The 144,179-nt window shown below is 44.8% G+C and overlaps 1 protein-coding gene across 3 annotated transcripts; it reads right to left on the bottom strand.

Annotated features, from left to right (window-relative positions):
- Positions 1-48,019: 48,019 nt before the first annotated feature.
- atg4c (autophagy related 4C, cysteine peptidase) lies at positions 48,020-131,314 on the bottom strand. 3 transcript variants are annotated; one of them, XM_085982683.1, is made up of 13 exons: positions 130,996-131,313; positions 127,634-127,684; positions 120,896-121,034; positions 117,172-117,255; positions 95,073-95,306; positions 88,717-89,068; positions 85,556-85,626; positions 82,359-82,504; positions 78,887-78,965; positions 69,815-69,891; positions 68,918-69,037; positions 66,923-67,056; positions 49,216-49,337 (listed from the first exon to the last, which is right to left on the bottom strand). In XM_085982683.1, exons 3-12 carry the CDS (start codon positions 120,969-120,971, stop codon positions 66,934-66,936), a joined length of 1,362 nt encoding a protein of 453 aa, XP_085838809.1. In that variant the 5' UTR covers positions 120,972-121,034; positions 127,634-127,684; positions 130,996-131,313; the 3' UTR covers positions 49,216-49,337; positions 66,923-66,933. The 3 variants fall into 3 exon arrangements, with proteins under 3 accessions (XP_085838807.1, XP_085838809.1, XP_085838808.1); XM_085982682.1 differs by lacking the exon at positions 66,923-67,056 and adding an exon at positions 62,709-62,850 and having other exon boundaries at positions 49,242-49,337; positions 130,996-131,314; XM_085982681.1 differs by lacking the exon at positions 66,923-67,056 and having other exon boundaries at positions 48,020-49,337; positions 130,996-131,309.
- Between the last annotated feature and the right edge of the window lie 12,865 nt (positions 131,315-144,179).

Here is a 144,179-nt window from a genome sequence, read left to right as displayed (position 1 = left end):
TCAACACGTTAATTTTTAAAATTTTAACTTACAAAATACTTGAAAAGAACTAAATATCCATTACTGGTTGTTATTAAAAAGTAGAAAATGGCCCAGCTCCTTCCATCTTTCAGTGGATATGTGCACTGCCTAATCTGACACTTGGTTATACAGTTCAGGAAGGCCCAGGTTCGGTCCCTCATCTGTGCTCAGTTAGTTGATCTCTGCTGGGTAGAAGTTAGGGTTCGTGCAATTGTCGCAGCGCTCAGTGCCCACGGGTTAGGGAGGGGAAAATTAGCCAGGCTTTCCTCTTCTAATTGCTATCCAGTGACACCTGCTGGAAAATGCACGTACATGGACATCAGGTGAGGAAAGAATCAGGCTCAGCTAATGATGCCTTCCCAGTGTCAAACAGTCTGCCAGCGCTCACTATCAAGGCTCATGCAAGAAGAATGGCCACTTCGGCAAGGTACCAGAGGGCAGCAGGTGCCCATAGAACCAAATCCTAGCACGAGTCAGGATAGGAGGAGAGATATGTAGAAACATTAAAAAAAAACAAGAAATGTACAGCGGCTCAGCCAGCATCTGCAAGTGGACCGATCCAGCTTGTGCCCAAAACGTTGACCCATTTTTCTCCTTCAGCTGCTGACTGACCAGCTATGCATTTTCTACCTTTAATTTCTGATTTTTAAAAAAATCTCTGGTTGTTATTCTAAATTGTTGGATGTGGTCAGCGCAAATTGTTTTCCCAAAGGCCATGCTATAGCACTGCTCATGTGCAAGTTTGACCCCTGCGTCTTGACCTCATCTCTCTTTGTCCCTTTCTGACTCGTATAATTCACCGGATTATCTATAATCTTGTTATTGGACATAAATTTTACAAGCTGTTGAGAGTGCAGAAAATCAATACCCTTTAAATGCTGTTTATGTGTGATTAACGGTTAATATCCTCACAAATTATTTAATATAATAAGGTCATTTGTCTTTTGCATGGGTTTGGTATCTTGCAAAGAATAATAGAATAATAAATGAGGACACTGGAAAAAAGAGGAGATTTCAGATGCTTTCCTGGGTATGTTTTATTATCCTTATCAGTTTTACAGCCACAAAGCTACACTATGGTTATTTTATGCAAGTAATAAAATTAGGCTGAGATGGAATTAGCAGACTCAAAGCCCTTTATAGGTCAAGTCGGTGTTTTATGAGCCTGCGACTCCCCAGCACTATTGTCATGAGGCTAGTTAGAGGGGTCTTTAAGCATGATTTAATATGTCCATGCTTCAGAAAATAGTTAAATAGCTAATTAAATGTAGGAGTTAATTTACATATTAATTGACCTTGCAGTAATATTTATATTGATACTTACATGAGAAGCCTTTTTGCCTTCATTGCCTTTCATCATAGTTAGTCTGAGCAAATATGGTGGAACTTTTTTGTTTAAACTAAAGTTTCTTTTTTTATTGTCACCAGAGAGTTGTTGCAATCCCCGAGAATAGCATTGTACATCTGGCCCCAGGTTTTTCTATATTAGCACCAGCTATTGTTTTAGAATAATAGGGAAACATTTAGTAGACAAGGAAGGGTTGCAGGAAGCTCTTGGATCTGCGCCTGTTTCAAAGCTGGTGTTAATTATGATAATCATCACGGCTCTTCTGTCAAGCAGTCCCTTGGGTATCCAGCTCCGTGACCACGTGGAGAAATTAGCATAACATTTTACCAACAGTTATGAGTCCAGACCATCAACCCACTCCGTTACAGCAGTCAATGCCTGGCATATAAAAATAAAAGATTACAGTGATGTGGTTGCTCGACAAATACAGGCAATTGGCAAAAGCAGCTGTGTCCGGGTAAATCCGCAAGAGCCGCATGATGTGGCTATCACGTTTCTGGACTCTCATTTTTTTTGTGCTAATTTAATTGTTTCAAGGATGTAATGTATTTGATTCTAATCCCATTGTTAAAAATAATATTCATTTATACATTGGTTGTTATCAACTTGTGAAAACCAACACACTGCTGCTCGCACAATAGATACAAATGAGGGGTAAGGGTCGGGGATGGGGGGAGACATCTGTGCACTGACAATTATCCAGGGCTCTAAACCCCAGAACATGCTACAATTTCCAAGTGAATGACTCTATAAATGGACACCTGCCATGCTCAGAGCGTGAATCATTGTAGTCGGAGATGAGCACAAGTGGAGGAACAGTCACGGCTAGTTGGCTGCTGATGTGTCAAATACAATCGCTGCTCAGGGTTCAGTGCCTCTGCCAAATGTTAAAGTTATTTGTTCTTGTCAATAAACCCAAACTTTACGGTGACCCCATAGTTTTTATTATGCTACGTGTGCTTTAAGGTAGGTCTTCATTATTCGCACCAGCTATGAATCTTGCCAGCCTTTTCTACAAAGTGTTTTTTAATATTCAATTTTTTTTAAATAGTGTTTCACTGCATTGGCTAACTACTAAATAAAAAAAAACTAAAAACAGAATATTGGAACACTTTCATCCTGAACTTTCCTGTATCAGCAAAATAATGTTTGTGTTAAATACTGATTTTTTTTTTTAAAAGACTAACCGGTGATATATGAGACTTTCAGATAAGATGTTAAATCGAGGCCCTGTCTAGGTGAACATAAAAGATCCCATGGTGCTATTCAAAGAAGATAAGGCATTCTCCCAGTGTCCTGGCCAATATTCCTCCCTCAACCGACGTGACCAAAAACAGATTAACTAGTCATTCATCTCACTATGGAATCTTGCTGTGAGCAAAATGGCTGCCACATTCGCCTACACAACAACAACACTGCACTTCAAAGCAATTCATTATCTGTCTAGTGCCTTGGAATGTTTCCAAAGGATGTGATAAGGTGCAATACAAGTGCAAATCTTTATATAATGTAGAATTTTTTTTTTAATAAGCAAGTACCATATGGTACGGTATTGAATCACGTAGACCAGATGCCTAGTCAGTACTGAATTAGTTGATCTCAGCCAAGAGCGTGGTGGGGATGATACAATTAGTCTTAGCACCCCCGAGTCAGAGAAAGGAAAAGTTATCCAGGCTGTCTGCTCCTGATAGCTGCCCATTAAACTCCGCTGGATAGTGTGCATGTTTAGTCACTGGCTGAGAGCACGATCAGGGTCAATGCCGCCTGCTGTTGAATAGCCCCAAGACTCACTCTCCAGGCTCACACATGAAGATTGGCCACTTGGGTGAGGCATCGGAGAACTACTCAGCAAAAGGATTCTCCTTCCATGGCTGTAACCATTTTTACACCAGCCAATAGGGTGGTTAGTCCTATATGGCAGGAGGCTTTTATGGGCTCCCATTACACATACAATGAGGGCGGGGGGGTGCCCACATGATGCAGGTATTCTGCTGGATACAATCTCAGAATTCTGGTCTCCCCTTGCTTGGGGAGCAGGGTTCAAACCCTACACCGTCTGACTCAGATCCAGGTATGCTACTGCTAAGCTAAAGGCTCGCTCCCCTTTAAGCGGTGCAGCTGTGTGAGTGCAGGTCTGTGCATCCTATATTTGTATGAACTTCAGTATTTCGGAAAATATAATATACATGTTCCCAGTTTTCTGCTCTCCTCTCCTCTAGGTGCTGATTGATGCTGGGATATGGTTCCACAGATGTTGGGCACTCTCCCGTACATCACCCCTGCAGCAATTCTCCATGAATAGAGGCTATTCCACCATGGGTCACATCACAGCCGAGCCAGTTTCCATCCTCACCCACACACTATTCACTTTCCAACAGAAGTCACTGCATAACAATTCACCAGACATGCCTCATTCAAATGACCATTCTTCATGTGTCGGCCTCAATGGCAATAAAGAAGTGACTGCTGAGTCTTACCCTGCTTTCAACCGATCTCCACTTTCCAGCAAGAGTCACAGGATAGTGATCAGAAGCAAGAACCTTGGTTGGTTTTTCGCCTGCCTATTCCAGGGGCACCAAGGCCAATTGTAGCAGTCCAACTGCTGCCTCTGCTCAGATGTGCTAACTCATCACAGATGGGACTCAAATCTGTGACCTTCTGGTCTGTATGGATTAGTAGTATGCTGGGTGGCAGCTCTACTCACTGAGCCATTAAGGGAGCTGTACGCTGTACAGTTTGGAAACATTGCTGTCTAGCTTTTCTTATTTGAAAACATGTGACATGTTTTATGTTATTATCACTTGTGGTTATGTGAAGATTGTACGGATGACCAGTCAGCCAACACTTATCATGCCTTTGACTGGGAAATCTATTTACAATTCTTTTGAAATGTTGGTCTCTAACGTAGATTTTTTTAATGCAGAAGGAAATAATTTATTTTGAAGAAAATGTTCCATTACAGGAATGGCTATTTTTTTTTGCCTGTTGTTTACAGACAATGGTGTATGTCATTGAAGCTAAATATTACAACTGCCTTTGCTATTTGTCTTTTGCTCACCATTGCTAAGTAGTGTAGTGGGTGCATATCAATATTAGTACACAGTGTTTATATTGAAGCCTGTAACACTCACCTGAGCATATATATTCTGAGTATTCTGCATGTGTTAGTGCTATACTACGTGTGTTTGTATTAATATTGTGTTTTGTGTGTATCAGCATTACTCCCATGTTATGTATACCACAGATTAGAAGCAGAGCAAAGCTTTACCCCAATAATGTGACCTAACCCCCATCTCAAAAGAATGCTCCCAAATGCAGCTATGTGACATTTCAATTTTCCACAGTAGCCATCCTGTGGTCTCTATGAGTGAGATTAGCAATTAGTGCTGAACTAATGGCAGTTTTGAGTTCCATACCCAGTAGGAACTGGATTGAGACTGTCAAAACTCAATTCATGCAGGCCCCTGTAGCTTGTAGAGAAAGGAGACTTTCATCCCGTCAGTCTAGGCTGGCTTCAAACACAGTGGGGGTCATTTTCAACTTCGCTGCCTGGGTATTAACCTGGCAGAGTGGAATGCTCAATGGAACGAGAATCGGGTGGGTTCTACAATGAGCTGGCAATCTGCTCTGCCCTGCCCTGTCCAGGTGGAAAAATTGAAAATGACCTGCAGTGTATGCTATGCCACCCAGTAACCCTATATAGTCTGTTTTTTTAAACCATACCGGTTAAAAAAATATCATTGTAACTGTGGAACTGTATAACAGGTCAATGCCTAGACCAATACTGTTTTAACATCTACACTAAAATTAAGAGAATATCTAACTTCTGCCATAACTTGCTATGACAATATCAGCAAACTTTCCGTTTAAATGAAGAGAATATTAAAAATAATCAAATCAAAATACATTATCATGTTTTTAATATAATTTTCTTCTGTTTCTCTCCTTTCTTGAAGGCACCAACTAGGATACAGTTCCACAGGAGCTGGCAGCTTCTGATTCTTAGTCTAATTTCAACTAAAAAGTGTTTTTTCTCAGTAAACAGAAAAATATTTATGTCAGTAAAGCTTTAAATCCTGTCGGTCTTATGAGTGCCACCCAAATCAAGTCTACTTCACCGTCATGGACATATGGTGGGAGAAGGTGGAGGCAAAGCAGACTGATTGTACAACTTCAGCCCCTCTTCTCGCCTCTCCCAGCCATGGGCCTACTTTTTAAATCTGAGAAGCCGGGTGAAGGGCCAAGGCCAAAAGAGCCACCACGATTTGAAAATTTAGGGGGAAGATAAAATAAATCAAGAAGTGGCGATTAGGTGAAGCCACGTCTGAATTTTAAAAGCTTGTAGATTGTAGAAATAATGGGAGACTAAGGGAGGTAAGGAGTTACATTGGTAAGGTCCTTGGAAAGAATAAGTTAGAGTAAAGATGATGTAATATATATTCATTTTAAAACAGTGAGGATGGATGGGGAAGCACAAGCTAGTGTCTTTACAGCTTAGGAGGAACAAGAGAGGACGTTCATACAAACAATTCTTTTAATAAGTATATCTTTCAAATTAAAATATTCTGCAATTTTCAAGCTTGTCTCTACTTCTGAGTACAGTATTTTAATTTTTTCTATCTTGTAAACATAAGGAATGTCTAGGAAGATTTTATTTTACATTCAGTTTTGCAAGAATTTATACCTCCTTCTTCCTGATGCACTTTCAACTTTGTATTGAATTTTAGTAGATAAAAAATATCTATATTGTATACATGAGGTAAAACTCTGGAAAATTCAATGTCGTCCTTCACAATGGGAACGAGGCTAGAATGGTGCCCCTGGTGGTGAAATAGTGTTATGGTACAATTTATTTACTTAACACAGAAGCTTACTTTGCAAAACAGTTGGGAAGGGCTCAGACTAATATATTCAGTAATATTACAATGATAAATTAGCCTGTGCTAACACTTCCAGGGCTTGCAGCCTACAAGGCAAGACATCTACACCACTGCCACTTAGAAGATGCCAAAAAATGTGAGAAACCTAAGTGAAGAACCAAAGCCTACACTGCAGGTTATTGCCAAGATTGAAAAAGTATGAGAGAAGACAAGATCAATCACAGGATCAGTCATGTGGTGCCAATCTTGCAATTTGTGAAGCTGTGGACTGTAGGAGGAGGGGAAGACTGGGCAAAGAGTAAGGTAAGCAGTTCCATAGATTTGAAATGCTTGGAATGAATGAGTTAGGATAAGAGATGGTGCAATGATTCTTGATTTCAAAATAGTGAGGATGCAGGGAGGAGGAAAAAAATTGTGAAGGATGGTATATTTGAAGCATGGGACAAACAAGGAAAGTAAGTTAAGATAAGCAATGACGAGAGAAGTAGTGATATAAAGAAAGTAAGAAAGTGGATGGCATAGTGGGTTAGGACCTGGGTTTGAATCTAGCTTAGACTGATGTATTGGGATAGCTCCTGCACTTTTATTTCTAGCAACTGGTGAGATGAAAGTCTCCTCTGTCTACTGACTGTTTGCGGCCAATGTAAAATGAGTTTGGGCAATCTCAATCCAGTTCCTAGTGGGTGTAGGCCCACAGCACAAAACTGCACCTAAACTGGTAATGTTACCCAGAAAGGCCAGAGAACGGCTGAATGGGAAATGCAAAAATGTCACCGGTTCCGTAGGAGTTGCCCATCTGAGACTGAAGCTGAGACACATTGTTGGAGCAAAGTAGAGGAAGCTTTACCCTGCATCTAACTGCCCTTTACTGGATTTACTGCTTATATGGACTAATAAAGGCTTCATTAATGTAATCTCTCAATAATATGACACATAAAATATAAACAGTAAATATGTCTCTATTTTGATAATATTGGAAATAGCACACTTAGCTTTCACCTCTTGGTGCAGATTCAAATCCAGCTCATACTGACAGGAAATGGTTTGGACAATCTCAGCTCAGTTCCTAGTGAGCTGAGGCCCAGAGCACAAAACTGCATCTCATTTGGTGCTAATAGTCAATCTCACTCAGAGACCACAACAATAGATGGTGAGAGAAGCAATCTGATAAAATACTGTAGCATTCATCCCTTGAAAACAGTGAAACTATCACATAGAGAATTACCAATCCAAGTGTGATTAAATATAGAACTTCTTTGCACATAGCTTGCATAGTGTATACCTGTGTAATGCAAGGTCAAAATTATAATCTTTCAACAAAACTAAACTCTTAAAAGTGTTTTGAATCAAAATGATATCATACCTCTTTATGATAAATGAACCATTTTGTTTTTAGAAAAATGGAACAAGCAATGATTTAAAATTTACCAAAATGCGTCATCGAGGTCATAATGACAAAAACGATCTTCTGACCATTCCAATATTTGAGAAACATTTTTTATGGGACAGAGTGTCTCTTTAAAGCATAAGCTCCACTCACAAAGGAGAGAAAACAAAAGAGCAGTCAAAGATTGTTAAACTAGGAACTCTACACAACACAATATTGGATTAGTGCCTTTAAAGGGTTAGTATATTATTTTTTCCCCATTTTCTCCCCTCTTCTGAAGACGTTGACCCACGCTGGGCCTTCCAGCACTTTGCCCAATTGGCCATTCTTTATGTGTGAGCCTACATAGTGAGTGTTGACAGACTGTTGAGTGTAGAAGGCATCACAGCCAAGCCTGATCCTGTCCAAGCCCAATTTCCACACACATTCACTCAATCACTCACTTTTCAGGTATGAGTCACTAGATACCAATCAAGACCAGATATCCTGGTTGAATTTTCCCTTCCTTATTCCAGATGTTGTGGTACCCCATCTGCCACGCTGGCTAAGATAACTCAGCGCAATTGAACCTAGGACTGTATGGCTCAGTAAGACATCGCTTATTTAACCACAACAAACTCTTTCACAATTTGTGTATAAGGAGACAGCATGATAATATATTGAAATGTATCATCTCATCACTCGCAAGTGATGTTTTGATAAAAATAACTCATGGTCCATAAGTCTCTCCTGCATCCACCTGCCCACCCCCCCAAAAAAAAATTGCCATGTCTCCCTCATGAAGACAATGCCACTTTAAGAGGGAGTGGAGATCCTAAAAAAAATATTCAGGTGTCAAGTTGTAAGGTGCTCATCATGATGACCCACATATAATTTTCAGTCATGTAGCCCTGTTCCTGTAATAGAAAATAGCTTGAAATGCTAGACAGTAATAATGTTAGCTTACTCAATTTTGGTTCTGAAGCTTCATCAATCATTCTGCCATGAATCAGGAGTGTGGTCAAAAGATCGCAAGTATTACCAATCCCCATGCACCGCAGAGAGACTCCTCTCTCCACCCTCCTCCCCTGTTGTATGCAGACAACCACACTGTAATCTCACTAAATGATTCCATTTTAATACCGCATATACTTAGCACATTTCTAAATGATAATTTGAAACATCAGGGAGCAGTGCCAAACCACATATTATTACACGAAGCATAGCAGCAAAGTGGTGACACTGACAAAACACTGTCACTGCAACCATCATCTGCAATAAACATCTTATCCACAATGTTAAAAGCCGACTGGGGCAAAGAGCTCTATCATTCAGTGCCTGACTCTCTGCATCTCTTTAATCCCCCTGCAATTCTTTTACCTCTTAAAATGCACTAAAAATCCATTCTTACCCAATCTTCAATCAAAATGGTCTGCTTTTTAGGTCTCATTCTTGTCTATTACTGCTTTTTAAGAAAATAAGGATTTAATTTTTTAATATCAATTTTTGCTCTGTTAACACCATTTGCGCTGCACCCCTTCAACACAGGGTCCCTTCTTTGATTAAGAAATTCCAGATATTTTACTTAATCATTTTTCCTCCTTCTCTGCTCTTATTATTGTAGTTAAAGTTCAGTGGGCACTGGATGCCACCGACTACCTTGCCCAAATGGCCATTATTCATGTACTTGGCAGTAAATGCCAGTAGGTTGCCCTACTGTTGGCGGGGGTGGGGGGGGGGCTGGTGGTGGAAGAAGAGGGCACCTTATCCAAGTCCAATCCTGTCCCCTCCTGACATCCACACCCAACACTTAAAGGAAATATTACTGGATAGAATTAGCTGTAGGAACCCTGGCCAGTTTTCACCTTCCTAACTCCAGAGGCAATTGGAGTGCCATCCTGGCTGAAGTCATCTAACTCAATACAGACTGGGGATTGAACCTAGGACTTCCCCAGTCAGTGTGGCTCTACGAAGGAGTGTTTTTATTTCTTTATTCTAATGCCGTTTTCCCTCTTGTACTGAGTCCTGAGTACCATGGGTAACAGTATAAATGTCTACATTGTCTCTGCCAGGGCTGCCCCCTGGCTTACTGGTAGGTGGGGCTGAAATGTGACCAGAAATTAAAGTGTACAGTAGTTTCTCCTACTGCTTTTATTCATCTTCATTTTCACTCTCCCTTTTTCTTTTTGGCTCATACTCTCCATCCTTCTCCTCTGCAGTCGCTCAGCAGAGAAAACTGACACAACTCTCTCGACTGAGTCAAATCGTTTAGAGTAATACACCAACTAACCAAGCATTCGTAATACACCAACTAACCAAGCATTCAAATCACAACCTGACCATCAGGAGTCACCTCAGCCACCAGGCTGCCTAGTTTCTTGAATTCTGTTTTATTTATATTTCCCGCCCCCACCCGCCTCCCCTCCAGTTTTCTTCCCTGCTCTCCTGAGGGTGTTGACTCCTTGCTGAGGTACGATTTCATATTCACCAGCCGCTCTCTGACACCTCGCACAAGTGACTGTCTTTCATGTGTGAGCCTGCGCAGTGAATGTAAAAAAAAAACTTATTCAACCTTAAAGAAAGAATCATTGCCGAGTCCTATCCTGTGCTCATGCAACATCCACACATACACACTTGCTAGCAGGAGTCGCCTGATAGTGAGCAAGAGTGAGAACCCTAGCTGATTGTTCCCCTCCCTGGGACAAGTGCATTGAGAGGCCAATTGTAATGCTCCCACCAGCTGAGATCAGCTTCTGCTCATTCACTCCCCCTCCCTCTCGTGCACCAGGGATTGAATACACTTTTCCCCCTTCAATTAGTTTTCTTTGTGCAATGTAGATCTAACCAAAAATCCTTTGTAACTATCATTGCTTTTTCTTTATTCTGTAATGAAAATAAGTTTCAATAATCACATTGTAATCTGAAAATGTCAGCTCAAACAGGCTATAATTAAGGCACAAAATGCAATAAACTGCAATGAACATTAGAATGACAGAACTCTTTGTATTAAAATATTAAAGTGATGTATATTGCTCTGTTTATGGGGATCTAAATGAGTTCAGCTTATTTCCCAAAGATTCATGACCACTGTCCTATTTAAGTATCTTTACACTCACGACTCTTTACTGCTCTCAGTTTAAAATAAAAAGATTAAAAGTTTGAGTTCTGACTGACATAACTCTGAATCACAGATGATCTTTCCCTTTTCTAAATGTCTCCAGATAGCTGCAATGCCTGGTGTGGTACTGAATCATACAGGCCAGGATGGTCTCAGATTCCATCCACACCCTGTGCCTTTAACTGATCGCAAGTGATAAGAATGCTCTTGGATTATAGAAAGCCACATCAGCCAAGATTCCCAATCTTGATCGCAATCTTGTGACCCTGTTGGTATGTACATGGATATCAGATGGGGGACGCAGTCTGGCTCAGCGTTGATACACTCATGGTCAAATAATTGTTACTGCTCACTGTTTAGGCTCAGATATGATAAATGTCCAGTTGATGGGTACTGAGTAGCCGTTGGTGCTGCAGAATTGTGCTCCAGTATGAGTCAGTGCCTTCAGGAGAGCAGGGAAGAAAACTGATGGAAACACTTAACAAAACAACTAAATGAGATGCCTTTGCATGTGCTGGCTTCATCTAATTAGACATGGCTAAGTACATTTAATCGGTTTAGCACACAGCCCTTTCACCTCTGAGCTCTGGGTCTAAATCCAGTCTAGACTGATAGGATGGAAGTCTTCTTTCTCTGCAGGCTGTAGAGGTCTTGTGTGAAATAAGTTGGGGCAGTTCCACTTCAATTTGTGGTGGTTATGGGGCCACAGCACAAATCTAAACCAAACTGCCCCTAAATGCTACTAATTGGTAATCTCACTCAGATAGGCCCCAGGATGGCTAGTTTGGGAGATGTAAAAATGTTTTGCAGTAGGGGGTGCTTTTCAAGTTTGGGGCAGGAATATATTGTTGGGTCTACACCTGACCAGGGAGTGCTTGATGCTAACTAACACTGGGAACCTGAAATGAGAAAAATATTCTATTCCCTAGAATTAACATCCCTCACTTTGATTAGCACAAAATTCACAAACAAAAAACAACCTAAAAATGAATTTGTCAGCTGGATCACTGCGGATTTTTTTTTAAAGAAAAATGAAAAATCTTTTTGTTTTGCGGCTGCTGTGGGTTTAATTGATTGATGTTAAAAGTTTGGAAAAATAAAAACCTAACCAGTCTCACAAAGCTCCTTTTTACTGTGGGCTTCACTGTTCACCGCAGGCTCTCCTCTATTGAAACTGGCAGCTCACATTTTAGCTTTGGACTGACTCTGTCATCCTGCCCGGAATGTTCCTGCCACTTTACATGAGAGCTCTTCGCTGAAAGACACATGTAGTTTGGATCATACAATCAATAGAACACTTAATGGACAATTAGGGAACAGCTGTAGGCCTGTCAGAGACCCATCTGTACACAAGTCGAACAGCCTCACCCAGGACAGGGCCTAGAAAACAAAGTAAATTGCTGCAGGGCATTGGTGCGTAATACAGAAATAAGCTCTATAAAATGTTACTGTGGGATTCATTCATTCTCCGTTATAAAAATTTAAACAGGTGCAAGAAATTAGACAAATTCAGTGAAGGGCTTTTGTCAACTCACTCCTAGAAATGAGGGGATGAATTGATCAGTATGTTTTTTTTTTGTAATTTGATCCCGTTGTAAATAAAATGTTCCCATCTAGTTAACAGAAAGATCGCTTTCTTTTGAGGTTACTGCTGTTTCCAGCAGCAACGCAGTGGATTTCTTTCACTTAGTAAATTAGACCAGGGAACAAGCAAGCAAACAACTGGAGCTATGTTTTATCCTCGCCCCCCCCACCGCCCCCGCCAATGTTCTAAAATTTCTCCTCTCTGTTTGCTGAGGGAACTGGCTCACACTGAGGTACAGTTCTGTGGATGCCATGTACCCTCTGGTACTTCAACCAAGTGGCCTTTCCTTACGTGTGACTATAAACAGTGAGTGTCAGCAGGCCATTACACTATGGAAAGAAACCACAGCCAAGTGCATCTAGCTTCACACAACGTCTACCACATACATATTTTTACCAGGAATCACAAAATAACAAGAGACTTGCAGATGAGGAAATCCTTTCGGACCATCTTATTTCATCCAGAACATGCTCTCTCTCCACGCCCACCCCACTCACCCCGCCAATGCAGTGTATAATTTTTCTCTTAAATGAGTCCAGGATTTTCATATACCACTCTGCTCGGAAATCCATTCCAAGGTTTGATCACTCTCTGTGCGAAGAACCTCCTGATATCAGTCCTAAAGTTATCTTTCACTCGTTTGAACCTGTGTCCCCTTGTCCTACTCCCATTGTCTATTTAAAAGTAGTATTCCAGATTAACGTTTTCCATACCATTTACTATCTTATAAACCTCTATAAAATTACCTCAGACACCTTCATTCCAGGCTGAAAGGCCCACGGATTTCCAATCTATGCTCAGAACTGAGACCCCCTGACATTAGAGCCCCGATTTTAACCCTCCGTGCCCCCAACAGGCAGGAAAGGGTCTGGCAAAGGTTTAAAATTTGAAAATTCTAGCTCCTGGCTCCAACCTGCCGAGCGCCCGGCTGCCATAATGTTAATGATGGCAAATTATGCAATCGACGAGGCTCCCGTTACAGAGAGGTGGGGGGCCTACTTAACATTAATAAGTCGCAGCCTGATTATGTCATCAGCGCAGTGATATAATCTTAACTTAAAGTCAGGGGGACTACCGCCCTGTATGCAGCCCTGCAGCAGAACCAAGGCGGTAAGATTTTAAAATTTGCTTCTGTTAGAACTCCGTGTGGGCCAAGAGGAACAGTAGTGCGCTCCCCAGGTCCCGCAAGAAGTCCTTGGGCCTCCCCAGCCGCAGCCTACCCCCGATCGCAGTACTACCTCCTCTCCCACCCCTCCAATCCCATCCATACCCCTCCTCCAACTGACTGCTGGAGACTGTTTGCACGGGTCACCGGCTGCAGCTTGCTGCCACCAAATTCCTGGTCCTGCCCACTGTAATGATATCAGCAAATAGTGATGGTATTTGCCTGTTTGATTATTATGCCTTACCAGCATATTTGCCTGTTTGATTATTTATGCCTTACCAGCAGAGGGCATGTGAGAGAGACAGTTTAGTTTTAGTTTCGGTTTTAGATGGATCTCTGAGATGGTGTCTCCTGTAACGCTGTTAACTTAGATGAACAAACTTTAGATTAAAAGACATTCTCTTTCATCAATGTGTCGTCATTGAACCCACATAGAAATCAATACATGGTGTCAGAAGAAGTGATTGAAAGAGATGAAGAGGAAAAATCTAAAGTGAAATCAGCTCTCCACATATTAGCAAGCCAAAAGAGAACATCGTTACTTACCTTTGGAGAATAGCTAATGAAGTCAAAAATGGTAGGATTACACCCACCGGCGAAGCTTCAGTTGACAGGTAATGTGGCTGAAAGTTGGAGAAGGTTCAAACAACGTTTGGAGTTGTATTTAGCGGCAATCGGAGCTGACGAGAAAAGTGATAAAATGAAAGCGTCAGTATTCTTACATGTCGTGGGTGATGAAGCGCTGGAGGTGTATAATAACTTCACATTCGCTGCTGATGGAGACAATATGAAGCTGGATAAAATAATTGAACAGTTTCAGGCCTACTGCATACCTAAACGTAACGTGACGTTTGAGAGGCACAGATTTTTCACATGTGTACAGAAAACGGGAGAGACTATTGATCAGTATGTGACTGAACTGAGAAACAGAAGCAAAACATGTGAATTTGGGGGACTGACAGACTCGCTGATAAAAGACAGAATGGTGTGTGGTATTCCAGATAATGGTCTAAGGGAAAGACTGCTAAGAGAGCAAAATCTAGACCTGGGAAAAGCCATAACACTGTGTAGGGCTACAAAGACTGTGAAGTCGCAGGCAAAGGAGCTGTTCAGTGACATTAGCTGCAACGTGGATGCAGTGAGAATGAACGGACACAAACCGTTTAACAAAAAGAGCGCCAATGTGAAAAAAGAGGTGTGGCCAGCGAACAAAAATGAAAGGGGCAATCGAAAGTCATGTAGTCGATGCGGTACACAGCATCCACCAAGAAAGTGTCCAGCATATGGTAAAACATGCAATAGTTGCAACAAAAACAACCATTATGCCCGTTGCTGTAAGAACCAAGCGCAACAAAGCAAGGTCCATACAGTAGATGAAAGCGAGATAGAGGAGTTCTATGTGGATGTTGTGTCTGAAAACAAAAAAGAAAAAAGAGACTGGATGTTGACACTAAAAGTGAATGACACACACATTCCATTTAAATTGGATACTGGAGCACAAGTTAATGTGATATCAGAGACTGATTTTAAGAAAATTAGACCCAGACCAAAGATACATGGAATAAAAGTGAAAGTGACAGGATACTCAGGTACTGATATACCAGTGAAAGGAAAATGCATTGTCAAAGTGACACACAAGGACAGAGAGCACACGCTAGCATTAATCGTGGTGCCAAAGAATGTGCAAGCCATACTAGGTTTAATAGCCTGTGAGAGACTGAACCTAGTAAAGAGAGTCCTCGTTGTGGAAAGCGAAGGAGAGACAGTCTATGATGAACTCGTGAAAGAGTACAACGACCTATTTCAGGGTCTAGGCTGCCTTCCAGGAGAACACACGATCAGAGTAGATAAAAGTATGCCAACAGTCATACATCCATGCAGAAAAGTTCCGTTTGCTCTTCAAAAGCAACTGAAGGCAGAGTTGGACAGGATGGAAAGCCTGAACGTGATTCAGAAGATAGATGAGCCAACTGAGTGGGTGAGTTCCCTCGTCATTGTGGACAAAAAGAATGGAAAGCTCAGAATTTGCCTGGATCCAAGAGATCTAAACAGAGCAGTAAAGAAAGAGCACTTCAAGCTTCCTACACGTGAGGAAATCATGTCACAGTTTGCAAATGCAAAGTATTTCAGCAAGTTAGATGCATCATCAGGATTTTGGCAGATGCAACTGGACGAGGCAAGTTCAAGACTGTGCACGTTCAACAGTCCATTTGGCAGATACAGATTCCTAAGGTTACCATTTGGCATTGCCTCAGCTCCTGAAGTGTATCACAAAACTATCCATATGATCTATGAGCACCTGGAGGGAGTTGATACATCAATGGATGACATCATAGTATGGGGAACCATGAGAACTGAGCATGACGAGAGACTGAAAAAAGTGCTGGAAGCAACAAGGAAAACAAACCTGAAGCTGAATAGAGAGAAATGCCAGCTCGGGGTGACAGAACTGACATTCGTGGGAGATATCCTTAGCAGTGAGGGCATCAGACCAGATCCCAGAAAGGTGTCCGCCATTGAGAATATGCCAAAGCCACAATGCAAAAAGGACGTGCAGAGGTTTAATGGAATGATCAACTACATGGGTAAATTCATATCCAACCTCTCAGAAATGATGGCGCCACTGAGACGACTAACTGAAAAGAACATAGAATGGGAATGGAATCATGAGCATGAGAAGTCATGGAGCGATCTAAAGAAACTGCTCACAGAGGAACCAGTTCTGAGGTTTTATGACCCAGCGAGACCCATCAAGATATCATCAGATGCATCACAGAGTGGGCTCGGTGCCGTTCTTCTGCAAAAATATGACTACTGGCAACCTATTGCATATGCATCGCGCTCAATGACAGACGCGGAGACGCGATATGCTCAAATAGAAAAGGAGCTGCTCAGCATCACATACGCCTGTGAAAGATTTCACCAGTTTGTGTCAGGACAAGCAATCAGTGTAGAGACTGACCATAAGCCCTTGATTGCATTGTTCCAAAAGCCACTAAATAACTGTCCGCTTAGAATACAAAGAATGATGATCAGGCTGCAACGCTATACACTGAATGTTGCGTTCACACCGGGTAAGCTGATGTATACAGCAGACACGTTGTCCAGAGCTGTTGACCCAAAAGAGCCCGTAAACACCAAAATGGATGAAAAAGTGAACGCCTACGTGGACATGATCACAAGTGCACTGCCCATAGCAGATGAAAAAATGGAGCTCATAAAGACTGAGACAAACAAAGATGAAACACTGAGACGACTGAGGAAAAGCATCTTGGATGGATGGCCTAACATGAAGCAAGACTGCTCACCTGACATGGCAGAGTACTGGAACTGCAGGGCGGAACTATCAGTGGTCGAAGACATCATCTACAAAGGAAGTAAAATAGTTATCCCAAAGAGTCTGAGAAAAGAGATGCTAAAAAGGATCCATGGAGGACATCTGGGAATCGAAAAGTGTAAGAAAAGAGCACGAGAGGTGATGTACTGGCCACGAATCAACCAAGATGTGACAAATGAGGTGTCAAACTGCACAATATGCCTGAAATATCGAGCAAGCAATCCGGTAGAACCACTAAAGCCACACCCAGCGCCAGACAGACCTTACCAGAAGGTAGGCGCTGACCTAGTCGTATGTCAAGGGAAGGACTATCTTGTAGTCACAGACTATTACTCCCTGTATCCAGAGGTTTGTAGACTGTACACCACCACTGCAGATGCTGTGATAACATGTATGAAAGCCATATTCTCCAGACATGGTGTGGCAAGCGAGGTCTTCACAGACAACGGACCCCAGTTTTACAATGCAAGTTTCCGACACTTTGCCAAAGAGTGGGACTTTGTCCACACAACGTCAAGTCCTCACTTTCCACAGTCCAATGGACTAGTGGAAAAATCGGTCCAGACAGTGAAAAGATTGATGTACAAGGCAAAAGACAGTGGAACTGACTTCTACCAGAGCATGCTTGTATACCGCACAACGCCGCTCGAGTGTGGTATGTCACCAGCCCAACTCCTTATGGGACGTCTGCTAAGGTCAAATCTACCCATCCCGGAGAACCTCCTGAAAACAAGAGAGGGGGAGAAAGTGAGGAAGTTCAAAGAACAACAGAAAGAAAAGCAAAAGTACTACTATGACAGAGGAACACAAAACCTACCTGAACTCCACACTGGTGACCAAGTAAGGTTCAAAGACAAAACAAACATATGGACTCAGAAGGGAACTGTGAAGTCCAACCAAGATCATACACCATTCAGACAGATGAGGGTGCTGTTCTGAGAATAAATCGTCGGGATCTTCTCATGGGACCAGCCACAGCAGGTCAAAAGACTGATACTGTTGAACAACCTGATCACACAGCAGGTCAAAAGACTGATACTGTTGAACAACCTGATCACACAGCAGGTCAAAAGACTGATACTGTTGGACAACCTGATCACACAGCTGAGAAATCATCATCTGAAGCAACAACTCAGATTCAAGGACAATCAATCAGAAAATCCTCAAGACACATGAAGCCTCCTGAGAGACTCATTGAGCAAGTTTAAGGACTCTTGTTATAGAAAGAAGTAATGTTATCTTATTCTCTCTTCAAGTTCTAGTGTATTTACATATTTCATGTGAACACACAAAACAAGGTTAAAAAACCTTGATCATGATAATGATAATGTAAGTTCATTAAGTGTCACAGTTAAAATGCAGAGTAATACAAAGAAAACATGTTGTTAGATAAAAGTAAAATACTTTTGTTTTAAGAAAGGGAGATGTAATGATATCAGCAAATAGTGATGGTATTTGCCTGTTTGATTATTTATGCCTTACCAGCAGAGGGCATGTGAGAGAGACAGTTTAGTTTAGTTTCGGTTTTAGATGGATCTCTAAGATGGTGTCTCCTGTAATGCTGTTAACTTAGATGAACAAACTTTAGATTAAAAGACATTCTCTTTCATCAAAGTGTCGTCATTGAACCCACATAGAAATCAATACACCCACCAGTCAGGAATTGGAACTGGCCAGGAGCCGCGCGGGACTGCCGTAAAGTTTGGTCTGACCAGAACTGGACACAGTGCTCAAGGTGCAGTCTGACCAGTACTGGACATAGTACTCAAGGTGCAGTCTGACCAGTACTGGACATGATGGTCAAGGTGCAGTCTGACCAGAACTGGACACAATGCTCAAGGTCTGGTCTGACCAGAACTGGACATAATGCTCAAGGTGCAGTCTGACTAGAACTGAACACAGTGCTCAAGGTGCAGCCTGACCAGAACTGGATATAATGCTTAAGGTGCAGTCTGACCAGAACTGGACACAGTGCTCAAGGTCCAGTCTGACCAGAACTGGACACAGTGCTCAAGGTGCAGTCTGACCAGAACTGGACACAGTCCTCAAGGTGCAGTCTGACCAGAACTGGACATAATGCTCAAGGTGCAGTCTGACCAGAACTGGACACAGTGCTCAAGGTCCGGTCTGACCAGAACTGGACACGGTGCTCAAGGTGCAGTCTGACCAGAACTGGACACAGTGCTCAAGGACTTGTCTGACCAGAACTGGACATAATGCTCAAGGCGCAGTCTGACCAGAACTGGACACGGTGCTCAAGGTCCGGTATGACCAGAACTGGACATAGTGCTCAAGGTGCAGTCTGACGAGAACTGGACACAGTGCTCAAGGTCCGGTCTGACCAGAACTGGACACAGTGCTCAAGGTCCAGTCTGAACAGAACTGGACACAGTGCTCAAGGTGCAGTCTGACCAGAACTGGACACACTGCTCAAGGTGCAGTCTGACCAGAACTGGACACAGTGCTCAAGGTGCAGTCTGACCAGAACTGGACACAGTGCTCGAGGTCCGGTCCGACCAGAACTGGACACAGTGCTCGAGGTCCGGTCTGACCAGAACAGGACACAGTGCTCGAGGTACAGTCTGACCAGAACTGGACACAGTGCTCAAGGATCAGTCTGACCAGAACTGGACACAGTGCTCGAGGTGCAGTCTGACCAGAACTGGACACGGCCGTCAAGGTCCAGTCTGACCAGAACTGGACACAGTGCTCAAGGTGCAGTCTGACCAGAACTGGACACAGTGCTCAAGCTGCAGTCTGACCAGAACTGGACACAGTGCTCAAGGTCCAGTCTGACCAGAACTGGACACAGTGCTCAAGAAGCAGTCTGACCAGAACTGGACACAGTGCTCGAGGTGCAGTCTGACCAGAACTGGACACAGTGCTCAAGGTCCAGTCTGACCAGAACTGGACACAGTGCTCAAGGTGCAGTCTGACCAGAACTGGACACAGTGCTCAAGGTGCAGTCTGACCAGAACTGGACACAGTGCTCAAGGTCCGGTCTGACCAGAAGTGGACACAGTGCTCAAGGAGCAGTCTGACCAGAACTGGACACAGTGCTCGAGGTGCAGTCTGACCAGAACTGGACACAGTGCTCAAGGTGCAGTCTGACCAGAACTGGACACAGTGCTCAAGGTCCGGTCTGACCAGAAGTGGACACAGTGCTCAAGGAGCAGTCTGACCAGAACTGGACACAGTGCTCGAGGTCCAGTCTGACCAGAACTGGACACAGTGCTCAAGGTACGGTCTGGCCAGAACTGGACACAGTGCTCAAGGTGCAGTCTGACCAGAACTGGACACAGTGCTCAAGGTGCAGTCTGACCAGAACTGGACACAGTGCTCAAGGTCCGGTCTGACCAGAACTGGACACAGTGCTCAAGGTCCAGTCTGACCAGAACTGGACACAGTGCTCAAGGTGCAGTCTGACCTGAACTGGACACAGTGCTCAAGAAGCAGTCTGACCAGAACTGGACACAGTGCTCGAGGTGCAGTCTGACCAGAACTGGACACAGTGCTCAAGGTCCAGTCTGACCAGAACTGGACACAGTGCTCAAGGTGCAGTCTGACCAGAACTGGACACAGTGCTCAAGGTGCAGTCTGACCAGAACTGGACACAGTGCTCAAGGTCCGGTCTGACCAGAAGTGGACACAGTGCTCAAGGAGCAGTCTGACCAGAACTGGACACAGTGCTCGAGGTCCAGTCTGACCAGAACTGGACACAGTGCTCAAGGTACAGTCTGACCAGAACTGGACACAGTGCTCAAGGTGCAGTCTGACCAGAACTGGACACAGTGCTCAAGGTGCAGTCTGACCAGAACTGGACACAGTGCTCAAGGTCCGGTCTGACCAGAACTGGACACAGTGCTCAAGGTCCAGTCTGACCAGAACTGGACACAGTGCTCAAGGTGCAGTCTGACCTGAACTGGACACAGTGCTCAAGGTGCAGTCTGACCAGAACTGGACACAGTGCTCGAGGTCCGGTCTGACCAGAACTGGACACAGTGCTCGAGGTACGGTCTGACCAGAACTGGACATGGTGGTCAAGGTCCAGTCTGACCAGAACTGGACACAGTGCTCAAGGTGCAGTCTGACCAGAACTGGACACAGTGCTCAAGGTCCGGCCTGACCAGAACTGGACATGGTGGTCAAGGTTCAGTCTGACCAGAACTGGACACAGTGCTCCAGTTCCGGTCTGACCAGAACTGGACACAGTGCTCAAGGTCCAGTCTGACCAGAACTGGACACAGTGCTCAAGGTGCAGTCTGACCAGAACTGGACACAGTGCTCAAGGTCCAGTCTGACCAGAACTGGACACAGTGCTCAAGGTGCAGTCTGACCAGAACTGGACACAGTGCTCAAGGTCCGGTCTGACCAGAACTGGACACAGTGCTCAAGGTCCAGTCTGACCAGAACTGGACACAGTGCTCAAGGTCCAGTCTGACCAGAACTGGACACAGTGCTCAAGGTGCAGTCTGACCTGAACTGGACACAGTGCTCAAGGTGCAGTCTGACCAGAACTGTACACAGTGCTCGAGGTCCGGTCTGACCAGAACTGGACACGGTGCTCGAGGTACGGTCTGACCAGAACTGGACATGGTGGTCAAGGTCCAGTCTGACCAGAACTGGACACAGTGCTCAAGGTGCAGTCTGATCAGAACTGGACACAGTGCTCGAGGCCCAGTCTGACCAGAACCGGACACAGTGCTCAAGGAGCAGTCTGACCAGAACTGGACACAGTGCTCGAGGTGCAGTCTGACCAGAACTGGACATGGTGGTCAAGGTCCAGTCTGACCAGAACTGGACACAGTGCTCCAGTTCCGGTCTGACCAGAACTGGACACAGTGCTCAAGGTCCGGTCTGACCAGAACTGGACACAGTGCTCAAGGTGCAGTCTGACCAGAACTGGACACAGTGCTCAAGGAGCAGTCTGACCAGAACTGGACACAGTGCTCAAGGAGCAGTCTGACCAGAACAAGACACAGTGCTCAAGGTCCGGCCTGACCAGAACTGGACATGGTGGTCAAGGTTCAGTCTGACCAGAACTGGACACAGTGCTCCAGTTCCGGTCTGACCAGAACTGGACACAGTGCTCAAGGTCCAGTCTGACCAGAACTGGACACAGTGCTCAAGGTGCAGTCTGACCAGAACTGGACACAGTGCTCAAGGTGCAGTCTGACCAGAACTGGACACAGTGCTCAAGGTCCGGTCTGACCAGAACTGGACACAGTGCTCAAGGTCCAGTCTGACCAGAACTGGACACAGTGCTCAAGGTCCGGTCTGACCAGAACTGGACACAGTGCTCAAGGTGCAGTCTGACCAGAACTGGACACAGTGCTCAAGGTGCAGTCTGACCAGAACTGGACACAGTGCTCGAGGTCCGGTCTGACCAGAACTGGACACAGTGCTCAAGGAGCCGTCTGACCAGAACTGGACACAGTGCTCGAGCTGCAGTCTGACCTGAACTGGACATGGTGCTCAAGGTCCAGTCTGCCCAGAACTGGACACAGTGCTGAAGGTGCAGTCTGACCAGAACTGGACACAGTGCTCAAGGTGCAGTCTGACCAGAACTGGACACAGTGCTCAAGGTCCAGTCTGACCAGAACTGGACACAGTGCTCAAGAAGCAGTCTGACCAGAACTGGACACAGTGCTCGAGGTGCAGTCTGACCAGAACTGGACACAGTGCTCAAGGTCCAGTCTGACCAGAACTGGACACAGTGCTCAAGTTGCAGTCTGACCAGAACTGGACACAGTGCTCAAGGTGCAGTCTGACCAGAACTGGACGCAGTGCTCAAGGTCCAGTCTGACCAGAAGTGGACACAGTGCTCAAGGAGCAGTCTGACCAGAACTGGACACAGTGCTCGAGGTCCAGTCTGACCAGAACTGGATACAGTGCTCAAGGTGCAGTCTGACCAGAACTGGACACAGTGCTCAAGGTGCAGTCTGACCAGAACTGGACACAGTGCTCAAGGTCCGGTCTGACCAGAACTGGACACAGTGCTCAAGGTGCAGTCTGACCAGAACTGGACACAGTGCTCGAGGTCCGGTCTGACGAGAACTGGACACAGTGCTCGAGGTACGGTCTGACCAGAACTGGACACAGTGCTCAAGGAGCAGTCTGACCAGAACTGGACACAGTGCTCAAGGTGCAGTCTGACCAGAACTGGACATGGTGGTCAAGGTCCAGTCTGACCAGAACTGGACACAGTGCTCAAGGTGCAGTCTGACCAGAACTGGACACAGTGCTGAAGGTCCGGTCTGACCAGAACTGGACACAGTGCTCAAGGTGCAGTCTGACCAGAACTGGACACAGTGCTCAAGGTCCAGTCTGACCAGAACTGGACACAGTGCTCAAGGAGCAGTCTGACCAGAACTGGACACAGTGCTCGAGGTGCAGTCTGACCAGAACTGGACACAGTGCTCAAGGTCCAGTCTGACCAGAACTGGACACAGTGCTCAAGGTGCAGTCTGACCAGAACTGGACGCAGTGCTCAAGGAGCAGTCTGACCAGAACAAGACACAGTGCTCAAGGTCTGGCCTGACCAGAACTGGACATGGTGGTCAAGGTTCAGTCTGACCAGAACTGGACACAGTGCTCCAGTTCCGGTCTGACCAGAACTGGACACAGTGCTCAAGGTCCAGTCTGACCAGAACTGGACACAGTGCTCAAGGTGCAGTCTGACCAGAACTGGACACAGTGCTCAAGGTGCAGTCTGACCAGAACTGGACACAGTGCTCGAGGTCCGGTCCGACCAGAACTGGACACAGTGCTCGAGGTCCGGTCTGACCAGAACAGGACACAGTGCTCGAGGTACGGTCTGACCAGAACTGGACACAGTGCTCAAGGAGCAGTCTCACCAGAACTGGACACAGTGCTCGAGGTGCAGTCTGACCAGAACTGGACATGGTCGTCAAGGTCCAGTCTGACCAGAACTGGACACAGTGCTCAAGGTGCAGTCTGACCAGAACTGGACACAGTGCTCAAGGTGCAGTCTGACCAGAACTGGACACAGTGCTCAAGGTCCAGTCTGACCAGAACTGGACACAGTGCTCAAGAAGCAGTCTGACCAGAACTGGACACAGTGCTCGAGGTGCAGTCTGACCAGAACTGGACACAGTGCTCAAGGTCCAGACTGACCAGAACTGGACACAGTGCTCAAGGTGCAGTCTGTCCAGAACTGGACACAGTGCTCAAGGAGCAGTCTGACCAGAACTGGACACAGTGCTCGAGGTCCAGTCTGACCAGAACTGGACACAGTGCTCAAGGTCCGGTCTGACCAGAACTGGACACAATGCTCAAGGTGCAGTCTGACCAGAACTGGACACAGTGCCCAAGGTGCTGTCTGACCAGAACTGGACACAGTGCTCAAGGTCCGGTCTGACCACAACTGGACACAGTGCTCAAGGTCCAGTCTGACCAGAACTGGACACAGTGCTCAAGGTCCGGTCTGACCAGAACTGGACACAGTGCTCAAGGTGCAGTCTGACCAGAACTGGACACAGTGCTCAAGGTCCGGTCTGACCAGAACTGGACACAGTGCTCAAGGTGCAGTCTGACCTGAACTGGACACAGTGCTCAAGGTGCAGTCTGACCAGAACTGGACACAGTGCTCGAGGTCCGGTCTGACCAGAACTGGACACAGTGCTCGAGGTACGGTCTGACCAGAACTGGCATGGTGGTCAAGGTCCAGTCTGACCAGAACTGGACACAGTGCTCAAGGTGCAGTCTGACCAGAACTGGACACAGTGCTCGAGGCCCGGTCTGACCAGAACTGGACACAGCGCTCAAGGAGCAGTCTGACCAGAACTGGACACAGTGCTCAAGGTGCAGTCTGACCAGAACTGGACATGGTGGTCAAGGTCCAGTCTGACCAGAACTGGACACAGTGCTCCAGTTCCAGTCTGACCAGAACTGGACACAGTGCTCAAGGTCCGGTCTGACCAGAACTGGACACAGTGCTCAAGGTGCAGTCTGACCAGAACTGGACACAGTGCTCAAGGTCCGGTCTGACCAGAACTGCACACAGTGCTCGAGGTTCGGTCTGACCAGAACAGGACACAGTGCTCGAGGTACGGTCTGACCAGAACTGGACACAGTGCTCAAGGTGCAGTCTGACCAGAACTGGACACAGTGCTCGAGCTGCAGTCTGACCTGAACTGGACATGGTGGTCAAGGTCCAGTCTGACCAGAACTGGACACAGTGCTGAAGGTGCAGTCTGACCAGAACTGGACACAGTGCTCAAGGTGCAGTCTGACCAGAACTGGACACAGTGCTCAAGGTCCAGTCTGACCAGAACTGGACACAGTGCTCAAGAAGCAGTCTGACCAGAACTGGACACAGTGCTCGAGGTGCAGTCTGACCAGAACTGGACACAGTGCTCAAGGTCCAGTCTGACCACAACTGCACACAGTGCTCAAGTTGCAGTGTGAGCAGAACTGGACACAGTGCTCAAGGTGCAGTCTGACCAGAACTGGACACAGTGCTCAAGGTCCAGTCTGACCAGAAGTGGACACAGTGCTCAAGGAGCAGTCTGACCAGAACTGGACACAGTGCTCGAGGTCCAGTCTGACCAGAACTGGACACAGTGCTCAAGGTGCAGTCTGACCAGAACTGGACACAGTGCTCAAGGTGCAGTCTGACCAGAACCGGACACAGTGCTCAAGGTCCGGTCTGACCAGAACTGGACACAGTGCTCAAGGTGCAGTCTGACCAGAACTGGACACAGTGCTCGAGGTCCGGTCTGACCAGAACTGGACACAGTGCTCGAGGTACGGTCTGACCAGAACTGGACACAGTGCTCAAGGAGCAGTCTGACCAGAACTGGACACAGTGCTCAAGGTGCAGGCTGACCAGAACTGGACATGGTGGTCAAGGTCCAGTCTGACCAGAACTGGACACAGTGCTCAAGGTGCAGTCTGACCAGAACTGGACACAGTGCTGAAGGTCCGGTCTGACCAGAACTGGACACAGTGCTCAAGGTGCAGTCTGACCAGAACTGGACACAGTGCTCAAGGTCCAGTCTGACCAGAACTGGACACAGTGCTCAAGGAGCAGTCTGACCAGAACTGGACACAGTGCTCGAGGTGCAGTCTGACCAGAACTGGACACAGTGCTCAAGGTGCAGTCTGACCAGAACTGGACACAGTGCTCGAGGTGCAGTCTGACCAGAACTGGACACAGTGCTCAAGGTGCAGTCTGACCAGAACTGGACACAGTGCTCGAGGTGCAGTCTGACCAGAACTGGACACAGTGCTCAAGGTCTGGTCTGAGCAGAACTGGACACAGTGCTCAAGGTCCAGTCTGACCAGAACTGGACACAGTGCTCAAGGTCCGGTCTGACCAGAACTGGACACAGTGCTCAAGGTGCAGCCTGACCAGAACTGGACACAGTGCTGAAGGTGCAGTCTGACCAGAACTGGACACAGTGCTCAAGATGCAGTCTGACCTGAACTGGACACAGTGCTCAAGGTGCAGTCTGACCAGAAATGGAGACAGTGCTCGAGGTCCGGTCTGACCATAACTGGACAAAGTGCTCGAGGTACTGTCTGACCAGAACTGGACATGGTGGTCAAGGTCCAGTCTGACCAGAACTGGACACAGTGCTCAAGGTGCAGTCTGACCAGAACTGGACACAGTGCTCGAGGCCCGGTCTGACCAGAACTGGACACAGTGCTCAAGGAGCAGTCTGACCAGAACTGGACATGGTGGTCAAGGTCCAGTCTGACCAGAACTGGACACAGTGCTCCAGTTCCGGTCTGACCAGAACTGGACACAGTGCTCAAGGTCCGGTCTGACCAGAACTGGACACAGTGCTCAAGGTGCAGTCTGACCAGAACTGGACACAGTGCTCAAGGAGCAGTCTGGCCAGATCTGGACACAGTGCTCAAGGAGCAGTCTGACCGGAACAAGACACAGTGCTCAAGGTCCGGCCTGACCAGAACTGGACATGGTGGTCAAGGTTCAGTCTGACCAGAACTGGACACAGTGCTCAAGGTGCAGTCTGACCAGAACTGGAGACAGTGCTCAAGGTGCAGTCTGACCAGAACTGGCCACAGTGCTCAAGGTCCGGTCTGACCAGAACTGGACACAGTGCTCAAGGTGCAGTCTGACCAGAACTGGACACAGTGCTCAAGGTCCGGTCTGACCAGAACTGCACACAGTGCTCGAGGTCCGGTCTGACCAGAACAGGACACAGTGCTCGAGGTACGGTCTGACCAGAACTGGACACAGTGCTCAAGGAGCAGTCTGACCAGAACTGGACACAGTGCTCGAGCTGCAGTCTGACCTGAACTGGACATGGTGGTCAAGGTCCAGTCTGACCAGAACTGGACACAGTGCTGAAGGTGCAGTCTGACCAGAACTGGACACAGTGCTCAAGGTGCAGTCTGACCAGAACTGGACACAGTGCTCAAGTTCCAGTCTGACCAGAACTGGACACAGTGCTCAAGAAGCAGTCTGACCAGAACTGGACACAGTGCTCGAGTTGCAGTCTGACCAGAACTGGACACAGTGCTCAAGGTCCAGTCTGACCACAACTGGACACAGTGCTCAAGTTACAGTCTGACCAGAACTGGACACAGTGCTCAAGGTGCAGTCTGACCAGAACTGGACACAGTGCTCAAGGAGCAGTCTGGCCAGATCTGGACACAGTGCTCAAGGAGCAGTCTGACCGGAACAAGACACAGTGCTCAAGGTCCGGCCTGACCAGAACTGGACATGGTGGTCAAGGTTCAGTCTGACCAGAACTGGACACAGTGCTCAAGGTGCAGTCTGACCAGAACTGGAGACAGTGCTCAAGGTCCGGTCTGACCAGAACTGGACACAGTGCTCAAGGTGCAGTCTGACCAGAACTGGACACAGTGCTCAAGGTCCGGTCTGACCAGAACTGCACACAGTGCTCGAGGTCCGGTCTGACCAGAACAGGACACAGTGCTCGAGGTACGGTCTGACCAGAACTGGACACAGTGCTCAAGGAGCAGTCTGACCAGAACTGGACACAGTGCTCGAGCTGCAGTCTGACCTGAACTGGACATGGTGGTCAAGGTCCAGTCTGACCAGAACTGGACACAGTGCTGAAGGTGCAGTCTGACCAGAACTGGACACAGTGCTCAAGGTGCAGTCTGACCAGAACTGGACACAGTGCTCAAGTTCCAGTCTGACCAGAACTGGACACAGTGCTCAAGAAGCAGTCTGACCAGAACTGGACACAGTGCTCGAGGTGCAGTCTGACCAGAACTGGACACAGTGCTCAAGGTCCAGTCTGACCACAACTGGACACAGTGCTCAAGTTACAGTCTGACCAGAACTGGACACAGTGCTCAAGGTGCAGTCTGACCAGAACTGGACACAGTGCTCAAGGTCCAGTCTGACCAGAAGTGGACACAGTGCTCAAGGAGCAGTCTGACCAGAACTGGACACAGTGCTCGAGGTCCAGTCTGACCAGAACTGGACACAGTGCTCAAGGTGCAGTCTGACCAGAACTGGACACAGTGCTCAAGGTGCAGTCTGACCAGAACTGGACACAGTGCTCAAGGTCCGGTCTGACCAGAACTGGACACAGTGCTCAAGGTGCAGTCTGACCAGAACTGGACACAGTGCTCGAGGTCCGGTCTGACCAGAACTGGACACAGTGCTCGAGGTACGGTCTGACCAGAACTGGACACAGTGCTCAAGGAGCAGTCTGACCAGAACTGGACACAGTGCTCAAGGTGCAGTCTGACCAGAACTGGACATGGTGGTCAAGGTCCAGTCTGACCAGAACTGGACACAGTGCTCAAGGTGCAGTCTGACCAAAACTGGACACAGTGCTCGAGGTGCAGTCTGACCAGAACTGGACACAGTGCTCAAGGTGCAGTCTGACCAGAACTGGACACAATGCTCAAGGTCCAGTCTGACCAGAACTGGACACAGTGCTCAAGGTGCAGTCTGACCAGAACTGGACACAGTGCTCAAGGTCCGGTCTGACCAGAACTGGACACAGTGCTCAAGGTCCAGTCTGACCAGAACTGGACACAATGCTCAAGGTGCAGTCTGACCAGAACTGGACACAGTGCTCGAGGTACAGTCTGACCAGAACTGGACACAGTGCTCAAGGCGCAGTCTGACCAGAACTGGACACAGTGCTCAAGGTGCAGTCTGACCAGAACTGGACACAATGCTCAAGGTCCAGTCTGACCAGAACTGGATACAGTGCTCAAGGTGCAGTCTGACCAGAACTGGACACAGTGCTCAAGGTCCGGTCTGACCAGAACTGGACACAGTGCTCAAGGTGCAGTCTGACCAGAACTGGACACAGTGCTCAATGTGCAGTCTGACCAGAACTGGACACAGTGCTCAAGGTGCAGTCTGACCAGAACTGGACACGGTGCTCAAGGTCCGGTCTGACCAGATCACTGTACTTTTTGCACACAACATCCTCTGATTTGTATTATACTGTTTTAATTCAGCATTCTATTGGCTTGTTGATTGCTGTATTGCACTGATTGGATGTGTTGCACAGTGGCCCAGTAATTCCGGGCCCAACGCGTGAGTAAGGACGGGGTACTCACGTGTGTGCCCGGAGGAATTGCCGGTTTTCAGCATGCACAACGCATGCGCTGAAAACCGGCATTTCCTGTCCTCTGACCCAAGGGGTTAAGAGGCTGAACGCGTGCGCGGTATAGGGCAGCGCGTGCGACTTGGATTTCCTCTATTTTTAGAGAGTTGCGCGTGTGTAATGGCCTCCTGTATTTACGCATTGAAAAACCACACGTAAGTACTTAGTTTTACAGGTAAGTGGTCTATTAATACAATTGAGAATTTTTTTTTCCACAAGTTTGTTATTTTTAAAGAATTTACAGTAAGGTAAGTTTAGTTTTAGCCCCGATTTTTTATATAATTTTTTTTTTCAAATTTTAAAATTATTGTTTAAAATAGTTTTTCAGAGTTCTTTATGGTTCATTTAAGTAGTGCAATGTTTTTTTTAATTTTCTTTCAGGTTTAAGTAGGGTTTTGGGGCCAGGAGTTTTCATGAGTTTGACAGCTCTTACTGTCAAACTCATGAATGAACTTTTGCAACCTCCCACTGTCCCATTGGTTGCCCTGTGCTCACGTGATCCCAGCCGGCTCATCGCACTAAGTACGCTGCTGGGTCACGCACGCACAGCGCGGCAGGACCTCAAGTGGGCCAGTGAGAGGAAATGCAATGCAGGCCAGGATTCAAATGTCAGCGCGCTGGGTAAGTGCACATCGGGGGCTTGCACGCGCAGCAAGCTCCCGATCCTAATTTCAGGGCCATTGTCTACTAGGATTCCTCGGTCTCTTCAACCTCATATTTAGCTATTTCAGCACAATTCATGGAATATATCTGCTCCCCATTTTTTCTTCCAACATACAAGACTTTACACTCGTCTGCATGAAATTTCAACTGCCATCGTTAACTCACAGAATTTGTTTTATTTCATTCTGCAGTGTCTGGGCTGCCTGCTTCATTTCCATTGCCCCTTCAAGTTTGGTATCTTCTGCAAATTTGTCCAATATTGAGTTTCTGAATCCAAGACATTGATGTAAATTAGATGTAAGTGAGAAAGAGCAGTGGTCCCAACAATGAGGCACCTGTCAGTACTCCCCTCCCCCCACCCGTGCTGACATTACCCCTCTAATTAGTAGCCTGTAGGAATCGACCGATCCCCAACTAAAGTACTGAGGTCAAGTCAGTTCGATAAATAAACGAAGTTTAATTAAAACTAGAGAACAAAACAAAGGCATGCAGGAGCAACAGCAAACAGGTCTTTTCAGGTGCTGGTTTCACGAGGTCTGGTTTGGGAACCTCCCACTCTCTGACGTCATGACGTCATCACGTTTCCTGCCATTTGGGGCATCACGTGACCAACGTGATGACATCATCGCGTTGATTCTGGGACTTATCCAGAAAGGCTATTTACATGCAGTAAACAAACAGGTGCTGTAGCACTCTGTTAAAGACAGTTAGACATTTGTACAGGAGTCCGTTGGTGGCTTTGCCACAAGCCACTGTTTTCTACCCTTCAGCCTATTTCTTATCCATACCTAAATTTTGCCCTGAATTCCCACAGTTTTGAACTTAATTAATAATCTTTTGTGGGAACTTTATCAAATACCTTCTGGAAGCCTACTTAACCAACATCGTAGGGTTTACAATAGTTAATTTGGGTTGTCATTTCCTCAGAGAAATCAAGTAGATTCGTCAGGCAGGATTTTCCCCATCTAAAGCTGTGTTGACTGCTGTTCACTATGTTGGATAACAATCAGGAAGGAGAACCTTGGCTGATTGACCCCACCTTTTCTAAGGGCACTGAGGTCAATTGTCACACTCCTACTACATATATTTACCCATCAGTTATGATGTAAGGTCATCGACCTGAAATGTTAACTCTGTTTCTCTCTCCACAGATGCTGCCTGACCTGCTGAGTGTTCTCAGCATTTTCTGTTTTTATTACATAGATTTACCCATTGACCCTGGTGTGTGCTGAGTTAACTGATCTTAACTGAGTTGTCAACAATTGTCCTCAGTACCCTGGGCAAGTAAAGTGAAAACAATTAAACAAGGTTCTTGCTTCTGATTGCTATCCAGCAACCTTTGCGTGCGTGTGTGTGTGTGCGCGCGCGTGAATGTACATTTGGTGAGGACAGGAATTATCTCAACCGCTGTGCCCCAAGGTCCAAAAGCCAGACAGCACTCACTGCCTTGGGTCAAACATAACAAATAGCTATATGGATGAGGCACTAGAGGTTGTCAGCACTTGTGGAACTGTGCTCCATCATGAGTCAATGGGGGTACAATTGGTCTTCGGTAATAGTGCAAAACAGGCGATAAAGAATCGGGAACTCCTTTTAAACCCCGCCTGATTTTCTCTTTGATTGACTTCAATAGAAAACACAATTGAGCGGGTGTAAAATGGGTTGTCGATTTGCTATTGCTGAAGACCATTTTCATCCCCATGTGCCTTCAAGTAAGAAGAGATAACTGGTAAACAAATTATAATAAATGCCCCTTCTTGAAACAGTACCCTGATGTGTACTTAGTGATTACCTTAGTTTGTAAGGATAATAATACTCGTTTATATATTTTAAACCATTTTTATATTTCTAATCTAAAGTAACATTAACATTTAAATTTAATTAATATATTTCAGCCTCCCACCCCAACCACTGCCAGCATCCTCCGGTCATACTGACTAATGATCCAGAGACGTGAGTTCAAATCCCACCACGGCAGCTGGGGAATTTAAATTCACTGAATTAAATAAATCTGGAATAAAAAGCTAGTATCAGTAATGGTGACCATGAAACTATCGGATTGTCGTAAAAACCCATCTGGTTCACCAATGCCCTTAAGGGAAGGAAATCTGCCATCCTTACCTGGTCTGGCCTATATGTGGCTCCAGACCCACAGCAATGTAATTGACTCTTAACTGCCCTCTGAAATGGCCTAGCAAGCTACTCAGTTGTACACAACCGCTACGAAAGACAATAAGAAGAATAAAACCGGACGGGCCACCCGGTATCGACCTTGGCACTGGCTTCGGACACGAAAACGGCACACCCAGCCCAGTCGACCCTGCAAAGTCCTCCTCACTAACATGTGGGGACTTGTGCCAAAATTGGGAGAGCTGTCACACACACTAGTCAAGCAACAGCCTGATATAGTCATACTCACAGATTCATACCTTTCAGCCAATGTCCCAAATTCGTCCATCACCGTCCCTGGGTATGTCCTGTCCCACCAGCACGACAGACCCACCAGGGGTGGCGGCACAGTGGTATACAGTCGGGAAGGAGCGGCCCTGGGAGTCCTCAACATTTACTCCGAACCCCATGAAGTCTCATGGCTTCAGGTCAAGCATGGGCAAGGAAATCTCCTGCTGATTACCACCTACTGCCCTCCCTCAGCTGATGAATCAGTACTCCTCCATGTTGAACACCACTTGGAAGAAGCACTGAGGGTAGCAAGGGCACAGAATGTACTCTGGGTGGGGAACTTCAATGTCCATCACCAAGAGTGGCTCAGTAGCACCACTACTGACCGAGCTGGCTGAGTCCTGAAGGATATAGCTGCCAGACTAGGACTGCGGCAGGTGGTGAGAGAACCAAGACGAGGGAAAAACCTACTTGACCTCGTCCTCACCAATCTACCTGTCATAGATGCATCTGTCCGTGACAGCATTGGTAGCAGTGACCGCCACACAATCCCGTCTTCACACTGAGGTCACCCTCCATCGTGTTGTATGGCCAAATGGGATAAATTCAGAACAGATCTAGCAGCTCAAAACTAGGCATCCATGAGGCACTGTGATCCATCAGCAGCAGCAGAAGACTTGAATTCCACCACAATCTGTAACCTCATGGCTCGGCATATCCCTCACTCTACCATTACCATCAAGCCAGGGGACCAACCCAGCTTCAATGAGGAGTGCAGAAGAGCATACCAAGAGCAGCACCAAGCGTACCTAAAAATGAGGTGCCAATCTGGGGAAGCTGCAACACAGGACTACATGCATGCTAAACAGTGGAAGCAGCATGCTATAGACACAGCTAAGCGATCTCACAATTAACAGATCAGAGCAAAGCTCTGCAATCCTGCCACATCCAGTCGTGAATGGTGGTGGACAACTGAATAACTAACGGGAGGAGGAGGCTCCATAAATATCCCCGTCTTCAATGATGGCGGAGCCCAGCACATGAGTACAAAACACAAGGCTGAAGCATTTGCAACCATCTTCAGCCAGAAGTGCCGAATGGATGATCCACATCGGCATCCTCCTGCGGTCCCCACCATCACAGAAGCCAGTCTTCGGCCAGTTCGATTCACTCCACGTGATATCAAGAAATGGCTGAGTGCACTAGATACAGCAAAGGCTATGGGCCCTGACAACATCCCGACTGTCGTACTGAAGACTTGCACTCCAGAACTAGTTGTGCCTCTAGCCAAGCTGTTCCAGTACAGCTACAACACTGGCATCTATCCGAAAATGTGGAAAACTGCCCAGGTATGTCCTGTCCACAAAAAGCAGGACAAATCCAATCTGGCCAATTACCACCCCATCAGTCTACTCTCAATCATCAGCAAAGTAATGGAAGGTGTCGTTGACAGTGCTATCAAGCGGCATTTACTCACGAATAACCTGCTCACTGATGTCAAGGATGTCCCAGAGCGGCTGGAGAACATTTTGGAAGAGGAGGGTGAACAGCCAGCTGTTGTGGTGCATATAGGTACCAACGATATAGGTGAAAAGCGGGATGAGATCCTAAAAGCTGAATATAGGGAGTTAGGAGGTAAATTAAAAAATAGGACCTCAAAGGTAGTAATCTCAGGATTGCTACCAGTGCCACGTGCTAGTCAGAGTAGAAATAGAAGGATATTGCAGATGAATACGTGGCTAGAGGAATGGTGCGAGGGGGAGGGATTCAAATTCCTGGGACATTGGAACCGGTTCTGGGGGAGGTGGGACCAGTTCAAACCGGACGGTTTGCACCTGGGCAGGGCCGGGACCGATGTCCTAGGGCGGGGGAGTGTTTGCTAGTGCTCTGGGGGAGGGTTTAAACTAAAATGGCAGGGGGTTGGGAACCTGAGCAGGGGGACAGAGGAAAGGGAAACAAGGATAAAAGCAAAAGATAGGAAGGAGAAAAATAAAAGTGGCAGTCAGAGAAATCAACGGTTTAAATCAAACATGGCCACAGTAAATAATAATTCTAATAGGTCTAACAGCATTAAAAAAACAAGCCTGAAGGCCTTGTTTCTTAATGCGAGGAGCATTCGTAATAAGGTGGATGAATTAGCTGCGCAAATAGAGGTAAACAAATATGATTTGATTGGGATTACGGAAACATGGCTCCAGGGTGGCCAAGGCTGGGAACTCAACATCCAGGGGTATTCAATATTCAGGAAAGATAGGCAAAAAGGAAAGGGAGGTGGGATAGCATTGCTGGTTAAAGAAGGGATTAACACAATTGTAAGGAAGGATATTAGCTCTGATGATGTGGAATCTGTATGGGTAGAACTGAGGAATACCATGGGGCAGAAAACGTTAGTGGGAGTGGTATATAGACCTCCAAACAGTAATGCGGAGGTTGGGGATGGCATTAAAAGGGAAATTAGAGAAGCGTGCAATAAGGGCAAAGCAGTCATCATGGGTGACTTTAATCTACATATAGATTGGGCTAACCAAATTAGTAACAATACTGTGGAGGAGGAATTCCTGGAGTGTTTAAGGGATGGTTTCCTGGACCAATATGTCGAGGAACCAACCAGAGATCAGGCCATCTTAGACTGGGTATTATGTAACGAGAAAGGATTAATTAGCAATCTTGTTGTACGAGGCCCCTTGGGTCGGAGCGATCATAATATGATCAAATTCTTCATTAAGATGGAGAATGAAGTAGTTGACTCAGAGACTAGGGTCCTGAATTTAAATAAAGGAAACTATGATGGTCTGAGGTGCGAGTTGGGCAGAATTGATTGGGGAATGTCACTCAAAGGGTTGACGGTGGATAGGCAATGGCAAACATTCAAAGATCGCATGGATGAACTACAGAATTTGTTCATCCCAGTTTGGCATAAAAATAAAACAAAAAAGGTGACTCAACCGTGGCTAACGAGGGAAATTAGGGATAGCATAAGATCAAAGGAGAGGACATATGAATTGTCCAGAAAAAGCAGTAAACCTGAGGATTGGGAGCAGTTTAGGATTCAACAAAGGAGGACAAAGGGATTAATTAAGAAGGGGAAAATTGAATATGAGAGTAAGCTTGCAGGGAACATAAAAACTGACTGTAAAAGCTTTTACAGTTTGGTGAAGTCAAGCGTAGGTCCCTTGCAGTCAGAATCAGGGGAATTTATAATGGGGAACAAAGAAATGGCAGACCAATTAAATACATATTTTGGTTCTGTCTTCACAAAGGAGGACACAAATAACCTCCCAGAGATGTCAGGGAACATAGGATCTGATGAAAGGGAGGAACTGAAAGAAATCAGTATTTGTAGGGAAATGGTGTTAGAGAAATTGACGGGATTGAAGGCCGATAAATCCCCAGGGCCTGATAATCTACATCCTAGGGTACTTAAGGAAGTGGCCCTAGAAATAGTAGATGCATTGCTGATCATCTTCTAACATTCGATGGAATCTGGAACAGTACCCATGGATTGGAGGGTAGCTAATGTTACCCCACTATTCAAAAAAGGTGGTAGAGATAAAACGGGGAATTACAGACCGGTAAACAGGGAAAATGCTAGAGTCCATTATAAAAGATGTAATAGCAGAGCACTTGGAAAACAGTGACAGGATCGGACAAAGTCAACATGGATTTACAAAAGATAAATCGTGCTTGAATAATCTACTGGAATTTTTTGAGGATGTAACTGGTAAAATAGATAAGGGAGAACCAGTGGATGTGGTGTATTTAGACTTTCAGAAGGCTTTTGATAAGGTCCCGCATAAGAGATTAGCGTGTAAAGTTAAGGCACATGGGATTGGGGGCAAGGTATTGACTTGGATAGAGAACTGGTTGGCAGACAGAAAGCAAAGAGTTGGAATAAACGGGTCTTTTTCCGAGTGGCAGGCAGTGACTAGTGGGGTACCGCAGGGATCGGTCCTTGGGCCCCAGCTATTCACAATATATATTAATGATCTAGACAAGGGAACTAGATGTAATATCTCTAAATTTGCAGATGACACAAAGCTGGGTGGGAGTGTGTGTTGTGAGGAGGATGCCGAGAAACTCCAGGATGATTTGGATAGGCTGGGTGATTGGGCAAAAAAATGGCAGATGCAATAGAACATGGATAAATGTGAGGTTATCCACTTTGGTGGCAAAAACAGGAAGGCAGATTATTATCTGAATGGCAATAGATTGGGAGAAGGGGAAGTGCAAGGAGACCTGGGTGTCCTTGTGCATCAGTCGCTGAAGGTAAGCATGCAGGTGCAGCAGGTGGATAAGCAGGCAAATGGTATGTTGGCCTTCGTAGCAAGAGGGTTTGAGTACAGGAACAAGGATGTCTTGCTGCAGTTGTACAGGGCCTTGGTGAGACCACATCTTGAGTATTGTGTGCAGTTTTGGTCGCTTTACCTGAGGAAGGATGTTCTTGCCATGGAAGGAGTTCAGCGAAGATTCACCAGGCTGATACCTGGGATGGCAGGAATGACGTATAAGGAGAGATTGGGACGATTGGGCTTGTACTTGCTGGAGTTTAGAAGAATGAGAGGGGATCTTATTGAAACTTATAAAATTCTGACAGGACTGGACAGACTAGATGCAGGAAGGATGTTCCCGATGGTCGGGGAGTCCAGAACCAGGGGTCACAGTCTAAGGATAAGGGGTAGGCCATTTAGGACAGAAATGAGGAGGAATTTCTTCACCCAGAGAGTGGTGAACCTGTGGAATTCTCTACCACAGAAGGCAGTAGAGGCCAATTCATTAAATATATTCAAGAAGGAGTTGGATATATTTCTTAAGGCTAAAGGGATCAGGGGGTATGGGGAGAAAGCAGGGACCTGGTACTGAAATTGGATCATCAGCCATGATCGCATTGAATGGCGGAGCAGGCTCGAGGGGCCGAATGGCCTACTCCTGCTCCTATCTTCTATGTTTCTATGTTTCTATGATGCCCAGTTTGGGTTCGGCCAGGACCACTCGGCTCCAGACTTCATTACAGCCTTGGTCCAAACATGGACAAAAGAGCTGAATTCCAGACATGAGGTGAGAGTGACTGCCCTTGACATCAAGGTAGCAGTTGACCAAGTGTGACATCAAGAAGCCTTAGTAAAACTGAAGTCAATGGGAATCGGGGGGGAAACTCTCCACTGGCAGGAGTCATACCTATCACAAAAGAAGATGGTTGTAGTTGTTAGAGGTCAATCATCTCAGCCACAGGACATCGCTGCAGGAGTTCCTCAGGGCAGTGTCCTAGGCCCAACCATCTTCAGCTACTTTATCAATAAGCTTCCCTCCATCATAAGGTCAGAAGTGGGGATGTTCGCTGATGATTGCACAGTGTTCAGTTCCATTCGCAACTCCTCAGATAATGAAGCAGTCCATGCCCGAATGCAGCAAGACCTGGATGACATTCAGGCTTGGGCTGATAATTGGCAAGTAACATTTGCACCACACAAGTGCCAGGCAATGACTATCTCCAACAAGCGAGAAACCAACCACCACCCCTTGACATTCAACAGCATTACTATCGCCGAATACCCCACCATCAACAGCTGGGGGGTCACCATTGACCAGAAACTTAACTGGACCAGCCACATAAATACCGTGGCTACAAGAGCAGGTCAGAGGCTGGGTATTCTGCTGTGAGTATTTCACCTCCTGACTCCCCAAAGCCTTTCCACCAACTACAAGACGCAAGTCAAGAGTGTGATGGAATACTTTCCACTTGCCTGGATGACTGCTTCTCCAACAACACTCAAGAAGCTTGACACCATCCAGGACAAAGCAGCCCACTTGATTGGCACCCCATCTACCACCTTAAACAGTCACTCCCTCCACCACCGACGCACCGTGGCTGCAGTGTGTACCATCTGCAAGATGCACTGCAGCAACTCGCTAAGGCTTCTTCGACAGCACCTCCAAACTTGCGACCTCTACCACCTAGAAGGGCAAGAGCAGCAGACGCATGGGAACACCATCACCTGCGAGTTCCTCTCCAAGTCACACACCATCCTGACTTGGAAATATAATCACCGTTCCTTCATCGTCGCTGGGTCAAAATCCTGAAACTCCCTCCCTAACAGCACTGTGGGAGTACCCTTGCCACACGGACTGCAGCGGTTGAAGAAGGCGGCTCACCACCACCTTCTCAAGGGCAATTAGGGATGGACCTTAAATGCTGGCCTTGCCAGCGATGCCCACATCCCAGGAACGAATAATAAAAAAAATATTTTGACCCTCCTGATTTGTAAACCATTTCTATCTGGTCATTCCTACTTAAAAATGTTCCTTTCTCGGTTATAAATTGTGACCAATTACATCTATCATGAAAATAATATTACCCTCAACACATTAAAAACTAAAATGATTCTTTTGAAAAACCAAATGTTTGAACATTTCAAAAGATAAAATTGTTAATGTTCACATCTCTACCCATGAAGCATTGCCCTTTTTGCTTTTAATATAAACTGTTCATGCTCGACAAAAGGTTGGATTAAAACATTAAGTTGATGGTGCTTTGCTCACTGTGATTATCAATTGAGCTGATTCATGATCACAATTACAGCTGACTGCCATTGAGTTACCACAATGTTTATTACAACCCTGTAACAAACTATTAATTGCTTGTGTGTTAAAGGTGGACAGAAGCAAGAAATTCTTCCACTCACTGTTGTTCTATGGCACAGCTGCAACTGTTGTTATGAATCTTTACAGATACATTATCAAGGTTATCTTTATCAAGCATTATTAGGCAATTAAAGCATCAGATTTGAATATTTTTGTACATCATAAAATAAAATTTCTAATTTAGAGTCTCACTCAAAATATTAACCATTTTTTCTCTTACAGATGGCTGTGCATTTTCACAATTTTCTGTTTTTATTTTGATTCTCCAGCATTTGCATTTTTTCTTTTTGTTGCTACATAAAATTATCTTCTTGCCACACTGAACTAAATTCATGAAATTCAAGGCAGATCATTTAAAAAAAAAGGAATGAATTTATAATGAAGTCAACAGCCCTACAGTTCACGCACTGTCCCGTGTAATGACAGCAACTACAGCACTTGTCCCTTCAGTTTTACCCACACCGCTGCCTGGGGTCCCTTACACCCTTTGAATGTGTGGCATGCGGTTCCTTAAACCTAGTAAACTGTATTCATTGCACACAGTATGACTACCTCTATAATGGGGAGACCAACGGAAGATTGGATGACTGCTTTACCGAACATCTCCTTTCTGTCAGTAAACATGATCCTGTGCGCTCTCAGACTCTCTATTTTAGCTCCCTCACCTTTCTCACTCCACCTTTCCCCTTCTTTGGTTTGCTACACGGCTTCAGAACAATTGTGATGTGGGGTCTCAATCGAGACGTTAACTTGTCTTTCTCTTTCAGATGTTGATCGACTTGCTATGCATTGCCGGAACTTTTGTTCTCATTAGCCCTCTACTTTTATTTGGGTTGAGCAAACTCCAGAGATGATTTTAGGGGTTTGTGAACCAGGTGACCAAATGGGACTCCCATCAGCCACGACTTCATGGCTTCCTGATCTGGAGTCCCACTTGCCCATGTGCAGAGGCAGCCCTGGGAAAAGCAGCAGAGTGGGCACTTCAGTTGCCAGCCATAGTGTGCATATAAAATCGGCCCATTCGGTCGAGTTTAATTTGTGGGCTCCTGTGGTGACTACCAGGAGGTTGGAATATTTGAATAGGGCAGCCTATGCCACTGCTGAAGACTCAGCCATCCTGCTTTACTGCTTTCCTCAGTGCTGCCCATGGCCAGCCAAAAGTTTACAGTCGGTGTGCTTGTTCAAAAAAGTTAAGCTCATTTAAAAAAAATTTGCAAGTCTATGCACCAGACATTTAATTTGCATTTGGGAATAGGATTGGATGGAGTTAACAGATTCTTGCAATAGTCCCAAATAAAAAATTGTGGTGGGGCAAACAATTCAAAGGAGTTCTTGTTGGTAGCCCCATAAACCCTATGACTGCCTCTCTTAATTTCTTTAGCTTGAAAGGAATATTTCCAAAATAGAAGTTTTAGATTTCAATATTTTTGTTACATTGCCTGGATAACAGCAACTATATTAGGCACACTTCGAAGACAATCTAATAAACATGTATCAATTGAAATACCTGGAAATTATTTTCCTCTGCATGGAGTCTGCTGTTCCTCTGTAACATGCAGTGAAATAACCTTTTCACTTCGTAAATAGATACATAGAAGATAGGAGCAGGAGTAGGCCATTCGGCCCTTCGAGCCTGCTCCGCCATTCAATGAGATCATGGCTGATCATCCAAATTCAGTACCCGGTCCCTGCCTTCTCCCCATATCCCTTGATCCCTTTAGCCTTAAGAAATATATCCAACTCTTTCTTGAATATACTTAATGAACTGGCCTCCACCGCCCTCTGTGGCAGAGAATTCCACAGGTTCACCACTCTCTGGGTGAAGAAATTCCTCCTCATTTCTGTCCTAAATGGCTTACCCCTTATCCTTAGACTATGACCCCTGGTTCTGGACTCCCCGGCCATCAGAAACATCCTTCCTGCATCTAGTCTGTCCAGGCCTGACAGAATTTTATAGGTTTCGATGAGATCCCCTCTCAATCTTCTAAACTCCAGTGAGTATAAGCCCAATCGACACAATCTCTCCTCATACGTCATTCCTGCCATCCCAGGTATCAGCCTGGTGAATCTTCGCTGCACTCCTTCCATGGCAAGAACGTCCTTCCTCAGGTAAGGTGACCAAAACTGCACACAATACTCAAGGTGTGGTCTCACCAAGGCCCTGTACAACTGCAGCAAGACATCCTTGTTCTTGTACTCGAACCCTCTTGCTACGAAGGCCAACATACCATTTGCCTTCTTAACCGCCTGCTGCACCTGCATGCTTACCTTCAGCGACTGGTGTACAAGAACACCCAGGTCTCTTTGCACTTCCCCTTCTCCCAATCTATTACCATTCAAATAATAATCTGCCTTCCTGTTTTTGCCACCAAAGTGGATAACCTCACATTTATCCACATTATAGTGCATTTGCCATGTTTCTGCCCAATCACCCAACCTGTCCAAATCGTGCTGGAGTTTCACGACATCCTCCTCACAGCATACCCTCCCCCCCAGCTTTGTGTCGTCTGCAAATTTGGAGATATTACATCCAATTCCCTCGTCCAGATCATTAATATATATTGTGAACAGCTGGGGTCCTAGGACCGATCCTTGCGGTACCCCACTAGTCACTGCCTGCCACTCGGAAAACGACCCGTTTATTCCAACTCTTTGCTTTCTGTCCGCCAACCAGTTCTCTATCCAAGTCAATACCTTGCCCCCAATCCCATGTGCCTTAATTTTGCACGCTAATCTCTTATGCAGGACCTTATCGAAAGCCTTCTGAAAGTCCAAATACACCACATCCACTGGTTCTCCCTTATCTATTTTACCAGTTACATCCTCAAAAAATTCCAGTAGATTAGTCAAGCATGATTTACCTTTTGTAAATCCATGTTGACTTTGTCTGATCCAGTCACTGCTTTCCAAGTGCTCTGCTATTACATCTTTTATAATGGACTCTAGCATTTTCCCCACTACCGATGTCAAGCCTACCGGTCTATAATTCCCCGCCTTTTCTCTACCACCTTTTTTGAATAGTGGGGTAACATTAGCTACCCGCCAATCCATGGGTACCGTTCCAGAGTCTATCGAGTTCTGGAAGATGACCAGCAATGCATCTACTATTTCTAGGGCCACTTCCTTAAGTACCCTGGGATGTAGATTATCAGGCCCTGGGGATTTATCGGCCTTCAGTCCCATCAATTTTCCTAACACCATTTCCCTACAAATACTGATTTCTTTCAGTTCCACCCTTTCATCAGACCCTATGTTCCCTGGCATCTCTGGGAGGTTATTTGTGTCCTCCTTTGTGAAGACAGAACCAAAATATGTATTTAGTTGGTCTGCCATTTCTTTGTTCCCCATTATAAATTCCCCCAATTCTGACTACAAGGGACCTACGCTTGACTTCACCAATCTTTTTCTCTTCACATACCTATAAAAGCTTTTACAGTCAGTTTTTATGTTCTCTGCAAGCTTACTCTCATATTCTATTTTCCCCTTCTTAATTAATCCCTTTGTCCTCCTTTGTTGAATCCTAAACTGCTCCCAATCCTCAGGGTTATTGCTTTTTCTGGCCAATTTATATGCCCTCTCCTTGGACCTTATGCTATCCCTAATTTTTTTTTAAACCTTTTTTGTTTTATTTTTATGCCAAACTGGGATGAACAAATTCTGTAGTTCATCCATTCGGTCTTTGAATGTTTGCCATTGCCTATCCACCGTCAACCCTTTGAGTGCCATTCCCCAATCAATCCTACCCAACTCACTCCTCAGACCATCATAGTTTCCTTTATTTAAATTGAGGACCCTAGTCTCCGAGTCAACTACTTCATTCTCCATCTTAATGAAGAATTCGATCATATTATGATCGCTCTGACCCAAGGGGCCTCTTACAACTAGATTGCTAATTAATCCTTTCTCGTTACATAATACCCAGTCTAAGATGGCCTGATCTCTGGTTGGTTCCTCGACATATTGGTCCAGGAAACCATCCCGTAAACACTCCAGGAATTCCTCCTCCACAGTATTGTTACTCATTTGGTTGGCCCAATCTATATGTAGATTAAAGTCACCCATGATGACTGCTGTGCCCTTATTGCACGCTTCTTTAATTTCTCTTTTAATGCCATCCCCAACCTCTGCCTTACTATTTGGAGGTCTATAAACCACGCCCACTAACGTTTTTTTCCCCTTAGTATTTCTCAATTCTACCCATACAGATTCCACCTCATCAGAGCTAATATCCTTCATTACAATTGTGTTAATCCCTTCTTTAACCAGTAATGCTACCCCACCTCCCTTTCCTTTTTGCCTATCTTTCCTGAATATCGAATACCCCTGGATGTTGAGTTCCCAGTCCTGGCCTTCCTTGAGCCATGTTTCCGTAATCCCAACCAAATCATATTTGTTTACTTCTATTTGCGCAGCCAATTCATCCACCTTATTACAAATGCTCCTCGCATTAAGACACAAAGCCTTCAGGCTTGTTTTTTTAACGCTCTTAGACCTATTAGAATTATTATTTACTGTGGCCATGTTTGATTTAAACCGTTGATTTCTCTGACTGCCACTTTTGTTTTTCTCCTTCCTATCTTTTGCTTTTATCCTTGTTTCCCTTTCCTCTGTCTCCCTGCTCAGGTTCCCAACCCCCTGCCATTTTAGTTTAAACCCTCCCCCACAGCACTAGCAAACACTCCCCCTAGGACATTGGTTCCAGCCCTGCCCAGGTGCAAACCATCCGGTTTGAACCGGTTCCAATGTCCCAGGAACTTGAATCCCTCCCCCTGGCACCATTCCTCTAGCCACGTATTCATCTGAAGTATCCTTCTATTTCTACTCTGACTAGCACGTGGCACTGGTAGCAATCCTGAGATTACTACCTTTGAAGTCCTGTTTTTTAATTTATCTCCTAACTCCCTATACTCCGCTTTTAGGACCTCATCCCGCTTTTTACCTATATCGTTGGTGCCTATATGCACCACGACAACTGGCTGTTCACCCTCCCCTTCCAAGATGTTCTGGAGTCGCTCGGAGACATCCTTGACCCTTGCACCAGGGAGGCAACACACCATCCTGGAGTCTCATTTGCGGCCGCACTGTCCAGAATGCTACTGAGCTATATAGACCATGAAGGTCCCAAATTTGTACCCAATCTTTGCTGTGTTATCTGATCTCAGCTAGTGTGGCACTAGTGTTATTACAAATAGCCTCAAGGTCCTGTGCAATGGAGATGAAAAATTCTGCAGGGTTCCCTCTCCTGATTGTTTCTTGCAGTCGTTAAACTTGGCTGGATCAACTGAGTTGCCACTTTCCAAAGTCCTCACTGTTGCTTAATTCCATGACCAACCCCCACCCGATGCTGGTTTTATGTGAATTGTTGATGTTACTGACTCGCTGATGCTGCCTATTCACCAAGTCCCTGATGATCTGCTGCCAGACTCCTGCAAGCGAGTGTCCTGGGTACACTTGAAGTGCAGGATCTTGTAACATCCCTGCTGCTCTCTGTCTCTTCCCATCAAAGTCTGAGTCCTGATTCTTAATCCAACACATGACCAAGTGGTATCAAAAAAGCAATTATTTATTTTTTACAGCAATGGTATCACACAGGCACATTAACAATAATTTTCAGAATTTGAACATCTTATAAAGTTTCCAGATTTGTGCAGGAAATAATTCCATCAGTAATTCTTTAATTTTGTAAAGTAGATGTAACTTGTAATTCAGCCCTTTTCACCTTCTCTCTGTTTCTTGCATTCTTTCTTGAGTTTTAAAACTTCCATCACCCAAAAAATCAATACTGGACACTACTGGGGAAAAGAAAACTGATCTTAACGTTTGGGGTTAAAGTTTAAGTAGGTTGAGTAACCCCCTTAACAAATTCCAATTTAATAACTGTCATCCAGTGATCCCTGCTGGAAAGTACACGTATGTAGACGCAAGGTGAGGACAAGATCAGGTTTGGCTCTGATTCTCCCTCCCCTGATGTGGGAATAGCTGGGCAGCAGTCATTGACTAGACTCATGCATGAAAAGTGGTCACTTTGGGCAAAGTGTCCTAGGGCTGATGTACCTTTGGAGCCAAACAGGGGAAGAACGGATTTTTAAGAAAAACTTGATGCTTCATTTGCACTGAACCTCAAGCTGAAAATTGTTGCCATGGTATTGTTTACACATTACTGTTATTTTTCTATCATTAGCTTATTTTAAGCAAATTGACTGAAGTTATGCAGCCCCAAGTGTCATGTGCTCACTGTGTAAGCTTCTGTCTCTTTCCCATGGCTACTCATTTCCGCAGGAAAAAAAATCTTTACAAATTAGACACAGTAAATTGGTCTGATAATAGTTCAAAACTGATATCTGAATAGTGTCACTTTATAGATCTCTTTGTAACCAGGAATTTACTCCACAGAATATATTAGATTTGGAAGGTCTGAATGTCACTGACATTATTGGCAGCTGTGTTAACAGTGAAAGGAGCGTGCTGTGTATGCCACAGTTATTAAATTTCTCCAGAGACCATGACTCATTTAATCAAATATTCATACCTCTCTGTAAATACACACTGAACAGTGTATCCCCTCAGAGAAAAGCATCCCAGGACAAGCACCCTTTCATGTAAAAACTGCAACAAAAAATCCTCAGAACATGTGGTCATGTTTTTGCATTTATAATGTCTGTGTAACTCCCCACTGCCATTTCCAAAAGAGACATAAATGAACCCCTCTGACCGATTACAAAATGTTCATGGTCACACAATCAAATTAAAAATTATTCTTTCATTGCTTCATACCAACCATTTTTAATCTGTAACCAAGAGGCCCACAATGAATTATCCTTCTGTTCCCTTGTTTACCATCAATTCAATGGGCTCTCAAATACAGATGAAGAAAGCCAGGCCACCGACCCATAAGTACAAGAATTTGTATTTAGCATGACAACAAACCATTGCTTACACTCCAACAGAATAATCGTAAAAACATATTTTACATGTGGGCTGTTTCCCGCGGTTTAAGTGCTCAATGTACAACTATAAGTTGAAATAACTAGACAGCTTTTTCACATTTCTCATGTTCAACATTTGTGTGGTAGGCTGCTCTCTTTCAACATGTTTTAAAAAACAGTTCAAGGCGAACTACTGTTCTTGATTGATGGTAAACACTTTTGCTTGGTGAGTTACTTAATTATATGGATCTTGAAGGTTCCAGGTTCAATCCTTGGTCTGCGTTGAGTTAGTTGGTCTCAGCCAGCACAGCAGTGGCAAAGCTATAATGGGTCTCAGGATCACTGCTCTTGAAAGGGGAAAATTCAGCCAGCTGCTGGTTTCTATCTCATAGTCCCTGGTGGAATGTTAGAGTGTGGATATTGGGTGAAGACAGGATTGGATTGTGAATCATTCCCCCCCTCCCCCAAAATCCATGGTCAAACAGTCTGGGACAGTCACTGTCTTGGCTCACACAAGAATGATCATTTGAGTGAGATATTCAAGGTCGGCACTGCATTGGCACTGTAGCCCAACATCAACTAATGCTTTACAAGAGGACTAAGGGAAGAAAAATGAAGAGAAAACTGGAAGGAAAAAATATTTATGTACTTGATCTGGAAGTGCTTGACAGGGCAGTATAGAGGAAGCTTTACCTTCCATCTGATCAGTGCTACACCTTACTTAGGAGTGCTTGATAAGGCAATGTAGAGGGAAGTTTACATCTAAACCATGGCGAAAATTACCCGAGAGCATTTGATGATGACACTGGGTCCTTGAAATGGAAATTCCTCCATTCTCAACATTGACTTGATAAGCACAAAAATAACTGCCACCCTCCCCCCAAAAACAAAATATAATCACATACATATCTTTCATGACAATTTACTGTAAATTGTATCAGTGTCCTTTTGATAAATGTCCAGTTAATCACTTACAAGTGTTCAAAAATTATCAAAATTGTTCCCACACCAGTCAATAGATCTCTACATTAACTGCCTCCACATTACTGCCTCCAGTTCTTACATTTGAAATATTTTATGTCTTTCTTCACTGAATAAATCTCCACACTAATATGATAGCACCTCTGGAAACATATATGGTTGGAACTCTTTGGATGAAAGGTGGGGGGGGGGGGGGGGGTGGGGGGAAGCTCCCCTGATGGTGCAGCAATATATGGTAGGCCCACGTTCAGTCCCTACTCTTGGTGATTTTGTTGATTTTATCAAGCACAGCAAGAGGAATGCTGCAATTGGCCTCAGCACCCTGGGAAAGAAAGAAGGAAAACCTGCCAGGGCTCCTGTGCCTAATCGTGATCCAGAGGTTCCTGCTGAAAGGTGTGACTATATGGACATTTAAGTAAGGACAGGATTGAGCTTGCATGTGAAGAACATTTCCTCACAGTCAAATAACTTGGCTAGGCTTACACATGAAGCACCTTTTGAGAGATTTTTTTTTCTAAATGATCTGTAGACCTATGCCAACTAGGATATATCGATATAATTAAAATTTTTGCATCTAATGTGCGGTGGCAGGATTGTAGCTCTCAAGCGTCACATGTACATTGGGCAAAAAATTATGATTCGCTCAATTCTCCCACTAACTAGATGCAAACCAATCAAAAACCATGAAATGAACATGTAGGAAAACTGCAATCAACCACCAATCACATCACTCAATTATGCTGTTTCTAAAGCTTTGATTTGGTTGTCCCACTGTCATCAACCCAAAAAAATCTAACAAAAGTGGCCCCTTTTTAGAGGGCACAACTAATAAAAACCCAAATCATAACAAAGGAAACTTAAATTAAATAATAATGTTTGCACCTTGTGTAGGTGACTGATGTATCCTGAGGAGTGTAGGTTTCACCCTCTCCTGTAGAAGTTACAATACCCAAAGTGAACAGTGACATTTCACATCAGAATGACAATCAACAACTTGCATTTGTATAGTGCTTTTAATGAACAAAACAAACCAAAGGGCTTTAGCGAAATAGGAACAATGTACACCGAAGTATAAGAGAGAGGTTAAGAGAGGTGAATGCTAGGTTGAAAAAATGGGTTGAGGTATTTAAAAGGAAGACAGAAAACTAGAGGTGGAAGGGTTCGGGGGGGGGGGGGGGGGAGTTGCAGAGAGTAGGATTGAGGTGACCGAAGGCAGTCAACAATGGTGTTTTAAAGAGGAGGAATACACTAGTCAGGAACGAAGTGTGTGTAACTGATAGAAGACTGAAGGAGGTTACAGAGGTAGGGAGGAGCAGTGCCATTGAGGTGTCTAAAGGTGAGAACAAAGATCTTAAATTGGGGACAGGGCGCCAGTGCAGGTCAACAAGGACAGGTGAAGGGCAAGTATCACCGAGTGCAGAACAGAATACAGGCAGCTGCATTTTGGATAAGTTGTAATATTGAATGAGCTAAGGAAGATTTCTTCCCCACAAACGAACAATAAGCGTGGTGGAATTATGGGAGGGAAGGGAATATGGATGGTAAGGGAGACAAGGAAGTGGTCAGAGGTGGCCTTATCAGTGATTGAGACCTCGGGTGCAGAGAGGCCAAAAGAGATAGCAAGGTCAAGGGGGTGGCCATGCCAATGGGTGGGGGAGTTTATGTTAAGGGTGAGATAGGATGGCAGAGAAATTCTTTGGCAGGTGCTCAATTATTGATTCTGTTGTCAGTCCCATCATGATGTCCCCCTGAACAATCATTCCTCTGGTCTCAAGTGGCTGATATAGCTTGGAAAGCCAGAGGAAACAAAGATGCATGAAGGAAATTATAGAAGAGAAAGATGTTCAGATGTGAAAAAACCCTAATATTTACATAATTTTATTTATAGTCAATTACAGAAAAAAAATTGTTTATTTCCATTATTATACATATAGTCAGAAACTACCATATCAGGGAAGATTACATGTTTTTAATTACAGTGAAATACCTACTTTGTGCTTTTGCAAAGTATTTTTAAATGAACAGCATCAAACTATATAATTACAGATTTTTTGTACATCAGTATTAATGGGTACCCGCAGCAGATGCCAGCACTGACAGGGAAGGCCCGTCGCATTTACCGTGAAATTCCGTTACAGCAAGACAAACTCCTCATTACTCAACCTCTCTGCTTTCTTCCTTTGAGAGTCTGAGAGCTGTACAGCTGATTCAGTTTTCGGCGTGCAAAGTTTATCAATATCATAATCTCTAGCATGTCCCCTTGAAAAAGTAAACAGTGGATATTTCTCCTTGGAAGACGGTGAATTCAGAACCTAAAGTTTAAATAGAAATAAAATACCTTTCAGAATTATTTTTTACATTCGCTTCATTTAAAAAAAAAACTAATATTTCACTTTTGACTTCAACATTCAGTTCCACCCCCCTCCCACCCCAAGTTGGCTGTGCTCTGCTACCTCTACCAAGAATGTTGTTGTTCAAGCATGACCCTAAAGAAAGACAGACTTGCACTTATATAGCGCCTTTCACGACCACCGAACATCTCAAAGCGCTTTACAGCCAATGAAGTACTTTTAAAGTGGAGTCACTGTTGTAATGTGGGAAACTAGGGAGTAGCTAGGGAGCATCAGCAGGCTACAGCACCCAAACCTGATCCTTTTCACACCCAATGTCTACATATATGCACTTTTCAGCAGACTACAGGAACCCTGGCTAATATTTCCCTTTCTGCACAAGGTCAACTGTAACATTCTACTACTGGCCCAGCTGAAATTAGTCAATTTAGCATGGACCTGTGACCAATCCTGGGATCTTCCTGGTCATATAGCTCAGTATCACACCAGGGAGTATTATTACCAACTGAGCCACTGGGGGAGCCAGTGGTTACATTTTAACAATGCTGCAAGCAGACACAGTTGGGTTACATCCATTCACCTCACCGTTGAATGGCAGAAGATAGAACTTCATAAATGTGTACTCGTACTCACAATGTTGCTCACTGACCTCTGACGAAACTACAAATGATTGAAGAGAGCGGATGGCAGCCTCAGCTCCTTTCTGACATTATATATTTAAAGGCTGCCCAAGTTGTTTTTAAATTTGGTCTGTGCACAGTGATGCACTGCACTAACTGTGTAACACTGCCTTTTTCAGGCTATCTCCCTACTGACAGCAAACTGTAAATTTTAGTGAAATTTTCAGTGTTATATTGCACATTTGGTATTGGTGTATTGCAAAATATCACTATGCGTGACACCAAATCTGCAGTATAAATGGAGCAAAAAACTGGACCATGAAAATTTACCAAATCAGTGTTAAATTATGAAAAGGAACTCCAAATCATGCCAAGTACTAGCAGTATCTGACACTAAAAAAAATCTCAAGTTAACCCTCTGAGCACCACAGATATTTTACTGACTGGAGGCAGCACTTGCTGGTTTTTGCATGACTTCCATGTTAAAAATTGACTTTGCAACCATGTTAATCTCTGCAATCTTGGCTTTTCATTGGCAGAAAATCCACGTCAAATACTGCAGAAAGATCGAGGAGTACAAGGAGGGATAATGTATTACAGTTACATAGGATGTCATTTGTGTACAAAGAAGGTTCACTCGGTTAATCCCGGGGATGAGGGGATGGACATATGAGGAGAGGTTGAGTAGATTGGGACTCTACTCATTGGAGTACAGAAGAATGAGAGGCGATCTTATTGAAACATATAAGATTGTGAAGGGGTTGGATCGGGTGGATGCAGGGAAGATGTTCCCGATGATGGGTGAAACTAGAACTAGGGGGCATAGTCTTAGAATAAAGGGGCTGCTCTTTCAAAACTGAGATGAGGAGGAACTACTTCACTCAGAGGGTGGTAGGTCCATGGAATATGCTGCCCCAAAAAGCTGTAGAAGCTACATCAGTACATAAATTTAAAACAGAAATAGACAGTTTCCTAGAAGTAAAGGGAATTAAGGGTTACGGGGAGCGGGCAGGAATTTGGACATGAGTCTAGGTTCGGATCGGTCATGGCCCTGTGGGTAGCGGAGCGGGCCCAGGGGCCGTGTAGCCTGATCCTGCTCCTATTTCGTGTGTCTAATTCTGTTAGATTCAGGAGATGGTTCTGTGATAGTGGATTGGCAGTTAGGATCAGATCAGCCATGATCTTATTGAATGGCGGAGCAGGCTCGAGGGGCCGATTGGCCTACTCCTGCTCCTATTTCTTATGTTCTTATGACTTTGGCCAGTGCATCTCAGTGCGGAGAAGCACAGGAGCTGGACAGGAGGAATTAGAACAAGCCGTTTTGTGAGAGATGGACAGAAAACAGTGAGGCAATGATGCATTCAAGGATCTTAGAGATGAAAGGGAGGTTAAAGATGAGGCAATAGTTGGAGCAAATGAACGAGCCAAGTTGGGTTTTTAAGGAAGGCTTGATGACCAGTTTTGAAAGGGAGATTGGGTGTAATTTTAATCTAATTCATCAGGCAGGAAACCCACGGGTTAAGGTTGAACATCAATTTTACACTCCGGCCAATATTGCTCTTCATTGAAATATTGGGCGGGGTGTAAAACCAGTGTTGCACCCAATCCGGTCAGTTTTCCCACGAGCAGGTTAGTTTAAAATAGAGAAAAGGAAGCCATTAACAATGCCACCTAACTGGGGGCTAGGAAGGGAAGTTGAGTGGTCAGGAGGTGAAAGGATCAAGGAAAAGTAGGTGGATCTCATGGAGGAGTTAGGGTGAAACAGCATGGGGGTGAAATGCTGCTTTCTCACACCTATTAGGAACTGTGTTGCGACATGCTCCAAATGAATTTTACACATTTACAGCCAACAGAGGAGATATTTATCCCTTCTTACTGGGCTGTATTTGAACTCAAGTAACAGAGGTGAAAGTACAGCATCTAACTTATTGCACCACCCACTCCCCAACAATAATTACTTAAGCTACATGAAGCTAGTTTTCATATTAAAAGTTTGTGATTGATTCTTATAGCATGATCAGTTAGAAAAAAAACAAAAGGCAGAAAAGGAGCACATAAAGAATTAAGTAGGATACATTATAAAAAGCACCTGAGCAACAGTTTGCTAATATTCTGACTGTATCTGAACCAAGGATAGGTTTATATCTGTTAAATCAATAGTTTTTACATTTAAAATTGCTAATTCTAATTTTTATGCAGAATAGAATCAAAGATAAATTAAATTTCCATACAGTTAAGCACATTTTCACACATTAATAGAATAATTTTTTCCCAATTTAAACTAACTTTAATTTGTGGCACAAATGAAATAATTTATCAGAACCGCACGCAGTGTAAAGCTTCATTTAAGTCAGAGCACTAATGTAGGTGAATTACGAAGCTTCAATTTATTTTACTTTCAATATTGCCACCTGCTGGTGACAATATTGGACAGCTATTTGGAAAATGCTGCAAGGCCAAATGAACAGTGCTAAAAAAAATGGCTAATTCAACCCTGGACTACTCATCGACAGGGATGCTTTTTGGAATATTGCATGCAGTTTTCAACATACTGCCTTCAAAAGAGCATTGATGTGTTGGAGAGAATAGAAACAATAATGACTATAGGAGTAGGACCCAAAGATAATTGAACTTGAGGAGGTGAGCTAATTCAAGTTTAAGATTATGATGGGAATTGACAAAGTTGACCCAGGCAAGTTGTTCATTGTGCTTAAGGATTCAAATACCAGGCGACACAAGTTAAGAACAGGTAGGTTATGAAAAAGGGAAATGAGGCAGAACTTTTTCACCGAAAAGGCAACAGAGATGTAGAATAAATCATCAGAGAAGTCTCTTGAAGCGAATAATATAAATGCCTTCAAGAAGCAATTATGAGAGTTTCTAGAGAGAGAAGGACTAAGGGGCATGGTGAGAAGGTGGAGCGGTCAATCAAAAAAGGACTGGCTTGTTGGCCTCTTGATCTTCTGCTGTTCCCAAGAATTCTTATGTTCTTATGAAATTGAAATACAACCATGAGGTTATCTCAACTCTTCACCTTTTGCCTCCAGCTTCTGACAGAGGGTAACCTGCCAATGTCTTCTCAATACACTGCCAGTATTACTCAGCAAGTAAATGAGATCCACTTGATAACTATACTCCTATGAATTTCCCTGCTCGCCTTGCCCCCCTCCACCACCCGATAAAGTGTGAACAGCAGCTGTCCAACTAACCATATTTTAGTTTATGCATCCAGTAGCTCGACTTTGGTTTCTGGAATTTGTTAATTTTGATTAAAGCACGTTAATACTGAGGCACAAATGTAGCTTTCTTCGGCCTGGTGGCTATAAAATTCCTAAGTAAAATGTGTTTGAGCAATTTTAAGCTGGTGGGTGCAGGACCACAAAACATAACTGGCACTCAATTGACAGCATCACTCAGAAAGGCCAAAGATTGGCTAGTGAAAGAAACAAATTGTCACCCTACTGCAGTAGTCTATATACTCTTCTGAGGTTGGGGCTGCAGTACATTGTTGAGGCAGAGTACACAGAGCTTTACAATGTATATAACCGTATTATACTTGACCTAGAGCTGCTTAATGTTGGCACTAAATGCCCGAAATGAAAAATGTACTATTCTACAGCATCGATATGGGAATCCTGGATTATTTTTCTACTCCCGAGCATCAATACACCAAAGCTCACTGTAAATGATCCCCACCACTGTCCCGGCTGAGAGCAACTAACTCCCATTAAATATGGGACCTTGCAGGTCGTTATGGCTTAATACCACACCATGTTTGCATTTTCCCATTAAGCCACCAGGGGAGTTCTTTACCTCAAGTGTAGTAACAGTTTTTATATATTTCCAGAGAAACAATGAAGGAGCAGTTCTCTCAGTGGTTCATAAGATTACATAGGATATACGGCACAGAAACTGGCCATTCGGCCCAACCAGTCCCTGCCGGCGTTCATGCTCCACTTGAGCCTCCTCCCATCTTTCCTCATCTAAATCTATCAGCATTATCCTCTATTCCTTTCTCCCTCATATGCTTGTCTAGCCTCCCCTTAAATGCATCTATACTATTCGTTTCAACCACTCCCTGTGGTAGCGAGTTCTACATTCTCACCACTCTTTGGGTAAAAGAAGTCTCTTCTGAATTCCCTTTTTGATTTCTTGGTGACTATCTTATCTTGATGGCCTCTAGTTATGCTCTTCCCCACAAGTGGAAACATTCTCTCTGTATCCACTCTAACAAAACCTTTCATAATTTTAAAGACCTCTATTAGGTCACCTCTCAGCCTTCTTTTTCAAGAGAAAAGAGACCCAGCCTGTTCATCCTTTCCTGATATGTATACCCTCATATTAATAAATATGTGTAGTAATGCCTCTGCTATCTGTTCCCTAGATTCTTTTAAAATGCGTGGATGCAATCCATCCGGACCAGGGGTTTTATCCTCGGAGTTTGATTAGTTTATCCCCTCTTTTTATTTTAAATGTATTTATCTCATTACTAATCTCATCATCCAATGTCATGTCCACCTGTTCTATCTTCCTGGTAAATACTGAAGCAAAATAATTATTTAATATTTCTGCCATCTCTATCGTTACCTGTGGTATCATCCTATCTCTTAATGGCCCTATTCCCATCCCAACCTTCCTTTTTTTATTGATGTGCCTGTAAAATATTTTATTTTGTTTTATGTTCTTTGATAATTTAATTTCATAGTTCCTCTTTGCCTTCCTAATTATTTGTTTTACTTCTCTCCTAATCTCTTTGTATTCTCCCTTATCATGCACTCCCCTGCTGTCCATGTACTTAATATATGCCTCTTTCCTTACCCTCAATTGTTCCCTTATGGCTTTATTCATCCATGGAGTCTCATTAGTGTTTAGTTTGTTCTTTCCTTTTAATGGAATATATTGTTCCTGTACTCTGTTGAACACCGTTTTAAATGTTTCCCATTGCTGTTCTACATCATTGTTTGCCAATATTGTTGCTCTTTTTTTCCCCCCCAAGTTCTATTCTCAGCCCCTCAAAATCAGCTTTTCTCCAATCTATTAACCTGGTTTTTGTCATACTTATGTCCTTCTCAATTATCATCTTGATGCGCTATCAATTACTCATAAAAGACTGAGAGTTAGAAGAGTAACTAAAGGCTTTTATTAACAACAGAATGGAGGTCTGCCTCGCGTGGTCGACCGGTCCAGGATACAAAGGGCTGGGGAGCAGTCACCTTTATACTAGGACCTGTGGGAGGAGTCAGCCGAGGCATGTCCAGGCATGTACACAGTGGAATACAAACAGGACAAACAGGAATACAAACAGTGGTTTACCACATTCACCCCTTGTTTAAAATTGAGTCCGGCGGGGTGAAGTGTATTAAAAGTTAGTGTATTGGAGTCTCTCCGGAGGTCTTGTCTGCCGCTGTGATCGGCGTGGCGACGGCAGGGGTAGTGAAGCTTCCGGCGTCGAGTCCAGCGTAGGCTGTGGCACAGGCATGTCGTCCTCGTAGATGTCGAGCGGGTCGCGGGGCCCAGGCCTGCCGTCTGCTGGGGCTGGATATCGGATCGTGGGGGGGGGGGGGGGGGGGGGAGGGGAGTGGTAGTGGGTAGTGGGTTACTGCCGAGGGTGCAAGGTCTCTTATGGAGACTGTGTCCTCCCGCCCGTCCGGGTATGCGATGTAAGCATACTGGGGGTTGGCGTGGAGGAGGTCGACCCTCTCAACTAGGGGGTCCGTTTTATGGGTCCTCACGTGTCTTCTCAGTAGGACTGGCCCTGGGGACGTCAGCCATGGCGGTAGCGATGTCCCCGATGTGGACTTCCTTGGGAAGACAAACATTTTCTCATGAGGGGTGGCGTTAGTGGCAGTGCAGAGCAGTGACCAAATAGAGTGGAGCGCATCGGGGAGCACATCCTGCCAGCGGGAGGTTGGAAGGCCCCTAGGCTTTAAGGCTAGCAGGACGGCCTTCCAAACTGTCGCATTTTCTCTTTCCACCTGTCCGTTCCCCCAGGGGTTGTAACTGGTGGTCCTGCTTGTGGCAATACCCCTAGTTAGCAGGTACTGACGGAGTTCGTCGCTCATAAACGATGAGCCCCGGTCGCTATGGATATAGCTGGGGAAGCCGAACAGGGTGAAGAGGTCGTTCAGACATTTAATGACCGTGGCACTGGTCATGTCCGGGCAGGGGAAGGCGAACGGGAAACGGGAGTACTCATCAATAATATTGAGGAAGTACACATTGCGGTCGGAGGAGGGGAGAGGCCCTTTAAAATCAACGCTCAGGCGCTCGAAGGGGCGAGTGGCTTTTATCAGGTGGGCCCTGTCTGGTCTATAAAAGTGCGGTTTGCACTCAGCGCAGACTTGGCAGTTCCTGGTCATGGTCCTGACCTCCTCAATAGAGTAAGGCAGGTTGCGGGCCTTGGTGAGGTGGAAGAACCTGGTGACCCCCGGGTGGCAGAGGTCATTGTGGAGGGCCCGCAGTCTATCGATCTACGTGCTGGCGCAGGTGCCACGCGATAGCGCATCCGGGGGTTCATTTAGCTTCCCGGGCCGGTACAAGATCTCGTAGTTGTAGGTGGAAAGTTCGATTCTCCACCTCAAGATCTAGTCATTTTTGATTTTGCCCCTCTGCTTGTTGTTAAACATAAAAGCAACTGAACGCTGGTCAGTGAGCAGGGTAAATCGTTTTCCGGCCAGGTAGTGCCTCCAATGACGCACAGCCTCCACAATCGCCTGGGCCTCCTTCTCAACAGCGGAGTGTCTGGTCTCCGGGCCTTGGAGGGTTCGTGAAAAGAAGGCCACGGGTCTCCCCACCTGATTGAGGGTAGCGGCCAGGGCAAAGTCGGACGCGTCGCTTTCCACCTGGAAGGGGATGGATTCGTCCACTGCGTGCATGGTGGCTTTGGCAATGTCCTCCTTGATACGGTGGAAGGCTAAGCGGGCCTCTGCCGTCAAGGGAAAAGAGGTGGACTTGATCAGCGGACGGGCCTTGTCCGCATAGTAGGGGACCCACTGGGCGTAATAGGAGAAAAACCCTAGGCACCTCTTCAGGGCCTTGAGGCAGTGGGGCAGTGGAAGTTCCATAAGGGGACGCATCCGGTCGGGGTCGGGGCCGATGACTCCGGTGTTCCACAACACAGCCAAGGATGGCGAGGCGGTTTGTGCGGAATATGCACTTCTCCTTGTTATATGTCAGGTTTAGGAGTTGGGCGGTGCGGAGGAATTTTTCGAGGTTTGCGTCATGGTCCTGCAAGTCACGGCTGCAGATGGTCACATTGTCCAGATATGGGAAAGTGGCCTGCAACGCATTTTGATCTACCATCCGGTCCATCTCCCTTTGGAAGACGGAGACCCCGTTGGTGACGCCAAAGGGAACCCTAAGGAAGTGATAGAGGCGGCCGTTTGCCTCAAAGGCAGTGTACTGGCGGTCCTCAGGGTGGATAGGGAGCTGGTGGTACGCTGATTTCAGGTCAATGGTCGAGAAGACGCGGTACTGCGCAATCTGGTTGACCATATCAGCTATACGGGGGAGTGGGTAGGCGTCCAGCAGGGTGTAGCGATTTATTGTCTGGCTGTAGTCGATGACCAGGCGCTGCTTCTCGCCGGTCTTAACGACCACAACCTGGGCTCGCCAGGGGCTGGTGCTGCCCTCAATAATCCCTTCTTTCAGGAGCCGCTCCACTTCGGTTTTAATGAAAACCCTGTCCCCGGCACTGTATCGCCTGCTCTTTGTGGCGATGGGCTTACAGTCGGGGGTGAGGTTAGCAAACAGTGGTGGGGGGGTGACTCTGAGTGTGGAGAGGTTGCACCTGGTGCGCGGCGGGCAATTTGGAAGCTGCTGGCTGCGGACTGAGTGTGGGGGTAGGGGTCCACCGTACGCCATCGTAACACTTTTAAGGTGGCACTGAAAATCTAACCCCAGCAGGACGGCAGCGCAGAGGTCAGGCAGGACCAGAAGTTTAAAATGATCGTACACGGTCCCGTCTACTACGAGTGTCACCACGCAGTAGCCGCCGATGTCCGCCGACTGGGACTCGGAGGCCATAGAAATCCGCTGTTGCGCAGGCAGGACTGGGAGAGAGCAACGCCGCACCGTGTCGGGGTGGATGAAGCTCTCCGTGCTCCCAGAGTCAAAAAGGCAGATTGTATCGTGACCATTTACCTTAATGTCCATTGCGGAACTGGCCAGTTGGTGCGGTCTCGCTTGGTTCAGTGTAACGGATGCCAGCGTAGGGGTCGGTGTGTCGCTGCGGGTATCAGATGAGATGGTGTCGGGGGCCTGCTGCGTCCCGGCTGTCGTCCAAGATGGCGGCGTCCATGATCCCCATGTGGCTGGAGGCGTCCAAAATGGCTGCTGTACCGATGATTCGCACATGGCCGGGGAGGTCCAAGTTGGCGGCCCGCATGGCCCACACGCGGCGCTGCTGGGGTTCGGGGTGGCTTTGGCCCTGCAGACGCTAGCGTAGTGTCCCTTCTTCCCGCAGCCCGAGCAGATCGCGTTTTTCGCCGGGCAGCGCGCTCTGGGGTGTTTTGCCTGGCCACAGAAGTAGCATTTCTGGCCTTGGGGCACTGCTGTCTGGCCTTGGGACACTGCTGCGGTAGTTGGGCCGTTGTTGGGGTGTGGCTGGGGTGGCACGGCGCTATGAGGCGGTCCTACCGTGTCCCAGGCTGTCATTCCCCGCGGCGTCCACGGTGCAGAGGAGTAGGCATCCATGCCCTGGTAGGCTGCATCCAACGATAGTGCGAGTTCAGAGGCCTTGTTGAGGTCGAGGTTACTCTGCTCCAACAGTCGCTGTCGGGTGTAATTGGATCTGTGGCCCGCTACAAAAGCGTCCCGGATAAGTTCCTCTGTGTACACGGCGGCCTTTACATCCTTACAACCACAGGCCCGGCCAAGCACAGACAGTGCCTGAAGGTATTCCACGGTCGATTCCCCAGGTTGTTGTTTACGACTCCCCAGGAGGTGCCTGGCGTACACTTCGTTCACTGGGCGCGTGTACTGGTCCTTGAGGAGCTTGATAGCGTCCGCGTACAAGGTCGCGTCTTGGATGACCGAGTACACTCGGTGGTTCACTTTGGAGGTCAGGACATCCAGTTTGTCCTCGTCCGATTTGATTGCTTCGGAGGCGGTCAGGAATTTTTCGAAACACTTAAGCCAGTGAGTAAACTTGGTGGATGAGTCCGCCTCCCGATGATCTAAGTCCAGGCATGCTGGTGTGAGGATCTTCTCCATTATAAAAATGTTGTTAATAAAATTGATGCGCTATCAATTACTCATAAAAGACTGAGAGTTAGAAGAGTAACTAAAGGCTTTTATTAACAACAGAATGGAGGTCTGCCTCGCGTGGTCGACCGGTCCAGGATACAAAGGGCTGGGGAGCAGTCACCTTTATACTAGGACCTGTGGGAGGAGTCAGCCGAGGCATGTCCAGGCATGTACACAGTGGAATACAAACAGGAATACAAACAGTGGTTTACCACACATCTTAAAGCATATTATATTATGGTTACTATTGCCTAGATGTTCCCCTACTTTTACTTCTCTTATCTGCTCTAGTTCATTCCCCATTACTGGATCCAATAGCGAATAGTTGGGCTTTTTACATATTGGGTTAGAAAGGAGTCCTGTACACATTGTAGAAACTCCATTCCCTTATTCCCTTAACCTACCTCTTCTGTCCAATTAATAGCAGGGTAGTTGAAATCCCCCATGATTATTATTCTATGTTTTTTACTTATTTCCCTAATTTGTCTGCATATTTCTTCCTCCACCTCCCTTCCACTATTAGGTGGTCTGTAGACTACACCTATTAGTGTGATTGATCCTTTATTATCTTTTATCTCTATCTATATGGATTCTATTTTTGTCGTGCTGATAGCTGCGTCACTTTATTCTACTGCCATTATGTTATCCCTATGTAATACCCACTGGAAATGTTATGTACGCTAAGTATGGTTATCAATCTTTAACTTACACACTGTATTATCATTGCTATAAATCCCTGGGTTAAAGTTGCCCATGTGAAGGTACGGCAAGAACTTTTAAGGACACAATGTGACTAAGAGCAGACTTTCCATAATTCTGCACCAGTATCAACTGTTGCAGACAGTGAGGCTGCGCAGTCTCCAGGCAGAAACCCCAGGAGGAAGGGGTGGAGTCGGGTTTTTCGAGTGGGAAACGGGAGCGACTGGAAGAGGAGGGCAGGAGCTCTGAAAAGAGGGCTCAGGAGGCAAATGGCTGCCGCATCCCGTCCCGGGCTTCCAAACTCGGCCGCCGCCCTTCGTATTAGTAGCTCTGCATCCAGAGCTCAAAGTGGGATTCAGTGATCGTGAAGAGAATTCAACGAAGGGGTTCGGAGTCATAAGTCTTGCAGACATTATACATACCATGAGCTCCAACTTAAGCGCGCCAACGAAAGAGTGCACTCGAATTTGGACACAGGGACAGATTCTCCTTTGAATCCATATAAATGGAGAATGTATGTTTATTATGTCTAGATTCATTCTAATGTATGCAAATGTCTAATTTAGGTCATTGACCCGTAATCTTCTCATACTGTCTGACGTTAAAACTATAAAGTAAGATAATTAGAATTAAGCCATTGTAGTAGTGATCTCCTTACTGGACTATAGAATACTGTCTACAACAGAGACCACATCTCATATATATCTAGAGAACCGTGAAGGGGTTACATTTTGGGGGCTCGTCCGGGATTGTGGTCTATTTATGTCAGTAAACTAACAGTATTGAATGCTCATTGCTAAGAGAGTGGTTTGTGGTTTCTACTGGGCTGTTTGAGCATAAAAGATGGATGTTATTGAGGTTGAAGCTTGGTGCAAACGGAAGCAGATAGCTACTACCCATGCCATTGTGCTGAATGGTGTTGCTAACGATGACCCTGATGATGTCTTGCTAAGGGCTCTGAATTGTGTCAAAGCCTTTGGAAAGGTTAGGATAGTTGAGCGCTGCTTGGATACAGCTACCAAGAAGCAGTTTGTGTTGATCCAGACATCAGAGAACCTGAGAGGTCATGGTTTACCTGAGGCAGTTGGGCTTTCTGAAGAGGCTGGTCCCTGGCCAGTTCAGTTTGTCCCTATTATTACTAAGGAAGAAGAAGGGTTTCAGACCAAGTTGTTGTCATTCTTGAGACAAGAAGGAAAGACTGTTGCTGATGTCAAAGGTCTGATAGGTCCTTCGGCCCTGGATATGAACACTCAGTTGGTCAGTGCCATTAATTCTCTGGTGGATAAATGCACCAATCTGCCCTTCGAGGCTCAGGGATACCGTAAGCTCCGTATGTTCTCAGGAGTGAGACCAACTCCCAGTGGGGAAGAGGAGTACGACGCCTGGGCTGAGCAGACCCCGCCTCTGCTAGAGGAATGGCAGTGCAGTGACAATGTGAAGAGGCAGAGAATAGTAGAAAGCCTTAAGGGTCCTGCTGCTGACATTGTAAGATTCTTAAAGGCGCAGAACACCTCTGCTACTTCCTTTGACTACATGCAGGCTCTAGAAACTGCCTTTGGAACTACTGAAACCATTTCAGATTTGATGGTCAGATTCAGAAGCACATTCCAGTGTGAGGGAGAGAAGCTGTCCAGCTGGAATATAATACTGGAAAGTGTGAGGTTATGCACTTTGGCAGGAAAAATCGTAGAGCAAGTTATTATCTTAATGGCAAGAAACTGGAAAGTACTGAAGTACAAAGGGATCTGGGGGTCCTGGTGCACGAAACTCAAAAGGTTAGTATGCAGTTGCAGCAAGTGATTAAGAAGGCCAATGGAGTGTTGGCTTTCATTGCTAGGGGGGTAGAATATAAAAATAGGGAGGTATTGCTTCAGTTGTACAAGATATTGGTGAGACCGCACCTGGAATACTGCGTACAGTTTTGGTGTCCATAATTAAGAAAGGACATACTTGCTCTCGAGTCAGTACAAAGAAGGTTCACTTGGTTAATCCCGGGGATGAGGGGATGGACATATGAGGAGAGGTTGAGTAGATTGGGACTCTACTCATTGGAGTTCAGAAGAATGGGAGGCGATCTTATTGAAACATATAAGATTGTGAAGGGGTTGGATCGGGTGGATGCGGGGAAGATGTTCCCGATGATGGGTGAAACTAGAACTAGGGGGCATAGTCTTAGAATAAGGGGCTGCTCTTTCAAAACTGAGATGAGGAGGAACTACTTCACTCAGAGGGTGGTAGGTCCATGGAATATGCTGCCCCAAAAAGCTGTAGAAGCTACATCATTACATAAATTTAAAACAGAAATAGACAGTTTCCTAGCAGTAAAGGGAATTAAGGGTTATGGGGAGCGGGCAGGAATTTGGACATGAGTCTAGGTTCGGATCGGTCATGGCCCTGTGGGTAGCGGAGCGGGCCCAGGGGCCATGTAGCCTGATCCTGCTCCTATTTCGTGTGTCTAATTCTGTTAGATTCAGGAGATGGTTCTGTGATAGTAGATTGGTGGTTAGGATCAGATCAGCCATGACCTTATTGAATGGCGGAGCAGGCTCGAGGGGCCGATTGGCCTACTCCTGCTCCTATTTCTTATGTTCTTATGTTCTTATCTGCTGAGAATAGACAAACTGCTGCATTGTATGTTACGGAAAAGAGGGATTGAGTTGCCTGAAATGAATCGGTTCCGCATTGAACAGGTTGTGCGCGTTGCATTGCTCGAAGACGTGACTGCTCTTCGCATACGCATGACCCATAAGTTGCGAGGTCCACCTACCTTCACTGAGCTGCTAAGGGAAGTCAGGGAGGAGGATATGCTTCAGGCCCGGAATGTAGCAAAGAGTGCTGTGATGTCCAAGCTTGTGACTCCTGTTACAGTTCCTACTCCTAAGGGTGATGTCAACCCGGAGATGGAACAGCTGAAGAAGGAAATAAATGTCATGAGAGCCGAGATGGCATATTTTCGGTCTAAGCCCAACACAGAAAGGGATGACGCACGGGCGCAAAAGGTTGAACACCCTGCGAAGTCTAACAGCAAAATGAATGATTCCTCTAAAGGATATCCCCATGAAGGAGATAGACCTGGAGTCTTTTGTTATAACTGTGGAAAGGATGGACATTTCAAGCGAGAATGTAGAGGTGAGGAAAATCTAAAAAAAGTAAATGACTGTCTCATAAAACTTACCAAGAAGTCGGGAAACTACAAAGGGGCACAGTAACGGAACGGCCTGCTGTCCCTGTAGTTAAGACACGTTCCGCTAAGTGCAATAATAGACGAGGGGATATGAAAGACATCATACCTGAAGGTTTAGTAGGGCCGAGTTCTGCTGTATCAATACAGATTGAAGGCATTTATACTAAAGCTATCCTCGACACGGGTTCTCAGGTTACCATACTGTACAGATCCTTCTATGACCGATACCTGACGCATTTGCCGTTAACCCCAATCAGTCTTCTGCAGATCTGGGGCCTTAGTCCTGCTGATTACCCATATGATGGCTATTTGTCGCTGATGTTGGAGTTCTTGGAAGCTGATGTAGGGACCACTGAGACCATTGATGCACTTGTGTTGGTTTGCCCTGACCCCATGGTGAAAGGTGAGGTTTCCATACTGGTTGGCAGTAATACACCCATAGTGAGACGACTCCTGACAAGCTGCAAAGAGCAGGGAGGTGAAAACTTCTTGAGCACCAGACACATTCACCGTTTTCAAAAAGGCTTTTGAGAAACTGCCTGAACTTTCTTCCGACGTAGATGATAGCAAAAGAGGAACTGTGTGGTACGTTCGAGCCAAACCTATCACCCTGCGTCCTGGAGGAGTGGCTAGAATCCCTGGGATACCAAAATTCCCTGGAACGCCAGGTACTGAAGCCATTCTGATAGAGTCACCTGATGATCCTGCAGAAGAGTCACGGTTTCCAAATGAGCTTCTGGTGAGACCAGAGTTGCAGACCCCGACAGCTGTGAGGTCAAGGAGAGTTACAGTGACCGTGAGGAATATGTCAGGCAAAGGAATCACATTGAGGAAAGGAATGACGATTGCGCATCTGTTTCCTGTAAATGTACTGTCGTCACATGTGAAGGAAGAGTCCAAAGTTAACTCAACCGGAGATCTGACACCCTCCTCCTTCAACTTTGGAGATTCATTCGTTCCTAAAGAATGGAAGGACCGATTAGTCAGGAAGATGATGGAGCGGAGAGGAGTTTTCTCTACTCATGAGTTTGATGTTGGTTGTAGTAAGAGTACTCGCCATTCTATCAGAATTACCGAGGATAAACCCTTTCGGGAGAGGTCTCGACGGCTGGCACCAGCTGACATCGAAGCAGTGAGACAGCACCTGTCGCAGTTAAAAGAAGCTGAGATCATTACCGAGTCCAGGAGTCCTTATGCATCTCCTATAGTGGTGGTGAGGAAAAAGAACGGAAAGATTCGGATGTGTGTGGACTTTAGGACGCTTAACAGACGTACTATTCCCGACCAATACACCGTTCCAAGAATTGAGGATGCACTGGCTTGTCTTAATGGAAGCAAGTGGTTCAGTGTGTTGGATCTCAGAAGTGGATACTACCAAATACCGATGAGTGAATCGGACAAAGAAAAGACAGCCTTTATATGTCCAGTTGGGTTCTACCAATTTGAAAGGATGCCACAGGGAGTTTCAGGCGCTCCAGCAACTTTTCAAAGAATAATGGAACAAACAGTTGGGGACATGAACTTGCTCGAAGTATTGGTGTACTTGGATGATATCATTGTGTTTGGGGCAACCCTTGAAGAACACGAAGCTCGGTTGCTGAAAGTGCTTGGTCGCCTGGAGGATGAAGGTCTCAAGCTATCATTGGACAAGTGTCAGTTTTGCCAAACATCCGTGTCCTATGTGGGGCATATTGTATCACAGGATGGAGTAGCCACAGATCCATCCAAGATCAAAGCTGTTACCACATGGCCCAAACCGAACACAGTGACTGCCTTGCGGCCATTTCTTGGGTTCTGCGGATATTACAGGCGCTTTGTGCAGGATTACTCCAAAGTGGCCCATCCTCTGAATCAGCTGCTGGCTGGTTACCTCCCACCAGCCGAGAGGAAGAAAAAGGCTAAAGGTAAAGAGAACAAGGACTACTTCAAACCCTCTGAGCCTTTTGGTGTTAGATTGGATGAGAAATGCAAAGAGGCCTTCCACACCTTAAAGCAAAGTCTTACTCAAGCCCCCGTGTTGGCTTTTGCAAACCCACAGCTGCCATATGTGCTACACGTGGATGCCAGTCAAGAAGGGTTGGGTGGTGTGTTGTATCAGGACCAAGGAGCAGGGCTGAGACCCGTAGCGTTCATCAGTCGCAGTCTTACGCCATCAGAGCGTAACTACCCAGCTCATAAGCTAGAATTCTTGGCGTTGAAGTGGGGGGTGGTGGATAAGCTGCAGGATTATCTGTATGGAGCGAAGTTTGAAGTGAGGACAGACAATAATCCATTAACCTATGTGTTGACTTCGGCAAAACTTGATGCCACCGGCCACCGCTGGCTTGCTGCACTATCTGCTTACGACTTTAGTCTCAGGTACAGACCTGGGAACCAAAACATTGACGCAGATGCTCTGTCTCGTCGCCCACACTACCAGAAACCAGAGTGGAAAGATGTTGCTTCAGCAGATGTGAAAGTAATGTGTCAGATGTCCGTGGTATCTGGACCAAAGAATTCATTTCATGCCCGAGAGATTGACCACTTGGGAGCGTCAATGCATGCTGTTCCCCAGGCATTTTGCAACCTTTCCAGTTTGGATGTACAAAACTTACCCATGTTGTGTTCATCTGAAATATCCAAAGCACAACAGGAGGATCCCTGTATTCATGAGGTGTTTTCAGCTCTCTGTCTGGGTGGTATTACACAGATCGACAAATCAAAACATCCTGACTGTCGTCTGCTCCTAAGAGAATGGGACCACTTGGAAATTAAAGAGGGAGTGTTGTGTAGAATCACTCACCCATCCACTAAACCATGTCATTCACAGTTGGTCCTGCCTGAAAAGTACAGGGAAATAGTGATGAAGTCTTTGCATGATGACGCAGGTCATCTGGGAGTAGATAAGACCTATGGGTTGTTCAAGGACAGATTCTATTGGCCGCGTATGAAGTCTGCGGTTGAGGAGTTCTGCAAGTCCTGTGCACGTTGTGTCCAGAGAAAGACTTTACCTAAAAGAGTTGCTCCTCTGTTTCACATGCAAAGTGATGGACCTCTAGACCTTGTCTGTATGGATTTTCTGTCCATCGAACCCGATTCCAGCAATACCGCAAATGTCTTGGTCATTACAGATCATTATACTCGCTACGCCCAAGCTTTTCCCACAAAGGATCAGAAAGCATCCACCGTTGCCAAAGTGTTGTGGGAGAAATACTTCATCCACTATGGACTGCCAAAGCGAATACACAGTGATCAAGGTAGAGACTTTGAAAGTAGACTTATACATGAGTTGTTGTCCATGCTCGGGATTGAGAAGTCAAGAACAACTCCATACCATCCTCAGGGAGATCCTCAACCTGAGCGGTTTAACCGTACTTTGTTAGACATGCTTGGAACGCTGGATTCAAAGCGAAAGAACAAGTGGAGTCAGCACATTGGACATCTTGTTCATTCTTATAATTGTACCCAAAATGACGCTACTGGTTTTTCACCGTACTACCTTATGTTTGGACGTGAAGTGAGGATGCCGGTGGATTTGTGTTTCGGAGTATCCAGTGATGGCACATCACAGAGAACTTACCTCAAGTATGTATCTGACATGAGAAAGGAATTGCAAGCTGCTTATGAACTTGCTGAGTCTGTTTCTGCCAAACAGAATAAAGGAAATAAGCAGAGGTATGACCAGAAGATCCGTTTTTCCCAACTCATGCCTGGTGACCGAGTTCTCATACGGAACCTAGGACTTCAAGGGAAACATAAGTTAGCAGACCGCTGGGCTTCTACACCTTACATTGTTGAAAGTCAAATGTCACAACTACCTGTGTTTCGGCTAAAACCTGCAGGTGGGAATGGACCCATAAAAATACTGCACCGGAATCATATCCTGCCATTGGGACAGCAAGTGCGTCTGGATCCGCCAGCGGATAATGAGCCGACACCTAGTAGGAGAACCCTGCAGAGAAGAAGAATGAAAAAAACGAGAAACCAGGAAAACTTTGTTGCAGAAGACAGAAAACCCATGACACAGTGTGTGGATCATGAGGAACCTGATGAGTCGGAAGATGAAGGATGGGATCTACGGTACGACCTCCCAGAAAGACGCATAAGACAGAATCTGGATGAATTGTCTGAACCATTTAGCTCAGACTTGGACATGGTCTGGGAAGAACCAGATGCTTCCGAGAAGGAGATAAGAGAGACTGAAAGGCATGATAACAAAGGAACCAATGCCTCCAACGTAGTTGAAGGAACTGAAGACCGGGTATCCGAAATAAGGAGCTCACAGCGAGTTAAGAAGGTTCCTGAAAGATTGACATACAGTACACTAGGAGTGCCAAGTGTAATGATAGCCCCTACGGTTCGATATGTTACCTCCCTTTATACATGGTTGGGAAGCATGCAACCCCTTATGTGTAAAGTTCATTAGTCATGGGGACATGCCTATATTTGGTAAGGGGGGGGGGGGGGGGGGGAGTATAATACCCACTGGAAATGTTATGTACGCTAAGTATGGTTATCAATCTTTAACTTAGACACTGTATTATCATTGCTATAAATCCCTGGGTTAAAGTTGCCCATGTGAAGGTACTGCAAGAACTTTTAAGGACACAATGTGACTAAGAGCAGACTTTCCATAATTCTGCACCAGTATCAACTGTTGCAGACAGTGAGGCTGCGCAGTCTCCAGGCAGAAACCCCAGGAGGAAGGGGTGGAGTCGGGTTTTTCGAGCGGGAAACGGGAGCGACTGGAAGAGGAGGGCAGGAGCTCTGAAAAGAGGGCTCAGGAGGCAAATGGCTGCCGCATCCCGTCCCGGGCTTCCAAACTCGGCCGCCGCCCTTCGTATTAGTAGCTCTGCATCCAGAACTCAAAGTGGGATTCAGTGATCGTGAAGAGAATTCAACGAAGGGGTTCGGAGTCATAAGTCTTGCAGACATTATACATACCATGAGCTCCAACTTAAGCGCGCCAACGAAAGAGTGCACTCGAATTTGGACACAGGGACAGATTCTCCTTTGAATCCATATAAATGGAGAATGTATGTTTATTATGTCTAGATTCATTCTAATGTATGCAAATGTCTAATTTAGGTCATTGACCCGTAATCTTCTTATACTGTCTGACGTTAAAACTATAAAGTAAGATCATTAGAATTAAGCCATTGTAGTAGTGATCTCCTTACTGGACTATAGAATACTGTCTACAACAGAGACCACATCTCATATATATCTAGAGAACCGTGAAGGGGTTACACCTAATAAGTACAGCTACTCCACCTCCCCTTTTCCCCTCTCTATCTTTTCTAAATATGTTATACCCTGCAATGTTTAATTTCCAGTGCTGATTTTTCTGTAGCCATGTCTCAGTAATCCCTACTATGTCTGGTTCCTCGCCTCCAGTTTCCCTGTTTTATTACGAACACTGTGTGCATTGCTGTACAGACAGTTTAACTCATTTTAATAGGATTTCCTCTCACTTTATGTTTAATCGTCTTTTTAGACTCCTGTTCTATATCTCTGTTTATTCCCTTGCCATCAATCTTTCCTATGCTCTCTTTTCCTGTTTTGTTTATATTTAGGCTGGCTACCTTTCTTGTAGATTCCTCCCCACCCACCCCCCCCCCCCAATCTTACTAGTTTAAAGCCTTTGCCGCCTCCCTATTTACCCTTTCCGCTAGGACACGGGTCACATCCCGGTTCAGGTGGAGCCCGTCCCATCGGTACAGCTCCTTCCTGTCCCATCGGTACAGCTCCTTCCTGTCCTAGAACTGGTGCCAGTGTCCCAGCTTATTCCATCAACAATTCTTATTGCTCACCTTTGTTACTTCATCAATTATTTTTTCAAAATCATATTCGCTGCGTGAATAAAACCCTATTGTGCAGCTGGGATCCATTTTACCAAATGACATTTTTTTCGGAGAAGGACAGTGATATGACTGAAAGTACAAAATAGCAGAATTAGTCCATCAGCAAAAGCTCTGCCAGTTCCACTGATTCACTAACAGATTAGTCTAATACAATTATATGTAACATTAACTTTCTTTCCTTAATATGTATTTTTCTAGGGAAAACTCACTCCAGGTAATAATTACTGTTACAACATCCACTCCACAATTGTCTCACTGTACAACACTATGTAAATAAACTTATGTGGGGCAGTGTACAGTAAGTTGGACACTATTGGGGTTTGGGTTCCAGTCCAGCCAGGCTGATGGGATGAATGCTTCCTTTCATTCTCATCACTGTAAGGATCCTACATGAAATGAGTCTTAGCCAGTCTCAACCCAGCTGTGTACATCCACAGTATTGAATTGCATGTAATTTAGCACCAATCTCATTCAGAAAGGACACAGGATGGCTACATTGGTAAATGGAATTATCACACTGGTGGAGTAGGCATGCTCGTGAAGTCGGAGCTTGTAGAGAGAGTTTTAATCTGCATGTAACTTGTGCTACACCACACTTGGAAGTGCCTGAAATTGAAATATGTTCCATTCCTGCATCATGAACATCCCTCACCAAGTTTACAAAAAATAAATTAATGGAAAAAAGCAAAAGCTACTCCAACTTCTACATTACTGACAAGTAATTTTGGCTAAGTTGGAATTGTGTTTACATTAGGAATAAAGTGTACTTTAGCACAAAACAAAATCATTTAAATTCACATCAAAATAAGGAAGAAAATAAAGTCAGCATTTTATACAAAACTTCACCTCAAGTGGGAAATCCTTTGTGCTGACATCCACAAATGATTGGCAGTAATGAGGATCCATGTAAATCAAACTGTCATCTTGAAGGATAAAACAGAAGAAATTCAAAAACACCTAATGAGACATCTTCTTCCAACCTCATCTCTACAGTATGTATAAGTAGTAAAATAATGTCCAACACATTAGCTTGCCAACACACTGTTGGTTGTTTGAAGCCTCTTTTCAGACAAGATTGCAATCTGAATTGTCAAACTGCACTGTCCAAGCAAAATTTTACATAGCAATTTCAATCTTATTTAATATTTTGCAAAAATTGCTTTAAAAAAAAAAACAAGAGTCAGTAAAGGAACAGTGTATAGCTGAGTTCCAATCATTTGGCCTCAATGCTCTTTGCTACGAAGAGAAAGAAAATCAGCCACTATCCAGTGACTCATGGTGAAAAGGTCGCGTGCAGGGATATCCGGAAAGAACAGGATCTGTCTCAGCTGGCTAATGTATAGAGAACTAGTTGGGGGGGGGGGGGGGGGGGCCCAGCATTGCCAAGGCTTTTTTGTAAAACGGCAGTTTACAGGGCCGCGCGGTTGACGGCCGGCCGCTGCCGCGCTCTGTGTCTCAGGCCGAGCGGTTGTCAGGCCCGGTCCGAGTGACCCCAACTCACCTCCCGCTCCGGCGGGCCGCCACAGCTGCCCCGCTCGCTGTTGAGTAAAAGCAGTGAAAAAAATGGCGGCTACGTTTCGGGAGGCTGCAGGATTAGGTCCCGCCCACACACGGAATGAAACGCCCCCCCGTGACGCACCGATTGGTCAACCATCAGGTCACTGAACTGTAGGATTGGTCAACCATCACGTCACTCAACGCTAATGAGCGGTCGGATTGGTCAACCGCTAATGAGCGGATTTTTGAACGTTTTTGTATACTGTCCGAACAATTTTTGTCTGACCAAAAAGTAAATACACCTATGACACTCCCCTAATCATAAGCTTTGTTTTGATATAACATATGTGTAGGTACGCTCTATAACTTTTGAGTGTATAGCGGACAGATAGACATAGACAGACAGACAGACGGATCCTTTTATTTATTACATACTAGCTGGAGTGCCCGGCGGTGCCGAGGCTTTTGAGGGCATGTTGTTGTTGGAAGAGAGAGCGCGACTGGGGGGAAGAGAGAGAGAGACTGGGGGGGAAGGGAGGGCGGGGGGGGGAAGGGAGAGCGGGGGGGGGGAAGAAGGGAGAGCGGGGGGGGAAGGGGGGAAGGGAGGGCGGGGGCGGGGGGGAAGGGAGGGCGGAGGGGAAGGGAGGGCGGGGGCGGGGGGGGAAGGGCGGGGGCGGAAGCGGGGGGGGGGAAGGGAGGGCGGGGGCGGGGGGAAGGGAGGGTGGGGGGAAGGGGGGGGGAAGGAAGGGGCCGCTCTCGGAGCCCCCGCCCCGCACTCTCGAGAGCCCTGCTCTCCGAGCCCCGCCCCCCCCCGCCCGAGCCGAGCCCCCCCCCCCCGCCCGAGCCGAGCGCGGAACACTCACCAAGGCCGAGAGCACTGTCGAGAGCCCCGCCCCCCACCCGCCCGAGCCGAGCGCGGAACACTCACCAAGGCCGAGAGCACTGTCGAGAGCCCGCCCCCCCCCGCCCGAGCCGAGCGCGGAACACTCACCAAGGCCGAGAGCACTGTCGAGAGCCCCCCCTCCCCCGCCCGAGCCGAGCGCGGAACAGAGACGCCGCGTCTCACCTGCTCCTGCTGCGCGTGCACCCTGACCCTCGTGGCTGACGCCGTTGCCCTGGGTAACGTGACACGGGGGGGGGGGGGGGCGGGGGTGAGGAGCTTAGCAGAAGCCCAATCACCTAGCTCGGGCGTGGCTGGGCAAGAAAGGCGCAGGCTTTCAGGCCTAAGAAAAAAACGGGGAAAGGTAGGAAAAAGAATGTTCAGGTTAGAGAAAATATTTACAATGAGTGATTTTTTTTTAAACAATTTAATAAATTCAATTTTATTTTGGTGGAAATGTATATTTGAAAAGAAAGACGCAGAAAGCAGGAAAAATGGAAGCAAGATGGCGGCGACTCACCTTGGTTCAGAACGATAAGGCCCGCCCACACACACACCGATTGGTCGACCGTCAGGTGACCAAAGCGTAGGATTGGTCAATCGTCCCGTCACTCGACCGTAGGAGGGCCCGGCCGCACGCGGCAGCAAGCCGCCGTACGATTGGTCGCCCTCGAGGTCACTCTGTCGCTAATGAGCGGATAATGAGATGCTAATGAGCGGAATGTTAAGGTTTTTCGGATACCGCGGGCGCGATTTTAGCCCGGCCGAAACGTAAATACGCTTAAAACCGTTTTGGAAAGGTAAGCTTTCTTTCGACGTAACGCACGCGTAGGTACGCCCTGTAACTTTCGAGCGCATAGCCGCCCAGACGCGCACCTGCAGACAGACAGGCAGAAAGACAGAAGGACAGACAGACAGATCGACCGATTTATATATATAGATATAGATAGATGGTGACTCGTACAAGGCATTGGAGGCAGGTGTCAGCATGTTACAAGTTTAGGATCTTGCTTTAGATATTCTCTCAGGTATAGTGATAATAGTCACTCTCCTAAGTAGTCTCCAAGCGTCTTAGTTTACTGATGCGGTGTCCAACTTTGTAGACAATACTAAAATAGGAGGCACAGTAAATAATTCTGAAGACCAAAGGAAGCTCCGAGGATAAGATGGTTGAATGGGCAAAAACAGATGGTTTCTATTGATGGGGTGCGGGGGGAGGGGCGGAGTCTAGAATCAGGGGACATAGATATAAGATTAAATGCAAAGGATTTAGGACGAAGAGCAGGAGAAACTTATTCTTACATAGAAAGAAGCAAGGCTGTGGAATGCAGTCAGAGTTAGTGATTGAAGCAGAGACCATGTCAACATTTAAGAATAGATTAGATAGGTGATTGACAGTAAGGGATATTAGAACAAGACGGGCACAGGGGATTAGGACTATTGCTCATGTGGAGTATAAACACCAACACAGACTGGTTGGGCCAAATGGCCTGTTTGTGTGTTGTAATTTTAATATAATTCAATGTACAATATCTAACTATTCGATGTAATCCAAGGGTGAAACAACAGCATTCATAGGAACAATCAATCTCCGATTTACACAGTACTCCAGATGTGGTCTAACCAGGGCTTTGTACAGCTGTAGCAAAAATTGCACCCCTTTATATTCTAGCCCTCTAGCTATAAAGGCTAACATTCCATTAGCCTTTTTGATTATTTTTTTGAAACCAACTACATTTATAATGATTTGCATACATGGAGCCCTAAATCTCTTTGTACCTCCAATGTTCCTAGCTTTTCACCATTTAAATAATACTTAGATCGATCATTTTTTGGTCCAAAATGGATGACCTCACACTTGCCTGCATTGAAATCCATATGCCATAGTTCTGCCCAATCACTTAATCAATCAATGTCTCTTTGTAATTTTATGCTCCGATCTACACTACTTACTATACCACCAATCTTTGTGTCATTGGCAAACTTGGATATATGGCTCTCTATTGTGTTATCAAAGTCATTAATAAATAGTGAAAAGTTGAGGCCCCAGCACAGATCCTTGTGAGACACTTCCTCCAATTTGAGTACATGCCCATTATCCCTACTCTTGGTCTTCTACCATCTAACCAATCTCCTAACCAGGTCAATAATTTGCCTTCAAATCCATGAGCTTTAATTTTAGCTAAGTCTCTTATGTGGAACCTTATCAAATGCCTTCTGGGAGTCCATATAAACTACATCCATAGACATTCCCCGGTCTATTACTTTAGTTACTTCCTCAAGGAAGTTCTTCCTTTGTAACCTGAGCTGGATATTCATGTCTTTTAAATTACGACCTTGTTTAATATATGATGGATCATATTACAACAATACTTAAATATCAAATATAATGGTGTACAAGGCTGCATTTGTTTGCCCTTCTCAGACAGCCCTGAAAAGGTGGTGATGGGCCTTCTCTTTGAACCACTGAAGTCCTTGTGCTGAAGGTGTTAAGTAAGAAATGCCAAGATATTGGCCCGGATTTTGCTGTGGTAATGATGGCGAAACTGTGAACATTTGGCGTCATTACCCCTCTGAAACTGACTGCAACTTCAGGATTTAGCACATGCGTCGATAAACATAGAAATCCTGAAGTTGCAGTCAGTCAGTCATTCACTGCTCCACCACAGGTTGTGCTGGGGAACTCCCCATGCCAGAAATCAGTTGAAATCACATACAAGGATGAAAACTTCCCCCTTTACGATGGAATATCGCTGTTAAAACCCCCCTAAAACTTTAAGCCTTCTTGAAAGAGGTGTAACTGGGTTTTAAAATGGCATACTGACTGCTGAACAACTGCCCTGGCCCTGAAAAACTAATTTTATATTTGTGGAATATCAAATGTTTCCATTATTAAGAATTACAAGTTTTTAACATTATATATTTTTTAAAGTTTGATATTTCAGCTTCTACCTTAATCATAAGTGTATGTCCTAATCCTAATTTCACACTGTAAAATTTATAAAAAAGTAAATTAGAATCTGTGCATTTTACTTCCTTGTTTGCTGTCTGAGAATTCTTCAATGTGTTTGGCTGCTCAGTCAGCTTGATGGTATCACTGTTGCTGGCACTTAGGATTCGCTTGATTTGGCGCCAAATTCAAACAAAGGTCAGGAGAGCTGAAATTCACACCACAGAGATCACTAGATCTTTATGGGCAGCTTTCTTCGAGGTCAGTGGCAAGCGCCGTCGCTTCACCACTGTCCGCAAATTCCGGGCCAATGACCCAGCAACAATAAAGGAACTGCTATATCTGTACAAATCAGGATACTATGTGACTTGGAGAGGATGGTGTTCATATGATATTCCTGTTCACGTCCTTCTTGGTGGTGCAGGTTGCAGGACTGGGAGGTACTTTTGGAATTCACAAACTGATCCACCCTTGTACACTTCTGATTGAGCCAGGTTTGGTCTCCCGGTGTGATGATGATGGAAAAGTAAGGGATGCTTCAGGCCATGAGGTTAGATTGTGGTACAATACAATTCTGCTGCTGCTCATTGACCACCGTACCTCATAGATGTCCAGTTTTGGACTGCTAAATGTGCCCTTAGTCTGCACCACTTAGCACAGCAGTAGTGTCACACTACAGAATGGTGAATGTCATGTGAAGATTAGACTTTTGTCTTCACAAGGACTGTGTGGTGGTCATCCTTCCAATGCTATTGTGGACAGATTGGTTAGGATGAGCTGAATTACCAGCACCTGCTGCAGTCCCAGTCTGACAGATATGACCTTCGGGTACAACATGTAGGGGTACTGATTCGTCAGTTGGGTTGGGGGGTGGGGGGTAAAGAGGGCTATAGGCGGTAATCATCAGATGTGTTTAATGGCTATGTCTGACCAGAATCAATGTTGAGGACTCTCAGGAATAAGTCTATCCAACTGTATACCGCTGTGCCCCCACCTCTGGTGGATCTATCCTGCTTGATGAAACAGAACATACCAAGGGATGGTGATGGCAGAGTTTGGAATGTCGGCTGATAGATACGACTAAGTATGACTGTCAGCCAATTTCCTGATTAGACAGCTATCCCAACATGGACACCATATGTTAATGAAGTGGACTTTACAGGGTTGACTGGGCTGGGATTACTGGAGTCTTGTCTTGATCTGATGTCTACATCATTGCCAATAGGTGCATTCACTATTTCCCTTGCGATTGTGTTCTAAAGTGATTGTTTAAGACGGAGTGTCTTGCTCGGCCACTTCAGAGGGCATCAAGAATCAACCACATATTCTGAGACTGGAGTCAGGTATAGGTAAGACTGGGTCAGGTCATCAGGTTCCCTTCCCTGAAAGACATTAGTGAACCAGTTGGATTTTTACAATCCGCAGCTTTGATGGCCATTTTTCCTGGTGCAAGCCCACAAATTACCACATTTATTGAATTCAATTTCACAATATGCCATGGTGGGTTTGAACTCAACCTCTGGGTTGCTAGTCCAGTATCGTAACGGCTTCACTTTCTCTTTCAGATTCCTGGCAGGAAATCTATATCGCCCTAAGCCTTAAATTTTCAGCTCATGCATTGCAACACTGAATCAAGCACAAATATTACAGTAATAGAGCTTCTTAAATGCCAAAAGTTTTTTATTACTGTAACTTTTTTCTTTTTTTTGCAATTTGTCATCCTCTGCTGAAGTCCTGGATTCCTTGCTGGGAATTCCAGAGATGCTGGTACACTCTGGTGTCTCACCTAAATAGGTATTATTCATGTGTAAGCCCCGACAATGAGTGTCAGCAGGCTATTTGACTACAGGGAAAACACAGGCAAGCTCCATCCTCCCCCTCAGGCAATGTCTTGATTATTCCTATTTCCAGCATGGATATGCTTTGTGATCAGTGGCCTGGATTATTTTCTCCTCCTTAACCCAGGAGCAATTAGGCCAATTTTAGCATCCCTGCTCTAGCTAAGAGATCAGACCAGGAATCTTCCTGGCCTGTACGGCCCAGTTACTGACTGGATAAACTTGTTAAGCCATTGGTGGAGCCATTAGACAGGAGTGCCCAAGGTATTTATCCTTGTTTAAAAGGATAAAGTTTAAATCTATGTTCCCATTAATCTGCGCCTATCTCAAGCTGCTGTTATTAGCAGATCTTAGTGTTCTGATTTAGCTTTACCCATTAATGAGGCTACAGCATTCGGAACAAGGCTTTCCAAACCCACGAAGTTCAAAAAGGATGAACCAGGGAATAAGAAATATAAAGACAAATATAAGTGAGTTCCTTGAGATTCATGGCTGTAGTTTGGAATATTAATGCTAAACTGTACTAAAATTAACTCTAAAAAGATTTAAGATTTAAAAAATGCATCTCTTCTTCTTAGGCAGTCCCTCGGAACTGAGGATGACTTGCTTCACACTAAAAATAAGTTCTCAGGTGACTGATGAGTCCAATGCGCGACCTACAGTCTCTGTCATAGGTGGGGCAGACGGTGGTTGAAGGGGCGGGTGGGTGGGGTGCTTAGGTTGACGTGCACTCCTTCCGCTGTTTGGCTTGGCTTCCGGCGAAGACTCAAGGTGTTCAGCACCTTCCCGAGTGCTTCTCCTCCACTTTGAGCGGTCTTGGGCCAAGGATTCCCAGGTGTCGGCTGGGATGTTGCACTTTTTCAAAGAGGCTTTGAGGGTGTCCTTGAAGCTTTTCCTCTGCTCACCTGGGGCTCTCTTGCCGTGTCGGAGCTCCGTAGAGCGCTTGTTTTGGGAGTCTCGTATCGTGCATGCGGACAATGTGGCCCGTCCATCGGAGCTGGTCGAGCGTGGTCAAAGCTTCGATGCGGGGGATGTTGGCCTGAGCGAGAACACGGACGTTGGTGCGCCTATCCTGCCAATGGATTTGCAGGATCTTGCGGAGGTAGCGTTGGTGGTACCTCTCCAGTGCTTTGAGGTGCCTGCTGTACATGGTCCATGTCTCAGAAGCATACAGGAGGGCGGGAATCACTACTGCTCTGTAGACCATGAGCTTGGTGCCGGGGTTTGAGGTCCTGATCTTCAAACACTCTCTTCCTCAGGTGACCAAAGGCTGCACTGGCACACTGAAGGCGGTGTTGGATTTCGCCATCGACGTCTGCCCTGTTGACAGTAGGCTCCCGAGATATGGAAAGTGGTCCGCTTCGGTGAAGTTGTTGACAGTTCGACCTCAGTGTGCATCCTAAAAATGTATACCCTTTACCTATATGCACCCCCTCAAACTTTTTTCCTACTATTTTCACTTTTCCAGTTGTTAAAAAAACCCTGAATTTTGCTTTGTTCCTGACTAATAATGTTAATCTTTTTAATCATTTAAAATAATTTATTTTTTCCTTTTCTGCCTCCATGTTCCCACCATGGAGGTGCAATCAACTTGGAAAAATATTGCCAATTGATTCAAAAGCCAGTTTTCAAATAAGTCATGGCAACAATTTCAGGATTAACATGGTTGTGGACAGGATCAATCAATATTTAACACATTTCTCAATCTTAAACAGGAAGAGACTGCTAATGGATAAGTATACGCGTCAGTGGGCTCAAAGGAAGAGCATGCCGATGAATAAACTCATTTACAGCTTATTAGGAATTAAGATTGGTCTTTTTTCAGTTGCATTTCATCTGTAAGTGTTATTTTCTCTACAGTCTTGATACTTTATTATGATTTTGTTTGTTAAACTTAACTTTATATTGTAAACTTCTTAGAGGTATCACAGAATCACAGAAACCCCACAGTGCAGATAGAGGCCATTTCGGCCCATCGAGCCTGCACCGACACATATCCCACCCGATCCCCGTAACCCCATGTATTTAATCCCCCTAACACTAAGGGTCAATTTATCATAGCCAATCAACCTAACCCGCACACCTTTGGACTGTGGGAGGAAACCGGAGCACCCGGAGAAAACCCACGCAAACACGGGGAGAATGTGCAAACTCCACACAGACAGTCGCCCGAGGCCGGATTCGAACCCGGGTCCCTGGCGCTGTGAGACAACAGTGCTAACCACTACTGTGCATCTTTATTGAAGAGCATTTGGCTAAATCTTTGTGTTTGAAAATATAATACAATAATAATGCAATTCACATCAAAACATATTACAAAAAGTTGTCATTTTTGCATGACATCACAATGTCAGTAATTACATTTGGACATTCTACCTCTTCATCCTTCAAGACAAAAGCTAGCACCTCTCCAGCTCAGTACTGAAACAAAATCAAACTAATGAGGTTATTTTTGCTATTTTGCTGTGTTAAGAGGTAAATATTCTCAATGTTGTCACTATGTTTATTTAGTGTATTAGTACCCATACACTGTTGGAAAAATAGTACAGAAGCAAATACACTTTATTGTTAAAATGATAGAATTTTTGTACAATAATCTCATCTAAAAAGAGACTCCCACTACCAACAACATCCTAATGTTAAACAGTTCAAAATACTGTCTTGACACAACCAAAGATTAGAAGGGCAAAATCTATAATCACGTTGTTGAGTATCGAGAGAAAAAAGTCCACATTAAATTAAAACGCACAAACCTTGAAATCCCACAAAGTAGAAAGACTGTTTTGGCTTCCCACCAATAATTCCGACGCAGAACTCAAGACTCAAGATCCCCTATTCAAAAACAAAAGTGGAAGTGTGTGAGGATAGGTTCTGCTTTTTCTAAGTCATGCCAAATATACCAAACACAGCTGCTCGAAATCAGCTCCCCCCCACCCAATATGTGGCACCATCTAACAGGAAAAAAGTGACTTTTCAGCTGATGAGGTAGAACACAGATATCGGGGGTAATTTTGACTGTGTAATAGTGTAAAACGGGCAATAGCGAATCGGCAGCCTCTTTCGCATCTCTCCCCATTTTTATTTCCATTGCACCATGGCAGAGTCAAAATTACCCTCATCACCTTTGAAGACTATCTCAGTCACAGGAAGCAGCCAACAGGCCAGACTCTTCCCCAAGGAAGGAAATCATCAGCAGCAGAGTTCCAGGTTTCATCCTAGTTCTGTGCTGAGCTAGCCAATCTCAATTGAGGTTGTACTTGAACACAATACTCCTCAGTGTCCTGCTACTGCTTCTGATTGCTGCTGGAAAAAGTGATTCCTGCTGTAAAGTGTGGGCTGCTCTCATGCAATTCCAACCAGTGGTTCTGATGGAGATATGGGAATAGGTCAAATGTCCAACCCCTCACCCACTGTTAGTGCATTGCCCGAGACGACAATAGGTTGCAAAGAAATTAGGACATAGTAAAACAAGTTTCCTCCTCCCAATTTTCTATCCTACTCTCTTGAAGATGCTGACTTATACTTAAGTATAGTTCCACGAGCACTGGATGTCATCCAATATCAACCCAAACAGATAATTGTTATGTCTGTTCCTGGTCAGTTGGCAGGTTATATAGAAGGCACCAAGCCTGATTCTACCCTCACTCGATGTCTACACACATGCACTTTCCAGCAAGGGCGACTGGATAGTGATCAGGAGCAGGAGCCCTGGCTAACTATTCCCCTCGCAACAGGGACCAACAGCACCACTCTGACAGATATCAGCTAATTTAAGAACCTGGGACTCTGCTGATCTGTGTAGCTCATTAACATATTGGGAAGTTCAGTTACTTATTGAGTCATCAGGGAGCTTCAGTTTTTTAAAAATAGCATTGAGTTTTTACACTTTAAGAGGTTTATAAATACTCCAACTGAAAATCTTTACTGGTCACAAGAACACCAGTGTTTATCGGCTGTTAGCCATGACTTTCATTTATATTGCAATGAACATAAAAACAGTGTACTTTTTAAAATGACCAAGCAGCCTTGACCCTGGAAATATTCAAGGTATTTATTACCTGCCCAGCTAAGCATGCTTAGTTAGCACACTTTTCATATGTTAAGTGATGTGCAATAAAAGCTTACCATGTGGATAAATTCAAGGCCATAGGAATGGGTAATTTATTGTGTGGTTCAGGAGGCTTTTAACACAGCCACAAGAAAACACTCCCATTATAGGACCATTCAATGATGCTTTAATGGTTTAGAAAATGCTGCAACTAATTTCAGTGAAAATACAAAATAAGCATATACTCATTCCTCAGATGGCTCAGCTCGGTAAATAAGTAGCTGGGCCAAACATAAGAAGGTCAAAGGTTCAATCCCCAGTCTGTGCTAAGTTGGCTAAACTCAGCTGGAATGACAGGGGGTGCATTATAAATTGCCTTAGAGTGAGGGAGGTGAGGAGTTTCCCCTTCTCAATTCTATCCAAGAATCTCTTTTAGAAATGTGTGCACATCAACACTGATTAAGGGCAGAATTGGTTGTGATTCACCTTGCAGTCAAACTGCAGGCACACATAAATAACAGCCCTTTGGCCAAGGTGCTGGAACTGCAGCCCAGCAAGGAGTCAATAGCCTAGAAATAGGTAATGGCCTGTTTCGACCCCAATGGGGTGCAGACAGCACGCGTCCCAACAGGGAGGTCCGAGGCCAGCCAGAACGCGAGCTTCGTGCCTTGTTTACATTATTTGGATGGACTGGCAGCTCGCCCATTTAACATTGTTGTATCTCAGGCTGCTCGCCTCACCACCGGCAGGCCTAAGGCAAGTCCTGGGGGAGGGAGGGGGGGGGGGGGGATGGAACTGTAATGGGGGCAGGGGGGTGAGCTGAAAAATAAAGGTCACTGCCTGAAAAGTGACTTTAAATGATTGGCTTTGCAACCTTTGATGTGAAAATTAAAATCAAAACCATAAAGTGCTTTCTGGCGATAAGTAAATTCAGCAGCAGTCCCTGCAATAGCTGGATAACTAAACTGGCCTGCAGAGCAAGTATTTATTAAAGTGAGAGATTATAGCCTTTTCGACAATCCCTTGGTCTGGATCAGTTGCTTCCGTAACATGACAGGTCACTATGTTGTACGATAACTAGCCTTTCAACTAACGGTCCAAGTAGTGCAAGAACTGGAGGTTGAGATGGTATGCTTAGATTTATTGGGCTTCCAACTCCTGGACTCCCACCAATCTGTATACCTCTAAACAGCAATATTCCAGTGGTCTAGTAGTTATCAAACAAAGGGAAAGTCCATTTGGACTCTTTACCCAGATGAGCTTTCAATTACCCATTACCCATGACCCACGTTCTTGGCTCAGTACCTGTCTGGAGTGGACGATCTAGAGGCTGACCCAGAGTACCCTTAGCAAAGATTGCACAATAGGTCTAGCTGAAATCTGTATCATGAGTTTGATGGAAAACAAGTTATTCATTAAGAATACTGTGCAAAATTCTGAAGATGCATCAGCACATAGGAAAGTGCTTGAAACCAAAAAATAACATTTTGAAGTAAGTTGACAAACAGCAGGGAAGAGGCCAATAAAAACTGATCTATAACCTAGAAAGATTTGTTAGTGAATTTTGATTTTAAATTATTGGCCACTTTTTGGTTTAAAAAAAACCAGAAGTCAAATCGGTAATGTGTCCAAAACACAGAGGTACAACCATGTATAGCGTTGGGAGGGGGCTCCGGGTCAATTTGCCGTGGGGAGCAAAGGAGGTCTTTAGTCATGCCAGAAAATCTTGGACATGTCTCAGTCATTCCTCTCAGTAGTTACACCTATGCTAAATGGGAATAAGTTACATGAAAGCTATGACACTGTCAACAGGCTATGTAACCGTGGAGGGCATTACAACCAAGTTTAATCTTGTACTCATTAGACGTATACACACATACATTGCTCGGCAGAAGTTACTGCAGGATAATCATCAGCAGGAAGTTGGCTGACTTTTCTGCCCCCTCCTTGGTCAAGGCTAGCAAGGCTTATTGCAGTGTCCCAACCACCACTCCAGCACAGACCAAAAATCAAACAGCGCAGAAAGCATTTTACGTGAATTTGCCCTTGTAAATCCTCGCCATTGGTGATCTAGCATGACTCCTGTAGGTAGGTGAAAGAATTTGAAACTAGGATGAGAAAAGGATTTATAACAAAACATCATAGAATAACTTAGATCCTAAAGTAAGATGTTCCACCTTTACAATCTCTTTGTATTCAGGGTTGACCTTCTCCCCTCCAAGTCTCACTGGTATTAGGATAACAACAGCTCTCCTGTCCGATGACTTTGATTTTCCAGATCCAACAGCCTGCAAATGTTTTTCTATTACATCAGCAATGTAAACTGAAAGAGATAGTGAGTAACGCTTTAATAATAGTTTTGTTATTCCAAAACTCCAAATATGCTTTTCTACATGCTCTTCCTCTGCCCTGCATCTACACTGTAAAATCCAAAATTCATGGCACCATCTCCTATTCCAATTTATTCTCTCCCAGGACCTTGAAACTATGTCATCTCCTTCAGTCTTTGCTTTCTCTGACAAACTTCAGGCTTTAGAAACCCAAGCTTAGTGCCTGTATTTATTTCATAATCTCCTTCACTCTTTTCAACCTTGATGATGTCCTTCACTATGGCTCTCTACCTTTCACCTAGGTTTCTCATTAATAAAAAAAAATTCACTTAGTTACTGACTTCATTTCTCACATAGCAATCTTGTTGTGCAAGGCCCCTTGGAGCAGAGCGATCACAATATGATAGAATTCTTCATTAAGATGGAGAGTGAAGTAGTTCACTCAGAGACTAGGGTCCTGAATTTAAATAAAGGAAACTACGATGGTCTGAGGCGCGAGTTGGGTAGGATTGATTGGGGAATGTTACTCAAAGGGTTGACGGTGGATAGGCAATGGCAAACATTCAAAGATCGCATGGATGAACTACAGAATTTGTTCATCCCTGTTTGGCATAAAAATAAAACAAAAAAGGTGACTCAACCGTGGCTAACAAGGGAAATTAGGGATAGCATAAGATCCAAGGAGAGGACATATAAATTGGCCAGAAAAAGCAGTAAACCTGAGGATTGGGAGCAGTTTAGGATTCAGCAAAAGAGGACAAAAGGATTAATTAAGAGGGGGAAAATAGAGTATGGGAGTAAGCTATTCACAATATATATTAATGATCTAGACGAGGTAACTAGATGTAATATCTCCAAGTTTGCAGATGACACAAAGCTGGGTGGGTGTGTGTGCTATGTGAAGGATGCCGAGAAACTCCAGTATGATTTGGACAGGTTGGGTGATTGGGCAGATGCATGGCAGATTCAGTATAATCCGGATAAATGCGAGATTATCTACTTTGGTGCCAAAAATAGGAAGGCAGATTATTATCTGAACAGCAATAGATTGGGAGAAGGGGAAGTGCAACGAGACCTGAATGTCCTTGTGCACCAGTCGCTGAAGGTAAGCATGCAGGTGCAGCAGGCGGTTAAGAAGGCAAATGGTATGTTGGCCTTCGTAGGGAGAGGGTTCGAGTACAGGAACAAGGATGTCTTGCTGCAGTTGTACAGGGCCTTGGTAAGACCACACCTTGAGTATTGTGTGCAGTTGTTGTCACCTTATCTGAGGAAGGATGTTCTTGCCATGGAGGGAGTGCAGCGAAGATTCACCAGACTGATACCTGGGATGGCAGGAATGACGTACGAGGAGAGATTGGGTCGATTGGGCTTATACTTGCTGGAGTTTAGAAGAATGAGGGGGGGATCTCATTGAAACTTATAAAATTCTAACAGGACTAGACAGATTAGATGCAGGAAGGATGTTCCCAATGGCAGGGGAGTCCAGAACCAGGGGTCACAGTCTAAGGATAAGGGGTAAGCCATTTAGGACTGAGATGAGGAGGAATTTCTTCACCCAGAGAGTGGTGAACCTGTGGAATTCTCTACCACAGAAGGCAGTAGAGGCCAATTCATTAAATATATTCAAGAAGGAGTTAGATATATTTCTTAAGGCTAAAGGGATCAAGGGATATGGGGAGAAAGCAGGGACAGGGTACCGAGTTTGGATGATCAGCCATGATCTCATTGAATGGCGGAGCAGGCTCGAGGGGCCGAATGGCCTACTCCTGTTCCCATCTTCTATGTTTACCAACCATCCTGTAACCTCTGAGCGAGGTTGCCAATTTTAGTATCAACCAGTGCCAAATTAAAGCTAGTTTTGTAGTGAGCCCAGGTTCAGACTTCACCAAACTCCTTTCATGTAGGATGTTTACAGCCAGCAGAGGTAGACTTTCATTCCTTCTGGGATGAATTTGAGCCTGGGTTCAAGTGGTAAGAGAGAGTGTATTAACAGCATCTGTAATATATTACACAATTTATAATGTGAAGGAACAAATTAACAACGTATAATTCAAAAATATTAATTAGCTTCATACAGTATACATCGTGACCTATTACAGTCCATTCCTAATCATTCGGTACAATACTAATAAGCAATAAACACACTTAAATGTTAAGAAATACATTTAAGGTTAAGCCAATTGCAATCAAACAGCAATTTAAAAATAGAGATAAAAGATCATAAATGATGGAAATCTGAAATAAAAACAGAATAGGTTCACCTTTTAGCCCCGATTTTAACCTAACCTGCCTCACAAGAAAAGGTGAGTTCGGGTCAGATGCCCAATTTACACCCCGCCCGACTTCATGCTCCACTAACTTCACTGGAGCCGAAAATCGGGCTGGGTGTAAATTGGAGATCTGACCAAACCCACCCTGCTCTCACCAGGTGGGTTAGGTTAAAATCAGAGCTGTTGTCTTTCTTTTACATGCCTGACTGAGTTGACATTTATAATTATATAGCCCTTTGCACCATTTTCCTGAGGTATAAATACTGTATATGAATTTATAAATCTACAGGTAATTATACCAAACAGCAGGCTCTTTGTGAATGTGTTACCACATCTGTACCCTTGACCTCTTGTTCTCCCCTCTTTGTCTCAATCAATCATAAAGAAGCTCTCCAGTCCCATGGTTCCATCTAAAATGTTAACCTGTCCTTTTCTTTCTATTTCAGATGCTGATTGACCTGCTGTATAGTTCAAGCATTTCCTGTTTTTATATTCAGTGAAAATGGGTGTCGTAGTTTACTAAAGCAATGACATTGTTTATACAGGAGTACATATGCAGCCACGACCCCCTTGATCTTCATTCTGAGCTGAGCATTAAAAAAAAGGATTAAAATTACCCTCATGTAGAACACAGAAGCATTGACTCTTAACACATCAGACATGAGTTATGTTCAATAATGTTAAACACTGCCTGGCATCATCAATTTCAGATGACTGGCAGAACTGGGCAAGATGCCCAGTCAGCTTTTCTCATTACCATACCGTGTCACTCACCCGTACAGTCCTGAGCAACGTAAACTGTTATTCCTCGCAGCTCGGGCTCCACTGCATCTTCCACCGCTCTCCTAAGCAATGGATTTAAATAGGTTTAGACAGTCACCTTGGAATCAATGCTAATCGAATTGGACTGATTTTATTTTAAAAAACTCTAAAACAGCTGAATTTTTTACTGAGGAAAAAATTCGAGGTCAGAGTACAACGTATCAATATTGTGCAGCAATTCAGCACCATTTTGAGCAACTTTTTTTATTTAAAGTACATATTTTTTTGCACTCATCAAAGTGAGGCGTATCAGTGCTGGGAAATGAAATGCCCATTTCAGGAACCCTATGTCAGCATCAAGTAGTTATAGCATGGTTAGGTGTAGAGTAAAAAGCTCTCTGCTCTGCCCCCAAAATGTGCCACAGCCCCAATGTAAAACAAGCACTGCCTACTGACCACTATATTTCCTCTCTTTTCCTCATCTTTATGGCCATTCTGAGTGAGCTTACTGAATTGGGATCTGTAATGAGACCACCTCCAAACAATTTCTCCCAGGATCCTTATATTCCATCAGGGTAGGATTGATTTACTGCTTAGGATTTAAAACCAAAGTCCATGGCACCACTCAGTTAACCTCCCTCCAATGACTAATTATCAAGCAGTTCCCACAGAGAGACTTTTTCAATTCTTATTACTATAATGGACGTTAAAATGGAAGGAAAGTGTAGCAGATTTACTTTCCGTGTTGTCTAGTGTCAATATAAAAAAAATTAAAAATTCTTTTAAAAATCATCAATCTTGCCCAAATGGAGACACACCTTCCCTCTAGTCCATGCCAGTGATGTCAATGACAGAGCATCTCTATTCAATTCAATGGGGGCCAGAACCTCAGACCAAACCAGACCTATCAAACCATGGAAAATGTCAGACAGTAGCACCTGCATTTATATCACACAGGGCAATAAGTTTACATCATACAGGGCAGTGTACTTAGGTCACACCTGCATAGTGCAATTGGATCATGGGGATTAGGGAGGAGAGTACTGTGTGGGGTGCCCCAATGCTTGGTGTTAGGACCACAACTTACCAACTCTTCTGTTTTTGAACTCTGGAACCAGCCAAATGGACCAAAATGGTCTTTTCCAATCTTTGCAATACCAATGAACTTGTTCGACGAGGGCGGGGGGGGGGGGGGGGGGGAGGGGGAGATAATACCCCAGCTCAGGGGATAGAGAGATAGAGAGATAGAGAGAGAGAGAGCGCGCGAGAAAGAGAAAGAAAAAGAGAGAGAGAGAGAGAAACAAAAGAGAGACCAACCACATTTAGTGAGAGGAGGGAAAGAAAGGACGAAACAAATCTTATTGTAGGGGACAATGAGATTGAAAAGGACACTGTCAGGTGAGGAGAAAAGACAGAGGCTCTGTTGGAGTGGGAGTAGACAATGTTCAGGGGGAAGAGAAAGATCCTGACACTGGGTGCCTGAAATGCAAAGAAGTTCCACTACCAAGAAAGTTCATCAGTAACTCATCTAGTCAATTAGTCACAATTACTATGGCCCATTTTCATAGTAAAGGCTGTGTGCTCTGACAATATCCTGGCTGTAGTGCTGAAGACCTGCACACCAGAACTAGAAGCCCCCTAACCCCAGTCAAGCTGTTCCAGTACAATTATGGCACTGGCATCCAGCCAACAACTGGAAAGTTGCCTAGGTATGCCTTATCCGCAAAAAAAAACCTCAAGATAAATCTAATCTGGCCAATTATCAGACTCCTCCCAATCAAAGTGATGGAAGGCGCCATTAAGCAATGCCTAATCACCAATGCTCACTTCAGGTTCAGGCTAAACCACTTATTCCAGAACTCATCAAAGGTTTGATCCGGACATAGATGCAAGAGCTGAATGTCACAGATGTGAGAGTAGCTGCCATCAAGATCAAAGCTGCATTCAAACAAGCCCTTGTAAAAATTAAGTCAACGGGTGTTGAAGGAAAAGCCCTCTAGTAGCTCGAGTCATACCTGACACAAAAGAGGATCATCGTGGTTATCTTCGCAGCACCGGAATATAACTGCAGGAATTCCTCAAAGCAGCATCCTTGGCCCATCCTCAACTGTTTCATCAATGACCTTCCCACAATTCTAAAGTCAGGAGTGCAGTTGTTCGCTGACAATTCAACAGTGCTCAGCTCCATTCACAACTCCTTTGATAACGAAATAGCCCATGTCAGCCGACAGCAGGACTTGTCAGCTCAAGCCTGGATGTTGTCCAAGTCGCACATTTGTGTCACATAAGTGGCATGTAATGATCATCTCAAACAAGAGAAAGCCCAGCCATCTCTCCTGACCTTCAAATGCACCACCATCTCAGAGTCCCCCATCAACAACATCATGGGGGTGACCAGAGGCTTAACTGGATCAGCCACATCAACAATCTGTTTACAAGAACAGAGCAGAGGCTTAGTACTCTGCGATGAGTGGCTCACCTCTTGGACCCTCAAAAGCTTCTGTGACATCTACATAAGGCTCAACTGAGGAGTGTGATGAAATACTCGCCACTCTCCTGGATGGTTGCAGCTGCAACACTTAAAAAACTCAGTACTATCCCAGACAGAGCAATCCGCTTGATCAGCACTCCTAGCATTGTACTCAATATCCATCTGCTCCATCAATGTTGCACTGAGGCTGCAGTATGTACTATTTAAAGGATTCACTGCAGCAACTCAGTAGCTCCCTCCCATGCGACTTCTACCATACAGCACCAGAGCCACAATGTTATGGGAATACCGTTACCTCCAAGTTGCAAATCATCCTGATTTGAACATAGATCGCTGTTCCTTCATTGTCACTAAGGCAATATTCTGGAATTCCCCACTGCAGGAGCACAAGGACTGCAGCAGTTCAAGGAAAAGGCCCACCACCACCACCACCTTCTCAGGGCAACTAGAAATGGACAATAAATGTAGCCTTGCTAGCATCACCCACATCCCAAGAACAAATTAAAAGAAAACTTTTACAATTATTAGTGCAATGTTCTCAGTTGCTAAATCAACACAGAAAAGGTCAAGGGAATTTAAAAAAGCAATAAGTAAATTGAACTGAGAGTAGCGCTTATATTTTTAAGCCTTGGTAGTGTCCTGCATGAAGTTTGTCAATAAAAAGCCTGTAATATCCACTCACCTTAAAATGTGGGCAACAACAGCTGGCCCATACCAATCCCCAGCTCGCTTGCCAGAATTTTCTCCCAGCTCTATCAGTTTGTGCATTCCAAATGTAGCTGCTGGATTGTCTGCTAACCAAGAGATTATTTTCCTATGCAACTTCTCATCCTCACTTGTGCTGACAGGATTTAACTTTAGAGTTTGTGTCTCATTACTTGATGAGTCCAGCTGTTCACTTGTGTCCTGTAGTGGTCTTTCTAATGGTGGCAGGAAGGTAAAATCTGCATTACTGTCAGACACTGTTGATGGCTTGGATTTGAATAGCTCAGATTCCAAGGTAACCATTTGTAGCGCATCCGCCCAGACCCAATCTGCAAAGGAATATAACCCATCAATTAGACTTTGAAAAAAACCAATCACCGAGATTCTCCGAATGGCACAGCAGGCAAACACTTCACTGATGTAGCAGTGAGCCATACAGACCACAAGTGCCTCATGGTCACCATTTCCTGCGTTAGTTAAACTTATCCAGGGCTGTGTTAGGGTGAAAATTATATAGCTTAAAGCAGCAACATAAAGAGTTAAAGAATGTATTGTAAGAAGTGAACTTGTAAATAAGAAACAATGGCACAAGACAAAACAAACTCAGCTTAAGACGGGGCAGGAATGAACTGTTTGTGTCTGCTCCCATTAAAACCATTGTGCTTGACATTATTGTTGAACAGTTATTGAATGTGGGAAACACTAAATATTTCACAATTATTCAGTGGTGCAGCCTTCTGCAAACTATCTGCTGGAAGCCCTTTGGATGTATTAATGTAATTCTACTATTCTATAATGCAAAGTAGATGAATCAAAATTGTGTGTATTGATGAGTTACAGTAATTGGTAGCTGCAAAACTGCCCATTTTGTAATTAACTATTAAAAAACCGCCCAAAGTTCTAGAAGGTTCCATATCATTCCTGTGAAGACAGGGGAGTTGTTGCTGGGGGAGCGTGATTGGTTGAAGACACCTGTGTGTAATATTTTGCTATAATGTAGAAAAGAAGTTTCAATACCTTGTTGCTGGGGGAATGTGATTGGATGAGGACAAGAGAATTGTTGCTGGGGGAACATGATTGGGTGAACACATTTGTGTGTAATGTTTTGCCTGTACAAAAGAAGTTTCGATACCACTGAACGGTGAGAAGCTTATCACTAGACTGCGGGGTCTATGGTTCTTCTCCCAGAACGTTCTGTTAATAAAATTGTGTACTTTTACTTTAAGACAGACTCGAGTGAATCTATTTTTCACCAACAGCTGCATTAGGGGCATCTCAATTACTCTCAGTGCCCCTGGGCTAGGTAGGGAAAAGTCAACAGAAAATGCTGGAAATACTTAGCAGGCCAGTCAACTTTGGTTTCCCAATCCTCACTGCTTTCCAATGATTCCTGCTAAGAACAAGAGCGGGATTAGCACTGGGAGAGGTACTGGACTAGGTCATCTACCTGACCTCTCAGCCAAGGAATATAATGGGACCAGTGGAGAGCTATGAAGAAAATATAAAAAGGTTATACATACTCACTTACAATATATTTTACTGTAATTATTTAAAGGCTGAATCAGTATTCAAAGAGTAAAGGCTATTTATTGCAGAAATACATCAATGGTACCCTACTTCCCTGCCTCTTCCATTGAATTTTCTCTCCAGTTCCTTGTCTTACTTCTCCTGTCCTGAAAGCATTAAGCGGGAGATTCGCTGAGTAAACCGAGCGGGAGATTCGCTGAGTAAACCGAGCGGGAGATTCGCTGAGTAAACCGAGCGGGAGATTCGCTGAGTAAACCGAGTATTTGGTATTTCTCCTCTTTTTCTCTAAACTTGGGCATTGGCTTAAATTAAGAGCCATGATTATAGGTTATAAACTATATATAGACAATTGAGTGATATGCCAAACCTTGAAAACCTAATTAATTAGTTAAATAAAATACAATAGAGATGTCTGGGCAGGCGATGTGTTGCAGCTGTAGCATGTGGGAGTTGGTGCACACCAGTGTGATCCACAGTGACCATATCTGCAGTAAATGTTGGCAGCTCGAGGAACTTTGGCTCAGAGTTGATGAGCTGGAGTCCGAGCTCCAGACACTGACAAAAGTTACCTGGCTACTTTGTTCCAGGAGGCAGTCACACCCTTAGGTTAAGTACTCCAAATCTGGTCCGTGGTCAGGGACAGAAGGGTGTGACTGCAAGTGAGGCAGGTGTGGGGATCCAGGAGTTAGCATTGGAGGAGCCTCAGCCCTTGCACTTGTCCAACAGGTACGAGGTTCTTGCAGCCTGTGTTGAAGAGAGCAGAGACTGCAGGGAGGATGAGCAAACTGACCACAGCACCGTGGTACAGTGGGCCATTCAAGTTGGGGAAGTAAAAAGGAATGTAGTAGTGGTAGGGGACAGTATAGTTAGGGGGATAGATACTGTGCTCTGCAGCCGAGAGCGTGAGTTCCAAAGGCTGTGTTGCCTGCCCAGTGCCAGGGTTAAGGGCATCTCCTCAAGGCTGGAGAGGAAATTGGAATGGGAGGGGGAAGATCCAGTTGTCGTGGTCCACGTAGGAACCAACGACATAGGTAAGATTAAGAAAGAGGTTCTGCTGAGTGAGTATGAGCAGCTAGGGGCCAAATTAAAAAGCAGAACCACAAAGATAATAATCTCTGGATTACTACCTGAGCCACGAGCAAATTGGCATAGGGTCAATAGATCAGAGAGATGAATGCATGGCTCAAAGATTGGTGTGGGAGAAATTGGTTTCGATTCATGGGGCACCGGCACCAGTACTGGGGAAAGAGGGAGCTGTTCTTTTGGGACAGGCTTCACTTGAACCATGCTGGGACCAGTGTCCTGGCGAATCGAATAACTAGGGCGGTAGATAGGGCTTGAAACTAAATAGTAGGGGGGAGGGTTCAGGTGAAGGGGAATTTCGAAAGTCAAAAAGAAAGGAGAAGGCAATAGTGCAGGGTAGCGATAGAGGTAATGATAACCAGAGTGTGACAGGAGGAGACAGAGCATACGAACATAAGCGTGCACCAGCAAATAGTTTCAGAGTAGGTAAATATGGTATAAAGAAAAAATTTAAAGCTCTTTATCTGAATACACGCAGCATTCGTAACAAGATAGATGAGTTGACGGCACAAATAGAAATAAATGGGTATGATCCAATAGCCATTACAGAGACGTGGTTGCAAGGTGACCAAGGCTGGGAACTGAATATTCAGGGGTATTTGACATTTCGGAAGGATAGGCAGAAAGAAAAAGGAGGTGGGGTAGCTCTGTTAATAAAGGATGAGATCAGTGCAATGGTGAGAAATGATATTGGCTCAGAAGATCAAGATGTAGAATCAGTTTGGGTGGAGATAAGAAATAGTATGGGAAAGATGTCACTGGTGGGAGTAGTCTATAGGCCCCCCAACAGTAGCTACACTGTAGGACAAGAGTATAAATCAAGAAATAATAGGGGCTTATAAGAAAGGTACTGTGATAATCATGGGCGATTTTAATCTTCATATAGATTGGACAAATCAAATTGGCAAGGGTAGCCTTGAGGACGAGTTCATAGAATGTATTTGGGATGGTTTCTTAGAACAATACGTTGTGGAACCAACCAGGGAGAGGGCTATTTTAGATCTGGTAATGTGTAATGAGACAGGATTAATTAATGATCTCATAGTAAAGGATCCTCTAGGGAAGAGTGAGCATAGCATGATCTGAATTTCAAATTCAGTTTGAGGGTAAGAAACTTGGGTCTGAAACTAGTGTCCTAAAATTAAATAAAGGCATTTACAAAAGGTATGAAGAGAGTTGGCTAAGGTAGACTGGGAAAATAGATTAAAGGGTAAGACGGTAGATAAGCAGTGGCAGACATTTAAGGAGATATTTCATAACTCTCAGCAAAGGTTTATTCCAGTGAGAAAAAAAGACTCTACGAGAAGGTTGAACCATCCGTAGCTAACTAAGGAAGTTAAGGATGGTATCAAATTGAAAGAAAAGGCATACAATGTTGCGAAGATTAGTGGTAGGCCAGAGGATTGGGAAATTTTTAGAAACCAGCAAAGGATGACTACAGGCTCGATGGGCCGAAATGGCCTCTATCTGCACTGTGGGGTTTCTGTGATTCTGTAAAAATAATAGAGGGAGAAGATAGATTATGAAAGTAAACTGGCAAAAAATATAAAAAGACAGTAAGAGCTTCTACAGGTACATAAAAGGGTAGAGAGTAGCTAAAGCAAACGTTGGTCCCTTAGAGAATGGGACTGGGGAATTAATAATGGGAAACAGGGAAACGGTCTTTGAACAAATATTTTATATCGGTCTTCACGGTAGAAGACACTAAAAGTATCCAAATAATAATTGATAATCAAAGGGCCATAGGGAGAGAGGAATTTATAACAATGACCATTACTAGAGAAAAAGTACTAGGCAAACTAATGGGACTAAAGGCTGACAAGTCCCCATGACCTGATGGCCTACATCCTAGGGTCTTAAAAGAAGTGGCTGCCGAGATAGTGGATGCGTTGGTTGTAATCTACCAAAATTCCCTGGATTCTGGAGAGGTCCCAGCAGATTGGAAAACCACAAATGTAATGCCCCTATTCAAGAAAGGAGGGAGGCAAAAAGCATTAAACTATAGGCCAGTTAGCCTAACGTCTGTCATTGGGAAAATGCTGGAATCCATTATTAAAGAAGTAATAGCAGGACATTTAGAAAATCAGAATACAATCAAGCAGTCAACATGGTTTTATGAAAGGGAAATCGTGTTTGACAAATTTACTAGAGTTCTTTGAGGATGTAATGAGCAGGGTGGATAAAGGGGAACCAGTAGATGTAGTGTATTTGGATTTTCAAAAAAGCATTTGCTAAGATGCCACATAAAAGGTTACTGCACAAGATAAGAGCTCACGGGGTTGAAGGGTAATATATTAGCATGGATAGAGGATTGGCTAACTAACAGAAAACAAAGTCAGGATAAATGGGTCATTTCCGGTTGACAAACTGTAACTAGTGGGGTGCCACAGGGATCAGTGCTGGGGCCTCAACTATTTACAATCTATATTAATGACTTGGATGAAGGGACCATGTGTACTGTAGCCAAATTTGCTGATGATACAAAGATAGGTGGGAAAGCAAGTTGTGAGGAAGACACAAAAGGATATAGATAGGTTAAGTGAGTGGGCAAAAATTTGGCAGATGCAGTATAATGTGGGGAAATGTGAGGTTATCCACTTTGGTAGGAAAAATAAAAAAGCAGATTATTTTTTAAATGGAGAGAACTACATAATGCTGCAGTACAGAGAGATCTGGGGGTCCTCGTACATGAAACACAAAAAGTTAGCATGCAGGTACAGCAAGTAATTAGGAAGGCAAATGGAATGTTGGCCTTTATTGCAAGGGGGATGGAGTATAAAAGTAGGGAAGTTTTGCTACAACTATACAGGGCACTGGCGAGACCACACCTGGAGTACTGCGTGCAGTTTTGGTTTCCTTATTTAAAGAGGGATATACTTGCATTGGAGGCAGTTCAGAGAAGGTTCACTAAGTTAATTCCTGAGATGAAGGGGTTGTCTTATGAGGAAAGGTTGAGCAGGTCAGGCCTATACTCATTGGAGTTTAGAAGAATGAGGTGTGATCTTATTGAAACATAAGATTCTGAGGGGGCTTGACAGGGTAGATGCAGGGAGGATGTTTCCCCTTATGTGGGAATCTAGAACTAGGGGGCACAGTTTCAGGATAAGGGGTCACCCATTTAAAACGGAGATGAGGAGGAATTTCTTCTCTCAGGGTCGTGAATCTTTGGAATTCTCTACCCCAGAGAGCTGTGGAGGCGGAGTCATTGAATATATTCAAGGCGGAGATTGACATATACTTGAGCTACAGGGAAGTCAAGGGTTATGGGGAGCGGGCGGGAAAGTGGCGTTGAGGCAAAGATCAAATCAGCCATAATCTTATTGAATGGCGGGGCAGGCTCAAGGGGCCGAATGGCCTACTCCTGCTCCTATTTCTTATGTTCTTATGATTCTTCCTGGGGTATAGTTTCACAAATGCCTGGTTCTTTGTGGTACATCACCCAATTGGCCATTCTTCACAGCAGAGCCTCATTCTGTCTTTACCTGGTGTCCCATGCGCATGCACTTCCAGTTGGGGGGTCACCAAATAGTGATTAGCAATTGATTCTTCCTTTCCATAGCCATTTGTTGTAACCCCATCACCACTCCAGCTCAGATCAGCTAACACAGCACAAACAGCGATCAAGCCAGAGTTCTTTCTGACGTGTAGGGTTCACTGCATTGAGCCACTGAGCATTTTAACACATGTCTACTACAGGTTTGCATCAGAACAAAACAAACTAACCTCGACCAAGAATATGGAGCAGAAGGCTTTGGGCTAGCAACATTTGACCGGACCTCAGCGTGCAGCCCCAGCCGCAGTCTGTCGTAAGTGTACACCCTTTTAACTGTGGGAACTCACGGCGATACGTTAGCCAGATCCTAGTGATGAAGTCCTTACGGAATTGATTCACGTTACACGAAACCATTTCAGTGCTCGCAGCTGCATCTGTGCAGCCTGATGCACTCTCATCCATTCCTGGAAAATGCAAACAGCAAAAACAAAATCAGTCCCTGAAGCGTTGTTATAATAAACTGACAGCCACAGAAAAGGCATTTTGTTCTGTCTGTGGAGGAGAGCAAGCAAGGTTGAACAGTGAAGAATGAGGATAGATGAACATTTTGGAGATTTGCTTGATTATCTTTGGGGATCAGGGAGTATTTATGCAGAACTTTCCTTCAATAGACTAAATGGGTCAGATAGAGGCTCGTACCTGGTCTGTGAAAGGAGTGAGGTTAATGTGCCAAAGCGCATTCTCTCATTCCATGTTTTCTTATGATTTATCTACAACTGACTGAAAACTACTTGGTCAGCAAAACATGAAAAGAAAATCTCTGAACATAGATGTTTGTAGCATATTACATAGAGCAAAACTGACATCATCTGGGCACACCAAGACACCCTACTTCCCTGCCTCTGCCATCAAATTCTCTCTCTGGTTCCTTCCTCATACATTTCCTGTCCTGAAGGCTTTGATTCATCCAGAGGTATGGCTTCACAAATGGCCGCCTCCCTGTAGTACAAGGCCCAAACCGCTCCTTTGACGTGCAGCATCCTGGAGAAGCTACAGTCTTCAGTCAGAGGCTACAAATTCAGATTTACCTAGGAGTCGATCAGCACCCACCCAACTCCTGGAAAACACCCTAGCCGCTGGATTCTGTTGCACATTCTATGAATAGTGCTCTCCTCCTTCATGGCCAAAGAATTACTAGGGTGTATCAGTAAAAGTTGCAAAAACAGAGTCAGATTAGATACAGGAAACTTTGTGTTATCCGGAGGCTAAGTGTCCAGCAAGATCGAGCCACCGGCAAAAATCAGGAGCCGTTTTGTTAGGTTTTTTTTCTTTCTCGTGGCTTTTTTTTCCTTCTCGTGGCTTTTTTTTCCTTCTCGTGGCTTTTTTTCAACAGTCAGGCTCTGGAAAGTCTCTCTGAAGCTGTTGCTAAGCTACAGAGACGCTTCCAAGGTACGGGCTGACTGTTTAGAAGCTGTTGCTAAGCAACAGTGTTTGTTGTCAGGTACGGAGATGAAAAGCTCCGTATGCTTCAACATTAACGCTGGTGTGTCCGGCAATTTTGACGGAACGGCAACAGCTCGGTCCCGTCGGTGCCAGACAGCACAAAGTTTCCTGCACTAGGAAGTACTTCTTTTCACAGAGTTGCCACCTCTGGGATTGGTTCCCAGCTCATGCAATGACTGCAGATTTGCTGCAGGCCTTCAAAAGGGAGCTTGACAAGATCCTGCAAATTGAAGACATCTCGAGTTATAGAAGGTAGGTGGGTTAACAGGGTTTTTTTTATTCATTGATGGGATGTGGGCGTCGCTGGCTAGGCCTGCATTTAGTGCCCATCCCTAATTGCCCTTGAGAAGATGGTGGTGAGCCACCTTCTTGAACCGCTGCAGTCCATATGGTGTAGGTACACCCACAATGCTGTTAGGGAGTTCCAGGATTTTGGCCCAGCGACAGTGAAGGGACGGCGATACAGGTCCAAGTCAGGATGGTGTGTGGCTTGGAGGGGAACTTGTAGGTGGTAATGTTCCCATGCGTCTGCTGCCCTTGTCCTTCTAAGTGGTAGAGGTCGCGGGTTTGGAAGGTGCTGTTGAAGGAGCTTTGGCGAGTTGCTGCAGTGCATCTTGTAGATGGTACACACTGCAGCCACAGTGCGCCGGTGGTGGAGGGAGTGAATGTTGAAGGTGGTGGATGGAGTGCCAATCAAGCGGGCTGCTTTATCCTGAATGGTGTCGAGCTTCTTGAGTGTTGTTGGAGCTGCACTCATCCAGGCAAGTGGAGAGTATTCCATCACACTCCTGACTTGTGCCTTGTAGATGGTGGAAAGGCTTTGGGGAGTCAGGAGGCGAGACACTCGCCGCAGAATTCCCAGCCTCTGGCCTGCTCTTGTATCTACTGGTATCAGTCACTGTGGTCTCCTGGAGCTTGTTGCTTGCATTCGGAGGTTAGAGAGGAATTTTCCAGTTCTTTCTTAAATTGGCCGAAATTTTTTTTGTCTTTCCTAGGAGACTGTGTGATGGCAGGGTCAAGGTGGCTTATGGAGCGTGTAGATTGTGCCATGTTAGGCTGGAACAGGCTTCACAGACCAGCTATTCTTTTCCTGTCCTTTTTCATTTGTCTCTGGAATAAGTGTACTGTTGCAGGCCCCATTGAAATTAATGGACCTGCTTTCGGAATAGATGACTGCTGTCCATCACTGGCACCACTGAAGCAACTCGCAGGCGAGCAAGTTTTTCCCCTCCCTTGTTTAGGCAGAAATTTGACTTAAAAAAACTGTTTATTATATAGTTTTTTTAATAGGCAAACATTGGGTGCACACTTTAAAATAAAGTGTTTGAGACTTTCCATCCCCCGTAATACAGTGAACTATTAAAACATACTAACAACAGAAAGAAAAATCTTGCATTTGTTCAGCACCTTGTGTGTGCTCAGGACATCGCAAAGTGCTTCACGGCCAAAGAATTACTTTTGAAGAGTAGTCACTGCTGTACTTTAGGGAAACACGCCAGCCAATTTGCGCATAGCAAGGTCCCACATAATGATATATATGACCAGTTCATTTGTTTTTGGCAGATGGGGCTTCAGCTTAAAATCTACCTGAAAAATGGCACCTCCAATAATGTCGCACTCAATCTCTCAATGAGGTGAGGGGAAGGGAGAGATTATGGCCTAGAAATTCAGTCGCTAGCGCCTTAGGAGAAGTGGGGCGTAAAGCAGCTAGCGCCCGGGCGCGGCGCGATCTGCGCCTCTCGCGAACTTCAGTCAAGATTTAGCGGTGGCGCAAAACCGTAGCGCCCGCTCAGCTGCACGCGCAGATCCTGACGTCATTTCATGGTGCAACGCCCTTGATGCGCCCTGAACCGGAACTTCAGTGGCGCCCCCATTCTGTGCGCCTGGCGCCCCCAGCGACTGGTTGAGTGAAACGGTTCCCAGTCGCTGCGGGGGGCGCTATTTAAAGGGGACTCTTCCTCCATTCTTTGTGGCAGCCATTTTGTCCTACTCCTTCTGTGTGAGAGAGAGATATTTGGAGAGAGACAAAGGGAGAGAGCTTTCTGCTTCGACTCAGTGCTCGCACAGGTACTTCTGGCTTCAGGCCAGAGCTTTGCAGTTGGATTTAACTTTCAGTGCCATAGCCTTGAGTTGCCACATATAATGGGGGCTGCAATGGGTGGAAACGTTGGCTTTCTGCATTGCATTCAAAGGGCTCAGAGACGCCGAGAGAGTGCCAGTCATGGCCAGACGGAGAAGGGCCAACAGGCGTCGGCACAGGAGGCCTTACCCACCCAGGGTATTGTGATGAAATATATGCCTTCATCAGCCCATGTGTTTTACCTGCTTGTATTGTGTGAACCGCCCCCTTTTGTTCCTATTGTGTGTATTGGCTAAGCCCCTGTCTTTTGCCATATAAAGGTCTCAAAAGCTGTATGAGTCATTCCTACCAGACAAACCCGATGTGGGAAGACCTGTAATGCTGCAATGTTCTTAGTGATTAAAAGCCTTCAGTTGAATCCTTGTCTTTGAGTCATTGATGGCATATCAATTTTAATCACTAAAACACCAAGATGGATCGACTCCTGAAACCAGAGCACTTGGATCTGGACCCCCATACCTCAGACGCAGCCACACAGTTCGGACACTGGTTCCAATGCTTCGAATTTTTCATTGCAAACTCATCCACCACCATAGCAGCCGCAACCGCTACCGGAGACATGAAACTGGGAATCCTGCGAAACTGGGTGAGCCATCGGGTCTCCCCTCTCATCCAAGATGCCACCAGCTACGGGGATGCCTGCACCATTCTGAAGGCCCACTACATGTGGCCAATAAACAAGGTGTACGCCAGGCATCTTCTGACTACTCGCACGCAGCGGCATGGTGAGTCACTAGAGGACTTTATACTAAGCCTAAAAGTACTGGGCAGAGACTGTAACTGTAAGGCCGTGTCTGCCATCGCGTACACGGAGGAGCTGATTCGAGACTCCCTTATTGCAGGCCTCAGTTCAAATTACATTCGGCAGAAACTGTTTGAAAAGGAGGGACTGGACTTAAAACAGGCTATAGATATAGCGCGATCGCTGGATATGGCCCAGAAGAACTCTGAATCCTGTTTCCCCAGGCCACACGGCCCACTCCGCCTCGTGCGCGCCGTGGGGGCCGCCATCTTGGAAGCCATCTTCACCTCCCAGGTCTCAGGCCAGCCCAGCCTCCACCCAGGAGCCCCACTACTGCTGCGATGCATCGAGGCCCGAAATGCTACTTCTGCGGCCAGGACAAACACTCCAGGCATCTGTGCCCAGCGAAGGGCACCACCTGTTCTAAATGCGGGAAGAAAGGACATTTCAGCAAAGTCTGCAGAGGGAACCCCGCCTCCAACTCCACCACCCAAAGGGCTCAGAGACGCCGAGAGAGAGTGCCAGTCATGGCCAGACGGAGAAGGGCCAACAGGCGTCGGCACAGGAGGCCTTACCCACCCAGGGTATACCGCCAGCAGTTCTCATATCTGAACATGTCTGAGGAGCAGTGTGTTCGGAGGCTGCGATTCAGAAGGGAGGTGGTCACAGAGATCTGCCACCTGCTTCAGAGAGCTCTGCAGCCAGAGCTGAGGAGCAGGACGTCTCTGTCAGTGGCAGTGAAGGTGACGGTGGCTCTCAACTTCTATGCCACCGGCTCCTTCCAATCCGCTACTGGGGACATTGCCACTATCTCCCAGTTCGCGGTACATTGCTGCATCCGCCAGGTGACGAATGCCCTCTTCAGAAGGAGACGTCAGTACATCTCCTTCCCCATGACCCTGGACAAGCAGCAAGAGCATGCAATGGGATTTGCAAGAATAGCGGGCTTCCCCATGGTCCAGGGCGCCATTGACTGCACGCATGTGGCTTTGCGGGCACCTCTACAGAATGCCGAGGATTACCGCAACCGGAAGGGCTACCATTCGCTCAACGTCCAGTTGGTGTGTGACCACAGGCAGCTCATACTAGATGTCAATGCCCGCTTTCCAGGCAGCAGCCACGATGCCTACATCCAGCGCCAGACATTTTCAAAGCCCCGGCTCACCCAGGAGGCTGGCTTCTCGGGGACAAGGGCTATCCTTTGTGCACCTGGCTGATGACCCCGCTCCGTGCGCTCAGCACCCCTGCTGAAGAACGATACAATGACAGCCATCAAGCTACCAGGAACATCATTGAGCACACAATCGGCGTGCTCAAGCAACGGTTCCGCTGTCTGGACCGTTCCGGAGGAGCACTATAGTACTCGCCTGAGCGAGTCTCCCATTTCGTTGTAGTGTGCTGCATGCTGCACAACCTGGCTATCCTCAGGACTCAGCCACTGCCAGCAGACATTGGAGAACCACCAGAGGAGGAGGAGGAGGAGGAGCACCAAGACAGGAGGGAGGCACAAAGTGCAAGGGCCGTCCGTCGGCGGATTATTGCAACTCGGTTCTAGGCCCCCTCTCAGGGAATGGCTTGTGCCAATGAAAGAACATGAATGGAGCCGCTCCACAAACCCTCAGCCGGTCAAGGCAACAAATAGTTCAAACTGCAAACATGAACAATCTGAATAAAGAAATTTTTTTATTTTACAAACTGTGCCCTTCCCGCATGACAAACAAATTCAGAGAAACCCCCCAAAAAAGTCAGACACATAACTGGCTCTCACAACCTTGAGAAAATGAAAAAAAGTTAAACAAAAATGACCATGATTCTCGGCCTTCATATAAAAAACAAACACAACGTTCTCGGCCTTCATATATAAAAAACATTTTGCCACACCTTCTACTTTTTCACCTGCAAGGGTGATCCGCCTCGCTTCCGCGATTGGCCCCTTCCTGCCCTGCAGCTCCTCCTCAATGGGACCCCAGTGGCTGCAGCAAGGCTGGGGGAAGGCTGCTGAGGGTCAGATGGTGAGACAGCAGATGCCCTTGGGGGACGGCCTGGACCAGCTCTGGGCCAGCTCTGGGCCTGGAGGGCCCAGCTTCTGACTGCTCCAACTCTGCTTGGGCGGCAGCAGTCTGTCCTACGGGTGGTGGCAGCTGCAGTGGAGGAGTGACAGGGTTGGCTGCAGGAATGCTGCCAACCTGAGAGCACAGGCACTCCCTGGTCGGCCGAGACACTGGCACTCGCACAGGCCAGCACTGAAGCATGCGCAGCAATCTGCTGAAGCACAGACTGCTGGGCTGCTGCGGCGCGGCGAGGGCCCCGTCGATGCCTTGCCGATCCAGCGAGGGTGGCAGCAGTTAGTGCCCGTGTGGTCCTGGTCTGTGTCTGCATCACACCAGCCAGTAAATGCACGGCATGACTGAGCACTTTGCTGGAAGCCGCCTGTGCTGCCCCGAATTCCTGAACCCTCCTTGCCAGTGACTATGGAGTCAGGCATCCTTGCCACTGCAGCCATGAGCTCAGTGTGCCTGTGCTCAGCCTGGGCGCCCATTTCACCAAGGAGCCGCACCTCCTCTGCGCTCACCGTAGCAGGACTGGAAGCCGCACTCACCCTCCGGGGAGAAGGCCGCCGAGCTTCCCCACCCCTCCTGCGTTGCTGCAGCCCGCTGGGCCCTGGGGCTTCACCCTCATCAGACCCTTCCCCCCTGCTCCCCTCCAGGGAAGACGTGTCCCCATCATGGCCATGGGCTGCGTCGGCTGAGGGTGGCACTGATGGGCCGGCTTCCTCTTCCTCGAATTCTGAATCAGACACAGTGCCAGCTTGAGAGCCCGCCACCTCACCTGGCGAATCAGCATCTGAAAGCAGGGAGGCACAAGAGTTGCTTTAGAGTGAGGACAGGGCGGCAGCGAGGGAGGCACGAGTGCTGCTATGCACTGCATTGGTTCGATAGTGGCAAAGGAGGCTGGTGTGAGGCACAAGTGGAAAGAGAGAGGTCAAAAAGGTGATGACCTTACCATTGCTGTCCAGAACGGGGTCGGCATCTCCAGTGGCGACGGGGCCAATCAGCCGGCCTCCCATAATCTGCTCCACTCGCTGCTCCAGGTCGCTGAGCTCTTTAAGGTCAGGACAGCCTCCCCCGGTCCGCCTGCTATTGTGGGCAGCTTGCCCTGCAAGAGAAAGGACGGACTCTAAGTACAGTGTCAAGCCCTGATCTTGCCTGCATTGCCTCCCATGGTGGAATAGCCCTGACAGTGTCAAGCCCTCATCTTGCCTGCACTGCCTCCCATGGTGGAATAGCCCTGACAGTGTGTAAAGTGCTGAATGTGCAAGTGATTTTCATGAGAGTCCCATAGCTGTTGGACAAGGGCTGGGCATTGGGGCTTTCAGGTCCCTTTGGCCATAAAATGAGGTGCATATGCAGGGATGAAGAAGATACTGGAAAGGGTACTCACCCTGACAACCCGAGTGAGGTTGTTGAACTTTTTTCTGCATTGCACAGGAGTCCTGGCAACCATGCTGTTGGAGGTCACCCTGTTTGCCACTTCCCTCCAGGCTTTTCTATACTCGCTGGGCAGCGGCCTCCTGCCATTACCAGGGAAGAGGACAGGTCGCCTGCGCTCCACTGCGCCAACCAGTAGCTTCAGGGCATCCTCGCTGAAGCGCTGCGCTCGCTCCCTAGCCTTCTCCATAGTCCTGGGCGTTGAACTGGTGAAGCAGCTATGTTCAGGCCTTGATTCAAGGCTGCAGTGTGCAGGGTGTCGCAGCAAAACAAATCGACCCTCCCCCTTTAAGAGCTGACCGGCGCCAGCGTGTCTGCCTTCAATCAGCAACTCGCCGCACCTGCGCTGCGCCTGCCCGCCCTCGGTGGTAGCACCCCGGCTCGCCGGCTTAGCGCCTTATGATAGTCGTGCACCGCCTGCTTTAGCGCAGCAGCAACCTCTTGGGGCGATGCAACTCAATTTCGGCGAAGGTGGCGCTAAGTTGCACCGGTCGCTAAATTTAGCGATCGCCCGGCTGCAGCGCCCCAAACGTGGCAATACTGAATTTCTAGGCCTATATCTGTTAATATAGGGGCCTTCTTTAATCTGCTCTTTATTTTTTTAAAAACAAACAACAGTACAAAGCATTCATTGTAAGCAGAAATCATTTTGGTGCTACCAGAAAGTGAAACAACACAATGTCGAATTCTATTTGCAGATACTAATCTGACCGTTGAACTCCTTGTTCACACCTCTGAAATGTCTTCATCTGGATTGGAGAGATGCTGAGGAATTATATTTAATGCAAGTTTCTCTTCTTTAAAAAAAGTCAAATGAATGCGAAATTAATTCCTTAATATCTGAATTATTATTCATAGCCAATATATTACAAAAAATAAATTAATTGGTTCATTTTTTTAAATTGTGCTCAACTCAGTGACACTGAAATGTGGATCTCCTGATCAGCTTCTTATTGTATTCAAATCTTGTAACTCCCTGTGCACAAGTCCTGCCTTCTATTGTTGTTAATGATCTGCATGAAGGCACTGGTAGAATGGTCCAAAGTGGATGACACAAAGCTGTGTGGAGTTAATACCAGAGATTAAAAAATAATCTGCAGGTGGATTCAGACACATTGGGGAAATGGGCCCTTTTCACATATTTTTCAATACAGACAAGGGCAGCGTGCTGCATGTGGATAGGGGCAATTTGAGTCATGGATACACCAAGCAGGGCTGTGGACTCAATGTTGCCGAACAGGAGGATGTCCTGGGTGTTCTAATTCATGACAAATTGAAGGTTGAGACTTGGTATTACGAGGCTGTTGCAAAACAAATAGGATGTATAGTTAGGACAATTAAATATAAAACTAGAAGTACACTTATCTAAAATACGGTGTTCAGTTTGGACATCTTCACATTATAGGAGATACAAGCCCTGGAAAAGGTTCAGAGAAAGGCCACCTGATTTCTAGTTCAAGGGCATTTATTTATCAGGACAGGCTTGGCGAACTGGGGCTTTTTACCCTGAAAAAGCATAGGCACAAAGGAGCTATGATTGTGGTTTTTAAAATAATGACGGGATTAGATTCTGTCTAAGTGGATAGGTTATTTGAACTAAATAAACAGGGCACCACTAGGGTGTATCAGTAAAAGTTGCGAAAACAAAGTCAGATTAGGTACTAGGAAATACTTCTTTTCAGAGTGTTGCCACCTCTGGGATTGGTTCCCAGCTCATGCAGTGACTGCAGATTTGCTGCAGGCCTTCAAAAGGGAGCTTGACAAGATCCTGCGAATTAAAGACATCTCGAGTTATAGAAGGTAGGTGGGTTAACAGGGTCTACTGGTATCAGACACTGTGGTCTCCTGGAGCTTGTTGCTTGCATTCGGAGGTGAGAGAGGAATTTTCCAGTTCTTTCTTAAATTGACCAAAGATTTTTTTGCCTTTCCTAGGAGACTGTGTGATTGCAGGGTCAGGGTGGTTTATGGAGCGTGTAGATTGCAGCATGTTGGGCTGGAACAGGCTTCACGGACCAGCTACTCTTTTCCTGTTCTTTTTCATTTGTCCATATTGTTAAGCGGTAATTTTAATCACTGCATTTGCCAGGCTGTTGTGTTATACAGATCAGCCATGATCTAATTGAATGACGGATCAGCCTTAAGGGGCTGAATGGTCTACTTCTGTTCCTATGTTCCCAAGTTACTCCTCTTCTGAAGATGCTGATTTATGCTGTGGTACATTCCCAAAGACCAACTGATCAACCCAAGTAACCATCCTTCTTGTGCAAGCCCAGAGTGTTAGCCAGTTAATGTTACTGTGGGATGAATCAATGATTTGGAGGTGGTCTCAACTCCATGGCAGAAAAATCCACAATTTAAAACAAAATGGCAATTGCATTCCAAAAAGCCACAAGGATGGCTAGTATTGGAAATAGTGCTTTTTTTTCCAAGTGAGGTTAAGCTATATTTTTAGTCTGTGCTGTACCGGACTTGGAAATGCTTAATGTAACAATATAAAGGGAACTTCATTCTACATTAAACCCATGCTTTTATCTAACCTTGGGAATGCTTGATGTTGATTCGAAGTGCGACTCCGTGTGACTCGTGTAAACTAGACTAACAACTCTGCCATGTGTTTGGTCTAAAGGGGCGAGAGGGGACAGAATTTCAGAAGAGTTCATATTCTTGATCGTCATCCAATGGTTCATGCTGGGCTCGACTGTGATCATAGAATCTTACAGCACAGAAGGAGGCCATTTGGCCCATCGTGCCTGTGTTGGCTCTTTGAAAGAGCTGTCCAATTTAGTCCCACACCCCAGCCTTTTCCCCATAACCCTACAAATCAATCCTCTTCAAGTACATGTCCAATTGCCTTTTAAAAGTTCCTATGGAATCTGATTCCACCACCCTTTCAGGTAGTGCGTTCCAGATCTTAACAACCCTCCATGTAAAATAATTTCTCATCTCCCCTCTAGCTCTTTTGCCAATTATTTTAAATCTATGACCTCTGGTTACCAGCCCACTTGCCAGAGGAAACAGTTTCTCCCTACTTTACTTACTCTATCAAAACCCCTCATAATTTTGAATACCTCTATTTAGGTCTCCCCTTAACCTTCTCTGCTCCAAAGAGAACAATCCCAGGTTCTCCAATCTCTCCACATAACTGAAGACCCTCATCGCTGGTATCATCCTGTACCCTCCAGGGCCTTGACATCCTTCCTAAAGGTGTGGTGCCCAGAATTGTACACAATACTCCAGCTGAGGCCTAACCATAGATTTGTAAAGGTTTAGCATGACTTCCTTGTTTTTGTATTCAATGTCCCTATTTACAAAGCCAAGTATCCCATATGCTTTCTTAACCTACTTGCCCTGCCACCTTCAAAGATTTGTGAATATGCACCCCCAGGTCCCCATGTTCTTGCACCCCCCTCAAAATAGTACCATTTAGGTTAATACTGCCTCTCCATGTTGTTTCTCCCAAAGTGCATACCTTCACACATACCCGCATTAAATTGCATCTGCCATGTGTCTGCCCATTTCACCAGTCTGACTATGCCCTCCTGAAATCTGCTACTATCATGCTCACTATTTACTATGCTGGACAATTTTGTATCATCCACCAACTGCAAAATTGTACTCCTATACCCAAATCCAGGTCATTTTCATACAAGAAAAGCAGTGATGGTCCCAATACCAACCCCTGGAGGACCCCACTGCGTACTTCTCTCCAGTCAGAAAAACATCTGTTCACCACTACTCTTTGTAAGATTATCATGGATTAGTTGGTTATGAGAATACTTGCTTTACTATCTTATAAGCATCAGTATCTTATAATCATCAGTCATAGATTTATAATTGTGTGTAAGAATTAAATATAAAAGTCTGTAATCATCAACTGTATGCAATGATAACCTGAATTATATATAACATATAACCCTTTATCTTATGCTTAAAAGTCTGAGAGTAAGCTGTAACCAGACAACCTGGGGAGAGAAAGAGGATTGCTATAGTCGAATAGTGAAGTTGTGGGTAAAAGTTGGATATTAGCCAACAGTAAGGATGAGACAGAGTACAGCTAGCCTGGGAATCAAGGTTAGCTGCAGTTGCCACTGTTTTGGAATGTTAGAACATCCACAGTGAATTATGAAAAATAAAGGCCAACAGCAAGGGCCGTATCTCAACCTATGGAAACATATTCCTTATGTATTGCCATAACTACCCCAGATATGAGTCTTAATGGTCAAAAACAGATGTAAGCGTGTCATAAGACTAAAGCCTGCGTAAACCAGGGCGCTATGAACGTGGCATCTTTATGATTGGATTTTGGGTTTGGGTGTCAGCCAGTGATTGGTTCAGGAGGACTCCATAGGTTTTGAATGAGAGCAAGGGTATAAGAAGAGGGTCTTAACAGCCACAAATTGTAGAAGATTTCAGTAGAAGATTTCAGGACGAATCAAGGAGACACCCGGGAGACGGAGAGAGAAAGAGACAAGAGACACAGGGTGCAGCCTGCTCATAGTTGCGCTTCTACCCAGAGGATAATGGGGTAATACAAGACTCAATTATTCCCTGTAAACTGCTGCTTGAATACTGTAATGTATTAAGTCTTGCTTGTGCTGAATAAAGTTAAATCACTGTCCCCAATACAGGTCAACATCGAATCATTTGGAACCAGGTCCCTCTGGGATCTTAAATATCCTCTAGCCAATTACAGGAAACTTTGTGATATCCGGCACCGACCTGTTGCCGTCCCATCAAAACTGCCGGACAAACCAGCGCTAATGTTAAAACATACGGAAGCTTTTGAGCTCTGTATCTAGCAACAAACCCAACAGCTTCTAAACAGTCGGCCGTAGCTTGCAAGCGTCTCTGTAGCTAAGCAACAGCTTTAGCTAGACCTTGCAGAGCCTGACTAGTGGAAAAAAAAGCAACGAAAAGAAAAAAAACTTACTGAACCGACTCCTGAATTTTGCCGGTGGCTCGAGCATTCCGGACAGTTAACCTCCGGATAAACCAAAGTTTCCTGCACAAACCCAAGGTAACACCATCTCGAATACCATGTGCTTCAATTTTCCAAATAAGTCTGTTATGAGGTACTTAATCAAATGCCTTTTGAAAGTCCATATACACATCTATTGCACTATCTTCATCAATCCTCTCTGTTATTTTATCAAAGAACTCATTCAGGTTAGTCAGACACGATTTGCCTTAAACAAATTTGTAATGTCTCTCCCTTATGCTTCTCCAAGTGAGAATTAATTTTGAACTCAACAATGGTCTCTAGTAGTTTTCCCACCACTGACATTAGACCGATTGGTCTGTAATTACCATGTTTATCCCTCTCCCCTTTTTTGAACAGGGTGTAATATTTGCAATCCTACAGTCCTCTGGCCCCACTCCTATATCCAAGGAGGATTGAAATATTGTGGTCAGAGCTTCTACGATCTCCACCTTAGCTTCCCTCAGCAACCTAGGATGCATCCCATCTGGAGTGGGTGACTTGTTAACTGAGTGATGCCAACTTATTTAGCACCTCCTTTCTATTTATTTTTATCCTATCCAATATCTCTACTCCCCTGTCTTCTACTGTGACATTAACTTCATCATCATCGTTTTTGAAGACAGCTGCAAAATACTCATTCAAACCCAGTCATGCCCTCTGCCTCCACAAGAAGATTTCCTTTTTTGTCTCTAATAGGTCCCACCATTCCTTTAACTATCCTTGTACTTTTTATATGTTTATAAAAGATTTTGGGTACCCTTTTATGGTGCCTGCTAATCTTTTCTCATACTCTTTGCCCTTCTTGTATCCTTTTTCAATTTCCCCCGGCACTCTGTATTCTGCCTGGTGTTCGATTGTATTCTGTACCTGACATTTGTCATAAACCTCCTTTTTCTGTTTTATATTAACCAGGGAGCTCTAGCTTTGGATGCCCCAAATGTTCCTCCTTATGGGAATATGCTTGGTTTGTACATAAACTATCTCCGCCTTGAATCCTGCCATTGCTCAGTTACTGTTTTCATGGTTAATGTCCTCAACAGCTGAACAGCCTGCCAACACTCACTGCCCTAGGTTGATACATGAAAAATATTAAATTTGGATAAGTTATGGCTGTTTGCAACAGTGGAATTGTATCTTAACACAAGTCAGTGTTTCAGGAAAGCGGAGGGGGATGAAAATTGCTGGTTCAAACAACTACAAAAATCCCTCAGATTTTCTGAATCACTAACTTTCATCCCTCACTTCATTGGCTGAGATTCTCCTGTTTTCCTAATCTCTCTAGGTTTTTTCAATGTTGAGCAAACTACCTGTTCTTTTTCTAAAACACCCAATTTCTTTAAACTCCTTTACACCCACAAAATGTCTCCTTTTTTTTGCAAATTACTGATATGTACAATGCCTTATTCTTGTTACACTGGATATCAAATGTCATAAAAAGAGTACCAACTACTGGGTAGTGCTGTGAAGAACTGCCGCACACAACTTGATTTCCTGCAATGCCACTCGGTGGCTAGAATCAGGTACCACAACAACTATTTCAATCTAAACATTGGTTGCAGTGACATCAAGTGTTAAGAATAAGACACTGCACTATTATTTATATGTTTTTGCAAAATGAACAAATATTCTTCAAATGGTTTCATCCAGCGGAGTTAAAATAATGTTTTTCAGAAGAAGAGATACAGTCAAACAGTACTTGGAATCAGTGATTACCATGGATCAACATCCTCCGGGCTACACAATACAAATCCAGTGCGCTATACTTTCACAAGTGCAAAGCACAATTAAGTAATTTGAGATTTTGTAATTTGTTAATATTTTTAAACTTCTTTTGGAGCAAAAACAAAGTCAAATTTGAGAGTTCTACGCAAAGTATCTACTCCTAGGCTGCCTCTAGGCATGTGTTTCAAAGCATAAAACCAAGATACATCAAAGTAAACTAGCAAAAAATATAAAAACAGATAGCAAGAGTTTCTACAGTTATATAAAAAGAAAAAGGGTGGCTTAAAGTGAATGTTGGTCCCTTAGAGGACGAGACCGGGAAATTAGTAGTGGGGAACATGGAGATGGCAAATACGCTGAACAAATATTTTGCATCAGTCTTTACAGTAGAGGACACTAAAAATATCCCAACACTGGACAAACAGGGGGCTATGGGGGGGGGGGGGGGGGGGGAGGAGTTAAATACAATTAAAATCACTAAGGAGATGGTACTCGGTAAGATAATGGGACTTAAGGCGGATAAATCCCCCGGACCTGATGGCTTACATCCTAGGGTCTTGAGAGAAGTAGCGGTAGGGATTGCGGATGCATTGGTGGCAATTTTCCAAAACTCCCTGGATTCAGGAAAGATCCCAGCAGATTGGAAAACTGCTAATGTAACGCCCTTATTTAAAAAGGGAGGTAGACAAAAGGCTGGAAACTATAGACCAGTTAGCCTAACATCTGTGGTTGGTAAAATGTTGGAGTCCATTATTAAGGAAGCAGCAACAGGACATTTGGATAAGCATAATTTAATCGGACAGAGTTAGCATGGTTTTAGGAAGGGGAAATCATGCTTGACAAATTTGCTCGAATTCTTTAAGGACGTAACAAACAGGGTGGATAATGGGGAACCAGTGGATGTGGTGTATTTGGACTTCCAAAAGGCATTTGACAAGGTGCCACACAAAAGATTACTGCACAAGATAAAAAATCACGGGATTGGGGGCAATATACTGGCATGGGTGGAAGATTGGCTATCTAACAGAAAACAGAGAGTTGGGATAAATGGTTCATTCTCAGACTGGCAATCAGTAACTAGTGGTGTTCCGCAGGGGTCAGTGCTGGGACCCCAACTCTTTACAATCTATATTAACAATTTGAAGGAGGGGACTGAGTGCAACATATCCAAGTTTGCCGACGATACAAAGATGGGAGGGAAAGCAGTGAGTGAGGAGGACATAAAAAACCTGCAAAAGGACATAGACAGGCTAAGTGAGTGGGCAGAAATTTGGCAGATGGAATATAATGTTGGAAAGTGTGAGGTTGTGCACTTTGGCAGAAAAAAATCAAAGAGCAAGTTATTATCTAAATGGAAAGAAACTGCAAAGTGCTACAGTACAAAGCGATCTGGGGGTCCTGGTGCATGAAACACAGAAGGTTAGTATGCAGGTACAGCAGGTGATCAGGAAGGCCAATGGAATCTTGGCTTTTATTGCAAGGGGGATGGAGTATAAAAGCAGGGAAGTCTTGCTTCAGTTATACAGGGTACTGGTGAGGCCACACCTGGAACACTGCGTATAGTTTTGGTTTCCATATTTAAGAAAAGATATACTTGCTCTCGAGGCAGTTCAGAGAAGGTTCACTCGGTTGATTCCGGAGATGAGGGGGTTGACTTATGAGGAAAGGTTGAGTAGGTTGGGCCTCTACTCATTGGAGTTCAGAAGAATGAGAGGCGATCTTATCGAAACATGCAAGATTGTGAGGGAGCTTGATCGGGTGGATGCGGGGAGGATGTTTCCACTGATGGGTGAGACTAGAACTAGGGGGCATAATCTTAGAATAAGGGGCTGCCGTTTCTAAACTGAGAAGAGGAGAAACTTCTTCACTCAGAGGGTAGCAAATCTGTGAAATTTGCTACCTCAGAGAGCTGTGGAAGCTGCGACAGTAAATAAATTTAAAACGGAGATAGACAGTTTCCTAGCTGATAAGGGAATTAAGGGTTATGGGGAGCGGGCAGGGAAGTGGACGCGAGTCTAGGTTCGGATCAGCCATGATCCTATTGAATGGCGGAGCAAGCCAGAGGGGCCGTATGGCCTACTCCTGCTCCTACTTCTTATGTTCTTATGTTCAATAATTAGCCTGATGTTTCCCTGAATAACATTTGGAAGTTTTGAACTGAACCACTCCTCCCTCCTTTGACATAATTCACTTCATGTGAGCTTGGCTCAGTTGGTAATACTCTCACCTGTGAATCAAAAGGTTGCGGGGTCAAGCCCTATTCCAGGAACTAAGCACATAATCTTTGTTGACACTCCAGTGCAGTACTGAGGGAATGCTGTATTGTTGGACGTGCTATCCTTCAGATTAGAACTTGAACCTGTTGTGGTGGACGTTAAAGAACCCAGTGGCACTATTCAGAGAACAAGGAGTTTTCCCAGTTCCAGGCCAATATTTCTAAACTCAAATACCACAAAACACAGATTAACTGACCATTCACTGTTTTGATCATTATTGTTATGTAGGCAAAGTAAGATTCTACAAGTCATTGCAATTCAAAGTAATACATTGCATAGTCAAGTGCTTTGAGAGGTTTCTGAGAGATGTGATATTCTTTCTTTTTTAATGTATTACTACCTGATCTTCTGCGGTATTGCTCATGGTAAGTCAAATGTTACATGTTGTATAAGCACAGAAGCACTGTACCATTTAACATCCAATGTGTTAGTCTACTGTTAAAGTGCAACGCTGTTTAATGAGTCCTCCCTCTTCACGGCCATAAAGTCTAATTACTATATCTCCCTAGGCTCAATTAGAGGTCAGAAGAAACCAGCACATTTCTCTCTTTTTAAAATGTGACTCCAAAGTCAATTAGAAGGTATATTCTTCTGCTGGGGAAGTATCTTTATACTCTCGGACCCAACCAATACTATCAAGAGAGGATTGAATAAGCCCTCCTTATAGCATGGAAGACTATAGTGGTACTCCAACATGCTACTCCACCTTTGTACAAAATGGAACCACCTTCATCACAGGGAGGAAGAATAATCAGAACAGTCAGCCATATCGCTATCTTCAGAGTCAAGCATCACGACAACTTTCCTGCATTTCAGTGATATGATTCAACTTGAACTGTCATTTTTTTGACCAGCAAAAATGAAAGAATCAAATATTTCCAGGTAAGGGAAAAACAAGTTAGGTGCAAGATAAAGCTCCTATTACACTGCCCCAACAATGTCCCTCAACCCCAACTGTACAACTGTGACATTTTTTCCCATTTCTCCAGCCTGTCTGAGGGAGACTGCCAATTTAGAGTCAATTGGTGCTAACCGTGGGCAATTTTGTTCTACAGGCCTGTGTACACTAGGAAATGGGTTTTGCTGCCACCCAAACTCATTTCACATACAGCCTTTACATCCAGAAGAGAGATCTGACTTTCATCCCATCAGAGATTAAAAGAAAAACTATGAATGCTATAAATGTGAATAAAAACAGAAAATACTCAGGAACTCATCAACATCGAAAAGAGAAAAGACAGATTAATGTTTCGGGTGGGGCCTAGTTCGCAGAGAAAGCTATGCCGGTATGATTGGACAAAGTCAACGTGGATTTACAAAAGGTAAATCATACTTGACTAATCTACTGGAATTTTTTGAGGATGTAACTGGTAGAATAGATAAGGGAGAACCAGTGGATGTGGTGTATTTGGACTTTCAGAGTTAAAGCACATGGGATTGAGGGTAAGGTGCTGACTTGGATAGAGAACTGGTTGGCAGACAGGAAGCAAAGAGTTGGAATGTGGGAAATCAGGGACACTTCCTGTATCCCTGATGACCATGTGTGCGGGAAGTGTATCCAGCTACAGCTACTGACAGACCGCATTGCGGCGCTGCAGCTGCGAGTGGAAACATACTGGAGCATTCGCAATGCTGAGGACATCATGGATAGCACGTTTAGGGAGTTGGTCACACCGCAGGTAAAGGCTGCACAGGCAGGAAGGGAATGGGTGACCACCAGGCAGCGTAGTAGGTGCAGGCAGGTAGAGCAGTGGTCCCCTGTGGCCATCCCCCTCTCAAACAGATATACCAATTTGGATATTGCTGAGGGAGATGGCTTATCGGGGGAAGGCAGTAGCAGCCAACTTCCTGGCACCGTGGGTGGTTCTGCTGCACAGGACGGGAGGAAAAAGAGCAGGAGAGCTATAACTATAGGGGATTCTATTGTAAGGGGAACAGATAGGCGTTTCTGCAGCCGCAAACGAGACTCCAGGTGCTGCAAGGGTCAAGGATGTCTCGGAGCGGCTGCAGGGCATTCTGGAGGGGGAGGGTGAACAGCCAGTTGTCGTGGTGCATATAAGTACCAACGATATAAGTAAAAACCGGGATGAGGTCCTAAAGGCTGAATATAGGGAGTTAGGAGGTAAATTAAAAAATAGGACATCAAAAGGTAGTAATCTCTAGTCAGAGTAGAAATAGAAGGATATTTCAGATGAATACATGGCTAGAGGAATGCCTGACATTGGTAGTGGGGAAAATGCTAGAGTCCATTATAAAAGGATGTAATAGCAGTAATAGCAGAGCACTTGGAAAACAGTGACAGGATTGGACAAAGTCAACATGGATTTACAAAAGGTAAATCGTGCTTGACTAATCTACTGGAATTTTTTGAGGATGTAACTCGTAGAATAGATAAGGGAGAACCAGTAGATGTGGTGTATTTGGACTTTCAGAAGGCTTTCGATAAGGTCCCGCATAAGAGATTAGCATGTAAAGTTAAAGCACATTGGATTGGGGGTAAGGTACTGACTTGGATAGAGAACTGGTTGGCAGATAGGAAGCTTCTTCTTCTTCTTAGCAGTCCCTCGGAACCGAGGATGACTTGCTTCCACATTAAAAAGGAGTTCGCAGGTGACTGATTAGTCCAATGCGGGACCTACAGTCTCTGTCACAGGTGGGGCAGACGGTGGTTGAAGGGGCGGGTAGGTGGGGTGCTTGGGTTGACGTGCGCTCCTTGCGCTGCCTTGGCTTCCGCTTGCTCCCGGCGAAGAGACTCGAGGTGTTCGGCGCCTTCCTGGATGCTTCTCCTCCACTTTGTGCGGTCTTGGGTCAGGGATTCCCAGGTGTCGGTGGGGATGTTACACTTTTTCAAAGAGGCTTTGAGGGTGTCCTTGAAGTGTTTCCTCTGCCCACCTGGGGCTCTCTTGCCGTGCTGAAGCTCCGAGTAGAGCGCTTGTTTTGGGAGTCTCATATCGGGCATGCGGACAATGTGACCTGGCCATCGGAGCTGATCGAGCGTGGTCAAAGCTTCGATGCGGGGGATGTTGGCCTGAGCAAGAACACGGACGTTGGTGCGCCTATCCTGCCAATGGATTTGCAGGATCTTGCGGAGGCAGCGTTGGTCGTACCTCTCCAGTGCTTTGAGGTGCCTGCTGTACATGGTCCATGTCTCTGAGGCATACAGCAAGGCGGGTATCACAGCTGCTCTGTAGACCATGAGCTTAGTGCCGGGTTTGAGGTCCTGATCTCCAAACACTCTCTTCCTCAGGCGACCAAAGGTTGCACTGGCACACTGGAGGCGGTGTTGGACTTTGTTGTCGACGTCTGCCCTTGTTGACAGTAGGCTCCCGAGGTTTGGAAAGTGGTCCACGTTGTCCAAGGCCTTGTCGTGGATTTTGATCATTGGGGGGGCAGTACTGTGTGGCAGGGGCAGGTTGGTAGAGGACCTTTGTCTTACGGATGTTTAGTGTAAGGCCCATGCTCTCGTATGCTTTGGTGAAGGTGTTGACGATGGTTTGGAGTTCGACCTCCGAGTGAGCGCAGACGCAAGCGTCGTCTGCATACTGTAATTCGGCGACAAAGGATGGGACGACCTTGGATCTGGACTGGAGTCAACGGAGGTTGAACAGTTTCCCGTTTGTTCTGTAAATTAGCTCCACTACAGTGGGGAGCTTACTGAGTGTGAGATGGAGCATTGCAGCAAGGAAGATTGAGAAGAGCGTTGGTGCGATGACACAGCCTTGCTTGACCCAGGTTCGTACGTGAATTGGGTCTGTGGTGGAACCGTTGGTCAGGATCACGGCTTGCATGTCATCGTGAAGCAGGCGGAGGATAGTGACAAACTTTTGAGGGCAGCCGAATTTGAGGAGGACACTCCATAATCCCTCACGGTTGACAGTGTCGAAGGCCTTTGTGAGATCGAAGAAGGCCATGTACAGCGGTTGGTGCTGTTCCCTGCATTTCTCTTGTAATTGACGTGCGGTGAAGATCATGTCTATTGTGCCCCTTAGTGAGCGGAATCCGCATTGCAACTCTGGGAGGAGCTCTTCGGCCACTGGGAGAAGGCAATTGAGGAGGATTCTTGCGATGACTTTCCCTGTGGCAGACAGCAGGGAAACTCCTCTGTAATTACTGCAATCGGACTTGTCACCTTTCTTGAAGATGGTCACAATTACAGCATCTCTGAGATCCCCTGGCATGCTCTCCTCCTTCCAGATAAGAGAAATTAGTTGGAATAAACAGGTCTTTTTCCAAGAGGCAGGCAGTGACTAGTGGGGTACCGCAGGGATCAGTGCTAGGACCCCAGTTATTCACAATATATATTAATGATCTAGACGAGGGAACCAGATGTAATATCTCCAAGTTTCCAGACGACACAAAGCTAGGTGGGCGTGTGTGCTGTGAGGAGGATGCCGAGAAACTCCAGTATGATTTGGACAGGTTGGGTGATTATACTGCATCTGCCATGCATCTGCCCAATGTGGATAAATGCGAGGTTATCCACTTTGCTGGAAAAAACAGGAAGGCAGATTATTATCTGAACGGCAATAGATTGGGAAAAGGGGAAGTGCAACGAGATCTGGGTGTCCTTGTGCACCAGTCGCTGAAGGTAAGCATGCAGGTGCAGCAGGCGGTTAAGAAGGCAAATGGTATGTTGGCCTCCATAGCGAGAGGATTCGAGTACAGGAGCAAGGATGTCTTGCTGCAGTTGTACAGGGCCTTGGTGAGACCACACCTTGAGTATTGTGTGCAGTTTTGGTCGCCTTATCTGAGGAAGGATGTTCTTGCCATGGAGGGAGTGCAGTGAAGATTCACCAGACTGATACCTGGGATGGCAGGAATGACATATGGAGAGAGATTGGGTCGATTGGGCTTGTATTCGCTAGAGTTTAGAAGAATGAGAGGGGATCTCATTGAAACTTATAAAATTCTAACAGGACTAGACAGACTAGATACAGGAAGGATGTTCCTGATGGCAGGGGAGTCCAGAACCAGGGGCCGCAGCCTAAGGTAAGCCATTTAGGACTGAGATGAGGAGGAATTTCTTCACCCAGAGAGTGGTGAACCTGTGGAATTCTCTACCACACAAGGCAGTTGAGGCCAATTCATTAAATATATTCAAGAAGGAGTTAGATATATTTCTTAAGGCTAAAGGGATCAAGGGATATGGGGAGAAAGCAGGGACAGAGTACGGAATTTGGATGATCAACCATGATCTCATTAAATGGCGGAACAGGCTCAAGGGGCCGAATGGCCTACTCCTGCTCCTATCTTCTATGTTTCTATGTAATGCCATCTTTCTCTTTTAGAGGCCGATTAACCTGCTGTGCATTTCCAGTACTGTCTGTTTTTATTTCAACCCACCATATTTAAATCTAGTCCTAGAAGTGAAAGAACAATACGTAACCCACTTCAAATTTAACCCCCCCCCCACCATGAATTATAAACTAAAACAGTAAAGCATTTTTTTTTAATCAAAAGCAAGTATTTGTACTTACCCTCTGACTTGAAATGATAGCATTTTCCCAGCAAAAAGACGGGTGAGTTTCTGCTAAAATTTGTTTTGGTTCTCACAACCCAGCCTGAAGGGATAGAAGACAGAGAAGAGTATTATTAGCTAGCAACACTACAAAGCACTTCATGGGACATTTCCCATTATTTCCAGAGTGACCCAGAAAGCTTCACTGACAAACAAAATACAGAAGCCCATTGTTTCAACTTCCTTTTTAAAAAAAAACTGCCATTGGCAAAAAGCTGCACAGTTGGCATCTAAAGAAACTAGATTTCATTAAAGCATTCAAGGGGGTTGGGGGGGGGGGGGGGGGGGGGGGGGGTGGGAGAACTGACTTTGCTGCTGAGATGGGAGAAGATACATGGGTCATTTATCGTGTTGGCACCGCCAACATTTTTAGATCTGATTAAAGTGAATTGGTTGTAGTACAGCGCACTGAGTTGAATTACACATTGCAAACTGCATTTGCCAAGCAAATATTTGCCCATTCTCTCCAAAGGCAGAGTTAATAATTGCACTACCTAGCATGGAATTGAGTCACATAAGGCCAGTTTCTATCCCTAGTGTGTGCAGAGTTAGTTGATACAGCCAGGGCAACAGTAGGAGCACTAAATTTGGTCTCAGAACCTGGATTAGAGATGTGGAAAAAAAAAATCAGAGTTCCCATCACTGAGAATTATTAAAGACGCGAGTCACCCCAGCCACAACCTCTTCGCCCTGCTCCCGTCCGGTAAGAGATACCGAAGCATACGGTCTCGTACCAGCAGGTTTCGAAACAGCTTCTACCCCCAGGCCATAAGACTCATGAACGATTAATTTATTACTGTTGTTTTATTTCTTATTACTGTCTTTCTATTAGTATTTCTATTAGTATTTTTATCATTGTTATGCCATATTTATTCCAATGTTGGGAGGACTCGTAAAAATCAACATTTCATTGTGCAGTACACACGTCTGTTGCATATATGACAAATAAAATTGAATTGAATTGAATTGGTTGCTACCCAAGATTCCTGCTGGAAAGTGTGCATGTGTGGAAGTCTGGTGAGGGTAGGATCACACTCGGCTATGAAACTAGGTGAATATCCTACTCAAGAGTGTTTAATGACAGTTCATTTTATCAAGAGTGCCAGTCAGAAACTTGCGTGCACTCTTTATGATTTAAAAGATTGAAATATACTTCATATGTAGTGACATTTAAAAAAAGTGACAACATTTAAAATCATGTTTTTTCAAACATATTTCACACACAAATTTGAAATGCCACACATTTTATAAAACTCGATCATGATGAATAAGGTCTTTTGTCAAGAAGGGTTACAGAACAAATTTAGCAGCTGGAACATTTTATTCCATTCCAAAATACTTTCCACAAATAATCTGAATTTCAGAGAAAAACAAACTTCACTTTGTTACACCACAGCAGTGTAAAGAAGAATTTGCATTTATATCATAGAATGATAGACCATCCATGCCTGTGCCGGCTCTTTGAAAGAGCTATCCAATTAGTTCCACTCCCCTGCTCTTACCCTGTAGCCCTGTAAATGTTTCCCCTACAAGTATTTATCCAATTCCCTTTCGAAAGTTATTATTGAATCTGCTTCCACCACCCTTTCAGGCAGTGCATTTCAGATCATCACATATCGCTGCGTAACAATTTTTTCTCCCATGTTGTCTCTGCTTCTTTTGCCAATTACCTTAAATCGGTGTCCTCTGGTTACCGACCCTTCTGCCACTGGTAACAGTTTCTCCTTAGTTACTCTATCAAAACTATTCATGATTTTGAACACCTCTATCAAATCTCCGCTTAACCTTCTATGTACCAAGGCGAACAACCCCAGCTTCTCCAGTTTCTCCATATAAATGGAAGTCCCTCATCCCTGGTACCATTCTAGTAAATCTCTTCTGCATGCTCTCCATAGCCTTGACATCCTTCCTAAAGTGTGGTGCCCAGAATTGAACACAATACTCCAGTTGAGGCCTAACCAGCACTTTATAAAAGTTTAGCATAACTTCTTTGTTTTTGTACGCTATGCCTCTATTAATAAAGCCAAGGATCCCATATGCCTTCATAACAGCCTTCTCAATTTGTCCTGCCACCTTCAAAGACTTGTGTACATGCACCCCCAGGTCTTACTCTGTTCATGCACCCCCGTTAAAATTGTACCATTTAGTTTATATTGCCTCTCCTCATTCTTCCTCCCAAAATGAATCACTTCAAACGTTCCTGCGTTAAATTTTATCTGCCATGTATGTGTCTGCCCATTTCAACAGTCTATCTATGCCCTCCTGAAGTCTGTTACTATCCTCCTTACTGTTTACTACATTTCTGAGTTTTGTGTGATCTGAAAACTTTGAAATGATGCCCTGTTTACCCAAATCCAGGTCATTTATATCAAAAAGAGCAGTGGTCCTAACACCGACCCCTGGGGAACATCACGGCATACTGCCATCCAGTTTGGAAAACAACTGTTCACCACTACTCTCTGCTTTCTGTACCTTAGCCAATTTCGTATCCACGCAGCAACTGCCCCATTAATCCCATGGGCTTTAATTTTGCTATCAAGTCTATTGTGTGGTACTTTATCGAACATCTTTTGAAAGTTCATGTAACACAACATCAACCGTACTATCCTCATCTACGCTCTCCATTACTTCACTCACTCAAGTTAGTCAAACACGATTTGCCTTTAACAAATCCATGCTGACTTTCATTTATTCACCCATATTTTTCCAAGTGCCAATTAATTTTGTCCCGAATTAATGTCTCTAAGTTTCCCCACCACCGGCATTAGGCTGATTGGCCTGTAGTTGCCAGGTTTATCCCTCTCCCCTTTTTTAAAGGGCTTTTCATACCCTTAGGATGTCCCAAAGATCTTCACCAGCCAATTAATCACTTTTGAAGTGTACTTACTGTGGGATCTTTTTATATCCACTCAAACAGGCAGTCAAGGCCTCCATTTAACGTTTCATCCGAAAAGAAGCACCTCCAACAACATTGCACAACATTACAGAACTGAAATATCAGGCTAGATGTGCTCAAGTCCTGAAGCAGGGCTTAAGCACATAACCTTCGGCCCAGAGGTAAGAGCACTACCACCAAGTCGACACAATATGGTATGAGATCTGAAGCATTCGTTTCTTTTCAATCACCCACATGGTCTCAGCTTCTGCTGCCTTTATTTATTTTTTCCCCCCACCCACTTTTCTCCTCTCCCCTCCCCTCCCCTAGGTGCTGGGATCCGGTTTCATTCTTGCCAGTCGCTCTCTAGTTCCGCATCCAAGTGGCCATTCTTCACCTGGCAGACCAGACTGAGAGTGCTGATAGCTTATTCAATCATAGGGACATCACAGCCAAGCTCAATCCTATCCTCACCTGACATCCACATACATAATTTCCAACAGCAGTCACTGGAACAAGATCAGGAAGAGGAACCCTGGCCAACCTTTCCCTAGCCTAGGGGTGTGGAAGCTAACTGTACTACCCAACTGCTGCCTCAGCTGAGAATACCAAATTTAGCACAGACCAGGGATCAAACCTGGTGCCGTCCTGTGTGCATGGCTCAAACAGTGCATTTATCTTCTAAGTCATTGTTGCAGTTGGTTTGTAGTTTTTAACATGCACACTTGCTTTGAAATTTAACAGCCTTTTGTTAACCTGATGTGTACCCTTACTCTCTTCACTCTAAACATGTACAAACAGCACCTACTGTACTTCACATTGTGCCACGCTGTCATAAACTTCGCCTTCAGTTTATCCACTTCATCAGGTTCGCTATCTTCCATTTTCAGCCTTTAGCAGATGTTGCCATCCCAGCTTCCCTTCCTTTGATGCAGGAACACTTGGCTCTATTGCAGAATGGGGCAGACTTCAAACACAAGGCAGAGAACTCACAGGAGATGAAACAGTGAAGTATTAGATTTGTAATATTTAAACTGATATGGACTCTCCTTCAATTCAAAAAGCAAGTATCGCTCCAATTGAGCTGCTAAGACCAGAAAGTCAACCCTCTACTCACCTTCCCCCACATCTCAATTGGAACAGCTCCAGGGACAATCCATTTTGCTTAAATATTTCCAACTCAAACATCGTACCCTTGTGACAAAAACTATTATAGAAATAAAGCCACATAAGTGTCAGAAGTGGCTTTGTTACTGCAATATTAACAGTACAAAATTAAATGGGCACTTCAAAAACCCAGTTTTAGGTAAGAGAAAAACTATTTTCAACACTTTGCTCAGTCTTTTCTTTCCCCATTCCCTCTTATTTTATCTTAACATTTGCTTCATTTCTAACATTTTAACTAGTCTGTAATATTTAAAACTGTAATTTTAAAAACATACCTGTTTTACTCAGTCACTCGGACATTTTTTTTAGTGGAAACAACATTCAAATGTTTATTTTATTTATTCCCAGGATGTAGGCTTTGCTGGCAAGTCTGGCATTTATTGTCCATCCTTGGGGCCTCTAATTGGCTGAAAAATGGCTCCAAAGACGGTTTTCATAGAATCATAGAATGGTTACAGCACAGAAGGCAGCCATTCAGCCCGTGCCAACTCTCAACTAGTCCCACTCCCCTGCCCTATCCCCGTAGCCATGCAATTTTTTTTCTTTCAGATACTTATCCAACTCCCTTTTGAAAGATAAGATTGCGTCTGCCTCCACCATTTCAGGCAGTGCATTCTAGATCCTAACCACTCGCTCCATAAAAAAAAAATTCTTACGTCACCTTTGGTTCTTTTGCCAATCACCTTAAATCTGTATCCTCTGGTTCTTGATCCCTCTGCCAATGGGAACAGTTTTTCTCTATCTACTCTGTCCAGACCCCTCATGATATTGAACACCTCTATCAAATCTCCTCTCAATCTTCTCTTCTCCAAGGAGAACAACCTCAGCTTCTCCAGTCTATCCACGGAACTGAAGTCCCTCATTCCTGGAATCATTCTCGTAAATCTTTTCTGCACTCTCTCCAAACCAAGGCCTTCACATCCTTCCTAAAGTGTGGTACCCAGAATTGTACACAGTTCTCTAGTTGGGACCAAACCAGTGTTTTATACAGGTTCATCATAATTTCCACCCTTTTGTGCTCTATACCTCTATTTATGAAGCCCAGGATCCCGTAAGCCTTGTTAACTACTTTCTCAACCTGCCGTGCCACCTTCAACGATTAGTGCACGTATACCCCAGGTCTCTCTGTTCATGCACCCCCTTTAGGATTGTACCATTTAGTTTATATGTCCTCTCCTCATTCTTTCGACCAAAATGTATCACTTCACACTTTTCTGCGTTAAATTTCATCGGCCACGTGGCCGCCCATTTCACCAGCCTGTTTATGTCTTCCTGAAGTCTATCACTCTCCTCCTCACTGTTCATTATACTTCCAAGTTTTGTGTCATCTGCAGATTTTGAAATTGTGTCCTGTACACCCAAGTCCAAGTCATTAATATAGATCAAGAAAAGCAGTGGTCCTAGAACCGACCCCTGGGGAACACCACTGTATACCTTTCTCCAGTCCAAAAACAACCGTTCACCACTACTCTGTTTCCTGTCACTTTGCCAATTCCATATCCATGCTGCCACTGTCCCTTTTATTCCATGGGCTTCAACTTTGCTGGCGAGCCTATTATGTGGCACTTCATTGAACGCCTTTTGGAAATCCATGTACACCACGTCAACCGCATTGCCCTCATCAACCCTCTCTGTTACCTCAGCAAAAAACTCGATCAAGTTGGTTAAATGCGGTTTGCCTTTAACAAATCCATGCTGGCTTTCCTTAATTAACCCACACCTATCCAAGTGACTGTTAATTTTGTCCCTGATTACGGTTTCTAAAAGCTTCCCCACTACCGAGGTAAAACTGACTGGCCTGTAGTTTTTTTGGCCAATCGAGGTCAGAAGTGCAAATATTGATGATTGCATTTACTTACAAGTGAAATACAGAAGTGCTACCACTGGACGAGCTATTTCATCAGCATTGTCAGCACCCTAATCACACCAAGAAAAAACTAATTCAGTGTAAACGGTCATTTCATTCTGAAATTAGCCCTGGACAGAAAAGTTACTAAATGAAGCCATATGGGCAAGGGCCACACATTGGATCTGTAGGGAGGAGCACTAATTATAAAAATTATTTCAGCAGTTGGTTGAGTAATGAGATGTAATGAAAGAGTTAAGTCTAGGAGTGCAGCTATATTTAGTTGGTGTGGATAAAATTCCAGCGCAAAGTTGAAGGAGGACACCAGACTTATATTTAGGGCTCTGTCTTGCTATATAATTAGGCTCTTATCTACTCTTAAGAGTTAGTCCGGGTGCCCATTTATTTTCTCAGGATCAATATTTAGACAAATGAGAGTAAAAGAAAATATGAAAATAATTTTTTTTTGTTCTTCCCCTAATTTTCCAACACCCCCACTTCTGATAGTGTCAGGCTTGGCTTAGTGGTATCATTCTTGCCTGAGTCAGGTGGTCACAAGTTCAAGCCCCAGTCCAGAGATTTAAATACATAATCTAGACTGGCACTTCAGTGCAGTGCTTAGGGAGAGCTGCACTGTCAAGAGGTGCTGTCTTTCAGATGAGATGTTAAACCAAGGCACCATTTGCCCTCTCAAGTGGCATAAAGGATCTCATTGGCACTATCCAAAGAAGAGCAGGGGAGGTTCTCCCACTGTCTGACACGGTTGCCGACATTATAACAGTGACTATATTTTTTTTTAATGCATTTCATTGACTCAAGTGTTTTGGGACACCTGGAGGTTGTGAAAGGCACTATATAAATGCAAGTTTTCTTTCTTTCTATTGCTTCTTGCTGAGGTACAGTTCCATAGGTGCCTGCCATCAGCCGGTATCTCACCCAAGTAACCATTCTTCATGAAGTGAGTGTCAGCATGGTATCTGACTATGTGGCATCATAATCAAGCCCAATTATGTCTTCACTCAGCCTCTACACATGGGCACCTTCAATCAGGAGTGAGAACCCTAGATAATTTTTCCATCCCTTGCTCTGGGACACTGAGGCCAATTACAGCACTCCAGCTACCATTCAGCTGAGATTAGTTAATACTAGTAACCACTGTTTGAACCGGAGTCTTCCTAGTCTCACCTGTCCCAATATCTTGTTACGTGGCTCGGTGTCAAATGTTGTCTGATAACGCTCTTGTAAAGCGTGTTGGGACGTCTTACTATTTTTAAGGTGCTATATAAATGCAAGTTGTTGTTGTTGACTGTATGGGTCAGTAGCACACCACAAAGAAATATTCACCATAAATATTAAATCGCACACTTTAGCCACTGACTTTTTGAAGAGTATGTTATCCTCTTGGTTCCAACGCCATTGCATTTTCTGTCCCACTTGGGTCTTTGTAGTTTAATCGATTCCCAAGTCTGTGCCATTCTTGTGATGATCACTACATGGTGCTAGTCATTCCTAGTGGAGTTTGCTAGTGCTGTTGGGGAGGGTTTAAACTAGCTTGGCAGGAGGATGGGAACCCAAGAGTAGATTCAGAAGGGAGATGGAAGGCAGAAAATTAGTAAGCGAGTTTGGAAGGCAGAGGAAACAAAGGCTAGAAAATAGACAACAAGGGAGTTTGGCAGTGCTAAATGGTATATACTTCAACACAAGGAGTCTAGCGAATAAAGCAGATGAGCTGAGGGCACAGATAAACACGTGGGAGTATGATATTATAGCTATTACTGAGACATGGCTGAAAGAAGGGCAGGAATGGCAGGGTTTTCAGACAAGATAGAGAGGGGGTAAAAAAAGGAGGGGGGGTCGCAATATTGATTAAAGAGTCAATTACAGCTGTGAGGAGGGATGATATCTTAGAAGGATCATCCAATGACACCATATGGGTTGAACTGAAAAACAAAAAAGGGGCAATCACCCCAAACAGTCAGAGGGAGATAGAAGAGCAAATATGTAGGCAAATTTCAGAGACATGCAAAAATAGGGCAGTAATAGTAGGGGATTTCAACTTCCCTAATATTAACTGGGATAAAATTAGTGTGAAAGGTATAGAGGGAGCAGAATTCTTAAAATGCATTCAGGAGAATTTTTTTAGCCAGTACGTAAGCAAGCCCAACAGAGAGGGGGTGGTTCTGGACCTAGTTTTAGGGAATGAAGCTGGGCAGGTAGAAAAGGTATCAGTGGGAGAGCATATTGGTGGTAGTGATCATAATTCAGTTAGATTTAGGATAGTTATGGAAAAGGACAAGGATAGACCAGGAATAAAAGTTCTCAATTGGGGAAAAGCTAATTTTACTAAGCTGACATGTGATTTAGCCAAAGTGGGCTGAAGACAGAAACTTGAAGGTAAATCCATGTCAGAGCAGTGGGAAGCATTCAAGGAGGAGCAAGTATGTTCTCTTAAAGAAAAAGGGTGGGACTAACAAATCTAGAGATCCCTGGATGTCAAGGGGCATAGAGGGAGGGATAAAGAAAAAAAGGGAAGCTTATGACAGATACCGAGGGCTCAATACTGCAGAAACCCTAGAGGAGTATAGAAAGTGCAGGAGTGAATTTTAAAAGGAAATTAAGAAAACAAAGAGAGAGCATGAAAAATTATTGGCAAGTAAAATCAAGGAAAGCCTAAAGATGTTTTATAAATACATTAAGAGCAAGAGGATAACTAAAGTAAGAGTAGGGCCTATTAGGGACCATAAAGGTAACCTGTGCGTGGAAGCGGAAGACATGGGTATGGTTCTTAATGAAGACTTTGCGTCTGTTTTCACAAAAGAGAAGGACGATGCAGACATTGCAATCAGGGAGGAGGAGTGTGAAATATTAGATGAAATAAACATAGTGAAAGAGGAAGTATTAAGGGGTTTAGCATCTTTGAAAGTGGATAAATCCCCAGGCCCGGATGAAATGTATCCCAGACTGTTAAGAGAAGCAAGAGAGAAAATAGCAGAGTCTCTGACCATCATTTTCCAATCCTCTCTGGCTACAGGTGTGGTGCTGGAGGACTGTTAACGTGGTACCATTGTTTAAAAAAGGGAGAAAGGGACAGACCGAGTAATTATAGGCCAGTCAGCCTAACCGCAGCAGTGGGAAAATTATTGGAAAAAATTCTGAGGGACAGGAAAAATCTTCATTTAGAAAGACACTGATTAATCAGGGACAGTCAGCATGGATTTGTTAAGGGAAGGTCGTGTCTGACTAATGTGATTGAATTTTTTGAGGAGGTAACAAGGAGGGTTGATGAGGGTAGTGTGTTTGATGTAGTCTATATGGATTTTAGCAAGACTTTCGATAAGGTCCTGCATGGCAGACTGGTCATGAAAGTAAAAGCCCGTGGGATCCAAGGCAAACTGGCAAGTTGGATCCAAAATTGGCTCAGAGGCAAGGAACAAAGGGTAATGGTCAAAGGGTGTTTTTGTGACTGGAAGGCCGTTTCCAGTGGGGTTCCACAGGGCTCAGTACTGGATCCTTTGCTTTTTGTGGTATATATCAATGATTAGGACTTGAATGTGGGAAAGTATAATTAAGAAGTTTGCAGATGATACAAAAATTGGCCGTGTGGTTGATAATGAAGAAAGCTGTAGATTTCAGGAAGATATCAATGGACTGGTCTGGTGGGCAGAACAGTGGCAAATGGAATTCAACCCAGAGAAGTGTGAGGTAATGCATTTGGGGAGTGCTAACAAGGCAAGGGAATACACTATAAATGGTAGGACACCGAGAAGTGCAGAGTATCAGGGACCTTGGAGTGGCATGTCCACAGATCCCTGAAGGTAGCGGGACAATTAGATAAGGTGATTAGGAAGGCATATGGCCTTTATTAGCCAAGGTACAGAATGTAAGAGCAGGGAGGTTATGCTTGAACTGTACAAAACACTAGTTAGGCCGCAGCTAAAATATTGCATGTAGTTCTGGTCACCACATTACAGGAAGGGTGTAATTGCACTAGAGGGTGCAGAGCAGATTTACGAAGATGTTGCCTAGGCTGGGGAATTTTAGCTATGAGGAAAGATTGGATAGGCTGGGGTTGTTTTCTTTGGAACAGAGGAGGCTGAGGGGAAACGTAATTGAGGGGTATAAAATTATGTGGGGCCTAGATAGAGTGGATAGGAAGGGACCTATTTCCCTTATCAGAAGAGTTAATAACCAAGGGGCATAGATTTAAAGTAATTGGTAGGAGATTTAGAGGGGATTTGAGGATATTGTTTTTCACCCAGAGGGTGGTGGGGGTCTGGAACTCACTGCCCGAAAGGGTGGTAGAAGCAGAAACCCTCAACACATTTAAAAAGTACTTGGATATGCACTTGAAGTGCCGTAACCTACAAGGCTACGGACCAAGTGCTGGAAAGTGGGATTAGGCTGGATAGCTTTGTCGGCCGGCACAGACAAGATGGGCCGAATGGCCTCCTTCTGTGCTGTTCCTTTCTATGATTCTATAGGACCTAGAGTGCCGAGTGGTACAATTTAAGCAGCTAAACCCACGCAGCTTACCAGCACAGATCACTAGTTCGTTTCGGTTAGATCGTTGTCGTGCAGGGTTATCTGAAAACAAATGGAATGCGTATCAGGCCCCAGTTACAACTCTACCTGTACAGGTACTATTACTGAGCTAGATGACTGATCAATTATCAACAATACCTTGGAGTACTGCAGAACTTCATTGAAATCATGATTCATGGCGCCATCTGCTACTCAAACTCACTCCTTCCCAGGACTTTAAAAATATAGAACTCCTTGCCTCCCTCCTAAAATCTAGAGGCTTTTAAAACTCAAGTTTGGCATAATCCAACCACTAATTCTTGATTTATCCTGTCTTCTGAACTACTCGTTCCAACCTTGGTGGTGTCCTGCACTTTGGGTTTAGCCCCTCACCTAGGCTTCTCAAATGAATAAAATGGAGAAAAATTAACCAACAACTTTACAAGAGCAACACAATTCTTCCTTTTAAACATGAAACAATCAGAAATATATCACAAGTTAACTGAATAATAAAAAAGAGGAACTGTAACTAGCAAAAAAACTTGATAATTCTGTGTTAGATTTCAGGAGATGGTTTTATTCCTGTTCCTGGCTGGGGTGGAGATCGCCTTTGCAGAAGGTAAGTACTGTAGAAAATATAGGGACAGAGTGATCTCCTGGACGAGTTTCGATCGCCTAGATGGGTCGGAGAGGAATTTCCCAGATTTTTTTCTCCCAAATTGGCCATTGGGTTTTTTATCTGGTTTTTCGCCTCTCCCGGGAGATCACATGGGTTCGGGTGGATGGAGAGTGATAGAAGATTTGAGGTTAGGATCAGATCAGCCATGATCTTATTGAATGGTGGAGCAGGCTCAAGGGGCCGATTGGCCTACTCCTGCTCCTATTTCTTATGTTCTTATAAAATCAAACAAGAGAACTGGATTATTTTCCTGATGTGATCAGTCAATTGACCTCTGCTCAGCTCCTCCCAATACACATTAACAGAATATCTTAATTAAATCAATGCTATTTATAGTGCTAAATATCATACATGTTCCTGTGTTGCTGTTGCTACAAGTTTCTTGATGCTGTATAACCAGTGTTGTCCTTTGGGTTTCAGACATAGTGTAATGGTGGGCATTTGAGTTTTTTTTAAGCTCGTGTTTACTTGAATGGTGGGAAAAACACTCATACAATTATAGATTTTGTCCTTACAGACTTGACTTGTGTCCCAAATAAGCTATCGATTACTGAGGTGAACTATTGGTGTTTACACATCTGTCATTGGTGGCGGCAGTGACAATTTGAAATTAACTCAGAAGTATCACACAAAAAGCATATTGGCTTAAGCATTACTTTGTTTTGCTCTAATGTATTGGTAACATATGCTTAGTGAGAATTTGAGCACCTACGTCCTGTCAACGTTACTCCTTTTTTAATCTTTATCTCACCTGCACTCATCTAGCAGTCAGGAGGATGGTAACCAAAGCCACCATTTTTTCATCTACTGTAATATGATTACAAATATTAGTTTTCTTTATATAACAAAAAACTGGCAGTGTCATTATTTGGATTTTGATGTTCATGAACAATCAGAAATATATCAGGACCATTTGACAGAATTACTGCCATCTATTTAATCCTTGACACGTTATTTAACCACCTTTTTTTTCCCCCGTGAGTTTCTGCTCCGCAGAGTTTAAAAGGAAAGTATACAAATTGACTGCTTCCCACATAAACATCCTTTTTTGTCTTGGAGTCTTTAAAAATAAAAATCACTTAACCCTCATTTTAAAAAAATGTAAAGATCACTTCCATGACTAACGGGCTAAATCACACAATTTAAGCATTTGATAAGACTAGCGACAGATAACCAGCGCTTGGACTTCATGCTTTAAAGTTTTTGTCCAACGAAACTTTTTGTCTTATCATTTGCTTTATTTGACTTGTTAAGATTAATGGAACACTTCGAAACATAGAAAAATAGGAGGAGTAGGCCATTCGGACCTTCGAGCCTGCGCCGCCATTCAATATGATCATGGCTGATCCTCTCTCTCAATATCATATTCCTGCTCTCTCCCCATACACCTTGATGCCTTTTGCGTCTAGAAATTTATCTATCGCCATCTTAAATATATTCAGTGACTGAGCCTCCACAGCCTTCTGTGGTAGAGAATTCCACAGGTTCACCACCCTCTGAGTGAAGAAACTTCTCATCTCAGTCCTAAATGTCCTATCCCTTAGTTGGGAAAATGCTTGTTTCCTACATGTTCCTTTCCCTTTAAAGTAGGGCTGCCACCTTTTGTTTGCCCCAAGCCCAGATGGGCTGCAGAAATGTGGACAGAGCAGCTTAAAAAAAAAAATCAAGCAACTGAAAAATTTACTTTTGCAGCCCAGTTTTCAGTTATGAAAATTGCCCAGTAGCCACCCCTTGAATATTGGATATTGTTCAAAATGGGACATGCGGGTACCTACTTCAAAAGCACAACCTGTAAAAACACATATAGAGAAAGCTTTTTAAGTTTTTCAAACATTTAGGTACAAGTGCATTGCTTGATGATACCATCTTAAAGAAGATAATGCCCTTCTCTGTACCATGAAGATAACACTACTTCAAAATCAAATGTAAAAGGAATTGATATGTAATGCAATATCAACAACTGAGTGTCACTACAGTTGCCATTTTATGCCAAGTCAGACTTTAGCAGAATTCTCAACTACATTTTAATGGGGTACATCAAAGAGACAGCTAGCGACAGGGTTGACACCCATCTGCTTTGGACTGGATAGTGAGGTTTTTGAGTGGGTAGTTTGTAAATTTCTAAAATATAAATCGTACACCAAATTTCTTATTTTAAAGCAGAAGTCCGTTTTCCACTTAATTTGGTGGCTTGCAATACAGAAGCATTAATTACTAATTTTTCATGAATTTTCATCAACACCAAAGAAAACATCAGAACTCAAACTGTGATCCCATCACACTCCTTACCCTGTCCCCTATACAGTTTTGGATATGGCAAAGGGTCGCAATCAAAGCTGGGGAGAACATAAAATACAGCATAAGTCACACATTTCATCTCTGCACCAGTCAATTAAAACCTGACGGCAGATCAAGAGAAGAAGTGCTATCTCACCGATGACAAACTCTAAAATGGCACCAAGGCTACAACTAGGAAACGAGAATTTAACTTTTTGGTGTCCAGTTTATTTTTTAGGTAGTTATTCCCCCCACCCAGAGAGCCACTTATAGGAATCCAAGGTGATCCCTGGTGTTGTTTGTATTCACACTATTAAAGCAACAAAAAAGCTGAATCCGATTATTTAAAAATAGCAATTGGCGTGTGAAGTAATGCAATGTTAGGGTGACCTGTAATCCTCTGTCTTTATGTAAATACCTGGCGTAGTTGTGCTTTTGCTTCACTTGTCAATCATGCAGAGATACAAAACAGCTGGACCACAGTAGACACCACCTGAATCAACAAAAATAACCGACCAACTGAGCGCAAGTCACGTGTACCGACAGCAGACACCACCTGGCGAAGCAAAAGCGAGCACACACTTTCACTACGCCATTTCCATTTTGTTGCGTGATACGCTATATTTTATTAATTTGGAAGTTTATATTTACTGGGAAGACAGTCGCGGCGCCGCTTCCGGGTACACGCTCTTTCCCTAAGATGGCGCCGCCGAATATCCAGCTCGGGTTCCGAGACAAGGCCGGGGCGCCACGCATGCGCAGCACCGGAACGGCCGGCTGCCTCACGTGATGCAACAAACTGCGCCAGAAACTCCGGGACGTGGAGTATCACATATTGCATAACAGGGATTAGCACTATAATATATACATTACACACACTGTAAATGTATCATGCTGCAGAACATGGGTTAGTACTATAATATAGATTACACACACTGTAAATGTATCATACTGCATAACAGGGATTAGCAATATAATATAGATTACACACACTGTAAATGTATCATACTGCATAACAGGGATTAGCAATATAATATAGATTATACACACTAAATGTATCATACTGCATAACAGGGATTAGCAATATAATATAGATTACACACACTGTAAATGTATCATACTGCATAACAGGGATTAGTAATATAATATAGATTATACACACTAAATGTATCTCATACTGCATAACAGGGATTAGCAATATAATAGATTACACACACTAAGTGTATCATATACTGCATAACAGGGATTAGCAATATAATATAGATTATACACACTAATGTATCATATACTTCATAACAGGGATTAGCAATATAATATAGATTGTACACTAAATGTATCATACTGCACAACAGGAATTACTTAGGCAGTTCCTCGGAACCGAGGATGACTTGCTTCCACATTAAAAATGAGTTTGCAGGTGACTGGTGAGTCCAATGCGGGACCTACAGTCTCTGTCACAGGTGGGGCAGATGGTGGTTGAAGGGGCAGGTGGGTGGGGTGCTTGGGTTGACGTGCACTCCTTGCGCTGCCTGCGCTTGGCTTCCGCTTGCTCCCGGCAAAGAGACTCGAGGTGTTCTGCGCCTTCCCGGATGCTTCTCCTCCACTTTGTGCGGCCTTGGGCCAGGGATTCCCAGGTGTCGATGGGGATGTTACATTTTTTCAAGGAGGCTTTGAGGGTGTCCGTGAAGCGTTTCCTCTGCCCACCTGGGGCTCTCTTGCCCTGCCGTAGCTCCGAATAGAGCGCTTGTTTTGGGAGTCTCGTATCGGGCATGCGGACAATGTGACCCGTCCATCGGAGCTGATTGAGCGTGGTCAAAGTTTCGATGCTGGAGATTTTGATAATCGGGGGGCAGTACTGTGTGGCAGGGGCAGGTTGGTAGAGGACCTTTGTCTTACGGATGTTTAGTGTAAGGCCCATGCTTTCGTACGCTTCGGTGAAGGTGTTGACGATGGTTTGGAGTTCGACCTCCGAGTGAGCGCAGACGCAAGCGTCGTCTGCATACTGTAATTCGGCGACAGAGGATGGGACGACCTTGGATCTGGACTGGAGGCGACGGAGGTTGAACAGTTTCCCGTTTGTTCTGTAAATTAACTCCACTCCAGCGGGAAGCTTACTGAGGGTGAGATGGAGCATTGCAGCAAGGAAGATCGAGAAGAGCGTTGGTGCGATGACACAGCCTTGTTTGACCCAGTTCGTATGTGAATTGGGTCTGTGGTGGAACCGTTGGTCAGGATCGCGGCTTGCATGTCATCGTGAAGCAGGCGGAGGATGGTGACAAACTTTTGAGGGCAGCCGAATTTGAGGAGGACACTCCATAATCCCTCACGGTTGACAGTGTCGAAGGCCTTTGTGAGATCAAAGAAGGCCATGTTCCCTGCATTTCTCTTGTAATTGACATGCGGTGAAGATCATGTCCATTGTGCCCCTTAGTGGGCGGAATCCGCATCGCGACTCTGGGAGGAACTCTTCGGCCACTGGGAGAAGGCGATTGAGGAGGGTTCTTGCGATGATTTTCCCTGTGGCAGACAGCAGGGAAACTCCTCTGTAATTACCGCAATCGGACTTGTCACCTTTCTTGAAGATGGTCACAATTACGGCGTCTCTGAGATCCCCTGGCATGCTCTCCTCCTTCCAGATAAGAGAAATGAGTTCATGAATTCACACCAGTAGTGCTTCTCCACCATGCTTTAGTGCCTCAGCGGGGATTCCATCTGCTCCTGAGGCCTTGTTGTTCTTCAGTTATCGGATGGTCTTTTCAACCTCATGCCAGGCTGGGGTTGTGCTGAGATGGTGGCAGGTATCATGCTGCGGGATGGAGTTGAGGACACTCGCGTCGAAGACAGAGTCACGGTTAAGGAGATCTTCGAAGTGCTCCTTCCAGCGGGCACTGACTGCCTCTCTGTCCTTGATGAGTACCTCTCCGTTCTTGGCCCGCAGTGGGGTAGGGCCTTGGGTGCTTGGGCAGTAGATGGTCTTGACTGCGCTAAAGGATCCACGCACGTCATGGTTGTCGGCTAGCTGCTGGATCTCCTGCGCTTTCTCCACCCACCATCTGTTCTTTAGGTCGCGAGTTTTTTGTTGGACCTCGGCCTTCAGGCTACTGTAGAGCTGCTTTCTTGCTCTCGAGTTCTGTTGCTGTTTCCAGATCAGGAATGTCTTGCGCTTGCGGCTTATTAGCTCCTGGATCTCCTGGTCATTCTCGTCGAACCAGTCTTGGTGTTTCCTGGTCGAGTGACCGAGCATCTCTTCGCAGGTGCTGATTATGGAGGCCTTGAGTGCAGACCAGGCGCTGTGGGCACTCTGTGTCTCTGCATCACTGGGAGTCGTCAGGTTGTTTGTGAGGCGCAGGCTGACTAGGGCTTTCTTAGCGGGGTCCTGGAGTGCTCCAGCGTTAATTTTCCTGCGGCATTGTTTCTGTTGCCGCCGCTGTTTTGGGGCTACATTGATGGAGATGACAGAGCGGATTAGGCGGTGGTCTGTCCTTGTTGACAGTAGGCTCCCGAGGTATGGAAAGTGGTCCACGTTGTCCAAGGCCTTGTCATGGATTTTGATAATCAGGAATTAGCAATATATTAGACTGCACACACTGTAAATGTATCATATACTGCATAACAGGGATTAGCAATATAATATAAATTATATATACTCTAAATGTATCATATACTGCATAACAAATTAGCAATATAATATAGATTGTACATATTACAGTGCAGATTGTATATACTATAATTGTATCATATACTAGTTAACAGGGCTCAGCAATATAATATATTGTTTACACTGTAATATAGATTGTATATACTGTAAATGTATCATACTGCATAACAGGGCTCAGCAATATAATATGGATTATACATAATGTAATATAGATTGTATATACTGTAAATGTATCATATACTGTTTAACAGAGATCAGCAATGTAATGGCCCAGATTTTACAGTGGTAATGACGGTGCAACTGTCAGCGTTCTCCCTCATTACCCCTCTGAAATGGACAACAACTTCAGGATTTAACGCATGCGCAGATAAACGCAGAAATCCAGAAGTTGCGGTCAGTCATTCCCTGCTCCGCTGTGCAACTCCCCAGAGCCGGCAATCAATTCAAATCACTTGAACTGACAAAAACTTCCACTTTTACAATGGAATATCGCTGTAAAAAAAAAAAAACTAAAACGTTATGCCCTGTTGAAAGAGGTGTAACTTTTTTTAACAGCTGAACAACCATTCTGGCCCTGAAAAACTAATTTTATATTTGAGGAATGTCAAATTTTTCCATTAATCAATGAAGAATTACACGTTTTTAATACAATTTTTTTATAGTTTGTTTATGATATTTCAGCTTCTACTTTAATCCTATGTTTATGTCCCAATCTTTATTTCACCCTGTAAAATTTATTAAAAGTAAATTATAATCTGTGCAGTTTACTTCCTGGTTTGCTGTCTGTGAGAATTCTTCAATGTGATTGGCCAGCTTGATGACATCACTGCTGCCGGACGATGGTGATTCACTTGATTTAGCACCAGATTCAAACTAAGGTTAGGAGAGCTGAAATGAATGCCACAGAGATCGCTAGATTGCTGCTGACCACAAATTCCGAGCCAGTATAAATTATACATACTGCTTAACAGGGTTCAGCAATGAGGTTTCCCGCTTGCTTACCCCCGCCCCCTGCAACCACCCCACCTCTCCCGCCGCCACCTTTTCGAGTCATGTCCCAACTTAAAATCGGAACTGATGTCTTATAACTTCTCCCTGCATTTCTGACTTTCTGAGCCTGCCTAAAACTTTTGCAGCTCTCTGATTAAAAGTCTGACTGCACTCACAGCCTTCCTGTTTCTAGACAAATTGATAAATTGTTTATTGTTTAGTCTGGGAAAAGATCCATAATCCATTTAGCATAATAACCACCTTTTGTCTAGGTGCCTTTAAAAAAAACTTGAGAGATTATGATTTGCTCAAAATACATTAAAAGTAATTAATTTTCAAATTCTGTTGAAAAATTGTCAAAAATCATGAAATATGGCAACTGACTATATACAGATTATAAATACCTTAAATCTATAATAAACCGTATACAGTAACAGGAATCAGCATTATATAGAGATTTGAAGTGAATTTCTGCTGAGGTCCTCCCACTTAACCACTGCAACTTTGGCAGAAGAGCTGTGGAAACCCTGGAAAAGTGGTGTAAACAGCCGATTAAATTCACCACCATTTTATATGTACTGTACATTTATAATATTCTACAAGTGGATCTCCAATAGCATTTTTCATGGAATATCAGTGGAAACAAACAGCGATTTACTTGTACTTCTTGCAATTTAGTATACTGTATTCGCTGCTCACGATGTGGTCTCCTCTACATTGGGGAGACCAAATGCAGATTGGGTGACCACTTTGCGGAACACCTCCGTTCAGTCCGTAAGGGTGACCCCGAGCTTCTGCTTGCCTGTCATTTCAATTCACCACTCCATTCCCACTCAGACCTCATCATCCTCGGCCTCTTACACTGTTGCACGGAAGCTCAGCGTAAGCTCGAGGAACAGCACCTCATCTTCCGATTAGGCACTTTACAGCCTTCCGGACTCAATATCGAGTTCCGGACTCAATATCGAGTTCAACAATTTCAGATCATAACTTCGGCTCCTATCATATTTTTATATACTTTTTATCCACACTTTTGGTTTGTGCCTTTTCCCTTTTTTTTTCTCTCCCACATGGCAGCTGTCTTTCATTCTGCCAGCGTATTTCACACTTCATCTGGAGCCATCCTTTGTGTTTTTACCTGTCCTATTACCATCTCGTCTCACCTTGAATATTTCTTATAAGAACATAAGAAATAGGAGCAGGAGTAGGCCAATCGGCCCCTCGAGCCTGCTCCGCCATTCAATAAGATCATGGCTGATCTGATCCTAACCTCAAATCTACTTTCAGTCTCCATCCCACCCGAACCCATGTGATCTCCCGGGAGAGGCGAAAAACCAGATAAAAAACCCAATGGCCAATTTGGGAGAAAAAATCTGGGAAATTCCTCTCCGGCGCATCTAGGCGATCAAAACTCGTCCAGGAGATCACTCTGTCCCTGTATTTCCTGCAGTACTTACCTTCTGTAAGAGGTGATCTCCACCCCAGCCAGGAACAGGCCCAATTTACTCTTGAAGGACTCCTAGCTGGCAGCCTGTTCCCGAGGTCTCCACTAATCCCTGTGAATAGAACCATCTCCTGAAATCTAACACAGAATTAGAACACAAGAAGTAGGAACAGGACCAGGCTACACGGCCCCTGGGCCCGCTCCGCCACCCACAGGGCCATGACCGATCCGAACCGAGCCTCATGTCCGATTTCCTACCCGCTCCCCGTAACCCCTAATTCCCCTTCTAGGAAACTGTCTATTTCTGTTTTAAATTTATTTAATGATGTAGCTTCCACAGCTCTCTGGGGCAGCAAATTCCACAGACCTACCACACTCTGAGTGAAGAAGTTTCTCCTCATCTCAGTTTTGAAAGAGCAGCCCCTTATTCTAAGATTATGCCCCCTAGTTCTAGTTTCACTCATCATTGGGAACACCCTCACCGCATCCACCCGATCAAGCCCCTTCACAATCTTATATGTTTCAATAAGATCGCCTCTCATTCTTCTGAACTCCAATGAGTAGAGTCCTAATCTACTCAACCTCTCCTCATATGTCAACCCCCTTATCCCGGGATTAACCGAGTGAACCTTCTTTGTACTGCCTCGAGAGCAAGTATGTCTTTTCTTAAGTATGGACACCAAAACTGTATGCAGTATTCCAGGTGTGGTCTCACCAATACCTTGTATAACTGCAGCAATACCTCCCTGTTTTTATATTCCATCCCCCTAGCAATAAAAGCCAACATTCCATTGGCCTTCTTGATCACCTGCTGCACCTGCATACTAACTTTTTGTGTTTCGTGCACCAGGACCCCCAGATCCCTTTGTACTGCAGTACTTTCCAGTTTCTTGCCATTAAGATAATAACTTGCTCTATGATTTTTCCTGCCAAAGTGCATAACCTCACACTTTCCAGTATTATATTCCATCTGCCAAATCTCTGCCTACTTACTTAGCCTGTCTATGTCCCTTTGCAGGTTTTTTATATCCTCCTCACTCACTACTTTCCCTCCCATCTTTGTATCATCTGCAAACTTTGATATGTTACACTCGGTCCCTTCCTCCAAATCATTAATATAGATTGTAAAGAGTTGGGGTCCCAGCACTGACCCCTGCGGAACACCACTAGTTACTGATTGCCAGTCTGAGAATGAACCATTTATCCCAACTCTCTGCTTTCTGTTAGATAGCCAATCCTCCACCCATGCCAGAATATTACCCTCAATCCCGTGATTTTTTATCTTGAGCTATAATCTTTTATGTGGCACCTTGTCAAATGCCTTTTGGAAGTCTAAATACACTACGTCCATTGGTTCCCCTTTATCCACCCTGTATGTTATGTCCTCAAAGAACTCAAGTAAATTTGTCAAACATGATTTCCCCTTCGTAAAACCATGCTGACTTTGTCCTATTAAATTATGTTTATCCAAATGTCCCGTTACTGTCTCCTTAATAATGGACTCTAAAATTTTATCAACCACAGATGTTAGGCTAACTGGTCTATAGTTTCCAGCCTTCTGTCTACTACCCTTTTTAAATAAGGGTGTTACATTAGCAGTTTTCCAATCTGCTGGGACCTTTGCTGAGTCCAGGGAGTTTTGGAAAATTATTACCAATGCATCCACAATCCCTACCGCCACTTCCCTCAAGACCCTAGGATGTAAGCCATCAGGTCCAGGGGATTTATCCGCCTTAAGTCCCATTATTTTACCGAGTACCACTTCCTTAGTGATTTTTATCGTATTTAGCTCCTCCCCTCCTAGAGCCCCCTGTTTGTCCAGTGTTGGGATATTCTTAGTGTCCTCTACTGTAAAGACTGATACAAAATATTTGTTCAGCGTTTTTGCCATCTCCATGTTTCCCACCATTAATTTCCCGGTCTCATCCTCTAAGGGACCAACATTTACTTTAGCCACCCTTTTTCTTTTTATATAACTATAGAAACTCTTGCTATCTGTTTTTATATTTTTTGCTAATTTACTTTCATAATCTATCTTCCCTTTCTTAATCTTTTAGTTATTTTTTGCTGTCTTTTAAAGAGTTCCCAATCTTCTATCCTCCCACTAGATTTGGCTACCTTATATGCCCTTGTTTTTAGTCGGATACTATCCTTTATTACTTTACTCAGCCACGGATGGCTGTCTTTTCTTTTACACCCTTTTTTCTTCAGTGGAATATATATTTTTTGAAAGTTGTAAAATAACTCCTTGAATGTACACCACTGATCATGTACCGTCTTACCCTTTAATCTATTTTCCCAGTCCGCTCTAATCAATTCCGCTCTCATACCTTCATAGTCTCCTTTATTCAAGCTCAGTACGTTTGTTTGAGATCCAACCTTCTCACCCTCTAATTGAATATGGAATTCAACCATGTTATGGTCACTCATTCCAAGGGGATCCTTTACTAGGACATTTTTAATTAATCCTGTCTCATTACACAGGACCAGATCTAAGGTTGCTTGCCCCTTGGTCGGTTCAGTTACATACTGCTCAAGAAACCCATCCCTAATACACTCAATGAACTCTCTTAATGTCTCTTCACTCCCCACAGACCTTCCCTTTTGTTCTTTCATCCCCTCCCCCATTTCCGAGCCCCCAAACTTGCTTTTTAATCTGTTTAATTTCCTGCTTTTTTCTCAGTTCTGACGAAGGGTCTTCGACCTGAAACGTTGACTCTGTTTCTCACCACGGATGTTGCCTGGCCTGCTGAGTTTTTCCAGCGTTTTCTGTTGTTATCTCCATTACCTGTAGTAGTTGCTGACTGTCTCTGTCTGCCTTCTTTTGGTTGTGCCTTTCTCTTGTCTTCTGTTTTTCTCTCCATTTTTGTTTTGTTATATGCTTTCTTCTATTTGTCTTTTGTTGTTTTAGTCTTTCATTTGAGGTGTCTGGTGGTGTGGTGTAACAATTTGCCAGTTCCCAGGTTAGTGGTGGGAATTAGTGAAGAGAGAATGGATGAGGTTTGCATTGCAGATTAGGCTGTGTATAGATAGGAATTGTGATGAAGAGAGATTATCAAGGGTGAAACTGTAAGCAGGAGGAGGTGAGGGAGAGTGGTGGAAGTTGCGATGGGACTGGGGCTGGGTTGGGACTGGGATCTTGATGAAGTGGATGCTGTGAGGCTGAGGGGCAGCGGTGGTGGCGATTGTGGGAGGGGAAAGAGAACATTGTCAGCGCATAGGCAAATAAGGCAATGTACAGGGTAGTAAGGAAGAAAGGGAAGGAGTGAGGCTGGGGTAAGGATTGGGTAGGGAATAGTGTGAGCACAATGCCAGGTGAGGAAGTGGGAACAAGTGAGGCAAGGTCAGCAGAAATGTGGCAATGTATCCATGCTGTCCTCAGTGACCCTGTGTATGTGTAGCTTTTGGTTGGGAAGTGCAAGAACATAGTGGGGGGTGGGATGGAGGGGCGAGGCGTGGGGTGGAGGGGCGAGGCTGAGTTTGAGGCTAAGTTGAAAGAACTACTTGGTAGATTTGGTCCAGAGTGGGGTTAGAGGTGAAGGCTAGGTTAGACGGTCAGCTAAAGAAAGCTGGAGAGGTGTTTGGAAGAGGTGAATAGGAGCATGGCCAGGGTGGAGGTGGAGTCTGAGGTTGATGGTGGTGCTGAGATAGAAGCGCAGCTGCAGAAGCTTCCAATTTACTTCTGCTTGAACGTAAAATCTAGCCCATTCCTTCTCAATCATCTTGTAGCATCTGGTGCAAAACAATGAATGGTGTTTGACTGCACTAGTGTAGGAATTGACATTTGTATGTTTTGTGCACCTAAACCCCTTCTCTCCTGCACACCTGATCTTCTTCAATGCCTGCATGACACTAATCTCAAAAGACTCCAATGCCAATAGAAACATTATTAATGATAATAAGAAGACAGATTTTAAAATTTAGCTTCTGCACTCAGCAAAATGAACACAATTTGCATAAAGTGCTTTGATTAGCAATACAATTTGTTGCTGATTGAAACACTTTACCATTCTCATCAATAAGAATCAGGTATCTTGTCAATTATAAAACATGATGATAATACATGTTAAAGTGTCAGTCATGGCTCTCTCACTTCTGAGTCAGAGGTTGTGGGCTCAAGTCCCACCCTAGGGAGGAACACAAAATCTAGGCTGACACTCCAATGCAGTGGTGAGGGAGTGCTGCATTATTGGAGGTGCTGTCTTTCAGATGAGACGTTAAACCGAGGCCGCAGCTGCCCTCTCAGGTGGACATAAAAATTCCCATTGCATTATTTTGAAGAAGAGCAGGGGAGTTCTCCCGGTGTCCTGGCCAATCCTTATTCCTCAACCAACATCACTAAAATAGGTCATTATCACATTGCTGTCTGTGGGAGCTTGCTGTGCGCAAATTGGCTGCTGCCAATCTTACATTACAACAGTGACTACACTTCTAAACCATTTCATTTCGTGTAAAGCACTTTGTTACTTCCTGAGGTCATGAAAGTAAATATAAATGTAAGTCTTTCTTTCTTTGGTGGTCAGTTAAGATTATAATAAGCGATTTGAAGTGAGCTAGCTACACAGTTTTAAGGATATTAATTAGTTATTTCACTTGAGTATCTGCTCCCCTTGCAGGTCACTTGATAAATGTATTGCGTGTACCCTGATGACATTTACCTCCCTTGACACCCCCACTGCCTCTATGCTGTCAGACTACTTGTCCTGTCCTGGATAAGCCACAATTTTCTCCAGTTAAACATTGGGAAGACCGAAGCCATCATCTCCATACCCTTATCACAAATCCATCCCCCTCTCTCAATCTGAATCTGACTCGAGCTGGCTGCAACTACTGCGTGTTATTCGAGCATGAGCTGACTCCAACCTCATAACCTTGCCATTAAAAAGACAGCCTACTTCCACTTCTGTAACGTCACCTGCCTCCGGCCCTGCCTAAGCTTATCCGCTGCTGAAATTCTGATCCATGCCTTTGTCACCTCCAGATTTGATTATTCCAATGCGCTCCTGGCTGGCTTTCCATCCTTCACACTCTGTAAACTTCAGTTTATCTAAAACTCTGCTGCCCATCTCCTAGCCTGCAATCCAACACCCCTATCCTAGTTCCCAATCCCCCAACACCTCAAATTTTAAATTCTCATCCTTGTGTTTAAATCCCTTCATGGCCTCACCCCTTCGTATCTATGTAACCTCCTCAAGCCAATACAGCCTCCCCCCTCCCCCTCCACCCTCAATCTCTCCGTTCCTCTGACTCAGGCCTCTTATGCATCCCTTCTCTCTACACACCTCCATTGGCAGCTGTGCCATCGGCTGTCTAGGCCCTAAGCTCTGGAATTCCTTGCCTAAACACCCTCTGCCTCTCCACCTCCCACTCTTCCTTTAAGACACTCCTTTAAATTCACCTCTTTTCCCTCCTAATAACTCTTTCTTTGGCTCAGCATCCATTTTTGTCTGATTATGCCTCTGTGAAGCAGCTTGGGATGTTTTTCTACATTAAAGACGCTATATAAATGCAAGTTGTTGTTCGTGGCAGTGGAGGTGGCGTGGAACTGAGCCACACACAGCAGAAAGTCCCAACTTAGATCTGTGCCATGCTTTGCTGGGTCCCATAAGAAATGTGTGCATGAGTGAGGGGCTTACCACCATTTTCCTCCACTGGTGGCTGTGCCATCGGCTGTCTCGGGCCCATGCGCTGGAATTCCCCGCCTAAACCTCCTCTGCCTCTCCACCTCCCTCACTTCCTTTAAGACACTCCTTAAAAGCAACGCCTCAATTTTAAAATTCTCATCCTTGTTTTCAAATCCTTCCATGGCCTCGCCCCTCCCTGTCTCTGAATCTCTTCCAGCCCTACAATTCCTCGAGATCTCTGCGCTCCACCAATTCTGGCCTCTTGAACATCCCTGATTTTAATCGCTCCACCATTGGCGGCTGTGCTTTCAGCTGCCTAGGCCCTAAGCTGTGGAATTCCCTCCCTGAACCTCTCCGCCTCTCTACTTCTCTTTCCTCCTTTAAGATGCTCCTTAAAACCTACCTCTTTGTCATCGTCCCTAACTTCTCCTTATATGGCTCAGTGTCAAATTTTGTTTTGATAACACTCCTGTGAAGCACCTTGGGACCTTTTACTACGTTAACGGTGCTATATAAATGCAAGTTGTTGTTGTTGATACCACCAAAGTTCTTTTCATTTACAGCCAGGGATGAAGGACTAAGATAATTGTAACAACTTGCTCGGTAATCTCCATCCATGCAGCTTGCACCCTTGTTTTTACTGGAGGTTGGACTTCAGCCTCTTTAGTACGCCTCCTCCATCCACCTTTCAACATTAAAAGGAGCACTGTTTCCCCTGTCTCCACTGTGCCATTGTGAACAATTAGTCCACTTTTCTGCCACGACTGCCACTTCTGAGCTGCAGCCCTTTAAGAGCAGCTGTCTTGCCAATCTTACACGCTACAGTCCCTTGCCAAGTGTGCTACAGGCCAAGTTCTCTAGGCCAATAGCTTATTTAAATTAGGGGAGGGACTCCCCTCATAAAATTTGGTGAGGTCCACCCTCTGAGCTGCTGATGTAGGTGATCCTGTACCATGGGTCAGCCCTACCCCATTTTTGCTGGACTCACAAAATTAGCGCTTCTATTCATGCAGTGAATTGTAGGAAATCATACAAGCATCTGCACAATGCACAGGAAGCACATAAACACATCAGGAAAGTGTATGTGGAAAACCTCAAAACAGAAGGCACGTGCTGATCCTTGTACAATGACCTCCACTACATTGTTCTCTGATAGTTACTTCCTAGTTTGTATAATCGCTTTTTAGTTCTCTTGTTGTGCTGCTAGATGGTTGTGACACATTTTACGTGCTTTGATTTGTTGTATTTATGAGGTTGAAGAGATTACATCTACTGGATTTGAATCCTTTGGTTTTCGAATTTTTTTTCTCCTTTTCATCCTCACCCTCTCCTCCGGAAAACACTGATATCTGAAAGTGCACAAAAAGTGGCACCAAACAAGAGAAAAGAAGGAGAAATGTTGGGTGGGGAGGCCAAAGGCAGAGTTGGAGAGAAGGCAAAGAGAGGCGGCGAGATTAAATTAATTTGGGAGAGAATTTCACAAGGCAGGGATGTAAGGATAGGTCGGAAGGATATTAGAGAGTGCGATGTTTGAACATGGACAAAATGTAAGAGGAATAATGGAATAATCACTGAGACCAGGAAGTGGGTGGTTCAAGCAGGTGACATGATGAAATGTATAGCCAGGTGGTCTGGCCTCCGTGAGAGGAAAAGAATCAACAACAGTGAGCCATCTTTCAATCAAACCCAGGATGTGGGTAGTTTATCACAGTGAGTGTTCATTGTTTAGAGCAGGACTACATAAGAACATAAGAAATAGGAGCAGGAGTAGGCCATACAGCCACTCGAGTTTGCTCCGCCATTCAATATCATGGCTGACCATTGACCTCAACTCCACTTTCCGCCGATCCCCACAGCCCTTGATTCCCTGGGAGTCCAAAAATCTA

The sequence above is a fragment of the Somniosus microcephalus genome, chromosome 3 (assembly GCF_052327205.1).
Source record: "Somniosus microcephalus isolate GS21.2 chromosome 3, FLI_Smic_1.0, whole genome shotgun sequence".
NCBI classification, from domain to species: Eukaryota; Metazoa; Chordata; class Chondrichthyes; order Squaliformes; family Somniosidae; genus Somniosus; species Somniosus microcephalus.
Note: the sequence above shows the minus strand (reverse complement) of the source record. Positions and strands in the feature narration are given on the sequence as shown.

Bases quoted from the DNA above. Each gene is read 5' to 3' on its own strand.
- atg4c (XM_085982681.1), bottom strand. From the start codon at position 120,971: ATGGAAGATAGCGAACCTGATGAAGTGGATAAACTGAAGGCGAAGTTT. The intron at 95,307-117,171 runs GTAAGTACAAAT...TGCATTTTCCAG, and splicing joins CTATCATTTCAAGTCAGAGG to GAATGGATGAGAGTGCATCA. The intron at 69,038-69,814 runs GTGAAGTTTTGT...TTGTACTTTCAG, and splicing joins CAAAGGATTTCCCACTTGAG to TCATATCACTGTCCTTCTCC.